This window comes from Camelus bactrianus, chromosome 23, assembly GCF_048773025.1.
Source record: "Camelus bactrianus isolate YW-2024 breed Bactrian camel chromosome 23, ASM4877302v1, whole genome shotgun sequence".
In the NCBI taxonomy this organism is placed as follows: Eukaryota; Metazoa; Chordata; class Mammalia; order Artiodactyla; family Camelidae; genus Camelus; species Camelus bactrianus.
Window position 1 is genome coordinate 6,130,230 of NC_133561.1, and position 144,179 is coordinate 6,274,408.

The window sequence follows — 144,179 nt, forward strand, 5'->3', positions numbered from 1 at the left end:
ACAGGTGCGCGCGCACCTGCGCGGAGGGTCTAGTCCCTGCATCCGCAGAGCCAGCGCTGGTGCTCCTCAGCCCATCCCGAGCGCGGCCGAAGTCTCGCGGGCCTCTCCTTTAGCCAGGACCGTGCTTGGCAAGAGGCTTGCAGAACCAGGATTACCTTCCCAAGTAGCTCGTACCCGCCTCGCCAGTGGTCTCTAGGTCCAAGTGATTAGGTCCCTTTAGAAGGGAGAGGTTTGGGGGCGCGGGTGGATTTTTCCTTTTTGTTCTGTTTTATTTTTTGGTGGCTTCGCACAGTGGAAAAGACCGGGTCCAGCGGAAATCAATCTCGGGCACTGATGTTCACTAGCTGCCTTTTGACCTTGGCCAAGTTACACACCTCACAGCATTAATTGGTTAATGGAGAAAATGGAGTTAGTGTAAGAAGGTGAAAGAAAGAAGCTCACAAATCATTGGAATGTCTTAAATGTTGGATCTTCCCCCTCAGTTCCTGAGATGATGACTTTTTCCATCCTGGCCCCTTCTCCACCACCCCACCCCACCCCCAACCTCAAAAGGCTACATTTAAATGACTCTGTTCCAAATGACGATGGAAAAGTTAGAGAATGCAAACTCCAACTGTTCAAATTAGAACACTTTCGGATTGCTTGATTTTTTTATTGGTACTTGGAAGACTCAGGAGTGTCCTTGCTGTGCTGGAAACGATAGAAATTCAGCATACTGTGGCCTGTATACCTTAAATCAAACATACCCTGTGGGGCAATTTTTTAAATTCCTTTTACTATAGCAGAAAAGAAAAAAGTCAACTTTGTGATTGACATAACCAAATTCTTTGACTTGCTCTGAAAAGAATCAATTTTATTATGTGCACTTATGAAGAGATATACATATAAAAGCATACAGTTAATTTACTGTACTATCTATAGACATTTTGCAACTGAATTAGAAATTTTGTCTATTCTGTGAATGTGCCCCTTCCTGTGGTATTTTCCTGAACTTCACCCCAAATACTGACTTTATAAAGAATGTAATACTTTTTATTTATCCCCCACACTATCTACTCTATTTATGCTTGTATCAGAGCACCTGGTACTACTTGACTACCCTCATTAGTTTACTTGACTGCCTTCCCCTATAAAAGTAAAGGACAATAGGCCTGTGTCATCCTATCTGAGTATCTAGCACATTATTTGCCACATTATTGGCTCCTTAAAAATGTTAAATTAATAAGTGAATAGATGAGTTCAAGGAAGTCACGGTTTATGGTAGATTAGGAGAGTCAAATACATTCCCCTCAGGAGTTCCTTAATTTTATTTCATACACAAACTGACTATCTTAGTTCATTCAGGCTGCTATAAGAGGCTACTATAGACTAGGTGGCTTATAAACAAATTTATTTCTGGTAGTTCTGGAGGCCAGGAAATCTGAGCTCAGGGCGCCTGCAGACTCAGTGTCTGGTGAGAGCCCGCCTCCTGATTCACTGACCTGGGTCTCCACATGGCATCCTCACATGGTAAAAAGAAGGGAGCTCTCTGGGGTCTTTTTTATAAGGACCCAGTCACCCTCCAAAGGCCTCACTCCTAAAACTATCACCTGGGGGTAGGATTTTAACATATTAATGGCGGGGAGCAGGGGGACACAAGCATTCAGTTTTATAGCAGTGACCAGTCTCTCTTTGGGGATAAAATTTTTTTTTTGAGGGTAATGATTCCTAAACTCATGTAGTAAGATATCTCATTAGTAATTTGTTGCTTAGATGATGAAAAAGACTGAAAATTATAGGCTGAAAATTGTAGATCATTCTGTTTGTAAATCCCTTCCAATTACCCCACTAATGTTGGTTCAGTCATAGTGTCAAAATACAATAAAAGTCAAGATCAGTAGTAGAGCTGAAAAATTAGAAAATTAATTAGAAAAAAAACTGAAAAATTAATCTTCTTTGTCTCAGATAAAAGCTGCCCACTTCTCCAGTCATCAGCTTCTAAAGAATTTCTAGCAATTCTCAGTTCGAAGTCTCCTGATAGGATAAATGCCCAGCAATGGGGAGAACATGGTACATCTTTTTAGTTAGAGACCATGGATCCAAGATCATCACCTAGGGGTTTTACCACTTTGTCCATAGTTACCAGCAACTGATCTGTCCATCAATGCCCAAGGGCAGTTGTATGCTGATGCCTTTTCCAGACAACTAATCACCAGGTTTGAGATCAGAAAGTGTCTGTTTAGGTAGGTGTTTTGGAAATGGAGTTTGAACCTGCTAGTGATAATGCTGGAGGCAACATAAATCTCTTGTAGTAATTATTCATCAATGTACAGGCACACATAAATTTGTTTTTACCTTTACAAATGGGGGTATTCAAAAGTGCGGTCAAAGTAAAAATATGACATCTTTATGAACTGTAAATTTTACACCATGTTCACAAATTTCCTGAAAATATCATATTATCCATCAGGAGCAAGAACCTTGTCTGTATCCTGTGCCTAGAACAGAGGCTGACATAGAGAAGGATGAATGGAATAATACAGTAAAACCCAGAAAACATGTATAATGCAAAATTCACAGGATTTTAACAAAATACACAAGACTTCAATGAAACATCAGGCTTCCTTTGGGTTGTTTTGTGTTATGTAGTTGTGGTAGGTTGAAAACAAGTCCTTCCCCCAAAATACCGAGGTTAAATCTCTGGAACTTGTAAATGTCACCTTTTTTGTAAAACTAAGTCTGCAGGTGTAATTAAGTTAAGGACCTAGAGATAAAATCATCCCAGATTATCCAGGTGGGCCCTAAATCTAATCACAAATGTCCTTATCAGAGAAAGTCTAATCACAGGTGTCTTCATCAGAGAAAATCTAATCACAAGTGTCCCTGTCAGAGGCAAACAGAGGAGAAGGTGATGTGAAGATAGGGGCAGAGATGGAAGGAATGTGGCCACAAGTCAAGGAAGCCAAGGAACACCTGGAGCCACCAGAAGGTAGAAGAAGGAAATGACTTCTCCTTTCTCGTTGCCTCTAAAAGGAACACAGCCCCGTCAGATTTTGGACTTTTGGCCCCTAGAAATATGAGACAATTGATTTCTGTTATTTTAAGTTTGTGGTAATTTGTTCCAACAGCCCTAAGGAAACCAGTACAATAGCTGACCCTTCACAATCACACTCTTTTTAGTTTCTTTGGAGGAAGAATTTTCTAAGGTTCCTCAGATGGCTAAGGTCCACATGTTGGACCCACTATAGAGGACCTCCCTCAAGGCCCATTCATATACAAGATGTCATAATTCACTGATCTTTGTGATTTTCAATCCTAGGGAAGGGAAACACTCGCTCTTTATGTCAAATAAAATGTGGGAGTTTTAACTGACAATTCAATAAAAAGTTGGAAAGAACATTTAAAGGTATGTTGATTCTTTTAATTGACATCATGTTGAGTCATGAAAAAAAAAGATAGAATTCCTAAGGCTGTTTTTACCAGTAGATTCTGGACTTACCTATACGGTCACTGTGTTCAGACCATTCATGTAAATGAACAGCCCACATGCCTCTTCGTGTGCTGTTGTAGACATCACAACTATGATCAAGAAGCATTACTTCTGCAGCTGCCCAAAGAAGTACAAAGAAGTTGAACATATCATGCTGAATTCAGGCATAATGCTTTTGCCTGAAGTACTCTCACTTTGGGATCCCTTTAAAAAATCTGTCCAGTGAATTCTGTACTTAACATAAGCCATCTATATAATGTAATCTATATAAGTTAATTTCGAATTCATGAAGAATGACTGTTTTTGCAACCAGTTTCACCCTTACATGAAGTAATGCAACATGAAACTAGGAACTATCAGAAATAGAAGATCTCATTTTGTAACTTGGTGACATGAATCTTAAATTTAAGTAGTTGAGAAGGATCAAAAAAAGGTGTGGATTGTTCCAGTAATTGTTTAGAATTTTAGACATACCATTTGACTTTGGACCTTAATGCGTAGATTTCAGCAACCTCAGTAAACAAAAATAAAGGCCGGCCCACCTCATTTTATATAGTGACGCACAAAGGGCTATTATTACCATGACTGAGTGACACCGTTCTTTCACTAGCAGCACGTGCCTATTTTCAAAGTCATGGCGAACACCCCGGACTATTTTAAATTTTATTGTTTTCTAATTTCATTTTTATTTTGAAAACACAATGTTCGTTTTCTTTGGAACGAAACGTTCTACATCTGATTTCTTTTTCCTAAACTCTAATATTCCCATGATTTACATGAGTTGTCGATCAGTGGTCTAATTTTGTGATGACACACTGAGGCGCTTACTTCACCAACACAAAGACCTGTCGGGCAGGAAGTTATGATGACGCCACCGTCCTAGGTAAACATCCCTGGCACCCTGATTCCGCTTCGGACAGTCTTTATTCTTAGTCATTTCGTCAGAATGTTGGCCACAACCCCTAGCACTCCTCCACGTGCCTGTGAGCCTGCCTGAGCGTCTCTAGCCCTAAGAAGAACAGGTGCGGGGCCCGCACGATCCCCGGAGGCCCGCAGGTGAGGCACCGCTCGGGACTCGGACGGCTGTTCCCAAGTAGGCGGGACTCGCCGGGACCCTGCGTTCCAGCCGCCTATTGAGAGAGCACCCGGTGGCCCAGCGGATGAAACCGGCGGCGGTGTGGACAGCCCGGAGAGGCGTGGCTGGACGGCGGGGGCGGGGCTGGAGAGCGGCCTGGTTGGGCAGGGCCGGCGGGAGGAGGCGGGGCCAGCGAGCGGGGGTGGGGCCGAAGAGATGGGGCGGGGCCGGTGGGCGGGGGCGGGACCTGGTAGAGGGGGTGGGGCGGGCGAGCTGACTGGCGGGGCAGGTCCGGAGGCCGGAGGCGGGTCCGGCTTTGGTGAGGCTAGCAACCTGGCTGGGCGGGGGCGTGGAAGAGCTGGCGGGCGGAGGTGCGTCAGGGGAGCGGAAGCCGGAACGGCGGGGCGAGGGCGGGGCGGACTCTGCCTTGCTGCAGTCGTCCGCGCGTCCGCTCGCTGCGGCACAGCGCCACGACCATGTACTGGCGACGCGCGGCCCTGGCGGGGACGTGGTTCGTCCGGGGCGGGAGCAGCTCGGCCGGCCGGCTCGGCGGTACAGCGGGAGCTTCGGCATCTGGGTAGGGGGCCCAATGGGCAGGACAGGCTGTGGCGCGAAGGCCTTGCGGGGATCTGGACGGTGGGTGGGGGCGCCTCTTCTCCGCGCGGGTGGGTCCTGGGTCACCTCGAGGGCCCTCTGAGGGCGGGAGGCAGGAAGGATGGGGAAGGAGTGGTGCCCTAAGCGCTCGTGTAGACTTAAGGCTCATGTGACTTTTAGGTCACAGATATCTGAGTTCTGTTCGCTTGGAATTCCCCTCCCCCTCGGTTGCCAGATAAAATAAAAGATGCCCTAATAGATTGGGATTTCAGATAAACAGCGAATAATGGTTTGGTCTGAGTGTATCCCAAATATTGCATGGGACATACTTAGGCTAATTCACTGTCTGAAATTCTAATTTAGCAGAGCGGTCTGCATTTTCATTTGCTAAACCTGGCAACAGTACGGCAGGAAGTGGAAGTGGCGCTTTCTACTAAATGGCCAACCCTTTGAGGATACGGTGGTATCTTATTCTTGTTGACGTCGCCTGTGGCCAGAGCGGGGATGGTGCTTTTCCAGCGCTTCCCGGCCTGGAATACCCGCTGTTCCAGGCCTGCGGTGGGAGACCCACTGCCTAGGCTGATTCCCTTTCCGCCGAGCGGCCGGTCCGGGCTGTCCTGCCAGCTCGCATATCTGTCCGTTCATCTCCCTGTCTGGGAGTCTCTTCTTTCCTGCTTAGTCTGATAATTCCCACCAGTTTTGCAAGACTGCAGGAACTCTAAAGTAATTTTCTGCTAAACTAGAGAACCCCCTCCAAAAGGTGCCAGTCCCTAGAGTAACTATTTGACAGGCCCTTGAGGCTCCTTTGTGTTTCTCCAGTGATGTGTCTCCCTGGGGCATTACATAGTAGGTGCTCCATAAATGTGGCCTGGCCAGTGGGGACTTATCAGTATAGAAGTGAAACGTTTATTGTACATTTACTTCTGTTTGATGTCCCTTTCTTTAACAGGCGGCAACCTTTTTCCAAGCTCAACTAGAATTGGAGAAAAGTGCCTTCCAGAAACTTTCTCTTTAATTTGGAAGACCCTGATATTTCAAAATGCACTTCCCACCTCCTCTCAGTTACCAAGAAAACATTCTCTTACCAAATTGTACTGGAACTCCTGCTTCTGTAGTATAAGCAGAGTGGTTGCAAATCTCAGAGGGTTTGGAGATGATAATTAAATGCTGGACTGAGATGAAAAGGATTTGTTTTCTTAGTTGATAAAACAAACAGACTGCTGACTTATTCCATCAGAGCTCCTACTTAGATCCAGCCCCTGAAGCTCCTTTTTCTTTTCTGGTTTAGATCCTAGGTACTCAGCTGACTCTTTTCTTAAAGCTGCACCCTCCACTCTCCTCCTTTCTTATTACTAGGTGTGCAGTTGTGGCTCTGTAGAACACATGTTCCTGATCCAAGGATTGTAAAAAGCTATTTAAAGTGGGTTTTTAAAACAATACTAAAGAATAGAATAAATTTTGATTGGTATCTTTGAAAAAAATGAAACTAAACATAAAAAGTGGCCGATTTTTATATTTAACAGCATTTGAATTTTAAGAGCACTCACAATGAATGAATGAAATGTTGATTTGGAGGGAGAGATTTTTTTCTATCAAAACTTGAGTTTTGCAGCATAATCATAAAGAATATTTTTTGAAAGAGTTGAAGGTTCAATTCTTTATCGTACTCTTTTAATCCTTAGCAATTTCCTTTTGAAAACTTTATTATTTCATAATCCTTTTGCTAGATTTATAATTTCACTCTGCAGTTACTTTGCATCATGGTATTTGGTATCGTTCCAACCATCAGTAGGCTCTGGCTGATCAAGAAAGATGTAGTGGATGGGGAACGTTCTAGGGATTTGATGATACTAAACTGGTCAATATTTTCATCCATGTTTTCCCATTGCACTGAATGAATGCCTTTTCAAGGCTCCAGCAGCTCCCAACAGCTCAGTTTAGGGTAATAAATACTGAAATAATGAGTGTCTTCGTAGTCAGGAAATAAAAGTAATAATGTCAGACATTTACTCTGGTCAAGGCACTGTTCTGCTTTCTGAACATCAGTTCCTTTAATTTTCACAAAACACTGAGGTGGAAGTGATTATTGTTCCCATTTTACAGATTGGAAAATTGGAGCTATGCATTGTTGTGGTTGAGATACCTTAGTTTCCTTAAAATCTTTGAATATTTCTTTGTTTCCCAGCATGTTCATGGAGTTTTGGCATATTTTAATAAGAAAATGGAAGCTATGTTTTTTAACTAACAGTCAGGTCATAGGGCCAATCATGAGGATAATCTGATTGAAACTTGGTTTAGAAGTAAGAGTGTGCCAGGTTCTAAGCACGGTAAATGTGGTTTAACAAATAATCACGCTCATTGGGAGGCTGGCTGGTTAGAGAAGCACAAGCCCTTTTGATATCAGTAAACACACTTCACAAACTGATGGTTTGTACTGATAATAAATGCAAATTTTTTCTCTTTCATAACTTTGGATATATATTTGCATATCGAGTTTTCTTCAAATGGATCTCATCTGAAATACTATTATTAATGTTTAATAAACCACCCTGCCTTTTAAAATTCCTTTTAGGATGGGGAACAGCGCATCATCTTCTTTGGGAGATGCGGCAATGGCTCCCGTGACTCAGATCCAAGTGAGTGATGTGGGACATGTAGCTATAAGCTTCTCTGGGAAAACATCATCTTCTTACGTATTTAATATGCTTAATCAGCATCCACACTTGACATAGTCCAGCAACTGAATTACTAAATTGATTATATACTTAAAAATCTGTTCTCAAAATAATGCACGTGACCAAGAAGTTCTAGATCATTTTGTGAGTCAGAATTTATGAGATTTATTCTTTTTTTTTAATTGAAGTATAGTCAGTTTACAATGTGTCAATTTCTGGTGTACAGCATCATGTTTCAGTCATGCATATATATACATATATTTGTTTTCATATTCTTTTTCATTATAGGTTACTACAAGATATTGAATATAGTTCCCTGTGCTGTACAGAAAGAAACTTGTGTATCTATTTATATAGCAGTTAGTATCTGCAAATCGCGGATATCCCTTTCCACCTCCTGAGATTTATTCCTTTTTTTTTTTTTTTTTTTTTGAGTTATAGTCCGTTTACAATGTTGTGTCAACCGAGATTTAGTCTTAACGGCGTCTTCACTCCCTCTTCGTTGGGTCTGTGAGGTTGGCTGCCTTTTCCATCACACCCACCTCAAGTCTACTGTGGATGCCGGTCTCCATGAATGACCTTCTCAGTGTGCTGTGTGTGTTCTGTTGTCTTCCTCCTGCTTTCACTGCAAAGCCCAGTTACTTCTGCCTCAGAAAATTCCTCTCGTTTGTAGGTTTTTCTTCCCTCGCAGCCTACAGGACGTACTTCTCTGTTGCCCACCACCAAACACCACCACCCACATACCACTCCTGCCTTTGGCTGCAGAAGTGTTCCCTCGCAGCCATGGGATGTGAGAGTGCTGCTGGGCACTAGAGGGTATTGCCTCTTTTAAAATTAGAGCACAAAACTATGAAACACGCAGCAAGGATGGGGTTGGTAAAAAGTGAAAAGGGAGGTTCGAGAAATTTGGACACGGTCATCTTGAGTTTCAGCTCACTTTGGAACCTCTTCATCGGTGTTTGTACTGCGTACCTACCACAGGGTGCTCATCTCTCTCTAAAATAGGGTCTCGGGGTGTCTGTCACTTGGGGCAACACAGTGAGGAGAGAGCCCCGGCCTTGGTGTCGGGACAGGTTGGATGGAATCCCGGTATTGTGTACTTCTTAACCTCAGTTTTCTCCCCTGTAAAATAGATTCATTAGTACATCACAGGTGTGTCTGGCTCTCCCTGAGAGAGAATTCTGTGCTAATTATTAATGAGTGAGCAGAAGAGAAAGCGTAACAAATAGACCAACTTACAGACAGCTGCCACTGCCTTAGCGCCCTTTTCATACTCAAGAGCAGGTATAACTTTATCTAGGTGCTCGACTTGCTGATTTTTGAATCAGTCACTTTGCCTGGGTGGTCAGCTTACTGATTTTTGGCCTTCATCTTGAAGGTGCTGCTTATGACCCACATAAGACAACCGAGGCAGGTACCCGGTTGCCAGACCTATCCATTCAGAATCTCTTGAAGAACCTGGACTTTGATATATTTAGGAACACAGGACAAAACAAGTTTCACAGGTGACATAGATGCATAACCAAGCCTCATCGTCTTTGTGATAAAGGCCTGGAGGGTTGTTTCCAAACCAGGCTGATGTCATTAGAATCATCCGGGAAGGTTTTTCAAAACTAGTTTCTGACCTCTGCCTCAAACCTGCTGAACCAGCATTTCTGGAAGTAGCTTTTCCAGGAACAGACTATAATAATACCTTAGCAAAACAGTAATGACATTTTTTTTTTGCTATAAAAATACTCGGAAAGGAATGGAAGTAGAGGGGTAGGCTGTTACTTATACCTGGATCAGTGAAGGCCTTACATTTTAAAAAGAAACCATTCATCAGTTCTCGCCCCTGAAAGTTAAGGAAGTCATTTTGTAATGTATAAAAATAGCAGATCACTGTGCTGTATGCCTACTAATATAATAGTGTAAGTCAGTTATATTCAATTTTTTTTTAAAAAAAGCAAAGGTTAAGGTGGTAAAAAAAAATAATAAATTAAGAAAGGAAGAAAGTTAAGAAAGGTAAGGAGTTAACTCCTAAACACCCTACTGAATGTTCGAGAAGCAGTATAACAGAGATCAAATACCTGGGCTGTAGGATCCGACTTGCCTGGGTTCAAGTCCCAGCTCTCCCACTTACCAGCTGGAGACCATGAGTTATTTTCACTCCTCTGTGCCTCACTTTCCTCATCTGTAAGAAGGAGCTGATGAAAGGACCTATGTCAGGACCGGGGTGAGGTTTCAGTGAGCTAGTGGTGGTGACGTGGAGAGTTGTGTCTACACACAGAAGTGCTGGCCGTGTGTGAACTGGCTGTGATTACTGGTGTCCTTACTCAGTGCCAGCACTTTCCATCTATGCCATCCTTTTTTCCTAACCATGTTCCTTTGAAATAAATAATACTGTCCTCCATCCATGGAGGAGAGAAAATAGACAATGGAGACTGGGTTGGAGCCCTGAATTGTGAGACTCCAAAATACGTACCCTCTCAACTGTATTGTGATTTCTTTCCAAAAGGTAATGCCTAAAGTTAAAATGATTTTTGTTGTTGTTGTTTTTCTGGTTTGTTTTACTTCAGGAAACCATTTCTGATAACTGTGTGGTGATTTTCTCGAAAACATCGTGTTCTTACTGTACCATGGCAAAGAAACTTTTCCATGACATGAATGTTCACTACAAAGTGGTGGAGCTGGACATGCTTGAATACGGAAGCCAGTTTCAGGATGCTCTGTACAGAATGACCGGGGAAAGAACGGTGAGTGATGGGCTGTGGTAAGCGGGGTCTCTCAGGCCTGTGCCCTCGTGTTAGGAGTGAGCCAGATGTGCTCTGAGAATCTAGATCCAGGAATAGGTTCATTTCATAGACTAGGGAACAGCAGTGTCCACTCGGTTTATATTTACCCTTGCCGTGTGTGTGTGTGTGTGTGTGTGTGTGTGTGTGTATGTGGTGGGTGGGGTCATGGTGTTGTCACAGTGAGTAGTGGTTGTCTATGAATCTTTGAACTTTAAGGTCTTCCTGGAACTTTCTTGAGATGACAGTATCCTTCCTCCCTTGAACAGTGCAGACCAGAGGTTAGCCTTTGTTTTCTGTGTTAACAGGCACGGTTTCGTGCTCCACGTTTTTAGATTCTTGAAACGTGTAGATTTTCCCATAATATACATTATCGGGAAAATAGACAACGTTGCCATTTCCCTCGTTTGTCTGTGCGTGGGAGGAGTTTACAGTGTCCTCGCCCCCTTTAGTAAACAGCAGTAAGAAACAACCACTATTAATAACTGGCGATTGCTGTATTTTACCTTTCATATGCCGCAGAGGTTTGGAGGAAGGGCTTGAGAGTCACATTGTCCTGGATTTACATCCCAGCTCTGTCATTTACTCTGTGACCTCACGCAAGTTCCTGTGCCTCGTTTTCCCACAAAATAAGGCTGAAAATTGTATTTACCTTAAGGGTTGTAAAGTTTAAATAGGTAATTAGTCAAAGATCTTAGTGTGGCACTTGGCCCATAAAAGTACCCACAGTGTAAGCTGCTGTTAGTATCCTGTGAGTGGTGTTTAACTTCTGTCACTCGGGTGACGTCTAATCTTTTGTTTATCCGACAGGTGCCAAGAATATTTGTCAATGGAACTTTTATTGGAGGGGCAACTGACACCCACAGGCTTCACAAAGAAGGAAAATTGCTTCCGCTAGTTCACCAGTGTTATTTAAAAAAAAAGAAGAGGGAAGAATTTTAGTGATGGAGGTGCCCCTAACTTTGCTTGTGAACTCTCAGCTATTTAAAGTGATAACGCCTTTTAAATACTCGAGGGTGTTTCACGTATACGGATTATCTTCATGAACAAGCGGGAAAAATAACAAACAATAAATCATTGTGGAAATTTCATCTTCCTGCTTGCCACTTCTTCAGCAAAAAGGGATGGCATTTAAAACTGAAAGAGTGGAGCTGTATCAAAAGATCGGGAAATTTGAAACTTTATGCTGTACACCAGAAATGGACACATTGTAAACTGACTATATACAATTAAAAAAAAAAAAAGATCAGGAAAGGATGTATTTTATTAGGAATGTCTGTATGAATTTTTCAGTCAAGAGCTAGAAGGTAAGCATTTGGGATTCTTTATTCTGTGTAGTATTTAGAAGGTGTTAACGCCTTGCCTCTTAAGAGCTTTTAGTGGTGAGCTCTGGTGTGTGAGTTCTCTTTGAAGTGTAAGGCTCTGATACAGTTGTGAACTTGGTGGGGATATCCTTGTACTATATTGTGATGAGCCGTCACACTTGTGCCTCTAGAGTAAGAGAAGTAAATTAAATTTGTGGGCTGGAGTGAAATTGGTTTCAGAGAAATCAGATTATTCATTTAATGATTTAGTAGAGAACAAAACTGTACCTCTGGGCGAAAATTAAAAGGAGGAAGATTTCAGCATTGTGAGGATGAACTTCTGAAACAGTCCAGAACCATGCTTGAGTGTGACGTGGAGAGTTCTGCTTTTCCTATCAACAAGAATTTAAGTGCCTAAGGAGCTTTTTTCTGGCTGAGTCCACAGAGTCACATGGGGCAGATGCTGGGAAGTGAAAACTCTTACTTGGAGGTGGGAGGAAAATGGATTTTAAGAGAAGTGGCGTGCTTCTGCTTTCTGGTCAAGATGGACCAGGGAATCTGGGGTAGACCTGCGGAAGACAGCTGGTGGCTTATTTTTTTGCCATTTGCCATCAATTATGTTTCCTAAATATTCTATTAAATTGTCATTAGACCTTGATAAAGCAAGAATTTGGACTATTTCATTCTGATGAGATAATTTAAACACTGAAATGGAACAGAGCTGGTATCATTCCTTTAGGCCTTTAATTTGCATCATGTCATGAGAAATTCTTACGTATTTGCTATGTTGTAAACTATATTAGAGAGTAGAGGAAATCTGTTACTTTATGGGATAGTGTGATTTATATTAAGAAATACGTATTTGATCTTCATACCATTCCTGGCACGCAGCTGAAACCTCTGGAATTTCCTGTGAGAACAGCTGGTAAAGTCTCCTTTGTTATGTTAATAAGTCTACTTTCAGAAAGCCCCTTACGATAGGGACTGGTTGCCAGGGGAACCAGCCTTGTCATTAGAGGGTTGGAAATTTCAGCCCGATCCCCAACCTGTGGGGTGGGGTGAAGGGCTGGAGATTGAGTTGGGTCACCCATGGCCAGTAATTTAATCAATAATGCCTATGTAGTGAAACCTCTGTAACAATCCAAAGGAACGGGTTTGTGAAGCTTCTTGGTTGTGAACGCTAGATTCGGGGAGAATGACGTGCCCAGAGAGGGCACAGAAGCCCTCTGCCCTTTCTCCATACCTTGCTCTGCATCTCTCACAACAGGCTGTTCTTTGAGTTACATCCTTTTATAACAAACAGGTAATCTAGAAGGTAAAGTGTTTCTGAGTTCTGGGAGCTGCTCTTGCAAATTAATCAAACCCAAGGAGGAGGTTGTTGGAATCAGAAGCACAGGTGACAACCTGGACTTGAGAGTGGCATTAAAAATGACACTGGAGGGGGCAGTCGTGGGACTGAGCAGCTGCCCTGCTGACAGGCCAATCCTGGGTGACCAAGAGCTTTATTTTAACCGGTTACACAGGGATTTGTTACAAAGCTTGGGGTTAACGAAGAGCTTTGGATGGGGGACCATAACAAATCCTCAGTGGAAGAAGTCCTAATTGGTACTTAACATTGAGTATACATATTAGATCAAGACAGGGAAGTGTTCAAATCGTTAATCACACTAAGTGTATCAGAAGGTAGGTGAACCCTCTTGGAACTGGAAAGTTCCCTTTTATAAAATACCCATAATGCCATCCTCTTTTAGTATTTATTTTGAGAAATGGAAATAGTGTAAATCACACAGCATGGTGCCTAGTATTGAGAGCAGAGTGTGTGATGGCCATTATAGTAACACTGGCTCAGAAATATGTTTGGGTTTCTTGCGGACCCATCAGGGTTTTCCAAGATCCTAGCTAAGATTTTAGGGGAATTTACATTTCTTCTCTCTTCCTGTAGTCTTAGCTCAAGCTGCTATAATGAATTTCCAAACTGGAAGGTTTAGACATTTGTTTCTTATGTTTCTGGAGGCTGGAAAGTCCAAGGTCAACGAGCTAATTTGGTTCTTGGTGAAGGCCTCCTTCCTGGTTGGCAGATGGCCACCTCCTTGCTGTGTCTTACACTGCAGAGGGTGGGGAGAACGTGCGCTCTCACCTCTCTTACTACTGTACAGGCACTAATTCATCATGAGGCCTCCACCCTCAAGACCTCATCACCTCCCAAAGGCCCCAACGTCAAATGCCATCACACTGGGGACTGGGTTTTCAACATATAAATTTGGGGGAAACACATTCAGCCCCTAACACAATTACAACCGGATAAAAGTCTAGTTGAAATCCAAGGCAAAATTAGGTATTGGTGCTCTCAGCAGCTCTGCTTTCTTTCCAGAACCTCAGGTTAGAAAGAAAATGGTGACCAGGTTAAGAAAAACTAATGATATCTTTTTTTTTCAGTCTTCTATTTTATTTTTAATGTTAATATCTGAAAAATAAAGGTTAATATTTTCTTAAAAAGGGCCATTTGTTTTCTTATTACTAATCAACTTAACACATGAACTGCCAAACTATCTTAATGGGAAGCTGAAAAGCTGCTTAGAAAAAAAAGGGGTCATTACATTTTATTATTTACTAATTTTTTTAACTGCTATGTGAATGATATTTTTTAAAGGCAAGTTTTCTTGATAAGGTTTAAAATAAAATTTTTTAAGTTTAGTTTTTGTCATTTATGAGGAAATGTATAGTTGATCTCTTGAACAACACGGGTTGGGGCTCTGACCCTCACCTCGAAAATCTGAGTAATAATTTATTGTCAGTCCTCTGTATCCAAGGTTCTGCAATCCAAGTCAACCAACTGCAGACCAGGTAGCTTGGTAGTATTTACTCCTGAAAAATACCCACGTATAAGTGGACCTGCACAGCTTAAGCCCGTGTTGTTCAAGGGCCAGCTGTCCTTTGTGGTCCTCCTCTCTCCATACAATTGCTGTCACTTTTAAGTGGAGAACTATAAAATCGACCAGATGTTCCAAGCTTTGGTGAGTATATTCTGATGTAACTTACTCTCTTCATAACTCTCGCTCTTCTTCATAACCCACAGCTCAGAGCTCAGAACATTTAATATGGAAGTTTTATGGGAATTCAGAGAAAAGAAATTCCTGCAAATTGGCACTTAAAATATTTTTATTTGCATAGCACTTTTGGTGTTAACTTTTCCCAAAGGCAACTCTGAATAATTTTTTCCCCCAAAAGAATCCTGTTTTAAAGCCCTTTAAGAACATGTATTTTTATTAAATCCAGTTGTTTTGATCTTATAATTAAAATTCACTGGAAAAGAATTCCTAACCACATATTTTAAATAAATAATAGTTATACACAATAAGAGGCATTTTAAAACCAATATTAATGATCAAACCTTAATTTCATCTTATTCAAATAATAAAACAGATTTCTAAGAGCCTTACAATTTATAAAGCATATAATAAACTTAAAGTTCTTCTTTAAAGAAATAAAAACACAATTATTGATGTAAATAGAGTTTATTTGGTACACCTATCAATTTCTACAACAACACAAGTGACCCGAAACAGTCCTGCACTCCACGTCTAAAATGATTTATTCAGTTTGGGATTTTGCAGGGCTAGTAAAGAGTCCAGATTTCACAGTATCAGTGAAAACTGTCATGAAATAAATTTCATACATTAGTATTTCATCCATTTTCTATCAGAAAAGAGCAAAATTGCATTGTTAGATATGTTATTTACAATGAAAACTTGGAAGACTTAACAAAGCATCAGTGAGTTTATCAACAGATCTAGGAAACCCCCCGCCCCTCCTTTTAGGGTTCTTTCCCTTTGAAATGAAACTTGTTATAAATCAAATTTACATACTCTTAAGCACCAGCTTGACAATTTAAAGTTTTCTCTCAGTTTTATAAAATATTCCTGCTCTGAAAGGCAAAGTGAAATGTAAGAACGTGAATGTAATTAAACATCACTGGCCTGGATACTTATTGCAACAGTCTCAATGTTTTACAACTATATTCACTTCTTTGAATGAATCTGCTGGCAAGCTTGAAACAAAATATTTGCCTTTTATCTTGAAAAATTCCCTTAAAAAATTATTCCATTTTTGGAACTGTACAGCTGAATTTTTCATTCATAGTGTTTAAATATGCAGCTTGGTCCTTGGACATCATGTTACATAAAGTCCAGCTTCTTGGATAATTTGTTATACAAAACAGTAAAAAACTTTAAACTACCAAGAAATATTACTGATGTTAACAGTCATGTATGTGTAACACATCAGTGTACCTAGATTATCTTGTTAATGGTGCTTAAATGACTAATGTAAAATCAGGTTTTAAAACTTAGAGCTAAGTTTCCATTCTTTATGTAAAAGGGAAAGCTGTAAAAAGACCCTTTGAGTTATTCTATACTTCAGAAACACTGACAGTATTAAGGCATTACTTAATGAACAGACCCTATGCAAAGTACTAGTATGTCTGTGTTGGATAGCTAGTCACAGTTTAAGGCAGTCAGAAGGTTCTTTCATTTTTTTTTCACTTTAAGGCTCTTGCATACTTAAATTTTAATCTATGCAGGCATCAGTCTGTGTAATTTAAATATTTATCAAATGGTCAATTATGGAAATCAAAGCCTTTACATAAAGCTACTGGACAGATTAGCACTAGATTATAATAACTCTCCCCCAACCATTTTTTTTTCTTAAAAGATGATTCCATCTATCTCATCCCTTTGGAGAATTTCTTCATCATCATAAGCTGGCAATAAAAGGAAGAAAATATAACTCAAATGCATTACAAGATATGTCTAGTCACACCATACCAAATTATATGCAGTTCATCTTTGGAACAACAGTGAACCAAAACCATTTTTTCAATACAATGATTGTATTGCTATAATATTCCATCAATTATATGTGGTCATGATATATTAAATAGCAAGGCTTTAGCCTCATTTACTACCCTTAACAATCCAAATGTTCATTAAATGAAACCAGTGAAATGTAGCTAACTTACTGTTTCTTTTGTTTGAGCACAGATTCTGGAAACTCCTAAAAGTAGAGGAATTTAAATATATTTTTAAAATATTGTCACTTGTGTTCATAAAATTAATATGATGCATGGCAGTGCTAAATTAAATAGAAGCAAAGGGAAAAAAATCTCCTTAGGCTCAGAAACATCTTTTATATATTTTCACTCTATTTACAAAATTAATTCTCACTGAAAATAATCACCTTAATTTCAATAACTGAATTTTGCAACATTTCCTATCAATTTCCAATATAATTTGGTATGTTCAGGGTTTAGGAAAACCTGTCATTTAATATAGTTTTATTTAAACAGTATGTTTAACTACATTATTAGTTTTCTACATGAAAAGTATTACCATAGGATTAATTTTTAATTAACTTCATAATAATTTTTCAAAAGCAAATAAAACATTCACTGATTAAAAAAATGTTGAATGTGGATACAAATCATTTATAAGAACTTCTATGCTATAAGCCATGTATATATAAGCTCCATCAAGTACTTGGCAGACCAAAGCTTTTGAGGGTAGCCTTTGTATTTATGGAAATATGAGCAATGAGACATGTTATTTTCTGAAAGAGTATTCAGTTAATTATTTTTCAAAGTGCTTTTTCTAAGAGCTGGGTGCATCCATAATTGCAAACAAAGACTCAATAACTAATGTTACTCAAAGGCCAGAAAACTTCTGCAACCATCTATTACAAAAGGTATATAATATAATTTGATTTGGGGAGAGAATAGATCAATCCAGTTAACTGTTCCAAGAGACCTGCCCATTATTAATTTGAAAAAAATATGACCTTAAATCTATATGGAACAAAAAGTAATCTGCAAAAGATGTATCCTAAACCTAAACACGGGTGACTTTCCTGTCATTCATTTTATTACCTAGGTAGAGCAGGACTAGAAAAACAAACAGAAGACCAAAATGGCAAAAGAAAGTAATTTTAAAAGAAAAAAAAGAGGTACAGAAGTAATCTCCCAACAAATAAAAGCCTAGGGAGCAGATAATAGAGAAATACCAAATAAAATCCATACAGCAAGTACAACTTCCTTCATAGTTTAACTCGCCTTTTCCTGACTCTCCCTTGCGCACGTTTACACAGAAGCTACACGGTCTCTCTCTAGAGGGGATACTGCCTTAACCGATCACCCTGAGCCTGTGATATACAAGACGAGAATGTTTCATTTTTGGTTAGTGACTCTAAGGGACTTACCAAAAATTTGTGGGTATAGTATCTTTAGGTCAAGATAAAGGAAGTTCAGTAAGTGATCACATCGATTTCCCTTTAATTATTGCTTAGATGTAGCTTTATTGTGCTTCTAAAGATGTTTCTCACTTAACTGTCAGATCCTCAAATTTATTCAGGAATTCTGTCTATAAATTTGCAAAATAATTTTAAATTGTTTTTGCAGAATTTGAGAAAATGAGGCAAAAAGCCTGATTAACTGATAGTTTATCATTTGTAGATTTACCTGTTACTTTAAAAGATTAAGCAAATGTCTGTTAGTAGCATCTTCTCATTCAGAGTATAAGTTTGTTTTTCTTGGTCTGTCTAATGGGATCTTAGACTTGGAGTGTATCTGCTCTTTATATTCCTATATTCTCCCATTCAGAACAAGAGTGTTTTAAAAAATTACTGAGCCTATTGAGCTATTTTTCTAAAACATTTTATCTTTCAAAACACATATCCTATTAAAGGTTTTTAATTTAAAAAAGTTCTAATGTGTATTGTAAGGCCTCCTACCAATTTAAATTTTTGTATATATAAAATCATTGATTCTTCTATGATCCAAGCTTAAGATATGTTACTTTTTCAATACAGCAAAATTGAATCACATGGATTAAATTGGTGAAGCCTACAGTCATACTAAGTTAGGTAAAGCAAGAGGTTCCGGGGGGGTAAGGCTAAATCCAGGTCACTAGCATCTTCCCACTAATATTCCCATAAAATGATTACTAAACTAAATAATACATAACACTGTTAATAAGTGGAATTTTCAAAAATATTTCAACTGACATGGAAGGGTGGGATCATAAGATTAGTTTTTGTTTTACTAATTACAACTATATCCTGAAAATATTTACATATTTTCAAGCAAATAAACTTTATTTTTCTTAGGATTTTTTAAAAAAGCAACGTTTCCCTAATCAGCAGTAATGCTAAAAGTAATTCAGAAAATAAAACTTTATCACTTGAGTACATTTTATTCATAATGAGGTAAGTTTTTTTATTCTTTCTACAGGACTATGTTATATAGCAACACGGGTTATGGAGATGTTAATTGTGCTTGAGGGTTACTGTGAGCTACAAAAGTATACATGCTCACAATTCCTCTGCTTGTCTACTCCTAAACCACTCATGTATTTACATTATTTCCTAATACCTAAAAAGACAGAAGAATTGGACTTCACCCCCTGCTCTGTGAGTCAGCGTCTCCCCACACCGTGGGGAGGAAGAAATGCAGATTCCTAGGTCCGGGGCTCTGAAGCCCCTCTAGCATCTCGGGTCCTTAACCTAAAGGAAAAACTTACCTTTGCAATCTCTCAGGTTTCTTCCAACTATAAAGCGCCATGATTTGAAAATAAAGCTACCTTGTGCGGTGGCTTTTAGTTCTTTTTTCTTCCTCTTAAATCTTACCCTCACCCATTTAATAGACTTATCTATGTGACTTCAAAAAGGTCACATCTAATCTTTTCGCTCTGATTGACCTACTATTAGTTCCTAAACAGTATCTGTCTAAAACTACTATAGAAATAGTATAAAACTGAAAGAAATAAACATTTATGCTATATTCCACTTAACATTTCTATTAGGAATAAAAAGTTAATCATGTTATAATTTTTAATTTAAGAAGATCTAGAGTTTAAAGAATTCAAGTACGATTACATAATTCTATTAGGTTCTTTACAATTTAAATTCAATCTGAACACGGTATTTTAATGTATCAAAAGTAGCTAACATGTCAAATCCAATGCCTGACAGGGCAAAAAGCAGAATGGTATCAGAAGCAATGTATTTTTTTGGGGTTGTGGGGCTACTAGCTTTGCTGACCAAAAGATCTCAGGTAGATCACAATATTTTACATATTGCTACCAGTTGCCATGAAGGCATTAATATGACAAGTTTAAAAAGAACATTTTCTTGTCACTCCTATAGCCCAAATTTCTCATGAAACACAAAAAAAACTATACAAATTCTAACATTACTTAAGCCCCACTCCCCCTAAACATAAAACCTCTAACCCCCAAGCACACAAAAGTCTATAATTTACATTAACTAGTTTGACTTTTCATATAATAGTGAGGACTTTATAAATCCCCAGTAAATCTTTAATTACATTTAAAGAACAATACATAGAACCTGAAGTTTTATGTGCATGTTATATTAGACAACCATGTAATTATGAGCAAATACATTGGCATTTCAACAGGTTAACCTCCTCACAAAGAAGGGATATTTGCTCATGAAAATAATGCACTTTATAATGAACAGGAAGTTAATATACACAAATAAAATAGAAAAACTTAATTTCTTACAGACCGGTTAGTGTTGATATGCCACTCAAAAACTGCCTTTCATACCTGAAAGACCTAGCCTGCTTTATTACTTTTTTACACTATCAAAAAACAATGTTTTGCCACAAATGCATAATGGACAAAGAGACAGGAGGCCACTGACGTGTTTACAATTAGAAGTACCTAAAACCTATTTTACAGTTCGCTATAAAAATAGTTAAAATTAATTAAAACAATTATTTTTAAAGGAAAAAACTAGTCTGGTTATAGTTGATTTTCTGTCATATTTTCAGAGTATGAGTGGGGAAGTTAAATTGCTTGAAACATTTTCTGTTTTCATTTAAGAGTATGAAAAAAAGAAAATGTGCCTACATGTGGCTATATTGTTATAAGTCAGAGGAACCTGTCAAGCCATGACCCTCAGCAATAAACAAACAAAAGCAAACCAAACAGACTCCCTTAGCTGACATACTTTAGAATCTCTTCTCAGGGGTTTCCATTATGTTTCTGGTTAATGGTAACAATTCTACAAGTGTAAGTAAAACAAAATATATTTTTCACTGGCTAAGAAAGCTGCTATTTATGTGATTGTAGAAAACTGTTCAAGGAATTTGTAAAAGTCATTCATAATTTAATCAAGTGTGCGGTTTTTCCACCCCCTTGGTATAAAAGTTTACAGACGGGTTTCATATTCTATCACAGTCACACGGTCCAGTGCATTTCAGTATTTGGACATTACCAAAGCTGTCCTTTCCCGATGAAAACACTTACGAAACCTTTAAGCATTTCTCACACGAGTGACATGATAGGGGACTACCTACATTTTGGGCTCTCACTTCTTTTAAGTACAAACATGATTATTCACCAAAGCAAAACTGTCTTGACTGTTTTACAGTGTCCATCAACAAGAAGTTCTCTGTTGGACAGCGGGGGCTACAGTGGATTCTGAAGCTACTTCCCAAGAGCTAGTTTAGCAGACAGAAAGAACTTTGGGCTCATCTTATTTTTCTTTTTTTTTTTTGGTGAGATAAACTTTCCATGATACACATACTATACTGTTAACTGTCTTTCATTGGATTAAGATTAGCTGGGAAGTAGCTTCGGATTTTTATCGTGATCACTGATGGCATGGACCTCTTAAGATTGTGCTGGTGCTTACGGTTAAATCACATCTAATGTGAAATTTCGAATTACATCCAGAGCGCCAGTATCAAAGCCACACATATCCAACATGCCTCTGTCATCTGGGTCTGCAATGGTAAAACCATTTGATGTCATTCCACAAACAATCAATTTAGCTGGAATATCCATTTTCTGTAGGAAAAGATCAAAATACATATGTAAAAAATAGCATATAAGCAAAAGCAAATAACCTCAAAAATTAAGACACTTTAAATTCTATCACAGCTTTTCCTTATAAAGTCAATTTTTTTTCCTCTCCATAAAATATGTCAATCTTTTGGGGCCAGACTATATGATCTTCAGAAGAACAGAAAATTAAATGTGTCAACAACCTGCCTGAAATTCCTCCTTCTCTGGCACAGAACACATTCCTGAGCAGCACAGGGACTCTGAACTTATGAAACCTGTCAGGAGATTCAGACATTTTTACAACGCATCAAACACGGGGGGCAATATATGTGGGTATATTATAAACATAAAGAAATACTTCCCTGGAATTTTCAATTTTTGGTCTATGATTTTGCTATGTATAATATCTATAAATGTCACATGTAATAATTTGCTCTCTACAGCTACGATTTAAGGTTATAATAACAGTTTTTAAGAAAAACCAACAATCACTGGGTGTGCACTATATCAAACACCATAATGAGATTTTTAAGCAATTTATCTAAGTTTATCTAAAAGGTAAGGAGTATTTTTAACCACTATGACACATATTATAGCAGTGATATACTATTATGAAATATATCAGTTAGATAATTCGCTCAGGTCCACAGTTAGTAAAAGAGAAAGACCCAGGACTCAGAACCCAGGCTCTCTTGACTCTGAATTCCGTTCTCTGACTTGTTCGCAAACTTAAGCATATGGAAGGCTCCCCAGAAGGGCTCGTTAAAACACAGACCCACCCCTGGAGCTCCTGATTCAGCAAGTCTCTCCTGGGGCCAGGCATACCCATTTCTAACAAGGTTCCGGGTGGTGCTTTGGCTGCTAGCAGGGGAACCACACTTTGAGAACCACTGCTCTTCATCAAGTTCTATTGCTACTTCCAGTCACAGTTGCCACAGTTCAAGTGCTCAAGAGCCTTACGGGACTAGTAGATGCCACACTGCATAGTGTGGATATAGAATATTTCTGTCATTTCAGAAAACTCAACTGGAGAGCACAGATTAGAACACAGAAATACTCGTAAAACTTAAAACATAGATTACAGTTTGTGTTAATTTTGCTTTAATCACTCAGAAATGATACTTCAGTTTTTCAAGGAGTACACTGAATCATTAAAAAAGTTGTACTACAGTAAAAAAAATGTTTGATCAATCAAAAAAATGCTGCTTGCAAAGGATAATCTTAAAAATGCACAGAATTGGATCTGGTTGAAAATAAATTCTACATGTGCAGTCAATACTTTCTTGTTTCAAGTACTGCTGAGTCCAGAACTGGTGATAAATTCCTATACAAAGGCACAGAACGACCTTCAGTGTCATTTCTTGAAAAATATAGTGACTATCTGAGAATCAAATCTTATTTGGGGTGAGGAAGAATTTTAGAATTTGTTTTTACCTTCCGATACTCCCTCAGAGCAACAGCAGGATGCACGCTTCCAGCATAGGTCTCGTTATCAGTGAACACGATGAAGACATCAGCAGCTGTTCTCGTCCTCTGAGCCCAAATCATTGGAAGAGAGCAGTCGGTTCCACCTGCTGGGATCTAACTCAGAACAAAAACAGGGAAGAGAATGAAAGAAAATGCCCTAGTTCCCATACTGAGTTGTCCGAAATAATTAAATACTTAAAAATATCATTTTACATGTTATCATTTTGTTCAGAGACAATGCGTACACTTCCCCAAAATTTTTATATATTTTTGATTTTGTGCTCATGAGAAAGTTGAGGTGAAACAATCTGTTCACACAAATTTATTAATATCAGACATGACACCAATATAAAATTATTACACACGTTAAGTAAACTTAACAAAATAGTTTCTTACCCGATTCATAGCCATTAAAACCTGTTGTAGGGTCATATCCATAGTCACTGGACAAGGTACCATTTCATCTGAAAAAGCAACTATAGAACAATCTTTTTCTGTTCGTGTGACAACCTGAAAAATTCAATGGCAGCAATTTTCAGTAGATTTGAGGGAAATAAATACAGTATCTTGAATTCATGAAACTTCATCTTTAAAAGAAAATCATACCCTATGATGCTTACTTCTAAACTTACTGTGTTTTGGACCGCACAGTGACAAAGCAGCACAGCTTGCAAAGTACTTTCACAAATGCTTACGAAGAAACTGGTCTTCACAACAGTTTTGTGAAGCAAATAGAATATACATTATTATTCTCATTTCATTACATAAGGAATAAAGCCACAGAAGAGAAGCAAAGAAGCTCCCCTTATGGTTCATTTACTTGCTATTCAGTGACAGAGTCAGGCTAGAACCAAAGTCTCCTGAATCTTGTTATTGGTTCCTGATCTTTTAACGTCCAGTTTCATTAATAATTTCTCTAAGCATTATCTATTTCCTTAAAAATACTGGTAATATTTAATCTGTTGTTGTAAAATCAGAATATCTATTCTGACTTTTCTTTAGACATGCTTTTTTCAGTAGACCTACAGTATTGCGTACACCTAAGTGTAAAAGTACATGTAAGTATCCCCAAGTTTCTATACAATACTGAACACTTTGCATAAAATAAGTGAAAATGTAATTCTCGAGCATATCTAACTTTACAGTTTTGCCCCATAGTGAACATTTTTAGGCTGGCAAAATTCTAAATTGTCTTAGGCATCCTCACCATGCTCATCGCCGCAGCAACGGTGCTGGCGTTGAGGACACTACCCAAAACTCTTTGGTCCATAGAAGCACTGACATCGACAGCCAGCAAGAAACGCTTTCCAATTGGCTCCACTGTCTAAAGAGAAAACAAAACAAAACAATCATTAAAACCAATCAAAGAAATTATAAGTAGATTAAACTTCTAACAAATCGTATTCACTTACCTTTCATCCAAAAGACTCTCTAAGATAAAAGGCCTGATTTCTGACTTACCGATTGACAAGTATTTACAAATGCTTAGCTTTTACTAGAGGTAAAACAAAGGAAATAAGCTGGCCTGTTTAACAATTTAAAGAAGTTACCATCTTTTTTTTTTTTTTTCAATCTTTCCTCATGAAGTAAACTGGGAATTTCTAGCAAGAATTTTTTTTGTGGTAAAATATAAGTAACGTAAGATTTACTTTTTAATCATTTTAAAGTGTACAATTCAGTGGCATTAAGTACATCCACAATGTTATGTAACCACCATTACTGTTTATTTCCAGAACTTTTTCATGATCCTAAACAGAAACTCTGTACCATCAACAACTCCTCATTCTCACCTCCCTCTGGCCCCAAGCAAGTTCTATTTTACTTTCTGTACCTATTTAATTTGCCTCTTCTAGACACTCGTATGAGTGGAACATGTAATACTCGTCTTTCTGAGTCTGGCTCATCTGACCCAGCATAATGTTTTCAAGGTTCATCCAAACTGTAGCATGTTTCAAATTCTACTTCTTTGTAAAGCTGAATACTCCACTATACGTAGCTACCATATTTTGTTTATCCGTTCATCTGTTGATGAACACTTGGGTTGATTCCACCTTTTGGCTAATAATGGTTCTATGAACATTTGTGTACAGGTATCTGTTTGTGCTCCTGTTTTCAATCCTCTTGGGTGCAGACATAGGTGGTAGAATTGCTGGCTGTTATGGTAATTCTGTTTTAACTTTTTGAGGAACAATCACACTGTTTTTCCACAGAGGCTACACCATTTTACACTCCCACCAGGGACCGATACCCTAGGGTTTCAACTTCCCCATATCCTTCCAAATGCTAGTTGTTTTTCCTTTTTTGGTAAGAGCCATCCAACCAGGTGTGGAAGCGGCATCTCACAGCGGTTCTGATTTACATTTGCCTGATGATTGATGATGTTGAGCATCTTCCCAAGTGCTTAACTGGCCACTTGTATATTTTCCTTGGAGAAACATCTATTCAAACACTTGGCCCATTTTTGAATCGGGTTGTTTGTATTTTTACTGCTGACTTGTATTATACATGTACATATTCTGGACGTTAAACCTCCGTCAGGTAGAAGAGCTGAGAGTATTTTCTCCTATTCTGCAGGTTATCTTTTCACTCTCTTGATAGTGTTCTTTGATGTACCAAAGATTAAACTTTTGATGAAGTCCAATTTACCTACTTTTTCTTTTGTTGCCTGTGTTTCATATTTAAGAATCTATTGTCCAACCCAGTATCATGAAGCTTTTACGCTATGTCTTCTTCCAAGAGTTTCATGGTTTTAGCTCTTATATATCGGTCACTGATCCACTTTAAGCTAATTTTTGTATGTAGTGTAAAGTAACGGTTCAACTTCATTCTTTTACATGTGGATATCCAGCTTTCCAGCACTATTTGTTAACGACCATCTTTCCCCCAATGAACTGTCTTGACATTCTGATCACAAATCAACTGACCATACATGTGAGAGTTTATTACTAGGCTCTCTATCCTATTCCACTGGTCTGTATGTCTATATTTATGCCAGTACTACACTGTTTTGATTACTGTAGCTTTGTAGTAATTTTTAAAATCCTAAGTTTAGAAGTGTGGGTCTTCCAACTTTGTTCTTTTTCAAGATTGATTTCGCTATTTGGGGGCCGCTTAAAAGTCCATATACATTTTAGGATGCGTTTTCTGTTTCTGTAAAACATTCCAAGGGATTGCACTCAATCCATAAACTGCTTTGGGTAGTATTGTCATCTTAACATTATTAAGTCTTCCAAACTATGAACACTGGATGTCTTCCCATTTATTTCTTCTTGAATTTCTTTTCAGCAATGTTTTGTAGTTTTCAGCATATAAGTCTTATACTCCATAGTTAAATTTATTCCCAAGTCTTTCATTCTTTTTGATGCTATATTGTAAATGGAAATGTTTTCTTAACTTTGCTTTTGGATTGTTCACTAGTAGTGTATAGAAATACTGATTTTTGCTTGTTGAATTTATACCCTGCAACTTTGCTGAATCTACTTGTCAGCACTAATGTTATTTTGTGGATTCTTTAGGGTTTCCTACATGTAAGATCGTGTCATCTGAGAACAGAGATAATTTTTCTTCCTTTACAATCTGGATTCCTTTTATTTCTTTTTCTTTCCTAACTGCTCTGGAATCCAATACATGTGGAATCAAAGTGGAGAAGTGGGCATGTTTGTCTTGATCCTAATCCGGGGAAACAATTTCAAACTTTACCACTGAATATGATGATAGCTGTGGTTTTTTATACATGGCCTTTATCACCTCGAGGAAGTTCACTTCTATTCCTAGTTCTCTAAGTGGTTTTCTTTTAATCAGAACGGGTACTGAATTTTGTCAATTGCTTTTTCTGCATCAGTTGAGACGCCATGTAGCTGTCTTTTAATGTGATGTATTACACTGATTGCTTTTTGTATATTGAATGATCCTTACATGTTGAAGAAAAGTCTCACGTGTATAACCTCTTTAATTTGCTGCTGAATTTTGGTTGCTAGTATTTTGCTGAATAGCCATGACACTTTTAAAACCAAAAATTTTAACTTATGGCTCTGATGCAGAATTTCCATTCCTAAAAAAGTTACTTTTAATCAAGACAAAGGAGATCCACTACTGATTATGGGAAAAACAGAGGTCAGAGCACCAGATAAAGGACTCCATAGGACCGCAAATTTTAAATCTTGTAATTTAAAATTTATCAAAATGATCTTAGGATGATTGGTTGCTGCCCAAAAGTAGAGAGAAATACTTTATTCATAAATTTACAATGTTAATTATATACTCATTTTAACAGAAACTAATGAAAAACAAACAGAAATCAAGTTCTAACTGGGTCTTTTGTTTTAAAACAAAATTCAAACCATTACCTTAAATGTTTTGTAAAAAGCGGCATCCAAAGCTTTCAAAACTTCTTCAACAGGGCGCCACTTTAGTTTGCCTCTGAGACCATGACCTGTTTTATAAGTTTCTAATGCAATTAAAATGTGAAATGGATGTATACGAGCCTAGAAACATAACAAAGACAGAAAGTAAATGCAAAATTCAAGTGAAAAATAGTGATTATGTCTTAGATTTCTGTTATTGTAGCTAATACATACATTTCATTAAAAAAAGAGAAAAATGAGGACATACTAATCTTAGATTTAAGAGTCAAAATGGAATGTGGTGTGGCACCTAAAAAATGCACCAACTGCATTTCCAAAATTTAGGAGCCAACGTTTTCAGTTAGTAGTAGCTAACAAAATTAATCTTACCTTTTTTAACAGTTTTTCATTACACAGTTTTTCACATACTAAAGATACTTCTGAATTTCCTGGTTCAAGCACTGAATTAGCAGTCATCTTTCCTAGATTCCTTAGTAATGCAGAAAGAGGCATTTCTTGTAACAAAGCCTTCCATACCTATTGCAATAACATGGGTAGAAATATAAGGAATTGAGGGGAAATGGATCAGTATAACATAGCTACATCAATTAGTAACATAGTCTTTAAGGCTTTTGGGGGGGTTCAGAGCACTTTCTAAATAAAAATTCGTGTGAATTGGTCAAAGGCTCATCAAATAAAATAATCTGCTCTTTATTGGAGTAACAAGTGAAGTATATTTTATGAAGGAACTGCATAGAAGAATTTTATTTATTTATTTAGGCAAACAAACCAACACATTTTCTGCAGTGAATACTTATTGAATGCCAACTACATTTGGGCATCGGACAGATGTTTTAAATAGGCGTTAATTTTAAGACATATTTAAGTCATTTTTTAAAAAACAGTAATGAATATATAGCTACCCTAAATGTGTCCCTTTACTACCTAAGTCCCTCGCACTGACTTGCCTGCTGTAACACAGGACGGTTCACTCACCTCTCCGGACTTCAGGTGACTTGTGAGCAGATGCTCCCTAACCAGTCTGTGCTCTTCTATCAGATGAATGACCTCCAGCTCATCCTTCGTGCGCTTCACTTTCTCTACAGCCTCCAGATACTGTAATAATTTTTCAGTCTCCACAGAAAGTGCTTTTTCTTTATACAATTCATGGACCTCTTTCCAGCCCTTTGTAATATATTTGGTGACAATAGCAAGTCCTTTAACAAATACAAAATTGAAAAGGCAGGTAGGATTGATTACCAGGTAAAAAACAGAACATGTTACTGAGAACACATTATGTGAAAGGCACAACCAGACAACCAGGAGTTTAAACCGAGATGCTACTGTCCATTATACTACAAACACATTTAAGCAAACGGAGTCGACTAGGTTTGCCTATTCCATCATAACTGTTCCAATATGGGACTTTGGAGAAAAACTCCTGCATCTTACAGAGCTGCTGCTGCTGCCTTTTTTTTTTTTTTTTTTTTTGAGATACTAGCACTAGAACCTTTGGCAGTGCCTACCTCAGGGCCATGATCTCAGAACAACTCACAGAAGTGCAGATCTACCTCAATTAACCTCATAGTCACTTGTCCCTTTTAGCTAGTAAATAAATATGCATTTATAAATTATAGAGATAAGTGGAAATGGACAAGTAGGTAGGCAATTTGTAATTTTTTAATAGCTGAGAAAGTATCATGGGGTGAGCTTTTTTAAAAGGGATTTTTAAATGTGTTCATTTCTTCTATGATTCCTTTCAACAGGTGTAAGAACTTTGGGTTGTGGGGGGTTGAGGAAATTCGGGTTCTAGCCCACACATTGCTATTAAATGGCTGTGTGATTGTTCTAGACCTTAGTTTCTAATTCTGTGAAAGGGGAGGGGGAAACTGAAGTATCAAATTCCAAGGTCTATGGGGGAAAGGTAGGTAAAAATAAATAAAAGAAACAGGCCATGTGATACAATGGAGAGTTGTTAGGACTGTGGTGAACTAAGGAGTAGGCCCTGACAAATGTTTACTGAAGTATTAGCTTAGTGCTGACAAAAAAAAAAACAAAAACAAAAAAAACAAAAAACCAATGTATTTTCAAAAGAAGGTACAATATGGATTTTTATGTGATACTGGCAAAGGGTTCATTTTTTCCTAAAATATTGTGCAGGTCAAATACATCTGTAAGGCAGATTGAGCCTATGTTCTATTTCTGAACTCTAAATAATATGATCAAAAGTTAATACTAATACAAAGGAACTTAAGTATTGAGACACTTGCTATATTCCAGATTTTAAGACAAAATCTTACACTGCCTTAAATTATTTAATGTTTCATTGGAGTATGTCTTCTATTTTCTCTTTCCAACCAAAATATAACTTTCATAAAGGATGCCTTATTATCTTACTCAAGTTCTAGAACTGTGCTGGCCACACAATAACAGGTACACAATAAAAATTAACTGAATCGCATTTTGACTTGTTTTATCTGTTTACACACATATTTCAGTTACTTATTCCATAGCTTGGAGATTGTTTCCAAATTCTTTTCACTCTGAGAAACGAGGGATCTTTTATGCCTAACATATTGTTATTATTACAAGGTTTCAAAGTATGGGTTCTGCCCTCAAAAATTTAGTACTAAAGAATCCTATGTGTGGAAGTAAGTTTAGGGAATATCTACTAATTTCTCATTTTATAGACCAAGAATTCAAAACCTAGAATAACTTTTTGCACAAATTCACAAATTAATTTTTCCAGTTAGAACTAGCACTTAGGCCCACGTCACCACACAAAGTCTTACCAGACAAATAAAGCTGGATCCCTACATTCTCCTCAAACTGGATCAAAAGTTTGAGAGCAAAAGTAAGCCATGAATATGTTAGGGAAAAAAACACAGGTAAATATGACTTTAGATTGTTATGACTTTAGATTGGACTTTCTAAACCTAACATAAAACAGAAAACTGTAAGAAAGACACAGATACATTTGATTACATTAAGATTTCAAACTTCATTGTGCTAGAAACTCCCTCCATCAAAAAACTTGAAAGCTAAGGGAAAAAAAATGGGGAGAAAAAGCACGTAATGTATATAATCATAAATTATTAATTCCTATACTTGGTATTTCAAGTTCTGAGAACAGTGCCTGTCTACAGTAGGTACTCAATAAATAGCTGTGAAATCAGTGAGTGGCTATAATCAATATTAAAAACAGCAACTCAACAGACAAAAACACAAAAATACAATATAATCCACAAAAAATATAAATATCAATAAGCACATGAAAAGATGAGCTTTTGCCCAAATATACAAATTCAAATAACAGGATGTAATGTTTCATCTCTCATTGGCAAAGATTAAAAGACACTGTTAAGAGTCAGTGTTCAAATGTGTGCTAAGTGGCCATTTTCATATATTTTTTGTGGATTTAACCACTGTAGAAATCATAGAAACATTTATACTAACCAAGTTTTTTCACTGTAGTATTTTTGTAATTGTATAAAAAACCAGAAGCTACTTAAGTGTCATCAGTAAAGAGACTAGCTAAATAAATTATAATATATTCATATAATGGTATATATGCAATTATTTCTACTGACTTGAATATGCTTTTAACTGAAACAAAGAAGGTATATAAAATTTAAAAAAACATTATATATTAAGAAAAATTAAGATTAATATATAACATTTATATACTGATTTCTTTTGAAGGGCAAGACTCCTACTTTCTGCATTACATTTTTCTGTATTATCCAGCTATTTTAAAACAAGTATGCCATTTCTAATAAAAAAGTTAAAATATTAGTGTGTGTATATATATATATTTGCAATAATTTATTGCTTAAATTTCATTTGAAAAAATCCATTTAAAGTAAAGAAAAAAGGCGATACATTAGGAATTACTGAGGAGATGCTATGTAAGAAGACACCATTACACCAGATATGCGGAAGGGAAGGGGAGGGAACCAACACTGCCCTTTACTCTGTCAGGAACTGTGTTGGTAAGTGTTTTAATATATGTTATCACATTCAGTCACAATAATTTTAAGGGTTATTCCCTTTTTACCTTTTTTAATAGATGAAGGTACTGAAACTAAGAAAGGGTAAGTTACTTGGTATAAGAACACAAAGTAACAAGCAGAATTGAAATTTGAACCCATCTGAGGGACTGTCTTTTTAAGTTTCAGTTCTGGTGCAAAAAAACGCCAAAATTTGGACATGTACATTTTGCAAAAGTTCACACTTAAAATTATTCCTGTGCAAAAGTTTTCATCTCCCTTTAAGAAGGACTAAGTAGTCATTGCAGATCCAACTAACCTCTCAAAAGTCTCTTCCCAGACACAGAAAAACTGCTCCAAGTTCCTACATCTCCTGGCTGGCTGACTGGAGACAGTTAACATCCTGAACTGTTAAGCTCAGCACCATCTCAGGCAGCCTATAGGTTCCATGGAACATACGTCCTGGGAAGGCAGGGAGGGAAATAATAGTAAGCGGCTAGAGCAGGAAGCCTGACCACCGCCACCTACTGGCCAGGAGCTGCTCTGCTCCCTACAGCTAAACACGTCTGTGCAGCTTTCATACTCCATGATCCAGGGCGACATTTTAAGATTTAGAATACTAACCTGTAAATCTGTTATTTAATTCTTGATTATTAATGTCTAGATGTTTAATTCCAGGTGAGCATTAAACATAGGAATTAGTCAATCAATGTGTTTTGAGAATGAAAGACTATTTCTAGAAAGCATTACGCAGCTGTCTTACGGCAAATAAAACTTGGCTATTTATCAGACGTCTGCGTCCTGCTCCCGCCGAGGAAGAGCTTATGCTTACCTTCACTGGAAGGTTTAAGATGCGACAATCTTAACAAATCTTTGTGAGACCAGCCATTTCTTTGTTTATACTTTGTCACTGCCAGGGCCAGGGCCATGCCACCTTTCTCATTGTACCAGTCTGCTATAGACTTCCGGAGCGCACGGCCCCACATGCCACATTTCATGCTTTCCTTGAGATCTTTCTTGAACTGGATAAAAGTGAAGAGGTGTGTAGGAATGCGACAAACTTCAGAAACAGCTCTGAAAGCGGCTTGCTTGGTGCTCCTGTCGGGACACTGGGAACAAATGGCGAGGGCGAAGAGCAGAGGCTCCTGCTTTGCGGTTCTGCCTTCTTGACTGAATGACTTTATTTCCTGGACCACTTCACATCCTCTGCCATCTTCAATCAACCTAATTAAAGCTTCAGCATTCTCAAGGCCCAGCTTCTGTTCTTTGATATAGTAAGTCCCACCTTCAGACCCAAAACATAAGAACCGGTGCAGGCGATTCATGTCGGTGACTTGCCACACATACCCGCCCTCAGAGTTGGCCACCTGCTTCTCGTGCAGCGGCTGCATCTGGCTTAGCGATTCCTCCATTTTTCTGTCTTTTAGGAAACCTATCAAAAAGCAAAATGTTATTGTAGCTAGATAGAAACAATAAAATTATAAAAAGGAAAACTATTTATTAATCTATGCATATTGAAATCTGCCATGAAACCTTTTAATTTAAAAATATTTTTTAAGCTTGGTAAGTGGTGGAATGACAATCAGAAGCAACAAGGAAGGAGTCACATTTCTGAGGTATAGTTTGTTGCTTCAGGGACTGAGCAGGCAGCCTAGCACTGGGTCTGGAGGAGCAGCTGGAGGAGAATAAAAGGGGCAGGGAGGGCAGCAACCTCCGCCAACACAAAGACTGGGAGCTGACACTCCCTTTCCTCCCTGAATAACTGTGTGGATGCTTTTGGTTGTGTATCCAACATCCATTCCTTCCTTCCCCCTTCGCTTGTTTCCTCTCCTTGGTAGGAATATCCTTCAGGGGAGGCTAGGCCTTTCTCTAGCCCCAAGGGATGAAGCTTGGCTGCTCTAAGCCAGTGGTTCTCAAACGCCGTGCACATCAAAATTACTTGAAGTGCTAGTTTAAACACAAAATGATGGGTTCAGGTACCACCCTCAAAGTTTCTTTCTTAATTCAGCATGCCAGGGGTGAGGCCTAAGCACCTGTACTTATCACAAGTTCCCAGGGATGCTCAATCCTCTTGCCACATGGCTGGTATCAGCACTGGGCAAGTATCACAACCCCTGCCAGTGAGATGTGGTAAGCTGGCGGGTAATACTTCTGAAGTTTTCTGCACTCTTAAAAATGGCTTGGGCTCTTAAAAAGGAATGTTCCCTTTCTGCCTTGAGATATTCATTTGCACATGATGCCTGGAGTGGGGTCAGCTATCTTGAGCCATTTGGGGAGCGTTTAAGAAGACACACTAATCTGAAAGGATGGCAGAGCCAAAACAAAAAACAAAAAAACCTGGGTCGTTGATACCATCAAGTTACCTAGAACTGCCCTACTTACAAATTTTCTAATTTCTCGTAAGTGTATCCTTATTGTTTAAGCTATATATAAGCGTTCTGGTACCTGTAGATGAGCGTATCCTAACTGATGAACACCCTGTATCAACAGTGCTCATTTCTAGTTTATGTCATGTGTAACCACCCACATTTTCCTCCTTCCATTATCTCTGAAGCTACTAGAATTAGCTGTCTGACAACAAGATTCCCTTTTCTCTTCCTAGGGGAGTAACCACAAACATCTACCACTTTCCCAGTCCACGGCGAATCTTACGACAGTGGAGTTGCCTGCCCTCAGGTCTCCTGCCTGTACCACTGCCATGCACTGGGCTTCTCCGCATGGCAAACAACAAAACCCAACCAACAAAAAAATCCTCAACCAGCACTGAGTGCAAACTATGTGTAAGACATGATTTCTGTTCCATTAAAAAGACTAAAAAAGTTTTTTTTCCTGCCCTCAGGGAAACTACATTCTATTTGGTGAGGTAGAAACTTACACACAGTACAAAGCAAACTATAATCAAGTGCTTTAGCAGAGAAGTACTTTTAAAAAATTTATTTATGTTTTTTTTTTTCTAGCAGAAAAGTACCTTGAATGAACCGAGGAGGACAAAATAATGCTGTCTCAATAATCCAGGAAGACTTGTGCAGAGAAGGCACACTGAAAAACTGGTAAATAAAGTTTGTGGAAGGCACTCCAGGAAGGGGTTTCCGAAATCTTGCTCTATGTATTTACATTTAAGAAAAGGAACTAGGTATACCGCAAAGAAATGTTGACAGGTAAGGTGGTAGCTTCAAAAGAACACCGGTAAAAAAAACCTTTATTTTGAAGCTGATACAAGCTTGAGCATGTTTATATACCACGGGGAAGGCTGAAGAAAGAATCCTGGTGAATATTAACAATTAAAAGCTAAGAAGAAAAGGGCCCTTGAAAGGAGAAAGAGAAGGGGCACACAGACAAAGAAAATCAGGAGTGTGTGGTGTCACTGATGACAGGGAAGAGAATTTCCACGAGTGAATGGCTGGTAATGTCAAATGCGCAACAGTCAAGTAAAATAAGGCCACAGGAACGCTGAGGAAAGGCAGTCGCAGTCGGGCACTGCAAGACACAGCTTGAGCACAGCCAGGTTAGGAGGGAAGCGGTGAGGAAGAGACTTCGCAGGTAGACTACTCCTCTGCAGAAACAGTTACAAAGGGAGGGTAAGAGAGGAAGCAGGCGCTAAAGGGAACATCTTTTTACCTTTTCAGATGAGGATGCCGAGGCTGAGGTTCAGAGTTCAATCTGGAGAGCTGAAGACAGAAAAGGGTTGTAACTCGAGAGGATGAGATCCCTGGAAGAAGCTTTAGCGCATCCAAGTTGAGCACGGCCCACTGACAGCAAGAGAGGTAGCTCCTTCACTAAGGGCAAAGGTTATGGGTAAAGATATGTTCGAGGGAGAAAGAAGAGCAAGGAAATTGAGGGAGTTTCCCCCGTGGGGAAGTCTGGTGAGTAAGGAAGCAATGAAACACTGGGTCTCAGAGAGGGGAACACACAATGGTGCAGAGACAAATGCCTGGGAGAAAGCCTCACATCTTCAATGTGACTGAGGGGGACAGTAATTTGAATTGTGTTGGAAATTACAGTGTCAATGTTCCAAATAAAGCTCCGATACAAAGCAGTTTACCTTAGTGCCGGCCTAGGCCTCAGGTGGTGTCAGAGATGTAATGATCGCACTTTATTAGTCATTAGGGACTGATTTATAGTTACTGGGCACAGCACAGGTGGAAACTCCTGGTGCACAGGATGACACATTTTCTATTTATTCTCACCCCCCTTTTTAATATGACATTTACCTTTGCCTTTCAATCCAAAAAGATTCACAGGCTTCTCAAAGATTGATAACATCAACTGTAATTCCAGTAGAAAGTGTTATGCTATTCTGATCTTCACACTGCATTTGACACTGCTAGCCTCTCCTTTACAAAGATTTTAGAAAAACACACTCTTTCTCTGGTGTTATGTCAACCTGGCTATTAATTACTACTGCTCATTAGTTATATTTGTTAGATAAATAATTTTGAAATGACATTCAACTGTCAGATCATACTAATCACATCAGTTTTCCTGCACCAAGGCCCAAGTGGTGAGATTTCGAGGTCCCCAGTACAAACCCCCAAATCCCTTGCTCTTCAAGTTCTTTCCCTTGTATTATTCTTCGTGAGCATGTCCAGCTAACATCATTGGTTCCTTGGGAGCAGGGACCAGGTCTTATTTGTGTATCCCTCCTCTGCCCTGACAGCACCATTTTAAAGTAATTAGTAACACATACTTGAGAATACCTAAGCAGCATTCAAGTTGATTTCCTGAATCATTTGTCTAAGAATTATGCATGACTGACTTTTCTTTCCTATAACATATTTATTTTGAAAATAAGTCTCAATGCATCCAATTAAAAATATAATTCAAGCCTTTAAGACAAATTCTGTAATCAGAATAAAACAGTAAATGTACTATATGCAGGTAATAGAAATACAATCAAGAAAAATAAAACATGAAAAAGTTATAAAGAAAAAGTAATGAGTACTGAGTAAAACATAATTTAAGAACAGTATTTCCTCTGTAAGGTCTTCTAATATGTTTAATATTAGCTATTCAAGTATCTTTTGTTGATACAAAAGGAGCAAAATTAATTTTTAAATCTAGGAAGGAAGCCTAAAAGAGAAATCTCTAAATGTAATCCTTATAATTCTTATTGTAAGAAATGAAATTACTTATTCATAGCTGTACCAATGGAATCTTCCCTTTGCATATTATATTAATGATAACCCTGACCTCAGACCCTCTCAAGACTTCTGCAGGACAAACTGCCCACCTTTTCATATGCTTCTGTGAATATACTTCCCAGGGTACAACATAAAACCGTAGAACGGATCACATCGTTAACAGCTACAGCACCTCGCTACTTGCTCAGAATCAAATTTTTAAAGTTAAAATATAAAAAACAGAATGGCAGCATGTCCCAAGCTACTCCCTCTGTCACTGAATGTTGATATACAAATTAACTTTAAAACTGGCTAGGTGAGAAGACATGATGGTATAACAAAGAATATCTGGTTTTTGTGGGAAGCACAGACTATTGGGTATAAGACAGGTTACAAGGACACACTGTACAACCCAGGGAATATAGCCAATACTTTGTAGTAACTATAAATGGAGTGTAACCTTTACAAATTATATTAAAAGAAAAAAAAGGAAAAAAAAAGAATATCTGGTTTTGCCCATAGTTCTCAGGCAGAGCTTAAAAAAATCACTCCTGGGTTTATATCTGAGAAAAACAAAACCACTAATTCAAAAAGATACATGCACCCCAATATTCATAGCAGTGTTATTTACAACTGCCAAGATATGGAAGCAACTTAAGTGTCCATCGACAGATGAATAAAGAAGATATGATGTGTTTATGCATGCTCGTGCATGCACACGCACACACGTGTATACACACACACACATAGTGTTAGAGCAGGCAGGTAGCTAGATATGAGCAGAGAAGGGGGAACACAGACCAAACGGCAGGAATTGGGCAGAAAGGAAGGGCACAAGCCAAATGCAGGAAACCACACATCATGTAAGCAGCAGGGGTCCTTGGGCAGAGAAAGAAAAGCAGGAACCTTGGGGCTGATAAGGAATCATGCTTTTTAGGGTGACAAGTGGCTTGGAGAAGAACAAAGAAAGGTGAGAAAAGGCAGGAATTTCTAGTGTCTGAATGTAACCTTCTGCTCATTATGCCCTCATTTCAATAAAATTAGCCTTGCAGATCAGAAGTACCCATCATGCACCAACGCAATGATACTTCCGATCCAGACAAAATAAGGACAAAACTCCCTCCTCCCTTTGGGAAGGTGGAGTTGGGATGATAATCAGGGAATACAACCACAAACCCTTCCCTCCCCAATGAATATTCCGCCCACTCATTTTTACACCCTATGTAGCTAACTTGCCAAAGAAACTAAGGGCAGCCGCTCATCTGAGCCTGCCCGCTCTCCCCCTGAGTGTACTATCCATCCTTTAATAAATCCTCACTTTACCTTTTTTAACCACTACATCTTGTCTGTGAATTCTTTCTGGGATGGGACAAGAACCTGGAACACCGGTTGCATCTATCAGCAACAATAGGAATACCACTCAGCCATAAAAAAGAAAGAAATTTTGTCATATGTAGCTACATGGATGGACTTGGAAGACATTATGCTAAGTAAAGTAAGTCAGAGAAAAACAAATACTGTATGATATCACTTATCTGTGGGATCTAAAAAATTCAACAAGCTAGTGAATAAAACAAAAAAGAAGCAGACTGCAAGGTCAATAGAGGGGTGCTAGAGGGGTGCGGGATTTTAAAAACAGGGTTATTATATGGAATTATGTGTGGGAAACTTTTTAAAATTGTTAAGTACTCTAGAATTTAAATAATCTTTCATTCAATAAAAAAAAGTTAATTAAAAAAACCCTTGAAATTTCCTGATTGACTGAAGTCTTTGTTATGCTAATTATGTGGCTCATTCTGGGCCTTCAGACAGCGTTACCCTAAAGACTGATCATTTGATTAGGTTAGAACTCTGGCCGAGATCAACTTCCCAAAAGGGAAAGAAGGCAGGAGACCGACCTCAACCACACGGCTAATGATTTAATCAACCATGCCTACTTATGAAACCCCATACATGTACAGCCAAGCTCAATGGAGATTCCTCGTTGATGAACACTAACATGCTGGGATTCTACAACAGAAGAAATCCCTCTGCTGCTTCCAGACTTTGGCCTGTGTGTGTCTTCCACTTGCTGTTCCTGAGTTGTATCCTCTATAATAAAACTAAGTGTAAGGATAGTGCTTTTAGTGAGTTACGAGTCATTCTAGCAAATTATTGACTCTGAAGGGGTTATGGGAATCCCTAAATTTGTAGCTGACTAGGTAGAAGTGTGGGTGGACTAGATCCTACTTGAAGCTGTTATCTGAAGTAAGGGCAGTATTGTTGGTGGTCATGTCCTTTAACTTGTGGGATCTGATGCTAATTTTGGAAGTAAACTGAGTTGAACTGAATTATAGGACACTGAGTTGATGTCAGAGAATTGGTCTCAAAATACAAACACCATAGGCAAAAGTGACAAAAGAAAAAAGACTAGACTTCATCAAAATTTAAAACTGTGTTTCAAACAATACCACCAAAAAAGTAAAAAGACATCCCACAGAATGGGAGAAAACATTTACAAATCATATATATGATAAAGAACTTGTGACTACAATATACAAAGAACTCATAACTAAATAATAAAATGATAACCCAATTAAAGAATAGACAAAGAATCTAAACAGGCATTTCTTCAAAGAAGATATACAAATGGCAAATAAACACATAAAAGGATGCTGAGTATCACTGGTCATCAGGGAAATGCAAATCAAAACTGCAATGAGATTCCACTTCACACTCACTGGGATGGCTATACTCAACATGAAAGTGTTGGTGAGGATTTGGAGAAATTAGTAGCTTCATGCATTGACACTACAATGTAAAATGATGGATCATATGACAGCTCTATATTTAACCTTTTGAGGAGCTGCCAGAATGCTCTCCACAGTGGTAACGGGTTTCTTTTTGGGGTGATGAAAACTGTTCTTAAATTAGATAGTAGTAATGGTTAACACAACTGTGAATATACTAAAACCCACTGAATTAGATACTTTAAAAACTAAAAATTGGCTGGGTGAAATATCTTTGGGAAGTTATTTAAATAGTCATTTTTTGTATTTGTCTTTAGAAAGCAATCTGAGATACACACAGACATATATATTTATAGGACCTTAATTTCTTCCTGCCTCACCTGCCATCATCTCCCTCCTCAAAGCTTAAGCTCCACTGTGGGTGGTTAAGCAGACAGTCGGGCAGTGAGTGAGGTCAGAGCCTGGTTGTCAGCTAATCCATTCCTAAATAATCAAGTGTTGTAAATCCAGATTAACAACAACAACAAAAGATAGATAATTCTTCTCCCAGTTGGCCTGCCTTATCCAGTGCTGCTCTTAAAGCACACTCCTCCAAAGAAATTTAGTACAGCTAAAGTTGTATTCAACTTCTATAAATTGAACTTTAAGGAAGAAATTAAACAGATCACAATATTATTCAAAGCACGGCCACTCTTTGAAATTAGTTGTGGAATATTTCATACATTGCTCACTTCTCTTTTTCCTTACTTTGAATGCAAAATCAGTGATGGTTAGTAATAGCCCTTCTTTCTGCTTCTTATTCACTGGAACTAGAATATTTATAGTATCTTCACAGCGCTAATAATGTATCACTTCTAAGGATTCCTACATTGAATCCTTACAAGTGATATATTATCAGCACTGTGAAGATATTATATGTCCTACATCTTGGATGTGCACATCTAAATATCATTCCAAAGTCTCTTTATCATTTGTTATTGGAAAAGGCTACCTTTCATCCCAAGAGGCCAGCAAGTTTGCAGCTTACTCCTTTTTAAATGAAGTCAAAGCTGACTGCCTTCTATGAGAGGGCAAGACAGTTTAAAAGAAACAATACTGCAAAAATTAGGGCCACAGATTCAGATAACTGTATCCCTCAGACCGGTCATGGACATGAGTGGACCAAGTCAAGTGCGATGCAATAAAAAGTGGTGAGGAACTGCAGCAAACACGACTGCATGACATCCTGAAGGCACGTTACCTTCAGCTAACCGGCTGCCGTGTACTATGGGCCCCGTATTGCCAGAACTTCTCATTTTTCTCAAGAACCCAGAAATCTGGATTTTTAGGTGAACTCTTAGGATTAAAAGTTAACAACATAATTCAAGAAATTTGACTACCCCTTCTCTTTTCTGATTACTTACAGCTTGTGTCAAGGGCTCAGTTTTTAGTTTTCTCTTTCTACGATAGGCACCATGGTAAGTGGGGTACAGATGTTAGTTCTGACGCATTTATTTAGCACTGAAAACACTTTCAAGTTCACAGCAATGTTACAGATAAAAAAATACCACAAACTGCTGCAAACAGTTCTGAGCTCTTGATGACATTTATTCTAGGTATGGTTCATAAGGAAATATGGCTAGACTCCCATGCCTCACAAAATGTCCCATTAAAATATACTTAACAGAAGCCCCCTAGCTTGAGGACACAGTCTACAGCGCACACAAACTTAAAAAAAGTTTCAAAATTAAAAAAAAAAATCTAACACTTGATATAAACTTTGACTTTTACTCCATAATACAACCATGCTTGTTTTAATATAGTTGTGTTCCTTCCCTCAGTAAAAATTATGTTTACTTTGTGGCTTTACATAGTCCTGTAGCACAAGGCTCCCTTTTTTCAGGGCACAGGTCGCCTGTTCGAAAAGTACAGAATCAGAGTTTTATCCACTAAAGCAATTTTTTTTTCTGGAAGCCCAGGGCCCTTCTTGCAACTCAGAACTTTAAGGAGTGATGCGTTAAGTATCTCACTCTTCAAGACTTGAATCCAGCCTTAGCATACTGCAAGAGCCAGAAGAACGGGGCGATTTCGGGATTTAGTGAAGACAGCCATTTTTGGTTTAACTCAGCCTTTAGTCTCAGGACCACTGCAAATGTTTTCGGATTAACATTACATTTTTAAGCCTCCTTTTTCGTCTGAGGCATTGCGTCCGCTTTTACTAGTCTATCAGGCCCAGGGATTCCAGGGCAGATTTCTCTCCTCTCCCTCGTCACTCCCTCCAGGACAAATTCGTCTTCCGTCTTCTCCCGAAGATCCTTCTTCCCCAAGCCCAGATCCCGGCAACGCCTCTCCGCGCAGGAGCCGCGGGAGGAGGAGGAGGAGGAGCGGGAGGAAGAGGAGGAGTAAGCGGCCCCGGCGCCGGCCCGCGGGAAGCTCTCGAGCACGAGCAAGACCAGCGGCCCCGTCTCCGGGAGGCCCGGCGGAGCGAGAAGCCCGTACAGAGATGCCGGTTCCGCCACCAGCCCGGCAGGGCGCGGAGGCGGGCCGGACACGGCGCCGGTTCGGCGAAGCATCCGCTCCGGCCTCGGCCGCGGGGATGCGCGCTGAGGGACAAGGGAGGACCGGCCGATCCCTGCGCGTCCCCGGGGCCGCTCAGACCGCACAAAGGGCCCCAGCCCGCCGCCCGCCGTTTCCTCACCTCTGCCTGGCGGCCGACCCTCCGAACCCGACGCACCACCGGAGAAGCCGTGCGCCGCGCCGCGGAACAACGACGGGCGGCGGCCTGAGGGGCGGCGAATACTCGGCCTCCGCCGCCACCGCCGCCGCCGCAGACACCGCCGCCGCCGCCCCCGGGGCCTCCGGGTTCGGCTTCCGAGAGCGAGCCCCGCCCCTTTCTCCGTGCCCCGCCCCCGTCCCAGGCTGGCGAGGGTCCCGGATGCTCCCTCCTCCGGCGCCCGGATCCCGCCCCTTACCCGTGGCCCAGGCCCCGCCCCTTTCCGAATCCGCTCCGGGTCCTTCTCGGCCCAGGAAGAGTTTCGCCGGCTCTTGGGCGGCTAGAGCGTCCTCCCGCGCTCTGTCGCGCTGCAGGTGACGGCGCCCGGAGGCTGTCGGGAAGTAGGCGGGGTGACGTGGGCTTGACGAGCCAGCGGCGGGTTTGCCGAGCTTAGCGGCAGGCAGCAGCTGGAGTTGGGGGCGGCCGGAGCCGGAGGTGGAGCGGGGCGGTGTGTGGCCGGGGCCATGACGGGCAATGCCGGCGAGTGGTGCCTCATGGAAAGCGACCCCGGGGTCTTCACGGAGCTCATTAAAGGATTCGGTGAGAGCCAAGGGAACCGTCCTGGGCTGGGGGTCACGGGAGGAGGCCCGAGCGGGGCATGGAGTGCTTCCCTGCGGACACCGCCGCCCGGCGTCTGAAGGGAGGCGACTCCCGAACCCGCGGGTCGGGGAGGGGGAAAGGCAGGGCTCCGACCCCTCCTCAGCCGCGGGCAGAAGCGTTTTCGTGGTGATCCTGGGAGCTCACCACGAGGGCAGGGTGGTGTCTGTCCTGTGCACCGCCGTGTCCCCGGGATTCGGCGCTCAAGCACTAGCTTAATTGACCTCAGCCCCTTTCCCACCCTCCGTGCAAAAATCTTTCCCTTTCCAGCGCGGGGCTCCCCTCATCCCGGGCAGGTGTGCCCAGGTGCGTGTCTCAGGCCACCCGTCCTGCAGGAGAAGTCGGGTGTGCCTTCTGGAGGGTGGGGTGTCCAAGGACCAGGCCGCCCAGGAATCCGACTTTCTAGTTAAGAGAAGCAGGACACCTGGAGTGTGTGACCAGCCCGCGGACGGCCGCACACGCTGGCTGCATGGGACGCACGGGCCAGCTCGTTACTTCTGCTCGTTTGTGGCTTCCGGTGAAGTGTGCTTTCTCCAGCTGGTGCTCTAGACTGTAGCCACACGCTTGCCTCAGAATTTCTTTCTGACTCTATTCCTAGTGTCTCGTCCTAAGTAATCAGCATATTTAACTTTTTAGCCTTCCCCGTCCCTCTTGTTCCCAGCCTCTTATTTGGCAGTAAGTTTGTTTACTTTTTTTTAATTGAAGAATAGTCAATTTACAATGTTGTGTCGGTTTCTGGTGTAGAGCACAGTGCCCCAGTCATATACGAATATACATATATTCGTTTTTATATTCTTTTTCAACTTATAACTACAAGATATTGAATATAGTTCCCTGTGCTATACAGTATAAACTTGTTTATGTGGCAGTAAGTTTATTTTTATCTGTTACATTTCCTCAACTATTATTCATTTTAGCTCTTATGTTAAAACTTGTACTGGGAATGAAAATTCAACTTTGACATAGATACTGTCGTACATAGCTGACTATTTGGCATATCATTTATCAGGTATGTATTGTTCATCTACAGTATTTCAGACACACTGGTAGGGTTTGGTAATTTTTGATGGGAATAAAGCATGACTGCTGTTATAAAGAACTGACGAGCAAATTATAATATGGTGTATCTAGTGCTGTATTACTGTACACACAGGTCGTGGAAGAGCACAGGCAGAAGGAGAAGCATAAGCACTAGTTGTGTTATAGCTTAGGGAACAGCTACGGAAATGACTCAAACATAGTGTAACAGACAGAGGAGTATTTGAATTTGAAGCTGAAAAGATAAACTGAGGCCAGATTGTGTGCCATGTTGTGGAATTTGGATTGCCCTGTGGTAGTCACCGGGGATTTAACTGTCAAAGATGTTTCAGTGCTGAAATGACATTTTTATAATCAAAACGAATTGACTACGTGTAGTGTACAGGGTAGGTTGGAATGAAGTGAAAGAAGCTAGAAGTCTCTTAAAATTGTCAGAGTCTGAGATGATTGGCTTGATATAAAATAGTTAGAGAAGTGGACGTAGATTCAATAATTTTTGCTCTGTTTAAATCCACAGGACTGCTGACTGACTGGTTGTAGGGAAAAAAGAGAAAAATGACTCCATAGCGTCTAGCTTGGGTGACTGGTGAAGTAGGAGTACAAGAGAAGAGTATGCTTGATGGACGCAAGAAAATGGGTTCAGCTTTGGACATACACTGAGTTTGAGATGTCTGTAGGTTTAGCCATAAACCTTACCTTCAAAACCTTAACTATTATGACATATTAAAGTTAACCTTAAGAAATGTTGTACCAGGCAAATTTATTTTAAAATTAGTCAATTCCATTAACAACGATTGCTTCAATTTCATGTGTGCAGAAAACTTGGAATTGAAAATGATTTAAATGAAGGCATGCATAAGAAACTCATATGGAACTGCACCTTCTGCACCTGCACCTGAAGGTGAAACAGTAGTTATTCATGGATTGGCTCAATTAGCAGAAGAACTTTGCAAAAAGTTAAGTGATGTAGTTGTATATCATCATCAGATGCTTCAAAGAGAAAATAAATTATTCCAGTCATTTCCTTTTTTTTTTTTTTTCCTTATCCAGTTCATGGATTTAAAGCTTTTGGAAGTTCATTCTTTCAAAAGTGAAACATCTTATTGTGTTATGAATGCTATTGTAAATTTATTTTAAGTTTCTTCATTGGAGGGGAAATTATTTGTGAATTCAGTGAATATCTAAATAAAATTTTTGGTGGAATATAACATGATGGTTAAAAAAAGTTCTTATTAAACTGATGGAGCAGAACTATACATTTAATCGATATGGTACATACTTAATTCATAAATTCAGCAAAACAAACTATGATAAGCCACCAATTAAAAATAGAAGCTGTAAACTGCTCTCAGCTGAGATGGAGTAACAGGGACTGGATTTACGACAACAAATCAGTGACTCCAGCTTTCACTTCAAGAAACTAGAAAAAGAAGAGCAAATTAAAGCAAAGTAAGCAGATAAAGGAAATAATAGAGATTAGAGTTGGAATTAGTGACACAGGAAAGAGAAAAATCGTGGAGAAAGTCAATGAAACCATATGCTAATTTCTCAAAAATCAATAAAATGGATAAAACTCTTTTCAGATCATTAAAAGGAGAGGAGACAAATGACCAATATCAAAAAAGAGAGAGATGACATCACTACAGATTCTACAGATATTAAAGGGATAAGTGAATATTCTACTAAGTGTTTATGCAAATAATTTTGGCAACTTAGATGAAATGTACAAACTCCCTTAAAGGCACAAATTACCAAAGCTCACTCAAGAAATAATAGATAAACAGTATAGCCTTAGGTGTATTAAAGAAATTGAAATTGTAATTCTAAATTTTCCTGCAAAGAAAATTCTAGCCAAATTGGCTTCACTGGTAAATTCTGTCAAATATTTAAGGAACAAGTAATGTTTCTACACAAAATTTTCAAAAAACATTAGCAGAGAAGGAATACCTCCCAACTCATTTTATAAGGGTCAGCATTATCCTAACACCCAAGCCAAAGACATTATAAGAAAGGGAAATTGCAGACTCATCATATCCCTCATCAACAAATATGCAAAAAATTCTAAACAAAACTTTAACAAATCAAGTCCCATAATTATTAAATAGACAATACTTTATGACTGAGAGGCACTTACCCCAGGAATTCAGGGTTGGTTTAACATTTGAGAGTCAGTATAATTTACTGTATTAGCAAACTAAACAAAAACCACATGATTTTCTTAGTAAATTTTCTTTATCAAAAAGCATTTGATAAAATCCAACACGCTAAGAATTATGAAGTGTTAGATTTTACCCTGCTTGCCAGCTGACAAGTGGACCTGCCACTGTTTTATAGATGTTGACAGACAACTTCAGCTTTAGAGGTAAAGGATTGTATTACTCACGGCATGGTAGGCAACAGGAGATTCACATTTGCGTTGGTTCCCTTGTCCTCCAAGGCTCCGGGAGTCGGGGTGAACACGGGTGGATGCTGCATGCACAAGTCTTTTGTCATAGTTGAGGAACTCCAAGCTTAGGAAACTCTGAATCTTACAAAGAGGCTGCTAGCAAACTTGCTCAGCCTTTGGCTATAGGGAGATATTACTACTATAGACAGCAAATAAGTCTTTCCTCTGCCCCAGAGAGAGACACTATCTTTCAAGTCTGTTTACTATTCTGACATCCTTGAAAAGATAATCCTGAACAAATCTGATACTTCCTCTCAGAAGACAAGAAGTGAGAGTAGAAACGCACTGAGAATTGTCTCCCAACAAAATCCATCCTTCCTTTCTATACCAAATATGCCATTTCCTCAGCTACTTTGGTTAGTCTGACCTGACCCTCAGGGCTGGTTCCAAATCTGTTTAATTTGTCTCTTGTAGTGTTTATGTTACGAAGCCAGATGGCTTTCTCATTTTTGTATTGACCTTTCCTCTTGGTTTAAGGCATTAACTCATGTATAACAGGGTGTATTAATGATTGCGAAGACTGCCTGGAGCTGTAGGGAGGAAGGCTGGCAGAGTTCCATCATCCACAGCATTGGGCCTATGGGGTGCTTCCTTTACGTGAAGGTCTGTTTCACTCGCTCCTAATGTGCATGTCACCTTGTTTTGGGGGAGAGAGGCGTGTTACTACCTGGCTTCCACACAAGAAATAAAAGTATAGTTATGAGGGTGCCCATTGGGAGCAAGTGTTGATTATAGTTGTTGGGGCCTACAGAATAGAATCTTCTTATTAGGGGTACAAGTTAATGGTGCCTCCAATTAAGGGCCCCTTGTTTATTTAAAAAAACTGAGTCTACTCCTTAATTTTGGAGAGATTGCCTAAGAGCTGATGATCTGGTTTTTCCTACTTGGTCACATCACCAGCTAAGTGGCGTTTGTCCATGCCATGGAGTAGCAGGGTGGGGTTGGGAGAGATATCTTGGACTATTTTTTGTGGGAAGTACAGAAGCTGAGGCCATGCCTATTGCTTCTGGTAGACTTATTGGTAAGGTTAGGGGAATGACAATCAAATTGTTGTCAAAACTGTTGGAAGATGGCATTTCTAGCAGTCAATCAAACTTAAGTCACTGGTAGCAGTTTGAGAGAGCTTCACCACGGTATTTTTGTGGGGAGGAAAAAGATCCAGGTATTTCTTTAAGAAAATTATTTTTGAAGTTAGTTTTTGAATAGAGCTATTTAATAGAGCCATTAGTATTATAATACAAATCTATTAATTAATATATAGATATTTCACATTTTAATTTTAATATTTCCTTTCATTTTGAAACAGTGTTCTGGTTTGAGTGACAAATTATTTGGTCAGCCTATTTAAACCCTCGTTCAGCTATTCATCAGTTTTTCCTGATCAGCAAGGATTTTGGTCTCCTACCTCTTAACTTGCAGAAATCACTCTGTGTACCTTTCATATACAGATTATACGCACCATGCTATCTTTGAGTTATTTGTGCTTGTTTCTACTAGATTGAAGTTCTTAAGTATTGTTACAGAAGCTTATCATTTTCTGTCCTTCCCAAGGCCTACTACCATGCTTGGCACATATTTTCCATCTGTGGTTTGTTGAATCTGTGGCTACAGAACCTGCTGATACAGAACTCTCAGGTACAGAGGTATCTGTATCTGCCTGAGAACCCGAGCGTATTTGAATACCTGAATATCAGCAGTCTGTTAACTACTAGCCTTATTTTATACACGAGGACAATGAAGCTCCTCTTTGTTCTTGCTCGTGGTAAAAAGTTTGAAGGCAGTGCTGAGGTTAAAACCCAGATCTCATGAATCATTGCTTATTTCTCCTTCCGTTATACTATGCATTACTTGAAATTGAAGGTACAAAAAGATTATTAGATATTGAATGTATATTAGGAGACAGCTGCTAACAGTTGAGTGCTATGTTTTCCTTCCATGAAGAGATGTGTATGTGCCTAACAAAGTTATTTAAAGTGTCACCACTTGAAATTTTACTTGTGCAAAAGATTTGGGGGGGCTTTTTTTAATTCAGTGGCCTTTTATGTTGTTGTTTTTGTTTGATATGTTATAGTGCTTGGCCTTTTTACAGTTGATTTCCAGTAGCACAACCAGTGTTAATTGCATTAGTGTCCTTCCATTGCCCTTGTCGACATGCATATAAATCTAGGTTCACATTTATAAGGTTTTTTCCACCAACCTAATATATGTGAATGTCTAGTGACCTGTTCTGGACATTCAGGTTGTTTCCAGTTCTTCTCTACTACAGACGATGTAATATATTTTTATTACATGTACATATATCTTTAATACCTGAGTGACATTAGTAGACATTTGCTGAATAGAGCAGATTGAGGTACTGAATAGTATTAATACCTAAAGTTACATGGTTGGTCCAAGTGTTTTTTTTTTTTAAAGCACTGGGTTTTGTAGGTAATCTAAAAACTTCCCCAGCTCTCACTTGAAAATAATCTGGAATATTAGAAAGTTCTCAGACTTAGGAACCAGACATGGGTTTTAATTCATTTTTGGCATATATTAGGTGTAGTGAATTTAGGTAAGCCACCTAACATCCTTTAGCCTCTTGCATATAATACTTGCCTTGCAGCAATTAGAGAAAATGCATTTAAAGTACTTCACACATATAAGATACTAGTAAATATGGCTGTTTTTTCCCATTGTGATAATAATACTAGCTGACATTTAGTGAACCCTTGAGTGTGCCAGGCACTGTATAAAAGGTATCTCATGCATAATGAATTATCTTATAAGGTAATAAGTTACCTCATTTATTCCTCACAACAGCTCTAGGAGTATGGGGAACAGAGAGGTTCAGTGGTCCTATAGCTTACGTAAATGAAGCCAAGCTCTTACCCAGACACCATTACTACGATACGAACTACCGGGGCAGGGTTCACAACCTTGGTACTCTTGCCTTCCCACGCAGGGATTAGACACTTGGGCCAGGTAATTAATTTTGACCCTTTGTTGTTGGCTATCCTGTGCAATGTAGGGTGTTTAATATCTCTGTCCTCTACTTTTGAGATGCTACCCACCCCCCAAGTGACCATAGAGACAGTAAAAATGTCTTCAGACGTTTCAAAATGTTCACTGAGGGACAAAAAAGTCATCCTGGTTGAAAACCACTGTCCTAGAAGAAGAGCATGTTTGGGGGGGTTCTGATGTAGTTTAAATTTTATTTAATTTAATTTAAAATGTGTAAAATTAGAATTTAGGAAAAGGATCAGAACTATATATGTGATTTGAACGTCACTGTTAAGTGGTAGTTATTTATTACCACTTAAAAAGTGTAGAGTGAGAAAGAAAGAGGACCAAGGGCAGGGTGGAAGAAACTTATGAGCTGAGTTGAAAAGAGTGGATGAAAAAGAGCCAGAAGTGGAGAGGCTGAGAAGGAACTGTCATGGGGCGGTATTTCCGTGAAAATAAATCTTGTAACCGTTTAGAATTATAGAAGTAATATATTCCCATTGTAAATAATTAGGAAATAGTACAGGTCGGAGTAAGATTTGACTGTGAGCCTTATCAGTTTTACCATTTTAATTTGTCATGTCTTATTGCCCCCAAATGTGCATTTCTTTCAGTTAGTATTTTCTTTAATGGCAAAGGGAAACAATGAGCTATTTTGTTTTCTGAAGACATAATTTCTTATTTCAGGTTGCCGAGGAGCCCAAGTGGAAGAAATATGGAGTTTAGAGCCTGAGAATTTTGAAAAATTAAAGTAAGTATAATTTTAATTATGTTAAAAATAATATGTCTATACTAAAGCAAACCTCTGTTTATTTTACTTAGGTTACCTTAGGCTGAACACATTATTTGCTTTAAGATTTTTTTCAACTGTATAAGAAAGGTATTATTATTCCCATTTTATAACCAAAAACCTGAGGTTCATGGATAAGTAATTTGCAAAGGATTGAAAACTAAGTCTCTGTAATTCATATCAGCAAAGTACTGATTGGTTGATTTTTTTTTCTCCTCATTCATTGTAGATCAATAGTGTTAAAACATGGAACACATTTTAACAAAAACACATGAGTAATAGGTCAGTCTATAACACTATATTTAATAGATAATGTATATTAATAGTAATTCAGAACTTTCTAATACATTATTACATTGCTTCTCAGGGAGATTACTGTTCAGATTCCAAGTGCTGATGCCAGGAAGCACCTTCCTCTTACCCCATCCTTGTAACTAGAATCGCTTCTCTGACCCTCTGCTTAACCCCGTCGCCTCCATGCCCCCAACCATTGACCTTGTATTGCAAATGGAGGACCAGAGGGGTTTTCCTCGGTGGAAGTGTCTTAATTAAAGTCCTGGAATTGGGATGTTTTTAATAGTAAGGAGATAGTTTGCCCTTCCCCTATTTTCTTCTTCCCCACAAAAAGACCAGTCATTTTAGATGGAATAAGAGATAAATTCTGGCTGAATGATCAGGGAAGGTTAATTAAAGATGCATCATTTGACCTGTCTTTAAGGGAAAGGAAAGATTTTTGTTGCATGGAAGGCAGTGGTGAAACGTAGACTGGAGAGAATCCAAAGGTGCTGGTTTAATGGTTCATGGGCAACAACGGTTGCTTTAGGAAGGTGGAGGACTTCATTGTGTTTGAGGTGGAGCATCTGTTCTTATTGTAGTTGGACAGTTGCTCATGAATCTGATAGTTATGTGAGGTGACTTCCTATATTTTGTAGTATTTGTTGTCAGTTATTTATCTGTAAACATCCTATGTGAACTTTTTTATGTATATTGGAATTCAGTCTAGGGATAACAGCTGCTTGTAGTTTTGCTATGTTCTTTCTATTTTTAAGTTAAGTGATACAAGGTAGAATTGAATAATCCACAGATTTGAGAATAAACTGCTCATTATAATTCCATTTTAATTGATGTAATGTAAAGTTTTGTTAGCCTTGTCTTGGGCAACATTCTAGTGACTATGAGTGGCAATAGAAATCTTTTAAAAAATTTCTCAAATTTACTTCATTCGCATTATATTTGTTAAGTAAATCATTAAAATTTAATGTATTGACAGTGTTATAAGAAGCAAGACTTGGTGTCACTAATTTGTATTTCGTTTTGTAGGCCAGTTCACGGATTAATTTTTCTTTTCAAGTGGCAGCCAGGAGAAGAACCAGCAGGCTCTGTGGTGCAGGACTCCAGACTCGACACGATATTTTTTGCCAAGCAGGTACGGCCCTTTGATACTCTGAAGTCTCAAGAGCAACCCTTTTATAAAAAGGACTCTTTTCCACCTGTGTGTCTCTGCTGTAGCAGTTCTCAAACTTTTTGGTCTTAGGACGCTGTTACATTCTTAAAAATTATTGAAATCCCCAAATAGCTTCTGTTTATGTGGATTCTACTTATTAATATTTATCATTTAAGCATTAAAACTGAGCATTTAAAATATTTATTAATTGATTTTTAAATAGCAATAAATTCATTCCATGTTCATGATAACATATTCTTTAATGGAACATAAGTATATTTACCAAAGCAGAAGAGCAGTGAAGAGAATGCATTGTTTTACATTTTTATAAATTTCTTTATCTGGCTTAATAGCACACAGCTGGATTCTCCTGTCTGCTTCTTTATTCAGTCTGTTGCAGTGGTTTGGTTTGGTTTTGTCTTTGTTTGAAGTATGTGGAGAAGATTCAGTCTCACACTATATGTGTAGTTGTAAAGGGAGGAGTATGTTAATTTCTTTTTTAGGAAATTGTGGCTATTCTTTGGTGTTTTATCAAAACTCCAGAAATGTTCCTCTCCTAAAGATTAGCTGTAATGTGAAATCTGATATCGTATCAGTGAACTTTGTACTTTCTTATATTAAAGTCCTTTGGTTTATCTTGCTCTTCAAAAGGATCTTTTATGGATGCAGGATCTGGTAATACTGTACATGAGTCATTTTGAAAATTTACCGGTTATGCAGATCTTCTAAATGTTGACACATTTGATTATATACATTATCAACAAGTTCCGTTTGGTAGTAACACTGTTTGTATCATCAGAAAAGTCCTTAAGTATCCTAAAACTTTTAAACTCACAGTGGTGAATTTAACTCTTACAAAATGCTTATTTTCACTTGAAAGTTCATATTTTATCAGGGACAACAAATACTATCAGATATTTTCCTTGAAGTGACAGAGTCATTTCACTCATTTTCAAGAAGATATTTGCCAGATACCCCATCTGAACAACAGTATTTGTCCTCCATATGTCCTTTCAAGTAAAAATGATGTTCCAAGAAAAAAGCATCCAACTTAGCTGACAATTCAGACAGTTGTGCTAATGTCTTTCCTAGAAGTGGCTGGCATATGTGGGTTTGCAGCAGGACTGCTTTATTTGTATTACCTGTTCCATTCAACATAATATTAAAGACTTGTACTCAGAGGTCAAAATTTAATAAAAATAATTTTCACTGCTTTATCAGAGACATTCTTCAGTAAAACTGGGTTTTGTTTTTGTTTTTGTTTTTAACTGCGTGTGTGTCAATGAAATGGTTTAATGCCGCTGCCTCGCTCTGTGCTAAAATACCAGCAGTTTTATCCATTCTTGCTATTTATTGTGCTGCAGTGCAAAGGTGAAAACAGGAAAAAGGGCAAAGCCTGTCTTGGAATTATTATGGAAGCAATTTTGAGTTCACAAACCCCTTCAAAAGTATCTTTGGAATTCCCAGGGGGTACATGGACCCCACTTTAAGAACTGTTCTAGGGTATACAGTGAAAAGTGTAACTGACATGATTAGATGTCTCCATGTATCTGGCCCCTTGTTTGGAAAAGCTGAAAAAGAGAATCATGAAAGAGGTTTGATTAATGTATAAAATCTAAGCTAAGTATGGTTGCAGTTGTTTGAAATTGCATTTCAAAAAGATTGCTTAAGATAACCAGTGTAACCTTTAGAAAGGTAGAAAAAATAAAACTGCTAATTCTCATTACTGCCCTTTGGATCAAGCCTTTACTATTCCACTTATAACTTTTTTTCCTTTTTTCTTATTGTATTAATTCTTTCCACTCCCCCCACAACTTTTTAAAATTGGATGTTTTTGGAGTAATTAGAACTGCAATAAACTTTGTGAAGTAAGGTATAAAGTTAAAGTTCTCCCAAATAGATGTGTATAAAGTGATTTTTATGTGGGTTTCATGAGGACAAGGACCACATCGCTCTTGTTGTTGCATTTTCACAACGTCTTGTACTCAGTGGGTGCTCAGTAAATATTTGAACAAATAAATAGCGGTATACTTTTTAGGGTCTTTTTTGGGGTAATTCTGTACAGTATTCCTCCCTTATCTGTGGTTTCACTTTCCATGGTTTCAGTCAACTGTGGCTGAATATATTAAATGAAAATTCCAGAAATAAACCATTCATAAGTTTTAAATTGTGTGCCGTTCTGAATAGTGTGATGGAATCTCACGCTGTCCTGCTCTGTCCCATGTGGGACATGAATCATCCCTTTGTCCCTTGTGTGTGCTGCTGGCCCCTTATTATAGGAAAAAATGTCTTGTATGTAGGGGTTGGTACTATCCATGTTTGAGGCATCACTGGGGATCTTGAAAAGTATCCACCAAGGATAAGGGGCCTACTATGCTTTATGTAGCATAACTACTTAGTGGCGCTAAACTCACTTTAAAACCTGAAGAGGTATTTTTAAACCCATGCACACCATAGTGACTGTTCACACACACAAAATGAGTTGTAATAAGTCATGGACAGTGTAACTCCTTACTCACTTTGTGGTTATTCAGTAACCACAAGAATTTTTTTCCTTTTTCTCCTTTAAAAAAAAAAACCACACCTTCATTAAAATATAATTGATATACAAAAAACTGCACATATTTAATGTGTACAGTTTGATGAGTTTGGAAGGAGGTTCTTCCCCCCATTTCTTTAAGAATAATTCCTGAAATGATGGATTACAGATTTGAAATCCTCAAGTTGTAGGAATGTTTGACAGCATCTCTGCTGTAGCCTCAGCGTCTAGCCGAGCACTGGGGCGTATTGCATATTATGTCTTTAATGTGTCATCATTTGGAAAGAATGTGTGAAAGAGTATTAACTTTAAATTCTGCTAACTTCACTCCTACCAACCCATCCTCGGATAAGTTTAGCCCAAAACAAGGGAGCACTAAGTCTTGTTTTTAGTTTATGATCTTTTTGAAGTCTCCTTTATTAAAGATATATGATTCAGATCAGAATACATATTAAAAGAAATCAGCAGTGATGTTAATTGGATTCTGGCTCTCCTGTTACTTTTCCCTACTTGTCAATCATAAGATAGTTTTGAGTACACAGTACTCAATAAGGAACTATAGGAGTGTGTGGTATCATTATGTTTGAGAATTGAGAGTAAGAGAGTGAAAAGGCAGTCTTATCAAGGAATTTCTCAAACATCCTACAGTCAAAATGTAGAAACTAGTGGATATTCACAAGACCTCAAAAGCCTCTGGCAACAGAAAAGTAGAGGGGTGTAAGAATTAATGAGGGAAAATAATGGAAAATTTTTCTTTTGAAATCAGACAAGATATAAATAATTTACCAAATTATAAAACAATAAGCAAATTAGCATTTTTGGAAAGAATTTAAGTAGAAAATGGTATTTAATTACAATATAATAACAATATATAGCAATAGGACTTAGCTGTATTTTTAAAAAAGCATTTATCAAATTTAATTCAGCTCTGCAGTTAACCTTGCTGGTGTTCACGCTGATCACATGAGGCTCTTTCCGGCTCTGTAAGCTCAAAGCTGTGCAGGTGCTGTAGGGAGTCTGGCACAAGTGCTTGTCCCTAAGCAGGTGACCACCTTGTTGGAGAGACCACATACGTGTACAGAGTCTGCTTCATGTGGCGGCCAGGTGCACGAAACCCTAGAACCAGATCACCTGCCTCTTGCTTAGCTCTGTGCCCTTTGGGCAAGTACTTAACCTCTTTGTGCCTCAGCTTCCACAAATGTAAAATGAAGATCATGATACTGCTCCTTCTTCATAGGTTGTTGAGAGGATTAAGAGAATTAATACATGCGAAGTGCCTAGAAAAGTGCCTGGCACCTAGTAAGCGCTATCTAAATGTTTTCTCCTGTGACTAGAATGTAAGGTCCTCATAATTTGTTAAATAAACAGTTAAGAGCTAGATGACGGCACTATAAAGATGGAGTTGAAAAATATGTGGATGGTGTATATACTTTCTAGGAATTCAAATGAGCATAGAAACTAATATGAGTTGTTGGATAATTTCTCTAAAAGCCACATAAGTGAGTTGGAGCGTGGGCTGGATCCTGACATAGGGGCTGAATGTTTATAGATAGAAATGAGCGTAGGGGGAGGTGGAGAGGAGGGAAGGACAAGTTCTTCTGGCTTAGGCAGATATGTTTTAGACCAGGAAAAATCAGTTTTATTACTGTAACTGGATTGGTTTTCACTGATGCTATGACTTCCTTTAATTTATTTAATTTCTTGGAATCTTCAGCTCCAGAACTGAAGCAAATTCCTGAAAATAGATTAGAATGGAAATTAATCATGTTTGTTATGTTTATGTTAAGACTATATGAAATAAAATCTGAAACTATTAATTTTCTTCTTATTTTGGGGTCACTGTCACGAGTTAAAAGCTCTGTTCTTTTAACAAATTGATAATATTTTTGCTTTTTTATTTTTTAGGTAATTAATAATGCTTGTGCTACTCAAGCCATAGTAAGTGTGTTACTGAACTGTACACATCAGGATGTCCACTTAGGAGAGACATTATCAGAGTTTAAAGAATTTTCACAAAGTTTTGATGCAGCTGTAAGTACAGTCTTATTCCTAAAATGCCCTATTTGTGGTGGTTCTTATTTTAATAAAAGGCTACTTTTAAAACTTATTTCAGATGAAAGGTTTGGCACTGAGTAATTCAGACGTGATCCGCCAAGTACACAACAGTTTTGCCAGGTAAAGGCACTTTACGTTAAATAAATCCTGTTTCTTTGTTTGCTTGCTTGTCTCTCACTGTGTTTTTTCTTCACCGTAGACAGCAAATGTTTGAATTTGATGCAAAGACGTCAGCAAAAGAAGAAGATGCTTTTCACTTTGTCAGTTATGTTCCTGTTAATGGAAGACTGTATGAATTAGATGGATTAAGAGAAGGACCGATTGATTTAGGTAACTGGTTCCTAATCCTGGTTATTTCACCTTTGACAAAAAGAGAAAGAGATTGAGTGTCCATCTTCGTTTTAGCCACATTGCTGCTTAAGTTTTGAAAGGGGAGCTGACTGTGAGGTCTGATATTAGGAAGGCCTTAAGCTCCTCAGTACTTATGGTAAAAGGTCGAAGGGGCACGGTGACTACTATAATTCAGTTGGGACCTTTAATTTTTTCCTAACAGAAAAGCTTTTTTTAACCCATAGATTATATAATTTGTTTTTAATTTTTCAGTTAACTTTTTAAAACTATCTCTTTTAGTGAACTTAAGTTATTGTCATTTTTAACCTTTTGATAAGAAATACCCTCCCTATCATCATCTTCATTAAAATATTTTCTCTTGGAGTTAGATCATTCAGAATCACTGTAATTCAGTGTTTAACAATCTATAAAAATATTTTTCTTCAGTTTGTATTTAAATAATGTCCTCTTGTCCTTTGTGCCAAAGAGTAGATTTGTCCTGATCCCACCCCATCTCTAACCTTGAGATAAATGATAAATTATCAAGGTTGAGGGTACAGTTGGTGGTTCTGATATAGTAATGAATTAATAGGCCCACAGAAGAATTTTTATTTTCTTAATAAAATAAGAATTCTTATTTTTACGTCATTAAGTTTTTTTTCTTTTTTTAATTAGGTTTGTTTTTAAGTCCAGCAAAACCTATTCTAGTGGAATCTAATGTTATCTGCTGTTCATAAAAGCTTTATACATTTAGATTTGAAAAATTAACATAGTTTCATTTTGTTTGTACTTACTGACCATGCCTTTATCTAAACCAGTTTATCTAATGCAGATTTATATGTTACCTCTACATTTAATAATAGTTATTTTTCCATGTCTCTTACAGAAAATTAATAGAATGTTCTTTTAATTCTGTAGAGGTTGATTTTCTCTAGTTTGATGGTAGACCTAATCTCTGCATTTTTTTTTTCTTGTCTTCTATCTAGTCAACCATTCTCTATTCATTAGATCCATCACATATAAAGGAAATAAAATACAAAACAGAATAGCCAGTTTTGCTGTACAGTTGGTGGCTATGCTAAAATTTATGGTAAAAAGATTAAAACAACTGGGTAAAATTAGTTTTGTGTTATGTGTGGATTTCAATTTTTTTTTTTTATGGTAAGAATGGTGGGGAGTCAGAAAAGGATTGAATCCTTATTTTGCCACTAACATGTGAGCTAGTTTTTCTTACCCCTCAGTTTCATCTGTAAAATGAAGGTAGTTATCCTTAGCTCAGAGTTGTGTGAATGGGATAATTCCCCAATTCATTACTTTCTCAAACATCTGTTTAACACCACTAAGTGACACAATAATGTGACAATGCAAATTGTGATGATGGTCTTTCCTCTTACCATTACTGAACTTAATGTTGTTATGCTAAACGATTTTTTACTGGCCTGGATTTGCCAGGATATTAATAAAAAGGTATTTTGGCCCAAACTTTTGAACTAATATTAATGTTGATCTTATTTGACATAAATGCTTTTTAAATTTCTTTCTAGGTGCATGCAATCAGGATGACTGGATCAGCGCAGTGAGGCCAGTCATAGAAAAAAGGATACAAAAGTAAATGCTCAGCTAATCTCGTTGGCATAACTGATGTTCTGTTTCTTTGCTGAGACTTTCAGTTTTTAAAATTTGTTTCTAGTGTGTTCGTGATTGCTCACTGATTCATTTTTATGATGGCTGTTTTAAAATCTGTCAGTTAATTCTAATATCTGTCATCTCCCTGTCTATTGAATGTCTTTCATTCACATTGAGATTTTTATGATTTTTAACATGGCAAGTGATTATTGATTAAATCCTGGGCATTTTCAGCATTATATAATGAGACTGGATCTTACTTAAAACTTCTCTTTTAGCTGGTTTTTATGGGCACTGCTCTGGCAGGGTAAATCAGGGATGCCACCTCATTGCTGCCAGGTGGGAGTAGAAGTCCAGGTTCCCCACTCTGCCTCCACTGACACCTGAGGTGGGAAGGGGTTCCTTGTTACTGCTGGGTTGGGGGTGGAAGTTCTGGTCCGCGGCAGGGCTTCCCCGGTACTGCCCTGGCCGGCAGGGGTAGGAGTGCCTATTGTGCTCTCTGCATGGCTCTACTGACACTGAAGTAGGGGAGTCTTCTTTTCTGCTGGCCTGTAGTGACTTCCCACTTCCATCGGTGTCTTGTAGTTTCCAGAGCACAGGTCTTTCACCAGCTTGGTTAACTTTATTCCTAGGTAGTTTATTCTTTTTGATGCAATTGTAAATGGAATTATTTTCTTGATTTCTCTTACTGATAGTTCATAATTAATGTATAGAAATGCGGCATATTTCTGTATCTTAATTTTGTATGCTGCAATTTTAGTGAATACATTTATTAGTTCTAGTGTTTTGACAGAGCTTTTAGGGTTTTTTATATTTAATATCATGTCATCTGCAAATAGTAAGCTTTACTTCTCTTCCAAATTGGATGCCTTTTATTTCTTTTTATTGTATGATTGCTATGGCTGTGACTTCTAATACTGTGTTGAATAGAAGTAGTGAGAATGGGCATCCTTGTCATGTTCCTGACCTTAGAGGAAAAGCTTTTAGCTTTTCACCACTAAGTATGTTAGCTGTGAGTTTGTCATGAATGGCCCTTACTATGTTGAAATATCTTTCTTCTATACCAAGTTTGTTGAGAATTTTTATCATGAGTGGATGTTGTATTTTGTCAAATACTTTTTCTGCCTCTACTAAGATGCTCATGTGATTTCTGTCCTTTGTTTTGTTGATGCAGTTATCACGTTGATTGATTTGTGCATATTGAACCATCTTTGCATCCCTGGAATAAATATCACTTGATCATGGTGTATGATCCTTCTAATGTACTGTTGAATTCAGTTAGCTAATATTTTATTGAGGATTTTTGCATTGATTTTTTTCATCAGGGATATTGTCCTGTAATTTTCCTTCGTGTATTTATCTGGTTTTTGTATCAGGGTAATGCTGGCTTTGTAGAATAAGTTTGGAAGTATTCCCTCCTCTTCAATATTTTGATATAGTTTGAGAAATATAGGTATTAACTCTTCTTTAAATGTTTGGTAGAATTCCTCTGTGAAGTCATCTGGACCTGGACTTCGGTTTGTTTGGATTTTTTAACTTACTGATTTAATTATATTACTACTAATCAGTTTGTTCAGATTTTCTGTTTCTTCCTGATTCAGTCTTGGAAGATTGTTTCTAGGAATTTATCTATTTCTTCTAGGTTGCCCAATTTGTTGCTGAATAATTTTTTATAGTATTCTTTTAACAATGGTCTTTCTGTGATACTGGTTGTAACTTCTCTTTAGGAAAGCTTTTTTTAAAATACCAGTTTTTATTACTAGCTAATTGGTAGATTTGTGTTTACTCCAGAGAATAGGGGGTGATCACAATAGATTATCTTAATTGTAATAGTGTTGTAATTCTTTATTATATTTTAAACTTTCTTTTTTAGGTATAGTGAAGGTGAAATTCGATTTAACTTAATGGCCATTGTATCTGACAGAAAAATGATATATGAACAGAAGATAGCAGAGTTACAGAGACAACTTGCTGAGGTTTGTGGCTGTGTTTTTGTGTTCAAAGCCCTAGCTTAGTTATTCTCTCAGGGGAACTATTTTCTTTTCTTCTTTACTTTTTTCCTTCTCCCTTTCTTTTTTTTCCCCCCTAAAATATAGATTTAATCAAGCATCCTGAGTGGTAGGTAAGAGAATACACTCTGGAGTCAGACTGCTTAGGTTCAGCTCCTGCCTTTGCCACTCAGAGGAGGCATGAATTTGAGTCTATTTCTTTGTGCCTCAGTTTCTTCATGTAAATGAGGATAATAGTATTTACTTTATAAGATTGTTGTGGAGATTAACTGAGATTTTATTTCTATATCTATATCTATATATTGATATATCTATATATTGAGATATCTATATATATATACCACTTTAAAAAAGTGACTAACAAATAGTATGTGCTCAATAGATGTTAGCAATTAATTATTTACTGTAATTTCATTATATAATTAAGCAAGTTAGAATATATTTCTCACAGAATTAATTGGGCACATTTGGATTCACATGTAATCTCCATTATTCTTTATGATTGATTATCTTCCTAGGAAATAGGGTTGGAGAAGAGAATTAGTAATAGATAAAGACTTTTTTTTTTTTAACATTTCTTTGGTCACATTTTCTTGCGTATATTTAAGCAGGTTTATTTGATAGCTGAACAGGAGATGATATAGATAGCATTTCAGGATGGTACAGTAGAGACTTTTTAGGTGACAATTCATGTGAACACAGAAGTTTGGAAGGCAGTCCTTAGAACTCTTATACTTCAATGTTGCAGTTATTAAAATAGTATTCTGTCACCAGTATTAATAAAATTTGAAATTTTGAAATTTGAAAATTGATTGTACTATGTTTACCATTTTAAAATATTTTAGCCTTAAGCCTCAATCATTAGGGTGCGCTATTTCTTTTTCTTTCCCCTAAGGAGGAACCCATGGATACAGATCAGGGTGGTAATATGTTAAGTGCTATTCAGTCAGAGGTTGCCAAAAATCAGATGCTTATTGAAGAAGAAGTACAGAAATTAAAAAGATATAAGGTATGCGTTTTTTATTTGTTCCTTTAATGTTTTAATACAGAGTGGTGTATTTTGACATGAAGGTACGTACATTCAGTACTTGATTGTTTTTTCCTGATCATGTACACATTTTCAGAATAGTGAGTTGATTCCCTGGCACTCTACAAAGATAACTAGCAAGGTTTCTTTCCATTTTTTTCCAAGTATTATTACGAACTGATTTTTAACACATTTGATGCTTCAGTTCACTGCATTTATTATTGATGCTCATATTATCCCATCTTTGGCCATTTAGTTCATTAATTGAGCAAACCTGTAAGATGTCACAGCTAATTCAAAGGAAAAGTCAAAGAAGCTCAAATTTATATGACTTCTAGGAATGTTGAAATGAATTTACAAAAGATAGAGACTACTTTTTTTATGGGAAGGGAAGTAAGTTGAACCTCTAGCAGACAGAGTGTTTAACAGCTTAATAGCAGTGAAAGGCAACAGGCACGTAACTTGGGAGAGTGGAGAGTGTGCTTTGGACAATGCACAGTTTTCCACTGAAGTACAGATTCTTCCCTACAGTCTATTCGCTTTTGGTCAAAAATAATTCAAAGAAAGATTGTTCTTTAATCACATAATAAAGCTAGTCTCATTAGGCATAGCCTAATTATTTGCATACATATAGTGGCAGGACTTAATTTATCATGTGGGCCTTCTTAAGTTTGCCTTCTTTCATAAATTAAGTTTTCATCAATTACCAGATTAGAGTTTTAAAAGACTCTTACTTGGTAAGCCAAGAGTAGGAAGCCAACCCCAAGGAGCTCTGCCCACATGTTTTATTGTATTAGTCTTTATTAGTGGGAATCTCAGTATCTAATATTTTTTCTTAGGAGAATGGAGGACTTTCTTCCATTTCTGTTTTGAGTTGGATGCAAAATTAAAATATCAGAAACAGTGAAAATGTAAAGTTAACGTGGTTTGATTGTTTTACTTTCAGATTGAAAATATCAGAAGGAAGCATAATTATCTGCCTTTCATTATGGAATTGTTAAAGACTTTAGCAGAACACCAGCAGTTAATACCACTAGTAGAAAAGGTAAGTATTTTACTGGTGAATACTTAATGAATTAGATTCACATTCTCCAAAAAAATATTATTTGGCTTGAGTAGAGATAACATTTATTGACACTTTTTAAATTTTTTATTTTTATTGTTTTGCTTTCACTAGTTGTTTTACATTCTAGATGAGCATTAGTTCAACGTCACACTGTGAAATAAAAATAAGGGATTGCGCTGCTGCTTCAGCCTTGCAGAGTCCTTAGTGCCAAGAATTCAGGTTGTGCTATGTTAGAATGAAATTTAAAACATTTTTTTTTCTTTAACTGGAAATAAATTATTAATGTTAATTATTGAAAAAATAGATTTTTATTAATTTAGCAGAAATTTGAATTATCATAGAATTTAGAACTAGACTGGACATTTGAAGGGGGAAAAACATAGCCTGGCCTAAAAAATGTTTTTTATTCCTAAGCTAATATTCTTCCCACTGAGGGAAAACTAACAGGTTGGTGAAAAATTGTGGTTACTAAGATTTTTTTTATATATATAATATAAGGCACTTTAATAAAAATTTTGGATAAATGAAGTGCAATTAAATTGTTTTTAAGTATATTTTATAAAGCAGTGTTTCTGAAAATGACCATCACTGGATACTCTTTAAAATATACATTACCTGGCCCCTCCCCAGATATTCTGGTATAGGGGTGGGAGTCTTTGATAAGTTCCCCCCAAGTGATTCTAATGCAGCTGGTCTTGTTTACCACATTTTGAGAAGACACTCCTAGGCAAATAAAATTTTGGACCATTAACTTTAAGACCAGAATACATGGTAGATGTATTTTTCTTGCTAATTTTAAACTTCATGAGGCAAAGATACATTTTAATCCAGCTATTTGATATCATAAATTCTAAATGATACAAAATGTGAGTTGAGGTTTTTGTGTACACTTTATTATCTAGATCCTGAACATGTGCTTCAACTTTAGCATTAAATGTAAAAATTATTGCAAGAAGACTGTTAAATCTTCTCTTTCCCATATAGGTTTTTCTATTCATTGTGTCTCAAGGTGTTAGGGTCATAAAAGTCCAAGAAGGGAAACTGATTTTTAAAGCTTTAGATTAACAATTAAGAGTCCTGTGATCATCAAAATTGCCTGGTTAATAGAGTACCTGGATACTGTGTTCTTTGTATGAAGCACTATGAAATATTTCTCTATGGAAAATACAAACCAAGTAAAAGATAGACTGTTGTGCTCAATTGTGTATGTCAGATTTTAAGTATAGATAAATATTATTAGGGACTGTAAATGTTATTAATGTTATTAATAATTAGGGACTGTATAATTAATTATTAGGGACTGTAAATGTTATTCTCTAAATGTTATTAGAGAAATTTTAAATTCATATATTCTGCCTTAAAATTGGTCTGCGAATAAACTTTTTTGTGCAAATTAAGAGAAGGACCATTCTTATTTGATTTTAATGACAGTTTATTTCTGTAACTTTTTAAATGCATAGTTAGAGTATGGCAGCTTTTCAGTTTTTGCATTAGAGCCGTAATTCCTTAGTTCATATTGTTTTGGACACAAGGTGGCAGTGTACGAATGCCTGGTGTCAGTGGAATACCAACTCAGTCTGTTCCTGTGTTTGCATTTATTTGTTCTATTGAAAGGGTAGTTACTGACTTTCTTGTTCTTTGATTAATAATATTGCACAAGCAATATTGAGGTACATTTATTTCTTTTGTGTGTGCAATATCTGTTATGTGCCTAGATTTTGAAGGGAATTCAGATTCCTTATTTGATAAAAATTTTTGAAATGTTTTTATTATTTATTCAACATTTATCTAGCTGAAACTATTTTTCAGACAGCCTGTTAAAGTCAATGGATGTACAGATAATTAAGACATTTTCTCTCTTAAGCAACTTAGTTGGGGAAAGGAATAAGTAATTAGAGTGCTATGCTGAATAGTATTATTCTGTTAAGTGTCAGAATAAAGTCATGCTAAAGATTCTGAGGGAGCACAGGGTAGCTCCTAAATAGGTTTATATCACTTAAAATTCCCATTCCACAATTTTTTAAATTTGTGGTTAGAAATAAATGCTTAATTTTTACCAATAAATCAGCCTCCTTAGCACACATTTTTGTTCCTCTTACTTAAAAGAAAAAAAATCATATATCATATTGAAATATCACTTTGTGCTGATAAATGCAAATGTTAAAAATTAAAAAACAGAATAGATTAAGGTTAGATTTTATATTATATGCAATATAAATACTTTAGTAGTGATAATTACTTAACACGTAATACTTCTAAGCAAAAATGACATGTAGAATTCAGAAATGGATTAGTAAGTTGAATGCTCCTCCCTCCACCGCAATGCCAAGGGAAAGCAGAATTGGAGAACAAAGTGTGAAATGGGTAGAAGGAACCAAACAGGAGAGACGTGGCTACTCTAGGCAGTGTTGCTAAGTGCTAAGCCCGTTCAGGATCAGATTTCTGAGTAACGGAGGCTGTTACTTACTGCCTGTGATGGCATGAAAGTATCTGAGCTGTGGAAATCTTTTCACTTTACAGAATAATAAAGAAGGAATGAAGACTGTGATTCTCTTAAGGGCATATGACTTTAATGAATTAGGTTAAGATCTTACCTTAAGTTTTCTTGTTGTATGAGGCTTCTACACTTATCTGATGCACTCATTTAATGTACATTACATAAAATCTGCTTAGGAGGTAACCTAAAAATATAGCTATAGAACATACTATGCCGTATACTAAATCTGTGCCTTAAAATACAAAATAAAATCAGCTAGATTATTTCATTTGTGGAACTTTTACTTATTCAGATACCCTTATAAGTCTTTTAAATATTCTATCTCAACTTTTATATGTAATTTTGAATCACTGTCTTTTTCAAGTTTTTAACAACTACTAATACCTACCATAATGTAAAATCATAGATTTCGTTTCTATGGGGGATTCAGAGCAACTTGACAGTATTGAATTTTGTCCCTGTTTTACTAAGACATAATTCAATTAGTAATAAATAATCTACAGAACTCACTCACTTTTTCTCTTAACAGAAATAAAGTAGAATAATTATTCACAATAATATCTACATTAATACCTATGATTACAGAATTATCTGACTTGAGTCAGCAATTTTTAATATCTCATTGGCATACTAAGTAGAAGGAACATATTTCTGTGTATGTTTTTTCCATGCTATTTAGAAACGTAATACTTTTTATTTTTCAACAAAGGAAGGGCAGAATACAGTCTTTTGGTTTAAATCTCAGATGTTACTTATTATTAGCTGGTGCTTTTAGGAAAGTTACTTGCTTTTTTATAGTATCTGTTTCCTCATCTAAACAGGGAATCGTACTTCACATTCTTGAGGATTAAATGAGATCCTTTTGGTAAAGTACATAATATATGCTCATTTAAGTGGTGATAATTTTTTTAACTTATTTAATTTAGCCTTAATTTTATCTGAATTATGTAGTTTAATAAGTGTATGGATTCTTTGCATTATATGTCTTTGCCTATTTAATTATGTTATAAAATTTGTCATAAATCAGTGAGTTCATTCATTTTAGTCCTAGTAAATATTCTGTATTTTCAGGGTATGTTCAGAGATCATTTAGAAAAGAAGTACAAATTTTTATTTCCAAATTACATCTAAAATTGTATTGTATTTTTATTATTTGAAAATAAAACTTCTTTGCATGAAAAATTATAAATATCAAATTATGCTTGTTAACTAAAAGTGTTTATGCAAGCATTTATTATTTTTGTTTATTTTTATATGGTACATATAACATTTAATGTATTCTAAGGCATAGCACTCAATTTTATCATACAGTTGCATAATAGTTCTATTATATAATGCATCATAAAAAAGGTCATAATTGTTCTAATTACTGTTTTTTAATTAAGGAATTTTTTTTCTTAATTGTACAATAGCAAAAGTCTAATTTATTTGTTCCTTTCTGATTCAAGTGCCATAGTGGAAAGAACATTATATTCTAGTCTCCTAAAATCTTGCTTCTCATAGTGTTGCATGAGGACCAAAAGAATTGGCATCACCTGAGAGTTTGTTAGAAAGTTAGAACCTCAGGCATTTAACTGACTCAGTCTGCATTTTAACATGGTCCCCAGGTCACTGATCTGTACATGGAGAAGCACTGCCCTAGGGTGGATATGTGTCTTCTGACCTCTGAGGCTTTATTATGTATTAGCTGTGTGACTTTGGTCAAGTCTGATAACATCTGTAAGCTCTGGCTTCTTCATCTGCTAAAAAGTGAAGTAGAATTACTGTGTTCAAGCTATATACTTATGAGGAGCAAACGAAACAACTCATGAAAACATTTTTCAGGTTGTATAAGTAAGGTTCACAATACTATGGGTATGTAATCCTTTAATAATATGTTAAATTTATTTAAACTACTATGTTCAAGTCATTTATTCAGATATTCAGAAATTCATATAGGATTTTTCTTATAGTCAATTTGTATGAGAAATGAGCACATATGTAAATGTATTATTTTCAAGTAATTATGAATGAGTATAACTTTATGGAATGAGTAATTATGTATTTTTAAATTATTAAAATTATAACAATGTATTTCAATTTCAGATAAGAAAGAACTGCAAACCAGTTTTTTATGGAGGGCAAAGCATAACTGTTTAATTGTCCACAAGTAGTTTGTTGCAAGTCTCAAGTTATAAAAAAGATAATGCTCTAGAAATCTTATAAACAATGCATTTCAAGCCTTCTAGCTTAAGAATGCCGTCTTAGACACATTTTCTTTGAATATGATCTAAAACAGACTTTTTAAGATTTTATAGCCTACTATCTTTCATTTCTAGGCAAAAGAAAAACAGAATGCAAAGAAAGCACAGGAAACCAAATGAAGAAGATGCTTTGGGATGAGTATACATTTCTGCTTCTGCACTTATTTTCATGGAAACCATTAAGTATAAAGAACTTTGAGCAACATTCTAATTGACTCAGTGCACGTTTGGCAATAGTACCAGTCTGTCTTGTCTTTAATGCATGGATCCGTAAACTTCTTCCGTACCTGCATCATGTGCATGTAGTGCATATTAAATAAAAGTGATGTTAAGAGTGCTTGCCCAAATTCCATTATTTGACATTGAATCTGAGAACTCCTATTTGTTCTCTGGATATACAACTATCATAAGGAACCCAGAAAGTACACAAATGATCTTCTCTTCCTGTAATTGTTATAATTAATCTTTCAATCTTTTAGCTCAATTAAATGCTTAAAATTTATAAATGTCAGATCTTGATTAAACTGAATCTCTTGCTCTCATTATTAATGAAAAAAATCAGTATTTCTGTCTTTGATAGCTAAATATTTTGAGGATTTAAAAACCAAATTTTGTTTCCTATGCCAGTTATTTGAAAAAGCTTGATGTTAATGCAGATCATTTGAAAAGAACAGAAGTACAGTTTCTAATGATTTTCATTGCTGTCAGTAGAAAAAGTAATAAACATCCCAATTTTATTTTAGCAAACTTTCTTCAATTGTTTGGGGTTATTTACTTATGTATTGTAGAATTGTTTCAGGAAGGTCTATTATGTGTCAGAACAAAATTTTAGGTTAAGAACAAATTGTAAATTTTAAAAGATTTTTTGTGTTACTCTCAGTTTGGCAACATTTTTTCGAGCTGTTAAGCTGTATGTTTATTAAAAAAAAATTGGAACTTTGACAGTTCAGGCTATCTGCTTTTTTAAAAAAAGGATGGTGGTGGTGGAGGACCCTTCTATGCCAATTTAAGCAAAATCAATCAGTCCAGTAGTTTCCAGGAGCCATCTATAGTTTGCCTGCAATGGAACTTTTTATTGCTTTTGGGAGTTGCTTTGGTTTTTATTTTATAAAATGATATATTCTTGCTCTTATTCTTCTTTTCCAAGTTAAATTTTAAAGAAAATTTTATAAAGCTCTTTATAAAGGGAGTAATCTACTTTTCTCTTTACTAGGTACATTTCTGAAATTGATTCATGACTTTTTAACATTTTATTATGGAGAAGTTTGAATATATATAGGGAGACTATGCATCCTTTAGTTGAAATACATGAATTTCTTAAGGGTTGTTTCTAAGCTTACTACATCGTGGTATTATTAAATAACTTATGTGAGAAAACCCGGTGGGAAATTGAATAGTGAAATTAATGAAATATTTTTCAAATATAATTTCAGTTGAAGGTCATAAAGAAGAACTTGGTAGTTTTTCATTTGTTTGTGGGTAAATACATTTTTGCTTTGATATGAGAGTGGTTATGGAGCATTTTCAAAGCCATGATACAGTTTTTAAAAATGATTTCATAAGGATTGTTTTAAGCTCATCTGGGTCCATTCATTTATTTCAACTTAACTTATATACCCTTTTTTGTAGAATCTTAGATTTTGTAAAGCAATACGAGGGTGTGGTAAGTAGTATCCAGTAATCAAAGACAGGGTGATACTGGCATAAGGATCTACAAATAACTCAAATAGAAGAGTGAGCCTAAAAACAAATCTTTGGTGACTTGATTTTTGAGAAAAAGAGCAAATGTAGTCCAACAAAGAAAGATCTTTTCAACAAGTAGAGCCAGAGCATCTGAATATCCCCATGGGAAAAAAAAATGAACCATGATGCCCCTACCTTACAAAAATGAATTTGAGATAGATCATAGACCTAAATGTAATAGCTAAAATATAAAGCTTTTCAAAGGAAAACAGAGGTGAATATCTGTGTGACTTGGGGGTAGCCAAGTTTCCTTAGACAGAAAGCAATAACCATAAAAGATCTAAAGTTAGTGTTTATGAAAATTAACAACTTGCCATTGAAAAATGCTTTTAACAAAAGTAACTAGTATCAATTGATATTTAAAAATTAGCTTTATAAAAACCACTGAGTTAATAGATATAAAGATATTTTCTTATTAATCTAATTCTAATAAAATTCCTTGATAGGAATTTCCATAGCTTAAGAACGGTTTGTTTAATCTGCTTCTTTGATGATTGCAAATATACTGTAACTCTTCATGATAAGTTCTGCTAGAGAATAAAGAAAAATGACTTATCCTTTTCTGTGTTCGAAGTCCTGAAAGTAGGGGGTAGAGAAAATGGAGGAATAAAGAACAATTCAGGAATATATAAATGTTAGCTATGTTGAAAAATATTTTGAAAAAGAAGTATTTAACAGAAAGTCTCCTTTGTTCATTTCACTTTTGCCCTTTCTTTTCTAAAATCTCATTTAGTGATTGGGTAGGCACAGATACTTCCATTTTGTTTTATGCCTTTTAAAACAGCTAGCCAATTCTAAGGGATATACTTCTGCTGTTATAAACAAAGAAAGCTCGCCAGCAGCTGCAGTGCTGGCTAGTCTCACTTCATATGTTTAGTTCCCAAGATAGCTGCCCTTTTTCTAGCAGAGAGCAGTCAGCTTGCCTGTGTCACTAGAACAGACAAATATTTGTTCTGAGATCATGAACCACGGGGACTGGATCCCCGATTTAGACCAAGATACGTACTTCAGTGTGTGTTACGGTGTTGCATGTAGACTACTACTTTTAGTTATTAATCCTGGCTACTTACAACATTTCAAGATGCATTGAGAAATTACTCTTCTCCTGCAAAAGGATTTTGTTTCTTTTATTTGAGGGGGAAAATGGCTTTTAAGGTGTTCCCTTTAAAAAAAAAAAGAAAATTGAAAGAAAGAAGCAAAAATAAAATTTAAGTTACCAATAATTCTACCACCAGGGATGACTACATTAACATTTTAGCGTACACAGTGATCCTTTTCCCCATGTTTCTGTGTGCTAGTCTTGCATACCCTCGCCACATTCTGAAATAGATTTGAGTAGTATACATTATTTTTAAAATTGATAATATACAAATTTTTTTGTATCATAACGAGTTACTTGCAGAAAACAAACCACGCTAGCTATTTTAAGAGGAATAGGAATAGGAATTAATACTGGGAATTTTGAAACCACTTAGTTCCTTACAAAGTCATTGGAAAGGTATGGAGCAGTGGACTCAAATTTGGGTCCCCAGAAACAACTTCCAGCAAAACAAACATTACTGGCCCACCAGGGGGACTGCACCGCTGTGGCGGTCAAGGGCTTCACCCCTGAGGGTTCTGATGTTAGAACATGCTGCCCTGGTCGTGCCCTGGGAGTGGGAACCTGCTGCAGCTCTGTTGGCACAGAGAGACTGTACACAGCAAAGCAGAAAAACGCAGCCTCTCCGTGGCTGGGCATGCCACTCGGAAGAGCTAAAGCAACAGGCACATGACTTCTGCCTTCCTTTTCACTCTCAGATCTTACATTAGGTTTTCTACAAAGGGGTCTGGAAATCAGTTTTTAACTCTTCAGTCAACAGAATAGGGAGGCATCCCAGGGATGGAGGAGGAGGTTGGTGTGGGTGCTGAGTCCAAACCTACTTAATCACATACCACCACGTGTTTCTACAGTAAAAACGATTTCTCCTTTTTACATAAGTAATACATGTTTATTTTAGAGAAATGAGAAAATACAGGGAAGAAAAAGGTACATAGAATCAAATCTAATTCCATTATCCAGGGATAGTCAGCATCAGTATTCTGATGTAGATATCTCCAGAGGCTGTGGTTACACTTACACGTGCAGTAGATGTTTTCCTTTCATGAAAATGGGATTATGTTGCATGGTGTGTTGCCCCAAACTTCATTTCATATTAATAATTATGCTTATGAAACATCTTTTTTTAATGGTTGTTCAGAATTCTGTTATATAAATATGCTCTAATGTATTTCACAAGCCCCCTATTGGGGCTTGTAAGGAATACAGCATAGAAATAAAATGGGCATACTGAACAGTTCAGTTTTAAGGGAGGAATTTCAGTTTTTAAGGTAAAGTAAATTCCTAGATCAGTCATGCATGCATGTTCTTTAATTTGTTATTTTCCTTAACACATAGTTACTGGCCTAAATCCAGTGACTGACAGACTAAAGAACCATATTACAGATGCAGTCACGTAACTATACACAGATGTGTATAAGAAAGCTCATCGTAGCATTATTTGTAATAGCAAATAATCGAAGATATCCTAGGAGCACAGCAATAGGGAGGGCGTGAGTTAGTTACAGTGTGTTGGAATACTGTGCAGTCACTGCAAAGAATGAAATGAAAGTGTTAACATGGTGGGATATTTATCATAGTTTTGAGGGAAAAGCAAGTGTAGTAAGAGTCCATTTTCTTTTATATGTATATACAAGAATAAAAAAATATTTAAAAGTATCACACCAAATTCTTAATAGTTATTAGTCTAGGAGCTTAGAACTTGAAGGTTGAGGTGGAGAATTTTCTGTTTTAAATGTATAGGTTTCTGAGATGATTGAATTTTTTCCTACCATAATATATTACTTTTGTATTCTAAGCAATAAGTAAATAAACCATATCAGTAAATTAGCTAATTATTCTCCAAACAGAAATATTGGCAGGAATTTTTTTAAAAATGAGATGCTCCCTAAATGCAGTTAATTATGAACGAAATGTAAGGTGTAGTTTACATACATATAAACATACATACATATATGTATAACATGTGAGTATATTTATTATGCAATCTAAGGCATGCCGAGAAGGCCTGTCTAGCAATAATAATACAGCTGATTATGGAGTATTCCCCACTGGTGGCAATTTCTCTAGCAGTTTAAATATATTATTTTATTTTACTTTCTTCCTCCTAGTAATTTTTTTTCCCTTTGAATCAAAACATTTATAGCCTGGCTACTCAAAGTGTGGCCCACAGACCAGTGGCATCAGCATCACTGGGGAACTTGTAAGAAATGCAGAATCTCCTTGCCCCAAACCAGTGGAATCAGGATCTGCATTTTAACAAGATGCCCAGTTGATCCCTTTGCACATTAAAAGGTAACAAGCACAGCCTCATTTGATATTTTTGTATTTGTAGAAAGATTGTTTTCATAATCAGTGGGCATTGTGCTTTATTTGCTGCACTTAAGAATTGGTTTTAGGGTTTCTATAGTTTCCGTAGGAAATGCAAAAAGTGCAGCTGATTAGAAAATGTATTAGGGATAAAATGCAAAACTATTCCCAGTGTGCCAGGCAGTCTTGAGTATTTTTATCTGTTAACTCATCCTCACAAGACATGAAGTAGATTCTCTTACCCGTTTTTCAGATGAGGACACTAAAGCACAAGTAACTTGCTCAAGTTCACACAGCCAGTAAGGAGTAGACCTAGGATTCAAACTCTAGCTAAGGCTCCTGAATTCAAACTTCTTTCCTTTGCTTCTTTCCTTCTCCCTCCTTCTCTCCCTGTTCCTTTTCCTTCTCTTCCTTTCCCCCTTCCCTTTCCCTCTCTTCCTCTCTTTCCTCCCTCCACCCATCCTCCCAACCATTCCCTCTTCTCTCCTTCCCTGCTTCCTTCCTCCCCACGCCCTCATTCTTAGACGTGAGAGTTGCTTTATGGACAGAATCATACAGTGGTAGCCCTCACATGAGAAACCGATCTCTGGTTTTATTAGAAGCTATGTAGGAGACATTGATGACTTCGCTGGGTTATTAAGGAATGCATACATCAAGTGGTAACCATGAGCGCTAGGATCCAGTGGCTCTCTGTGACCTAGTAGTTACAATGATTTTGATTAGAGACTAACAAGCTATTCAGGTCGGGCCTCCCAGGCTGTGTCTCCTAGGGAGGTTACTAAAGTCCGAGATCTGCCCTTTCAGCTGATGATTTGAGGCAGGAGAGTATACTCATTGTAGGCGATAAGGACGTTGGCTGGTTGAGACAACTTAATAAACCTTGCAGGAGACTAATATACGCCTGAAAGACAATTCATTAATTTACTTTACAATTACAGCTGCCAGGCGGACCAGACATTCCTATTGGCCGATCAATACATTTTCTCTCTGGTAGATAAACTTACTAAGGAAACCAAATTAAGACCAGAAGGTTGATGGACTATAGAACTGGTCCAAAGGAAATTGTTTTTCAGAGGTACTGGCTGTGATAGCCTGTGACATGTTTTGTCATACGTGACATCTACCGAATCTGCCTGGTTCACTACACACCTCCTTGGTCAAAATGTTAGTGCATCTTTTTCCTACACATTGCTAGGGACACAATGACAAAATTTTAAACTCATTATCACTTTTCTGGTTGATATTTTCCTACTTCCCTGCTCATATTGCAAATGTTTTCAAGTATGTTATACTTCAAGTTTATTTTATTTCCATTTCATTCTAATCTGTCTTCTTAATGATATCTGGAGGGGCTTGTTAATTTAATTTTTTAAAATGTCTCTAAACAAAGGGACTATTTCCTATAGCATATGTAACACCTGCATATGAGGAATCGGTGTTTCTATTCTAATATTGCCAACATAACCTTTCTTAATATCACATTCTTGAAATAGCCTGTATCTAATTTATACATTTGGAATGCCTTGCACACTTATCATGATGTGGAAAGTTTTTGTCTTAGACCATATAGGATTGTTATTGGAGTAACTGTTCTGTTAATACAGTGATCATCATCTTGGGTGATGCAGTTACTTTTTCAGATTTTAGGGCAAAATTTATTTGAATTAACATTTGCAATCAAAAACACTTGGTGTGTCTACTTAAGTAGCCTCTTTAAATCTTCTGTGATTCACTGAGTCACTCTAGCCCTACTGCCATTCTAAGTTTGGTGCATTCTTGCTAACTTTCATGAAACTAGTAAACACAACTTCACAGTTAAAACACTGACCTTTCTGCATACACTTTTATTCTCAGATTGTAACTCCATGGTGCAAAGTGTTGGAGCACAGGCTGTCGGACTTGAGTTTGGGAGACCTAGGATTCTAGTCCTGCTATACTATTAACTTCTGTGTGATCGTGACGTGTATTCTTCTGTATGATAAAATGCACCTTGTCCTTTGTTATAAATTTCAAGTAGCACTTAACAGAGCAACAGATGGCTTTCACATCTGTTTCTATGACTAACCCTTAAGACAAATATTGCTCTATTAAAGCTTCGTTGTATTAAACACACACTGCTGGCCCTCTCTTGCTCTTTCTCCTGTTTGAGTCTCAACATAAGAAATCAGGCCTATGAATATAAGCTATATAACCATATATTCTGACACAGCACCTCTAATTTGACATCTAGTCAGTTGTATATACCATCTTTATCGCTTCTTTCCAAATGTATTCACCGAAAGGAAAACCAACTGCTTTCTGGATATGTCTTTAAATAAATGCAGACAATTCTGGGGCCTTGGGATAGAATTACCATTTAAATTTTTTTGGCTTATGTATTTTAGCATCAGTAAATGTCAGGACAGAAGTGCTATTTTAAGTACCACGTGATGCAGTTATACTAGAAGAGGCACGATCAGAGATAGGCTTGTTTCTGCTTGCTCACTCACTGATTGATTCAGTCTGAGCCAGGCTCACTCCTTTGTTGAGAAGACCTGGGTGAAGAGGCATGGTCTTGCTCTGTAGGCGTGGGCTGGGTTTTAACCTTGTGAGATTGTAAGTCACTGGTGATAACTTCCCCAAAGAGTAGGGACAGCATTATAATAAGTATTACCCTTACATTAGACCAGTCTTAAAATAAGTTGTTTGCCTCACATGCAGTAATAATAAAATATTTATGTTGTTTGAACAAATGTTTATGAGAATTGGCTTCCACTTGAGATACCAACTTACTATTAGATGTTATGGTCACAGTGTAAACATTGCTGCCAACATTCTTCTTTTTTCAGATTCAGTACTAGCCTTTTTTTTTTTTTTGGCGGGGTGAGGATAGGAAACAAGGGAAGAAAAAGAACAGAGGTGTTAGCTGGTTTTCAGTTTAGGTTCAAGAATAATAATAAGTAATAATGGTGACTTTTTTAAGTTCTAGCAGTATTTGTGTCTGAGGAACTTGGAAATTAGGAAAATAAGATTGCATTCTGAAAGTTAAAATTGTAAGATCAACTCATAATGGTATAAAAAGAGACAGTACCTAGAATGGGACAGACTGCTCCCAGGACATTTGTACGTGACTGTAACCCAGGGATCACAAACCTAATGCCTGAGGAGCCAGGCAGGTCATATAAAGGAGTAAAGCTGACCAGGTGTTAACATGCTAAACATGAAGTGATGCTCTTCACTTCCACAAAAAATATGTGCTTTCCTCCACTTTTTTTTGACATATGGACCCCTCTTTGTCCAATTTCCTATTTTCTCTCATCTGTGAGATAGAACAACAAATGTTGTATGTTTCTCTCAAGTTTAAGAGGTGAAAAAAAGAACACATATGAATTAACAGCAACTGACATTTGGCCAGAGTGGCCAGAGACTCTAGCAAACTGGAGAACACACATCTTATCTAAAATGAGCAGCCATCCCTAAGCTGTAGCTGGTTATTGCCAGGTAAAAACGGGGCTGTTCTTGCCAGATATTCCTGTTTTATGAAAGCAGCCAAAAATCAGGATTTATTGAAATTTCTCAATTTATAAATGTTGGCTTCAGTTTCTTTAAAACACCACAGGCCAAACAAAAACAATCTGTTGGGCTGAATTTGACACAAAGTCTCCACTTTACAACCTCTGCTATGACATTATTGAATATATTAATATTTTATGAACATAGCTGAAGTCAGAAGGAGTTAGTTAAAAAGGAACGGTCAAGTATAGATCTGCGGATAGGACAGAGTGATAATATCTACTGAAGAACGTCCAGAGGAAGAATCTTACTCATTAAATGCCTGGGTATTTCTGAACTCAGCACTTACATATTTCCAATGTTAAACCAACCTTGCATTCCTTGGATAAACCTAGCGTGGTCCTGCTAGAGTATGTGTTTTTATGTATTATTAGATTCTGTTTGCTAATATTTTGTTTGGAATTTTTGCCTCATGTTTTTAAGGAATATTGGCCTTGATTTTACCTTTTACATACTTCTTTGCTTGGATTTTGGTAATAAGGTTATGTTGCCACATAATGACTGATAATTCCAAGGCCTGATGTCATAGTGGATCTGTTTTTGATTTTGTGGTTTCTGTTAGTTCTTGCTCAAGTTGTCGTGTGTGTGTGTGTGTGTGTGTGTGTGTGTGTTGCACGTACACGTATGTTCCTTATCTCATGGTTCTTGAAAAGTTATTTGTAGGAATATTTTGATACCTGGTCTGAAGGTTTCCTCCAGAGGAGGTTTTTATTGCTTATACGTAAGACTCAGCAAATTTGGAATAACCTTCATTTGTGTTAAAGACTGGAGGTTTCTTAATGGTGCAAACCTAGGCTATGAGATGGTGCAGGGGCTGATTTAAGAATGGTTCTCCCTGATCGTGGGCTGCAATCCTTTGGAGTCCCAGTGTTTTTTGTGGGGAGGGTTTCTAGTTGAATTCTTATTTTGTGGAAGATGGGGCTTTGATTTCTATTCCTGTTGACCTGAGAGGCTGTGAAAATGAAAGTTAAAAATTCCAGAGTTTGGCAGATATCTACAGAGCAAAAGCATCTTTCACAGGCTCTTTTCTCTCTTGAGTTGTTCTTTTCTCTTTTCTTTGGCCTTATAATTCTGTATTACTTTGGTGGTACTTTGATCATTTCATCCATTGTTTTTTTGTTTAAAGTTGTTGTAAGCAGGAGATTTAGTCCACTACCAGGACAGCATTATTAGACAATGGTGTTCCTTCTCTGTTAACGTCTAGATGTAAAAACTGTCAAGGTTTACTAGTAGGGTTATTTTTTTTAATTGAAATATAATTGACATACATTATATTAGTTTCAAGTGTGCAACATAGTGATTCAACATTTCTGTACATTATGAGATGATCACCGTAAGACTAGTTACCTGTCACCACTTAAAGTTATTGTAAGATTACTGACTATATTACCTATTTTGTATATTACATCCCTGTGACTTACTTGTTTTATAATGAAGTTTGTGCCTCTTAGTCTCCTTCACCTGTTTTTTCCACCCCTCCCCCATCCCCTGTGACAACCACCAATTTGTTCTCTGTCTCCATGAGTTTGTCTCTGTTTTGTTTTGTTTGTGTTTTTTAGATTTCAACTAGTAGTTCCTACTTGTTTTTAAAAATTGTAAATAATTTCAATAAAAAGATAAAACTACATGTAGTTCTTATCTCTGCAACAGTGACATACTTTGTATTTCTGTGTTCTTTGATTACTAGTGGAGTTCATCTTTTGTGTGTTTAATGGCCATTTGTACTTCTTTGCTGGTGAAGTACCTCTTATGTATTTAGCCCATTTTTTCTATTGATGTGTTAATACTTTAAAAATTAATGTTATTAATTTGTGATAGCTTTTTACATATTAAGAAGTGTTGGTTTCTAAGGAAAACTAGAATCTTATTTCTAGAGCTTCTTCACCATCAGGTTACACCATCAATAGGAAGACTATTGATATGGATGGCTTAAAGCTAATGATATTTGTCTTGTTGTAGTGCTGGAGACAGTGTCTTCTGGATCAAGTAATTTATTAAGTATTTATTGACTATACTAAGCGTCAGGTACTTACTGAGGCTCTGGGCCTGTAATGGGAAAAACAACAGACATGACCTTTGTCTTCATGAAGTTTACTCTCTAGTAAAGTGTGAAACATGAACCAGATAGTCACAAATATATAATTATGAACCATTGTAAGTATTATGAAAGTACAGATTTCTGTGAGATCATAATAGATTATAGGAGACCTGACCTATGGGTGGGGGGATGTTTGAGCTGAAATCTGAAGGACAAGTGGGAGTTAAGTGGACAAAAACCTGAGGTTGTGTGGGGAGGGAGGTGTCCTAGGCTGAAGGAAGTACGAAGGCTGTGAGATGGGACAGGATTGAGAGCGTGTTAGAAATGTGCAAGCGTGTCTAGGGTGCGCAGATCAGGTGTATGTGCTGAATCTGGAGAGCTAGCAGTGGGCGACTTGCAGATTTTTGTGAGTTACACCAAGGGGTTTGGTCTTTAAACTAAGATTAATAGAAGCCATGAAAGGGGTCTATGCTGGGGGAAAATGTGGTTGTCATGTTGGGTTCTTCCGCACTAGAGGTGACTCTGGTCCACTTATGTCTCCATCTGCATCATTTTGGTGACGCCTCCCAACCATGGTTGAAATATGACTTAGGTGTCTTCTGACTCACGACTTTCAGCTTCCCCATTCTTCCCGCAGTGTCCTCAGGACCTCAGTTATCCCACAACATTGTGCCCCCACACAAGGGTGAGCCATCCTCCATGAAGTCTGAAAGCACACTTCCTATCTGCAACAGGAGCCTGTGATTCTATCCAGGAAGGATGCAGGTTCCTGCACAAGCCACGGGGTGAGTGATAGAGGAAACATTCTACTACACCTGCAGTCTGCCCTCCCGGCTCCTGTTCACCCCGCCTCACGGCCTTATCGTCTACGTTCAGCTCCCTCCCACCCACATCAGAAGCAGGTAGCAAGACTTTAATTTGGTTAGAATGACGTGGGAAAAAAGATTCTATGACTTTTAAGGAAAATAACATTGCTTCTTCTGTCACACTGTTCTGTTTTCTTTGTTAGACTCCATTCTCACAGGTTCAGTGTAGATATCTATCTATGTATCTATCTCTATGACTCCCCAGGTCTAGTTTCTCTGCCAAGTTCCGGTCCAACCACCTACTGAACTTCTCCATCTAGATGTTTGTCTGTAATCTCAAAGCCATCATAGCTGAAAATACACTCACTTCTTCTCTTTACCTCTTCCCTTACTGGTTACGAGACACCAAAAATGAAATGTGGTAGTCATCTCTGGGTTCCCTTTACCTTCCTACACACTGTGGCTGTGGCTGTGTTGTGGAGTGAGTTCACCTTGCAGTGACTCACCGCCCCCTCTCAGCATCTCCATGCCACTGCCCTAAAGGTTGGCAGGGCCGCCTTTAAAGCTTCAGGGTTCCCTCCTCCCCCATACCTGACTCAAATTTAAAACTGTACCAAATCTTAATACATGAAGCTTAACTTGCATGGTGAAATTCTTAAAATAATTTACTTGAGTTTATGAATACAAAAATCTGTGTATCTCCACTGAAAGAGAACTTTCAGGGGTTTGTTTTGCTAGCACAGCTTTACTCTTGCCCTAAGTTTATTGTTAGTGAGAAAAGCTCAGCTCCTCTAGCCTTACCCAGACTGATACAAATATTGGGCTTTTTAATTCTGTTACTGCATATATTTCCCTTTGATTGGCTTTATTCTCTTCTTGAAGTTAGTCTTCCCTAGTCGTAACTCTTTTCTTTTCAGGAAAACTGAAATGCTCTCTCTCACCTACCAAATAAATAAACTCCCCAGACTGTTCACATGGTCTGTGGCATCTCAGTGCTTTGGCCAGAGCCCACCTTTTAAACCATTTCTCCATCTACTTCTTGTATCTCACATTCCAGGCTATTTGGACTTCTTATTTCCAAATGCACCCCTTACTACTCTTCTTTTAAGCTTTCCCACTGACTAGAATCCCTTCTTCACTTCCCCCCATATTTCTTACAGAAATTCTAGTTATTTTGCAGAGTTCATTGCAAGTATTTCCTTCTTCATCAGTCCCTTCCCTTCAAGAACCAGCAGGCAGAGAAAGTCGGAGTGGCTAGCACTCTGCTCAGGCCCCACGCGGTGCTTCAGGGCTCTCCTTTGGCAGTGGGTACATTTTACACTGTATTAGAGTTTACACATGACTCTTTTTAAAAAACGTGTAGGCCAGATTCTCAGCTCATTTTGCTTTGCTGTACTGATGGACACACTTAGGATTTTCTTAGATGCAGTGCTGTTTGTGTGAAGACAGCCCCTGGCCGTCCTCTGCGTGGGCAGTCTTCCTAGGGTGTATTTCTAGGTCAGTCATTTGGACTCAGAATGCAGCTTCCTTTTGAAGCAATCTTCTAAACAGAAGTTAGGCTTTCAAAAGCCTACTGGATCCTTAAAATGATGAAGACAGACGAAACTCAGCCAAGGTGCATAATAATGATTCTATAGGGAAATGAATTCAGCTTCATGGGGTTTTCTCAGCCCCCAGCCTTGATACAGGAGGAGTGGAGACACTCCCTGGTCCCATAAACTAGTGCTGGTGCCTGTGCCCTGGGGCAGAGCTCTGAAGAGTGAAGGGACAGGGGGGCCCTGGGGGGCGGAGGAAATCTGAGGTTGTGGTAAGAAAGGCATTTGAAGGGAAGGAGGAGGTAAAGCCACAAGCAGGGCCCCTCCTTTCCTTCCCTCTGCCTCTTATTCTCATTCCATGACCGCCTGTAGCTGCACCCTTAGGTTCATGGCTGTTTATAGCTAACTACGAGAGATCCCAATGAATCACCTTGTCACCCCACCCCTTATTTGAAAAGGGAACTGAAAGTGCACAGGTTCAGCAGCCTTGGGAGCAACCAGCACAAACGTCGTAGCCCAGATCTTCCATTCATCTTTGATCTCTCATCAGACTTCCCGCTTCTGTTGGGAGTAGATAGCATTCCGTTTCCTTGAGTTCAGAAGGCCTGATAACCCTCCCTGACGGTGGGCAAACTGCCAGGTCTTACCAATTACTGGAGTATCCACTAGGCAACCCCAAAAAAAGCATCATAAAATGAGAAAAACATTAAGAAATAATGTGTGAAAATCAGCATGGTGGGACTTCTTTACGTGCTGTATGATATGCTATTCCCTGAGGAATTCAGTAGATTTTCCAAAATTATCTCATTTCTTATCATTTTATTTATTTTTGTTTGTTTATACTTTATTTTTTATTGACGTATAGTTGATTTACAATGTTGTTAGTTTCAGGTGTAGGCAAAGGGATTCAGTTACACGTGTATATATACATTCTTTTTCAGACCCTTTTCCATTATAGGTTATTATAAGATATTGAATATAGTTCCCTGTGCTCTACAGTAGTTCTTGTTGTCTATCTATTTTATATATAGTAGTACACACTATATCTGTTAATGCCAAACTCTCAATTTATCCCTCTCCCCTCCTTTCCCCTTTGGTAACCATTAGTTTGTTTTCCATGTCTGTGAGTCTATTTCTGTTTTGTAGCTAAATTCCTTGGCATCATTTTTAGATTCCATGTATAAATAATATCATGTGACATTTCTTTCAGTATGTACATTTAATTTTTTCCAACAGTATATGAGGTCAGTGTTACACTTTTCATTGTACACATGAGGACAGGAAGCTAAATTTGGTTAAGCGGATTATCCTAAATCATATAGCTAGAAAGTGGCAAAGTTAGAATTTTACCCAGGCCAGTCTAACTCCAAAACTTCTATCATTGTTAGTACTGGTGTAAGATCAATGAATTGTCTGTATGTAAGACATGAGTTCCTGAAATTCCACAAACATATGCATGAGTATTAGGGCAGTGAGTGTAACCAGCAAGGTGTTAACCGTCTATGTCCACTGAAGTGTTTTGTCCCAACAAAGAGGCTTTTAAATTTGACAAAGGAGCCTAATGGTGAAATAAACCTCAGTGATATAAACTAAAAAATAATATATCCAGGCCAGCACCAAGTATTTTGGTTTTCTTACAATTTTTCAAAAAGTGTAAATAAATTTGGAATCCTTGCTACTTTGGGAAAATAATCAGTGATGTTAAGGTGCATCCTTGGAATGGGGGGAAATTTTCTGACTATGGAATCACTACCATGGATTTAAATAAAAGCAGGTTTCCGCTTATTATAAAAGTAATATTTGCCCATTAGAAGAAGTTCAGAAATGAAGAAAATATTAAAAGTGTCTTTCCATTGTCCCAGCTCCTAAAGACTACTGTTAATATTTTGGTTATTCTGTATATTTAAAAATTAAAGGGTTTTTTTTGGAAATTAATTGGATAATTTATAAGATGAGACAACTGAGGATTGAGAAAGCTTACACGCCTTATCTATGAGACTAATAAGTGAAAACAAGTATTCATTTTGATCAAGATGAGGCACTTTTTCTTCCATTACTTCCATCTGAACAACCCCAGTCACTTACTTCATCTGCGGTCCACATGTGCAAATTGTTAACTATCCCTGTGCTTAACTCTTGTAACAGTTTGGTTTACACTACGTGAATTCATAGTTTGAAAATTCTTAGGTAGGTCTCCAATTGTCACATGATTTATAAAAACAGAGACACATTTCAAACAAGTTTGAAAATTCTTAGGTAGGTCTCCAATTGTCACATGATTTATAAAAACGTTTCTACTCTCTTTGTACGACAAAATGGGTCCCTTTCTTCAGTGACCAGAACAGTTAGGTGTGGCCTAAGGAGGATCAGGTTTTGGGGTGGAGGTAAGCTTATCAAGGGATGGAGTGTTGATGCCTGAATACCAGGGCAACATGGCTTTGTTAGACGTGGATGCTGTGGTAGCACCTTCCACTGATGCCCACGAATCTTCTGGACAAGACAATGGAGCAGAATCTGAGCAAACAGGAGCTTATCTTCCTTGCTTCTCTTTCCCTGTTCCCTTTCTCTTTCTCAATTCACTTAATTTCTTTTCTTTCTTTCTTTCTTTCTTCTTTCTTTTTTTTTTTTTTTTTTTACTGAAATATCATTGATTTACAACATTACATTAGTTTCAGGTGTACAACATAATGATCTGATATTTGTGTAGACTGCAAAATCATTACCACAGTGAGTCTAGTTAACATCCGTCACCACACATGGTTACACAACTTTTTTCTTGCGATGTGAACTTTTAAGATCTACTCTCTTAGCAACTTAGAAATATGCAATATCGTATTACTCAATTCTCTTTTCTTGAAATGTTCATCCGTTAGAACACAGTTTTCCCAGATTGACGCCAGTGAGGGAAATAACCACTGCAGTGCTCCAAGCTGGAGCATGCTCCCCGCTGGCTGGTGGCCCCTCCCACTGGACACAGTTGTGTAGCTTCTTTTTGCCCATGGACTTAATGTTAGCTGTATCTCCCTGGTCTTGCTTTTGACGGTTTTTTTTTTTTTTCTTTTTTGGAAACAAAGCTTGGAAAGAGATATTGTTGTTTGCTTTCCATTCTATTTCATAGCTGGCTCTCTTTACTCACAATGGTTGGAGTTCCTCTCCACATGGATAGTAGTTTCTCCAGCTCTACCCAAAGACTTGTGCCATTGTGAGGGTTTTGTTACTAATTATATAGAAAAGCAGAGAGGGATGAATAAGAATAAGAATTTAATATAAATTATGCAACCTTGGGCAAGTTACTTAACCTTGAGTCAAGAGGAGTCAACTTTCTTGTCTGAAACACAGAAGTAATAATAGCACCTGACTCACTGGTTTGTTGTTGTGTACTTCATGAAATGAAGTATATTGTGTAAAGCAATTAGCACTGTGCCTGGACATAGTAAGTGCTCAGTAGAAGGTAGCTATTATTATAATTGCTTTGGGTTAGATTCTGCTTCAGTAGGTCGGGCTGGAGGCTGAGAACTAGTATGTACTACTTGTGGTTCTGAAACAACCCATTTCTGAGAGACAGTGGTTCTCTATTTAATCAAGTAAAAAAAAAAAGCTCAGTCTCATATAATAGTGATCATACTTTTAATATACAATGATTAAGGAAATGCATAATTGACAGAATTGCTCTGAATTTATTTATGCTTTGAAATAAATTTGTATCTTTTAATTCAGCACAATATATACATTTGAAAATAGCATTAAGTATATGTGACATGTTATATATTTAGTCCAAAGACAATGCCCCTTTGGTATTCCAAATCCATTTAATAGTGAATTGAGAGACTTCCTTCTGGGCCTGGTGATTGCTAGGTCAGAAGTCAGGGCGCTAGACTAGCTCAGTCCCGAAGACTTCTGTGGAACATGGTGGATCCTATGCAAAACAAAACAAAAAACAAAAAGCAAAACACTGCTATGGTGGAATAAGTTTGGGAATTATTGCACATTAATCTTCTTCTTAGAGTTCATAAAGCAAAATAAGTATTAACATTTCTGAGAAGTTATGACATAATGACAGCTATTTAATTTTGTTTACCGTCGACTCTAGGTCCTAGAGTTTCCCAATCTTATTTGACTACAAAATCCTTCCTTCCCAGCACGCCTGTTAGCATTCCTGAAACCACCGTTCTGAGGAATACAAGTTGAGAGATGCTGTCAGCCAAATGAGAACAAGGACTCTGCCTGTTTCTCTCTGTATTTCCAATGCAGAGTACAAGGCCTGGCACATAGTAATTTTAACAGAGAAGTAATTCGGATTTAAAAAAGAAATATTTTACATGTAGAAAAGTATAGAGAAGGATGTGAGAAATACCTATGGATCTGCTCCCACCTTTAATAAGTATTAATGTTGTACAGTATTTGTTTCAAATCCTTTCTTTTTTAAACGAATGGGTTGCTCCAGATACCATCAGAGCCTTCTCATCTTTAACTCCATATCCATCTCCAAGAGTAACCACTGTCCTCCAAGTTGGTCTGTATCCAGTTCAATCCATGCATGCACATTTTAGATTTTTACTACATCCATATGTATTCAAAATAATAGATAATGTTTTGTATGTTTAAAATTTGTACCTGAACTCTTATAACTTAGTTATAAGAAGATGAACAACTCATTCAAAAATTGAGCAGAAGACTGGATTTTTAAACAAAGATTGAGAGATAAGGATGGCAAATTAAGTACATAAAAAGATGCACAACACTGTTAGCAGAGAAACAGATAATAATAGATACTACTGCACACCTACTAGAAAGGCAAAAACTAAAAAGGCTGACCACACCATGTGCTGGCAAAGATGAAGGCCAACTGAAACTCACACATTGTTGATAAGAATTTAAAATTGTATGGTCACCTTGGAAAATTGTTGAGCATAAAGTTAATAGGTATTTACCCAAGAGAAATGAAAACAGATGTCAACACAAAAAGCTGTCCCTGAGTGTTTACAGCAGTTTTATTTATGATGGCCCCACACGGGAAACAACCCAAGTGTTCATTAACTGGTGAACAGATAAACAGGTGGTGCTACATACATTTAATGGACTATTACGCAGCAATAAAAAGAAATGAATTACTGAGATCTCAACAATATAAATGGATCTCAAAGGCATTACTAAGTGAAAGAAGTAGACACAAAAGCCTATACATGATATAATTCTATTTATATAACATTCTGGAGGAAAAAAAAGCTATAGAGAAATAATCAGATTAGTGGTGCCAGGGGCTGGGGTTGGGTGAGGAGATCTACTACACAGAGGCATGAAGAAAACTTTTGGAATGAAGGAAATAATCCATATTTTGATTTTGATGATAGTTCCATGACTACACATTTGTCAAACCTCATTGAACGGCATACATAGAGGATGAATTTACTGTGTATAAACTATATCTCAGTAAACATGACTGAAAAAGAAAAACAAACTAAAAATCCTGCCTGAAACAAATTTTTTTAAAATGTTTGCTGTAGTTTTGTTAACAAGGAAAATTTAGAAATCTGTCTCTAAGGAAGCAAGTATATAAATTGTATATTAAATACTATGCATTATGTATTATCATGTTACTACAATCTAATACCAAATACCAATAAAAAAAGAATGAATTTTATTTACATTATATCAACACAGATGAGATATTGAAATCTTAGAGGGAAGAAATCAAGCTGCAAAAGGGATATACTATATATTCTATATGCATATAATATATGAATGATGCCAGTCAGATGTGTGTGTGTACAATCAGATACATCTCTATCTTTTGCAGCCTGATTTTATTACAAAAGTAAGTAATCATGTGCTAATTTACATGACTTCATTGCAAAGATTGGGATGCACTTTATTACCATTAATAAATATATTGCCCTGTTTTCATACTCAGATGATGTGTGAACTTAGAAAGACAACCCCCAAGGCTTTTCCTTTCTTAAGTAACAAAGGCAAATAACACTTGGGGCCTTCCAAGAATGCTCAAAAGTGAGAACTTCGAAGTGAAATCAGCAATAACAGAAACAATGGTATTAGGGACTATTTTGTTGGTCGATGGCATTGTTTCCCACTCCTTCCCTCAATGTTTGAAAAGGCATTTTTGTTCCAGAATGAAAATAAATAATTTGTTAGACACAGTAGGACCTTTTTGCACCTCGATTCAGGGAAACAAACTGCTCTGAGAAACTCTTCTGGGAACTACACAGTTCTGTTCTAATAAATTTGCAAAATAATTTATTTCTTTAAGTGTGGTAACCTGATGTTTAAAAAAAAAGACCTCGTGAATCTAGGGTGAGTCAGGACACTTTATTTTGACTGAGTGCTTTGTGCAAAAGCAATTTTTTGTTCTAATTAATTTATCTTCTGTTTCTTTTTCTTTCTTTTCTTTTTTTTTTTTTTTTTTGGTGGGAATAAAATAAGGTATAGGATGGAGTATGGACTTTGTTCATGAGAACTGTGTTCAAATTCAAATCCTGTTATTTACACACTGGGTGGTGCCAAGCCACTTGCTCTCTGACTAGGTCTCAACGTCCTTAAGCTAGTGATGACGTTGCCCACCTTGTGGAGTTACAGTGAAGATTATAGTCTGTTTAAATGAGAAATATAAGCTCTTGACAGATGTTTGTTCCCGCGTCCCCTTTCCCTTCCGAATGGATCTAACGACATGCATTTTGTTGTGTTGTCTCTCTTGGCTATGGGAAGCAATGCTAAATTACCTTTTGTCCATATTTCCATTCATTTCCATACTGAGGACTGTGCTGTCACTAATGGTTAGGTTACGCCAGTAATGGTTAGATTAGGCAGAAAGTAACAAAACACGAAGAGTAATCGCTTAAAAAGGAAAACGGCTGTAGAGGTAGATGGGCCGGAACAGGTATGGTGGATCCATGGAATCAGGGACTGAGGTTCTTTCTATCTGGTTGTTCAGACGAACATGGCTCCACTTCCCAAGGTCACCTTGGGAGTTCCACCTGGGCTGCTGAAGCTCCACTCATCACAACCACAGTCCCCCACAGAAAGAGGGAAAGAGAGTGAGGATAGGACGACGGTGCTCCCTCCTTTTCAGGGCACTTCCCAGGAACTGCCACACAATTTGTTCACTTGGGTTACTCCAAAATCTGCTTAAAGGCGGGGGTGGGGGGGGATCCTGTCAAAGTACAGTGGCAGGTAGGTAGGACCCTGCTCCACCAAGTAATTCAGGGTACCCCGGCCAGCAAGGTGGCTCTGACACTCTCAACACGAGGGCTACAAAGCTGCGGGTGGCCATTTTTCAGCCAGCGAGAAGAGGGAGGCATGAGGCCAGGGCAGTCATCTTCAGGAGGCTGCCCTGTCACTCCAATGGTCCACTCTGTTACCCAGATGGTCATACAGGGTAATGTTGTCTGAGGCTGGGTGTCCATGACTACAGCCTCAACTCGGTGAGAAGTTTATGTTACCCAAAGGAAAAAGTGGAGAACGGATACTGGGGTACAGCTGGCAGTCTCCCCTCCACAGGTCAGGGGCCAGAGCTTAGTCATCAGCCCTTCCTAGCTGCGATGGGGGCTGGGAAAATCCCTAAAGAGCACGAGTACTTTTATTCAGAAAAGGAGAATAAATAGGGAGAGGAAACTGGCCATCTTTAGTACATTATGTGATTAAATGGCTGGATTATGAGCATTTTCTTTACAAGTATCTCAAAAAATTAAGGACTGGGTTTTTCAAATGGTGAATCAGTATTATCAGCTATTTATATTAAAGATAAAAATGACTCGTGTGATAAAGTAAAACCATGTCTTTAAGACATGGCTAGTTTCTCAATGATACCTGAAAATAAGTTGATTTCCATATTAGTTTTGATAGAAACTAAAGCTATTCTTACTGAGTTAGTTGACCTTTGATCTGCCATGTCCTTAATTACTTGTCGTTTCTTATCTTACTTCCCCTTGCTGCTGAATTTGTCATTGGTGACCATTTTCTCCTCGGGAAACATCCTCCTTTTGTTTCTGCTCTTCTACAGCCTCTGAGGTTGCTCTTCAGCAACTGCTCCTTTTAAAAGATGCCCACTCTTTTTAAGTGCCTGTGTTCCCTAAGCCTCTGTCTGGAGACCTCCGCTCAGTATGTTCTCTGCAGAATCTCACTCTCACGGCTCCGGCTGCTGCCTTCAGCAGAATGCCTCCCACATCCACTTCCCCATCTCAGGCTTCGCGCGGAAGCTCTTATACTCATATTAAATACTTAGGGGACCATTCCCAGTCTTTTTAAATGTCTTTTTTTTTAATTAAAAACATTTGGAATAGAATATGCCAGAAAAGTCCACAAATCATAAATGGGCAATGTAATGAACAATTAAAAAGCATACATCTCTAGAAACATATACAGCCAAAAGTAAGAGTTTTACCAGCCCTGCTGAAGGCTCCTTGATACTCCTTACCATCTAGTACCTACCCTTTCCCTCTCCTGAAAGTAACCAGTAGTGTGATCTTTGTGGCGATGCCTTTCTTGCTTCCTACACAGTTTTACAAACTGTGTACACATGTCTCTAAAGAACATAATGCAATTTGCCTGTTTTAACTCTTATGTAAATAGAATAGGACTGTACCCTTTTGAAGCGTGTTATTAAACACATAAATTTAGAATTGTTCATCTTCAGTGTTTTAAGCCTTTATCATAATGAGGAAACCCTCTTTATCTTCAGTTAATGTAGTACTTGCTTTTAATATAATTATTACAACATTATTTTAGTTAGTATTTTAATGAGATGTTTTGGAAGGCTCTTATCAACGACACCCAGCAAAAGTTAAACCTAGGCTCTCAATATTTGACTTCTACTTGGCACATTTAGTACATTGACATTTAATATTATTGCTGATATGTTTGATTTTAAATCTGCCATTTTACTTTGTATTTTCCACTTGTCCCATCTGTTTGTTATTTCGTTGTCTGTCTTTTCTTGCCTTCTTTTGATTTAAGTTGGTTTTTAATTTTTTTTTAATAGTCCTATTTTTTTTCTCCCTCTGTTGGTTTTCGAAGTTATAAACTCCTACCTTTATTTGCTTGGCAGGTGCCTTCTAATCATTCAACGCACAGTTCAAGTCTGTCTTCCAAGGAAGTCTGTCTTGAATCCTGTCCCTTCCCCGCCATGAACTAAGCAGAGCTGATTCTAGCTCCCTTGTCCCACACTGTGCAGAAGCCACACGTACTGCACTTACCACCCTGCAAGCCAACCATTGTGTATTTATCTTTCTCTCTCAGTAGATCGTGACATATTTAATAACAGAAATATCCAATTTATCCTTGTTAGTCTTCTAGCACAGTCCTTTTGGGATCAGGTATCCAGTAAATAAATTTCAGTTGGGATCAGCAACTCAAAGTACTTAGATCAAAACATCAGTCATCTAAAATTATAATATATAATATATATAATGCAAACCTCAGAAGTTTTTAGTATTTGGCCATCGGGCAATAATGAGCTCCATCCTTTTAATGACCTTTTCCCATCAAATTAGACATAGTAATTTATTACAGTGGTATATTTGCCAACTGTCTAAATGAATGGTTCTCAGATTCAAGTGTGCACTAGAATGACTGGGGAGAGTTTATTTAAAAGTTTATGTTCCTGGAATCCATCTCCAATTCCCTTTCTTCCCATATTCACTTACTGCAATTATCCTAATCCTCAGGGTTAGTGCACAGGCAGACTCTCTGTAAATCCCATTTCACAGAGGATTTAATCCCTACCCCTTCCCCCTGACTCTCAGAGTCCCAGCCTGGGTTCTGGAGGTTGGCGTGAACTCTGCCCCAAACTCTCCCTCCTTTCCCACCTAGGTTCCCGGCCTGAGCTGGCAGCTGCGGCTCCTTCTGCTTGTTTCCCACGGGAGATTTGCCAGCTGGGATTTCCAGTTAACATTCTCTCCTCTGGGCCTAACTACATTCTTCCTTCTCTTCAGTCTCCAGAGCTGACTGTGTCTCACATTCTCCCTTGAAGGTCAGTGTGGTGTTGTAAAGAGTAACTCAACTTGGAAAAAGGAAAATGGGTTTCAAGTCTCAGCCCCACTGGTGCTGCCTCTGTGACCCTGGGCAGCCACGTGCATCTCTCTGGCTTTCATTTTACTTCCTCTGTCAAATGTGTTGAAGGAATATTACAAAGTTATATGCGTGAAAAGTATACAGAAGATGCTAGATAAATGTTATTTTATTTTAAATAATATTTGACTTCCTGATTAAAAACATGAGGGTGGAGCCCATGTCTTACTCATATCTGTGACCCCCCCCCCCCAGTTTTGCACAGGGCTTGTAAAAATGAACCGAATGTAATGAACCCAATTGACTATAAGTAATTCAAAATCATCTGGAACCTTGTTTACAAGTCTGAGATTTGTAAACCATAAACTTAATTTCCTGGGTAACTTGAAACATTTTGAAATGGAAGATTAATTACGGCACTTGCATTTATTTTTTTATTTTTTAAAAAATATATTGCACTTTTATTTACTTTTTGTAGGGGGTGATTAGGTTTACTTACTTATTTTTTGGAGGAGATACTGGGGATTGAACCCAGGGCCTTGTGTATGCTAGCATGCAATCTACCACTTGAACTATACCCTCCCCATTGCCTTGGCACCATGCTTGCATTTAGAGAAGTCTTGAAAATAATGTTTTATCTCCAGTTGACATTTTCTTTGTAATATTTAGGGGAAAAACTTCATTTTTCTATTAATTTGATAGTCTTTTTTTTCTGAACTAAGGCTAAATAATCTATCTTGATTTTTACCCCCGTTTATTTGATTAATGTAATATAAACAAGCCTTAAGATATTTAAATCACTGGGGTTGAGCAGAACAAACATCACATCACAGGCCAGGTTCAGATTTCTCCTGACCAAGAGCATGTCCTCAACCTTTGGTTCAGCTTTGCTACCCCCAGGGAGATGCAATTTCTTGATAACATAATTCAGAATCAAACTGAGGATAATTTGTAACAATAAGGCTCACTATTATTTTAATCCATTATTCAGTAAATCTGGAAGAGTCAGTAACTGCTATCATCAGAATTTAATTATTTAACTAACTACTCAAGTACCAATTAACTAGTCTGAGGGTGATCTATACCTCTGATGGAATTATATATCCATAGAATTGTTCTCTAATTATTTAAGGACCGGGCATTTTATCTGGTCTGCCTACAAGACATTCTCCGTCAGGACAGGGATTTTATTGTCTAGTGTCGTTCGATGGAAAGAGCCAAAAAGTGAAACTTACATAACTGCGTGTCTTGACTCAGCCACCCAGAGGCCGTGTGGAATTGGCCAACTGCCGTCATTCTCCTGGGACTCAGATTCCCCACCTGCACAATAAAAGTGTTAACCAGATGATCCCTAAATTCATTTAGTTTTCCTTTTTTTCCTACTTTAAAAAAACAGAGATATAATTGATGTATAACATTGTGCTGGTTTTAAGTGTACTACTTAACGATTTGATATGTGTATATATTGTGGAATGATCACCACAGTAAATTTACTTAACATAGATAACAAATTTTATTTTCTTGTGATGAGAACTTTTAAGATCTACTCTTGTAGCAACTTTCAAGTATAAAATACAGTAATTTAACTACAGTCACCATGCTGTACATTACATCCTCGTGACTATTTATCGTGTAATTTGTCCTTTTGATCACCATCCACCGTTTTGCCATCCCCCACTCCCCATCTCTGGCAATCACCAATCTGTTCTCTGTAAGTTCAGTTTTTTTTAGATTCCACATATAAGTGAAATCATATGGTTTTTGTCTTTCTCTGTCTAATTTATTTCATTTAGTAGAATGTCCTCAAAGTCCATGAATATGGCAATTGGCCAGATTTCCTTCTTTTTTTTATAACTGAGTAAGACTCCAGTGCATGTGTTCCTCATCTTCATCCATTCATTCGTCTGTGGACACTTGGGTTGTTTCCATGTCTTCACTATTGTAAATAATGCTGCAATGAACATGGAGGTGCAAAAATACTTTTGAGATAGTGATTTCATCAGAAGTGTAATTGCTGGATCATATGGTATTTCTATTTTTAATTTTTTGAGGAACCGCCGGACTGTTTTCTGTAGTGGCTGCACCAATCTTCTATAGTGGCTGCACCAACAGTGCAGAAGGGTTTTCTTTCCTCTACATTTTCCCCAACATTTGTTATTTCTTGTCTTTTGAATGTTAGCCATTCTGACAGGTGTGAGGTAACATCTCATTGTAGTTTTGATTTGCATATCCCTGTGGTTAGTGATGTCGAGTAAGTTTTCACATACCTGTTGGTCATCTGTAGGTCTTCTTAGGAAAAATGTCTCTTCAATTCGTCTGCCCATTTTTAAAATCAGATTGTTTGTTTTTCTTTTTATTGTTGAGTTGTATGAGGTCTTGAATATTTTGGATATTAACCTCTTATCAGATATATCATTTGAAAATATTTTCTCTAATTCAGTAGGCAGCTTTTTCATTTTGTTGATAGTTCTTTACTGTGCAGGAGCTTTTTAGTTTGATATAGTTCCAACTGTTTATTTTTGCTGTTGTTGCCTTTGCTTTTGGTGTCAAACCCAAAAAAATCATCTCCAAGACTGTTGTTAAGGAACTTATTGCTGTATGTTTTCTTCCAGGAGTTTTATGGTTCCAGGTCTTGCATTCAAGTCTTTAATCCATTTTGAGTTCATTTTAAGGTATGGTGTGAGATAGTGCTCCAGTTTCATCCTTTTGCATGTGTATGTCCAGTTTTCCCAACACTGTTTAGTGAAGAGACTGTCCTTTCACCACTGTGCGTTCTTGGTTCCTTTGTCATAAACTAATTAACTATTTATATGTAGGTTTATTTCTAGGCTCTCTATTCTGTTCTACTGATCTGTGCGTCCATTTTTATGCCAATACCATACTGTTTTGGTTACTGTAACTTTGTAAATATAGTTTGAAATCAGGGAGGTTGATACCTCCAGCTTCATTCTTCTTTCTCAAGATCTTTGGCCATGTCAGATCTTTTGTGTTTCCATACAAAGTTTTTTTATTGTTCTATATCTGTGAAAAATGCCGTTGAAATTTTGATGGGGATTACATTCAATCTGTAGATTGCTTTGGGTACTATGGATATTTTAATAATACTAATTCTTTCAATCCATGAGCATAGAATATCTTTCCATTTGTTTGTGTCTTCAGTTTCTTTTACGAATGTGTCATGGTACAGTGTACAGGTCTTTCATCTCCTTGGTTAACTTTATTTTTAGGTATTTTATTATTTTAGATGCAGTTGTAAATGGGATTTTTAAAAAATTTCTCTCTATGATAGTTCATTATTAGTATACAGAAATGCAACAGATTTCTGAATATTGATTTTGTATCCTGCAATTTTACTAAATTCTTTTATTCTATTTTTTTTTTTTTTTTGGTGGAGTCATTAGGGTTTTCTGTATATAATATCATGTAGTCTGCAAGTAATGACAGTTTTCTTTCTTCCTTTCCAATTGAGATGTCTTTTTTTCCCCCTTGCTTTAATGCTCTGGCAAGAATTTCAATACCATGCTGAATAAAAATGATGAGATTGGGCATCTTTGTCTTGTTCCTATTCTTAGAGGAAAAGCTTTTGGCTTTTTGCCATTAAGTATGATGTTAGCTCTGGGCTTATCATATATGGCCTTTATTATGTTGAAGTGCAGTCCCTCAATACCCACTTTGCTGAGTTTTTTAAATCATAAATGGAAGTTGAATTTTAATAAATGCCTGCATCTGTTGAGATGACCATATGATTTTTATTCTTCATTTTGCTATAATGGTGTATCACATTTATTGATTTGTGAATGTTGAACCATCCTGGCATCCAGGGAATAAATCCCAGCTGATTATGGTGTGTGATCCTTTTAATGTATTGTTGAATTTGGTTTGCTAATATTTGATTGAGGATTTTTGCATCTATGTTTGCCAGGGATATTGGTCTATAATTTTCTTTTCTTGTGGTGTCCTTGTCTTGTTTTGGTAATGTTGAGCTTATAAAATGAGTTTGGAAGTGTTCCCTCCTAGATTATAGAAAAGTTTGACAAGGATTAATATTAATTCCTCTTCGAATGTTTGGTAGAATTCACCAGTGAAGCTCTCTGGCTCTGAACTTTTGTTTGTTGGGATGTTTTTGATTACTGATTTAATTTCCTTGCTAATAATTGATCTGTTCAGATTTTATATTTCTTCATGGAAAGTTGTATGTTTCTGGGAACTTATCCATTTCTTCCAGTTGTCCAATTTGTTGACATGTAATTGTTCCTGATCTTTTGTATTTCTGTGATATCAATTGTAACATTTATTTGATTTCTGATTTTTTGAGTCCTTTCTCTTTTTTTCTTGGTCAAGTCTAGGTAAAGGTTTGTCAGTTTTGTTTATTTTGTTAAGGAACCATTCTTGGTTTCATTAATCATTTCTATTGCCTTTAGTCTCCATTTCATTTATTTCTGCTCTGCTCTTTGTTATTCTCCTCTTTCTGCTTACCTGAGGCTTACTTTATTATTCTCTTCTTAGTTCCTTGAGGGGTAAATTTAAGTTGTTTACTTGAGATATTTCTTATTTTATAGTGTAGGCATTTATCACCCTGAATTGCCCTCTTAAAACTGCTTTTGCTGCATTTCATAACTTTTGGTATGTTATATTTCCATATTCACTTGTCTCAGGATATTTTTTGATTTATCTTATGATTTCTTCTTTGAGCCATTGGTTGTTCAGGAGTATGTTGTTTAATCTCCACTTTTTTTTAATTAAAATTTTTTTTCTAAGATATTTTACTAACTGAGGATTCAAATAACAGAAATAAAGCCAGGTTTAGAATACACAATTGTTGGGGGACTAACATAGACTTGTATGTAGAACCCCCAAAACCTCAAAAGATCATCTTGCCTAATCCCTTTGTATTACATTAGAAAACAGGTTCAAAGACATTGAGAAACTTCCTCAAAACAACATAAAGAGGTCGAGTTGTTGCTGGGCTTAGAATTTCAGCCTCCTGAGTAAGATGGTCCAGGACACTGTGTGTTACCACCTTTCCTCCTTTAAAAACCTTTCGTAGATCTTCATTACAAATAGGGAAAAGTTCAAGATTTTAAGAAGCATCACATTATGAGGCTTTTATGATCTGCCCTATGTCCCTTGACAGCACTATAGACCCATCAGATCCTCTTGTTATTTACATTCTAGCAATACTGAGCCACTACTGTCTCCCCATATAATGCCATACTGATCGATGCCTGTTATCTTTGGCATCAACTTTCCTGTTTTCTCTTATTTTCTCTTCCTCAGTGTTCTTCATGGTGTCCTCTTTTTCTTGTGTGTTTTTTTCACACTTTCTCCAGAGTTCTGTCCTGGGCTTCACTATTCCCACTTTTCATGAGCGCTCTATCTCATCCTAAGGGTTCGATTGCCATCTATGTATTCATCTCTTCAAACTCCTGATCCCCAAATGGATGTTGCACAGACATTCCAAGCTCAGTGTGTCAGGCACTACAGTTTGGTCCATTTAACACTCATCCCTGTTTCTTCCATAGTGACTGTAAGGGATGTAAAACTCAGTTTTTGAGCCTCCTTTAAAGTTAAGAGTGGCCATGTTAAAGGTTTTACAGAGTCACATATTTGGGAGGCTCCTGGTGCCACTTTTTCTCCTGACTTTTTTCTCCTGCCTAGAACTCCTGAGGCACAGCAGTCACTTGGGGTCACAGGAAATGAAAGCCAGGCAGTAAGGGTGGAGAACAGGAGGACCAAAGGAGCTGGGTACTGATGGCAGTGTTGAGACCCAGAATCCAGTCTGTACTGTCTGCACCCAGGTTTTTGTTGTGTGACTAAACAAGAATTAGGCACAGCATTGGAGTTTCTTGTACTCGGTTGAATGCTGTCCTAATCGTGACACTCAGCAGCGTATCTTGAACTTAGATCATCTCGTCCCTCTCCTCTTTCCCCTTCCTTCCCACCTCTTCTCATACAGGTGAATGGAACTACCATTAACTCAGGATCCCAAACCAAAATTAGGGAGTAAACTCAATTCTTCCATTTCCCTTATGACCCTGTCCTTCTGAGTAACATGTCTTTAATATCATATGAGTCTATCTACTTCTTTTCATCCCCACCGCCATAGGTTCTGCTGGACATGAAGTTTTGGGGGTCATTATTCAACCCATCACCTAGAGGTGGGAGTCTCATAAGGAGTTCCTAGTCAAAGCCATGTAGAAGAGATTACATACACATTTTTTAATTTTAATTTTAATTTTTATTATTTTTGGAGGGGTAAATAGGTTTGTTTATTTATTTATTTATTTATTTATTTAGTTAGTTAGTTAGTTAGTTAGACATTTTAATGGCGGTACTGGGAATTGAACTCAGGATCTTGTGCATGCTAAGCATGCACTTTGCCACTGAGTTATACCCTCTCCCGAGTATATATTTTTGTAGTGTATCCCTTCTGCAGATGTCTCTCAGAAATTAACAGTGTCAGGAAATGGTGGGTCTAGAACTCAGAAACCCTTTTTTTTCCTTAGTACTCTTATCATAATAAATATGTCTAACTTTGATGGTCACTGCCACCTAATTTGTTTCACGTATCTAGTGTTCCATTAAAATATTTTCAGCTGACCAAAGTGAATGATTACCTAGCAAAATCCCATCCAAACATGAGATTGGAGCAGGCTTATTGAGAGCTCAATAAATGTCAGCGATGTTAAGTATGGAGTCCAGAGAATCAGCCAGATAACAGGAGAGGAGGCCACTGCTTTATCTTCTAAACTCAAAACCCACATTTCTCCTTGTTGCCATGTAGACATTTCATCAACCCAACCCAAACTCTTTTTCTCTCTAGACCATAATCAAAGAACTAGTAAACACTTACAGGGGTGTTCTTTTTAAAGTGGTGATTTAAAAAAAAACAAAACAACAAACAACTCAGGAAATCAGAATTGCTGGTTTTGTGATAGTATTTCTTAAAGGGAGCTGAACAAAGAAGCTGTTGCAACCAGAGTTCTAGCAGGAAGCCTTACTGTGAGCTGCATCCCGGTGTCGTCTGCCGTGCTTTGAAACCATAGAAACAAATCAAAGCTACTGCTGATGTTTGCATTGAGCTGAGATTGCATGCGCGTGACTGTTCACATGGCCAAAAATGGTAAGAGTGTTCACCAGCCCAAAATAGATTCAGGTACGTTTGTCCTGTCTCAGTGCCTTTATGGACACTGACTTATTTTGACATTTATGCAGTCATCGCTCTCGTCTCCTGACATGGTTGAGAAAGTGACTTTAATTGTCTTTTATGGTAATTCGAGTTGGGGTGAGATGGAGGAAGATTGCAGAATGACCATTAGCACTACGGCTGTAAAACAAAACACTCCATAAAGTGGCCGAGGAAATCACTCACACCTCTTTGTTTGAATATAGTTGGTACGTAGAGTTCAGAGCACTTAAAGCGGCGATGGGAAAGCAGTCATCTTTGCTTCATTGGATAGAAGGAAAAAAGCACATTAAATTTCTGCTGGATCCAATACCATCTGAGTAGAAATAAAGAATAGGATTGAATTTCCGGGCATGCAAGACTTACCACGGAGGAACATGGGCTGTTTTCTTTATGTTGAGAATCAGTCTTGAAAACATTAAACCTTTTTGGGATACCTATTTAGGGAAGCTTTTTATATCTGATATTACATGTGAAATGATTCATACAAATGAAATAGAAACAAATAGAATTCTTTTAAAATATATAGAAATTTTATTGTTTTCTTTTTTAAAATAAAGGATAAATATGTTTTAGAAAAAAATGATTAAACTTTAATTTAGTCTTCTGCAAATGGCTCTACATTTGACTACTAGAAATTAGATATCCTTGGATGATTCCCCTCGACTGCTCTGTTAATCGTCACAGACCGGCAGCCCAAGGGCCCAGTCTGACTCTCGTGTGTTTCTTCAAACTCGTTTTGAATGTGAACATATTTCATTGTCCTGTTGCACTGTCCTGCCAGCCTGGCTCTTTGAGTTCCCTTTTTTTTTTTTTTTTTTTTTTTGCTTGACGTCCCTTGTGTGTTCAGTCCATTTCCTGGGTGATTCTGGGATCCATCTGACGCCACTTTCTCTATCTCAGATAATTATGCTCCTCAATCTTCCAAACCGATGCTGCTTTTCTTTCTAGGTTCTTGAAATCTGTTTTCTCCATTAAACTTATAATTATTTATCCTTGGCTCTTCTGTTCCCAGCATGGCTTCTCACTCTAACAGCAGCGGGTGATCAGCTGCAGAGCAACAGAATGCTGACCAAACTCAAACGGGTTTCTCCCTGCTGTGCTGGAATTGCCAGCTGGAGAAGGAGACTGTGTCCCCTCTCCCTCGACCAGGGCCATCACCTTTATGATTATTGCTGTCCCCGAGGGGGAGGGGCAGACTAGCAACAAAGACACAGAACAGTGCGAAGGGTGTGGCATCAGAATTCTGAATCTCTCCTTCCTGATTTTGCCCCCACCCCTCCCCCAAACAGCAGAGATCTGGTTCCATCCCTAACTCAGCAAAATTATTCTGATTGGTTTAATGTGTGTGTGGTTTTGTTTTGTTTTGTTTTTTTAATTTATCTTTTTTTTTTTGCAGGAGTAGGTAATTAGGTTTATTCGTTTATTTATTTATTTTTAGAGGAGGTACTGAATTGAACCCAGGACTTTGCGCATGCTAATCACGTGCTTTAGCGTTTGAACTATATCCTCCCCTCGTATTGCGATTGTTTTAAGCCATTCGTGGTAGTTCCGTGGTACGCGTTTCCAGCCACAGAGATATGCGGAGAGGTCGGCTGGGGGCTTCTGGCAAGGTTTCTTCAGTTTTAAGTAGGCAACACTGAAGAAGCAGGGCTTTTTAACCTCTGAACTTGACCCTGTTGGGATGTGATACCTGGAAGCACTGCAGCCCTTTGAGGAAGAAGCCAGCACACCGAGAAGGGCCGAGCCAAGAGCACTGCAGAGAAACCGAGCTGGCACCCTGACAAACGAGAGCTGGAGATGCCCGGCCTGCATTGGTTCGGATGCTGTGAGTCAGCCTTTTTGGTACTCACCGTCCAAGGCATCCTACACAACACAGTCTCCCCAGTTCACCGCATCCTTGTTTAATTGGCAAGATCCTCTGACTAACGACGTAACCTCCAAAATCTATTTGTTCTTTTGTTGTCCTTTGGAATGTAAAGCACTCGCAGACATGGATTCTCCCTCTAGGAAAAATCCCTGTAGACAAATTAACTCAATGCTCTACCGAGAAAGGTACCGAATAGTTACCGATGGTCACCATGATCTTTTTGTTTCTTTTTTTAATTTTTTTTTCCTCTTTTAAAAACAAAAAAGATCTCATAATTTCTTTTTTTTTAATCCTCCACTTGTGCTGTTTGGGGGGTGGGGGGAGGAAATTAGGTTTTTTAATTTATTTAATGGAGGTGTTAGGGATTGAACCTAGAATTTCGTGCATGCTAAGCACGCACTCTACCATTGAGCTAGACCCCCCCCCCGTTTTTTTTTAACCACCATTACAATTTGGTTATAATTATTATACTTCGCATCTACAAAATGATTTATAGTTTACAAAGTGCTTTATGTGTCACTTTATTTGTTTCTAGTAACGGCTCAGTGAGATAGAAGAAAAGATGAAGATGCCAAAAAATGGAGCCCAGAAAGGTTACGTGATTTGACCAAGATCACATATCTAGAAAGTGTCAAGGCCAGGACTTAAATCTGGGTCCTCTAACCCTAGAGCAAGTGCTTTTGCCACCAAACCCCAGCTAGATGTTGGAACTAACCGATGGGCTGTGGTGAAGGAAAAGTTTACAGAAGGGAAGTACCGCGGTGGCTCCAGACTGATTTCAAGGGAACTGGATTCTGCTCCCGGCTGTGTCAGTCACTAGCTGTGAAATCTTAGGTGAATCACTTTATCTCCCGCAGCCTCAATTTCAAGGAATTACCTAGATGATCTGTTATGGGTTTCCTGACTCTAACATCCTGTGATTCTGTAACCGAGAACTGCTCATACACACAGGTAAAAATCATGCTTTATATAAGACGTAAAGCTCCCCTAGTGACCACCGATGAGGCACCGACTGTGTGTGCTGCTCATGGTTCTCCCTCAGCCTCCACATTCACGCCTCGTGAGCACCTGCAAAAATGTCAGCAGCTTACAGATGGGTTGAACATCAACTTGAACGAGCTTTATAACCCAAGCCACGGGCTTTTCACTGGCAGAACAGGGTTACCCTAGAGCTGCAAAAATCACTTGTTGATGAGCTAATCTTGTCACCGTGATTCTTGGAACATATTTAAGAGGACATAAAAAGCCAGTCCTGCTGGATCTTTGGGGCACTTGACTGCAGGTTTCCACAATTAATTGTCCCATGACTGACTTGACGATTTTAATGAAGCTAGTGATATTTGCTGCCTCGACAGATTTAGGTTTGCCAATTTAGCACTCCAGGGGCTATTTTCTCCTAAGCAGTATGTCAGCAATTTGAGAATATCGCCATCAGGGAAGCCAGGATGCCTTGGCTGCAGTTTCACGATCCTAACAGTTGTCTTCACGCAAAGAAAACGTAGCATGCCAGGACTTCTGTCTCTCGAGTAGAAACTGGTCTGTTTCAGCAAATTTCAGGAAATATTTGCTGCAAAGTTATAAAGTAGTGCTTCATGAACAAAGATGAGCGCTGGCTGACTAAAAAGATCAGGTGTTATGGCCACATCAGGAACGTAGCTAGAGGAGGATGGGGAAATGACTGTGGGAATCCTAGCTGGGTGTGGAATACAGTGGCCTTTGAAAAAAGACACTGGACATTGAGTCCCCAGAGGAATGACTTAGGTTTTTTACAATAATTTTGTTTTTAATTGAAGTGTAGTTGATTTACACTGTTAGCTTCAGGTGTACAGCAAAGCCATTCAATTATACCTATATATACATATATACATATATTTTCAGATTCTTTTCCGTTATAGCTTATTACAAGAAATTGAATATATTCCCTGTGCTATACAGTAGGTCCTTGTTGTTTAGACATGATTTAGTTTTTAATTGGGAAAAAAAAACCCTTTTCTTCTGGTTTTATTGAGATATAATTGATACATAGCATTGTATAAGTTTAAGGCGTACAGCATAATGATCTTTCTGCATGCAACATGAAATGATTACCCCAAGTTTAGTGACCATCCATCATCTTGTATACATACAAAATTAAGGAAAAAGGAAGTGTTTTTCCTGGTAGTGAGAACTCTTAGGATTTACTCTCTTATCAATGTGCATGTATCACATTCAGCAGTGTTAATACCATGTTGTACATTATATCCCTAGTACTTCTTTGTCTTGTAACTGGAAGTTTGTACCTTTTAACCACCTTCATCCAACTCCCCTCCCTACACACACACACACACACACACACACACACACACACACACCCCGCGCCTCTGGTAACTACAAATCTGATCTCTTTTTCTATGAGTTTGTTTGTTTTTGAAGTAAAATTGACTTACAATACTATATTAGTTCCTGCGCCACAGCATAGTGATTCGATATTTCTGTACATTTCAAACGGATCCCCATGGTAAGCCTAGTTACCATCTGTCACAAAGATGTTACATAATCACTGACTCCACTCCCCACACTGTACATTTCATACCCGTGACTCACTTATTTTGCAACTGAAAGTTTGTACCTCAGTCTCCTCTGAGGGATGATTTTGAGTGGAAGGATGGTGATGTAAAACTTTGTGTTAGGTGTCTTTCTAAGTGACAGAAACCTGACTCACACAGTTAAGTAAAATAGGATTTATTGGCTTATCTAAGTGGAAAGTCCAAGGCAGGCAGGCTGGACCCCCTGACTGTGACCAGGGACTCAGATGATATCGCCTTTCAGCTTTGCTCCTTTCTTAGTGTTGGCTTCATTCTGTTCATTGAATCTGGACGCACAGAGGAAAAGGGGGCTACAGGAATCCCCAGGGCTGTATCCTTTTTCTCCCCAGGCATGCATATATAAACCCCAGGGAAGAGTCTTGTCAGCTTTATTCAGGCCAGTCGCTGTGCCCAGGAGACGAGCACTCTCACTGCCCAGTCTGGCCCACCGCTCACATCTGGGCCTAGGGCAACATCGTGACTGACAGCCCCTCAGGACCACAAGTCGTAGGGATGCAGAGTAGCCCCAAAGGAAGGAAAGCCAGACAGACAAAACCGTAGGTGTACTTGAAGCTTTTCTTGAGATTTTTTTTAAAGTCTTCACGTTGAACACTAAACATAGAGTTTTGAAACTAAAGACAAAGGCAAGTTATGGACAAGTTTTTTCCAATTATCTAGAAATGCTTTGTCCTAACATTGGAACAAATGAAATAATTAGACCTGAATAAAACTTGAATCAGGTAGCTACTTTTTTCGTTTAATTCATATCTTCCCTACCAACTCATTATTAAAGAGCTATGCATCAATAAATACAAATTACTAAGTGGGAAATGGCCAATAATTTGGAGGAAGACTTGAATAATTGTGAATTAGACAATTCCCCCTTAATGGCAGAATCCATTCTCAGTGATTAATTTCTGTTTCCTCACTTGATCTAAGGTAACTCCTAAGAAAATGGAAATGAAGTGATCAAGATTTAATGATAAGTGTCATTAGATTGGATTCCCTGGAGCAGACCCCGCGATGGATGGTTGCTCACAGAGGGTTTATAAGAAAGGGAGGAAGGTGGAAGGGATTAGGCACAGGGAGAAGCTGACCCACCATGCGACTCTAACTGAAACCCCAGTGCATCCTACAGGAGTTCCGGAGCTGGGGGGCCTTCAAAGTTCTCCCAAATTAAGGCAAAGAGGCCAGGTCTTTGTGTGGCTGTGTTGACTAGTCATTGGATGCAGGCTGATGAGGAGGGAGAGGGGGCATCAACTTGGTTAAGGCTGCTTCTTCAGCTGGGGGTCACTCCCATCTGGGAGCCACGAGCAGACAACACTGCCTGGAGTCAGGGGAGTGAGCGCCTCAGCCCTGCGGGAGTCAGCGCCTACGTGGTGATCCCAGTACCCACCCCTGCAGGACGTTTAAGGGCCCGCACAAGGGCCGGGTATATTTTCATTTTGGAGACCAGGTTAGAAGAGCAGAAGTTTCCTCTCTAAATGGACTGAACCGCGTTCCCCCCACAAATGACCTCCAATGCTGTCCCTTAGGGATGCCTGCAGAATGGCTGGTTCACTGAGTTATGACCCTAAAGCTAATTGGGCCCGTTGAAAAACGTCCCCCATTTTAACAAAGTCTCCAACTGGCCTTTGTTTTTGTTTTTTGTTTTTCCTTTTCTTCTTTCCTTTTCTGTTACTGAACTGTAGTCAGTTTACAGTGTTGTGTCAGTTTCTGGTGTGCAGCTCCAGCTGGCTTATTCGTGCCTTATATTCATATTTGAACAAAGAATGAGGGGTCACCACGCATTTGAGGTAATACTCCAGCACCAGTGGAAAAGAAATAAGATGTCCCTGAGGAAATGCGTATGTTACCAGGAAAAGGGAAATAAGAATTACCTCGGTTCTTAGTCACCTGAAAAAAAGATTTTTGACGAGAGACAGAAAGTGATATAACTCAGATTTTTATTAGTGAAGTTAAAAAAAAAGTAAAAGATAGTACCCTCCCGAGAATTGGGAGTTGGGCAATCCAACAGAGGAAAAATGGCGTCGTTCCTTTGTTTTTCCTGTTTTTATATCCTGGTTTCGTGATTGATTGATTGATTGACAGCTCAGGTTCCCTGCGCTCTGGTTGATTGACAGCTGAGGTTCCTTCTGCTCTGGACTGTTCCTTTCCCCTCCCTCTCCCCCTGCCCAGTGCTCATTTCTATCTAAACTACCTAACAGATATAGTGTAAGAAACAAAAGAGAAACACAAAGAAGCACCCTCACAGGAGGGGTTAAGGATGCCATGGGAAAGGAAATTCATAAAACAAAAGAGAGCTTTTGGAAATTAAAAATGTTTATTCAGTTTTAAAAAAAATGCTATATAAGAAATAGGAGATAAAGTTGAGGAATCTCTCAGAAAGTAGAACAAAAGGGCTAAGTGTTGGGTAGAGTTTTCATGCAGAGTAATAAAGATACAAAATTGCTGACATACAAAAAGGCAGAAAGAACTGACTGGAGAGACCCAAAGTTGGTTGGTGGGCAGAACGGAGGTTCTGGAAAAGGTAGAGGAACAGGTAATAATAGAAGAAGCTTGTGGTTCAATTCACATTTGTGTGAATTTGCACAAATAATCGAAACTCTGCAATTCTCTCATCAGCCAAATGAAGACAGTAAGGTCATTACAAAGGCTAAGTTATGCCAAACAAGAAGCCACCTGCCCTGTAGTAAGTGTTCTCTAGATGTTAACAATTAATCTGACCCCAGTCCTTTTCTCTTTGGAAAACCAAGCTCTTGGAATTAAAAAATACTAACAGCAGAATTCAATGTCAAGAAGCCCAGACTGGTATATGGGCCCATACTTGGCTTTCAGACCGTCGCTTAGGCTGTGAGTTAAAAAAAATCTATTTAGACATTCATTTCACTTCTTTGTTCTCTGTATTGTTTCTCCCTCTTCTCCTAAGGCACTGAGGAACTCTGGAACGATGAAGACCTTGATGTGAAACTCCTGAGTTAATCCCATCACACAAACAGATGTGAAATTTCAATGATGGTAGGGTAATCTGTTCTCAAAGTTTAAAACAGTGAGAACCAAGACACAGACAGCAGCCCCATAGTCACGCCTCTCTCCAGGCAGCCAGGCCTGAAGCCATGGAATTCTCTCCGGGGCTTGGGGAACCGCGCGTGGTGTTTCTTTCCCCTGGAGCCTGACTGGGAACACCAGTGGTCCTCAGCGGAAGGGGAACAGAGGCTGCTCCGGAAGCAGGGGAGTTCTTTTCTGCTTCCTTCCTCAGGGACTGTCCACTTTCCCTGCCTTCATTTGGCCTGGCATGATTTTCTGATGAGGACAGGATTTTCTGCGTCTACAAACTGTGTGTAAGCTCCCGGAAGCCTGGCCAAACCAACCACCTGTAAGTGACCTGTACATCTTGGTACTGGTCTCCTCCAGGCCTCAGGCTTTCAAATACTAGAAATGTTAGTTGGGAAGATGTATGAATCAGGGGGCGAGGCTGCAAGTGAAAGTAGGGTCTTCTCAAATCAAAAAGAAATGTTTGCTCACCTATTTGGGAAGTCCGGGAGACAGCTGGCTTTGGGTATAGCTGGGAACCCTGGCTTACGTGATCCTGGAGGTTTCTCGCTCTCAGTCTCTCCTCTCTGTTTATTTCTGTTCATGTTAGCACCTCAGCCTCTTTCTCTTCTCATCTAGAGAGGTTACCTCCACGTGACTTGGGAAGATGGCCAGTTAAACAGCCTTAAATTCAAATCTTCCCACAACCGGTGAAGGCAAAGAAGAAACGCACCTCATCTGCACTAGCACAGCAGTCACGTGGAAGGCTCTGATCGCGGCCCGTGGGGGGCTTGTGCTCATCTCAGAATGAATCACTGTTGCTCGAGGTAGGGGAGACCCTGCTTGGCCTGACAGGGTCCTTTGCTCACACTGTGCCAGCGTCTCGTGACAGCAGGGAGCTCTTTGTCTCAAAGAAGAGGGGTGGGCTATCAGCGCAAGTTGAGCGGATACAACCGCAGTTACCGTGTTTCCCCTTGTGGGGAGGAAAAGCGGAGGTGGGTCTGCTTTGTTTTCCTTACACGCTTGACTTGATAACCATATTCAATCTTAGCTCCTCAAAACGACGGTGGGGACTCTTTCAATGTGTACTGATTTTTAAGTTAGTGCTTGGCAGAGTGTTTGGCAATTGGCAGTCACACACACGTACAATATTATGAGAATGCATTGTGAATAATGCTTCTGGTTGAGTTTTTCATTCATTCATTCTTACCCTCAGTAATCTCTATCTAGTACCTAGTATAGACCATATATAGAAAAAAAAGTCACTCTGCTCTCATCAGATTTATACGGTAATGCAAGAGAAAGACAATCAGAGCTCCACACACTAGCACAGACAATTAGAAATTGTTTTAAATGTTGCTGGGTTGTTTGACAGGAGTGGACCTCTGGGTTATACTGGCATAGCAGAGAGGCGCTCTCCCAAGCTGCATTTGGGTGGAGGCTTCAGTGACGAATAGGAACTAACCAGTTAAGAGTCATAGGGATGATCTTCCAGAGAGAAGCAGCAGCTTGTGTGAAGGGCCTGAATTGGGGGAAGAAAAATACTGAATCAAATCTATTACATCGGCTGGAAGAGAGTGAGAGGCATAAAATTTGAGGCAAAAGATGAAGTGGGAGATCATGCAAGGCCTTACGGCCTGGACGGAGGTTAATGTTTTAATCCTACATACGGTGGGGCGCCCTGAAGGGTTTAAATCCAGGCAATGATACAATTTTATTTTTGTCAACAAAAATCATTATGGTTCGTTCATCCATCTATTTATTTAGGCTGCAGATTATGGAGCTAGGGAGCAAGACTGCCTGGGCTCAACGTCTACTTCTGCCACCTCCTACTTGTGTGACCCAGGACAGGTTTCCTAACCCCTGTGCCTCAGTCTCCTTATCTATAAAATGGGGATAGCAATAGTAGTTACCTCATAGATTTGTCATGTGAATTAAATGAGTTAAACATCTATATAAAGGTCAGAAAGGTACTTGGAGTGTGGTAATTGTTATCTAAGTGCTTGCTGTTATTATTGTTGTTGTTATTAAATATACATTTATAAGCGGCTCCTGTGTGCCAGGCCTTGAGGAGGTATAAAATGGACTTTACAAAGAGTGGGAGTGCTTTCTCATGAGAGCACTGATCGCAAGGTTGTCAGACATATTGGGCGTTATTTTGAGGTGAGTGATCATGATTTACAGGGCTCCCAGCCTGCTTACACATTTACGATTATCTAGGCTACTGTCAAAGGATTTCAGAGTTGGACAGACCTGGGTTTCACCTCTGGCTTTGCCTCTTACTAACCAAGGGTCTCCATTCAGTACGTCTCAGTATGTCCTTGTCTGTCATATGGGACATTAAAAGCACCGATCTCATGCATCATGCTACGTGAAGTAAGTCAGACAGAGGAAGACAAATACTGTACAACAGCACTTATATGTGGAGTCTAAAAAAGACAGTCTAGTGACTATAATAGAAAAGAAGCAGATTCACAGACAGAGAGGACAAACCAGTGGTTACAAGTGAGGAGGGACAATTTAGGGGTAGGGAATGAAAAAGGGGGTTATTATAGATTATATGAAATTATGTATGTGAAACTTTTAAAAAATGTAAAGTACTATAGGATTTAAAGAATTTTTCATTCAAGAAAAAAGCACCTACCTCATAGTGTCATTATAAAGAATAAACAAAATTACATATGTCTGTATTTATGTATGTATGTATGTGAAGTTTTTGGCTGCATGGTAATTACTCTGTAAATGATATTATTCGTCCTAAGTTAAGAAGTGGTGATAGTGATATAAATTTTTCTCTCTCTTTTTTTAAGTTTGTTTTTATATTTTTACTTAAAAATTTTTTTAATTTTATTTTTATTGAAGTGTAGTTGATTTACAATGTTACTCTCAGGTGCAGAGCAAGCAATTCAGTTATACATATATATGCATAGTGGCATATAGTGGGGTTTGTGTTTTTTTTTTCTGATGCAAGCTTCTATGCTTAATTTATGTCTTTCTGGCACAGGCTCTGAGTTATTGAAAAATTGGATTCAATGTTAGCTGCTTAAAATAGACCCCAAAGAGGAAGAATATACACAATTCTTATTGTAGTTATTTTTAGATAAGGGAGTAGAAAAAGCAGAATAAGATTAAGGAGATATTTATATGTTTTACTAAAAATACTTACGGAAATTTTAAATCACTGATGGTGAAAACATGTTTACAAGTTATTCCTATGTTAAAAATAATTGTGGAGAAGAAGAAAATAAAATAGTGACATACCGTCAAAATATTTTCTTACCTGGCCAAAAATGAACATTTCTAAAACTTGCATGTGTGGCTTTAAATGTTATCCTCCTCTTTTGTTATTTATAAGGAAACATACATTTGGTGGATTTTATAAAACACAAATGTTTGTTCCTTAAAAGGCGAAGTCTGATTTGAATATCTCTGTCTGCCACTTTCAAGCCTGTCTTCAAATCTGCCCTTCGAATTTCTTTTCCTCTTGTCTCTAACCAGACATACTCTGCATTTGCTAGAGACAGATGGATTTAATTTTTATTATGATCTAACACAAATGGAAAGTGAAATATGAAAAGGATATTTCCATTTATGAAGCCATAAGTTAACATTAACTCTAGCTTTATGATGTTTAACTTTGAGATATCCTGCCAAAACACAATTGATTGATAGGGTTGAAATTAAAACCACTAATGGGATGCCTCAGTCTATAAATCAGGATTATGGAGCTAAGGTCGTTCTTTTTATTGCTCTTTGTGGGAAGGAAAAGTAGGTAAACAAACTGAAAGGAGTCTGTGGGCCTGGGTGCCCTGCGGGGACACACACGGAAGACAATGACCCGAGGAGTCTGTAAGCCTGTGGTAGAGGGAAAGCAACCACTCAAGAGACAGACTAGGGGGCAAGTGCCTGCACATAAACTGACTATCGGACGGAGACAAGAACAACACTGACAAAAAGGAGATCATGCAAAGGGAAAGTGAATTACAAGGTGAAACTCCCAGCAATAATCCTGCAATTTCTCTGCAGTCCACAAGCCAGAGCACGATCCTCATTCTTTCCTTGCAAAAACTGTCAACATGATCTACTAAGGGTTTTTTTTCTCAGTATCAAAAAATGGGAGAATAAGGTTTCACTTGGTAAAAATTTTCCCTAGAGCCAGCTCTGTGAAGACATATATCCCATCAAGAAAAGAGATTTATTTGTGTGCACCTTGCATTTCAGGCTCCAAATGATTCTCCTAAAAATACAAACGTGAAAACTAGATCTTTGGCATAAAACTTTTAGAAGAAGGATATACTGTGTCTCTCTTAAAATAAAAGATTTATTCCAATCTGGCAGAGAACAAATGCTTTGTTATTAAATTTAGTTCCTTTTCCACCTCCGTACTTTCTCCTAGACCAGTGGAATTTCCTCTAACTCTCTGATTTCTCTATTGTTTTTTTTTTTCCTGTGTTTTTGCTCTGCTGATTTTTCCTTTTTCTATTTTCAGTGTCCAGTGAAACTGGACAACTCTAGTCCAGTGGGTCCCTGAACTTAAACTTTCTTTCATGAATGAGAAACTAAAAAAACAACAACAACAACAACAACAACAACAACAAAAAAACCTAGGGGCCACCAACATGAGATTATTTTTTGTTTTGCTAATAACAGACATCAAAAAACAATTTAAAAAATTGAATAGATTTAGTTTTATACAAAATTCACTACATCATGCTTATTTCTCTTATTGCTCCTTAGACCAGTGAAAAATTTATTACTGACTGACCCCAATCTGGGGACTCACTTTGGATGTACTGCTCTAATCCACAGGACTGAGTCCAAAGGACCTGAAGCCTCAGGTTAGGAACAGAGTTGGTGCTCTGTCTCCTTGGTTCTATGATGACAAAAAATTAACATTAAAAATCTTTTAAGATTGTATGTAACTGTATGACTGAAACATGACGCTGCACACCAGAAACTGACACACTTTGACTATACTTAATTAAAACAAACCAACCAACTTTTTAAGATTGTGCTTACCTCTTTGTTGAAGGAAAACGTGGTCTTCAATGACTCTTCATCATGTTAGGATGAAGGCTCCACTTTTGAAGATGACTTGTGTTTTCCTTATCTGGTTCCCGTCTAATGTTACAGCCTCTCTTCCTATCACTTAATAACCCCCTCCCTGGGTGAGTCTCCACACCCATCCATCCAAGATCCAGTCCAACTGGGTTGTCAGATAGTTTGTGCTTTAACATGTGGTTTTCTCTCTGAGAGACTTTGGGTTAAAACCCAATTCAAAGCCAAATCCGGGGGAGAACCTTTCTAGATACCCCCAGGTGGAGCTAGGGACTTCCTCCTCTGTACCCTCATGAATGTATGCTGTGTGTGTGTATATACACACACACACACACACACACACATATATATATATATACAGAGAGAGATGTATATTATTAATAGAGAGATTGATATATTAACGGGGAGATTGATATATATACACTGTCACAGGGGGTATTATACAAGTGATTTAGCCACAATAGGGTATGGCAGTGTTTTATTTATATGTTCTCTTCTATAAGAGTTTCTTGAAAATGGGAACTATATCCGATTTTTCTTATGCAAATAATGTACGTTGCAGGAAAAGTTAAAAAACATCAGGCAAAAGTAATCTACTCTAGGTTCTGAAATTATAATCGTTCTTTTAACATAATTAAAATCTTAGGTAGGACCGGTTCGCCCTGGTTGGTGTAGGCAGAAGGAAGCAGCATACAGATTTACTCTCACACTGAATTCTGCTGTTCTGATCACCGTCGACACTCCTCCTCCCACCCTTACCAGCCCTTAGAAGACAAAAGACTACCGGCAAGTGTTTTTGTTTGTTTAAAATAACTCCCCACCCCTGCGTATATCTGTGTATATATTTGAATAGCAAATAAAAAGTATCTGGATGGATACACACACACCCCCAAAGTAAACAATGCGTATAGGTATATATTTTCACTTATTGTGGATATCTTTCCATGCCAATAAATGGGCTTGTATTCTATCACTTTTAATAGCTGCTGTGTTGGACCACATGGCTGTATCTCATTTGGATTTTTTATTCTCTGGCACAGTGCCTGGAATGAATATTTGCTGAATGAAGGACAAAACATCTCAGCACTTTTATCTAAGCCTGATTTGAGATGCTAATGGGCCCAGCAGTGACCTTATATGCAGCCTCCAATGAGAAAACAGGAAGGAAAATGAAAGGGAAGTGGTGGCAATGAGTGACTCATTCTGTTTTTGTGTCTAATTCCCTCTTATCATAAAGAAACAGTGGCTGAAAAAAAAAAAAGCTATGTGGTTTCACAAAACATCGTCATCATTTCCTTACTAAAATGACAACGTGGCAACATATGATTATGGAAATTGATTTGGGTACCCAGATGGTACGCCCTTGACGCAGGATGCAAGTTACCTTCGCCAAAACATTACCTTTCCTGAGGTAGTAAGAATTCTGACATCATGTTGTGGAATAAAGTAATTGAGAAAAAGTAATAAATTGATTCAAAAAGTTCTCTAAATATACGTATTGAGCATGATGTGACTAGTAAGAGGTGTGCAATTAGGAAGGACCTACTCTCTCAGAGCCCAAGATTGGTTAATGAGGTGATGGAGACCCACCAACTTCATCTTCAAACATTGCCTCGAAAGATTTTTTTAACCTGTGCTTTCACCGTGAACTCCCTCCTCCCTCTGCTCCTCCCACCTCGTGCACCTGACAGCCTGGTGGTTTGAGTAGGATGTAGAGGGACTAAGGTCCCAGTCCCAAACCTTAGTCTAATAAAGCAGACCTGTTGCTGCCTAGAGGGACTCCCAGCCTTCGTCTTCTTCAGCCTTTGTGGATTGGCCATAGTTCTGAAGACAGAGAAGGGGCCTTGACTTTACTGTCTCCCGGAACAGGACTTCGGGAATAGCTCTGATCCCTTAACAGCGTGAGTTGTCTGCCTCGCAGCCAGTCTCCTGTTTTCCTTGCTGGCAAAGCCCTAACTTTGTTTGGCTGTTCACGTATCTGCCCGTGGCTCAAGGGCACTATCCTGATTAGCTTTGGTGATCCTATTTGCTCGTCAGAGATTGATTTGGGGATGGTATGGAATCTAGTTCTAGCTAATGAGGAGTCTTCTGGAGAACTTCTGGGAAGAATGTCTTGATTCTGAAAAGGAAACCCAGGGAATAAACAGCCTCTCTTCTTATTTGGATGCTGTGGTTCCTGGAGTGAGGCCACGAATGGCAGAGACTACCTTGTGACATGAGGGAGATTTAACCCAACATGCTGAGGATGGCAGAACAGAGAAAAGAGGGGGAAAACAGGCTCCCTGATGAATTCGATAAGCCACTGAACTAACATACCCTGGGAGTATCTACCTCTGGGCTTCTTTTTCACCTGAGATATTTGTGGAAGTTGAGGTTGTCCACATGCAGTCAGGAGCATCCTTACTGTGAAACTCTCAGCACTAGGAGGCCCTCCTCCCGAGTCAGTATTGTATTCAATGTCTTCATATACACGATCTCTCTTCTCTTTGCTTTCTCCAATCAAAATTCCACTTAATATAAAACACTGTGGGGGAAAAAACAGTGAAAAAAATATTAAGACTTCTCCACCTGGTCGGATTCTGTGCCTTCCCAACCTCAGACACTTCTTCCACTGCTTCTACCAAATCAAGTCTCAGAGCTCCTGAAACATACATACTCTTTACTATGGATAAACCTTTACCAACACTCTTCTGTCTCTGGAGAATAATGTATTTTCTAGTGAAAATACATCCATTCTTCATCTACTCCAAATGCCTGCAACATGCCACCAATTAAAATAACATCCTTCATTGATGCATTGCATTTGATTTGAGTCAGTCTTCCTGCAGTTACCCTTCTCTGCTTTACTCTTTTAAGGATACGGGATCGGTCTCCTCAAGTAAATGTAGAACTCCTTTAAGGCAGAAATGAAATTATTTTTGTTAAATAATTGATGGAATCACATATTTTTCATGTTGTTATTTCTCCTGCAGCTCTGGTACCTTGCCTCTTAGGGAGCAGATGCTCCATATAATTTGCCGGATTGGTCACATGTGAAATGAAAGAGTTGGATGAAATGGTGCTTAAGAGCCTTCCTGACTCTAGGGGACAGTGCTGAAGGCTAAAGTGAAGTGAAACTGTGGTTCTTCGCGACATATGGAAGTTGGGCACTGGGAAGGAAAGGAAGGGAAGCTCTCAGTGTGGGCGGTAGTGAAATACAAATATCTTAAAATTTTTTTAGATTAATGTTTTAAAGCTATACTTCTATTTTGGGTCTCTTTTACTCATGACATTTACTTTCTGATGACTATCCAGGATAGCTCTTTGCAAAGGCAGAAATTCCCCTCGTTTGGGAAGAATGTGCTGAAAATAGAATCTCATAACACGTAGCCAAACATAAATCTCCACAGCCTGCCAATGTTGGGGTTTTATTGTGGAGTTATCCGCCCTTGTTTTCAACTTGTGCACGCTCCTGACGTGTTGGACTTGGAGGGGGATTTGCTTTGCTGGAGGGAAGCACTCCAGTGGGCTATTTTTGCACTTGATTTGACATTTAGACTCGGAAATACTGGATTTCCAAGATAGTTCTCCCTGGATAAGCTTGCAGTGCAGATGTAAAAGTACATCCAGTCGAAATTTTCATCATCTGCTCACATGATCTTTCACAGAGGATCTCCCTACTTCAGACTTCTCTTTGCCTAGATTGAGTGATGGGTCCAAAGTAAATACAAGATGGGGGGAAAGTATACGAGGTTCAGGCACTCAAGCTTATCTCTTAGTTATTTACCTCACACCCTCGTCTCTAAGATGTACGAACATGGGAAAGACACACACACACAAAACTCCCAGAGGTTGTGCTTTGTTTTAGCTTAACAACGCATCAAATCTCTGCTTGTTTTTCCACCACCACCTCAATTAATTCTCCTGGCTCACGTGAGAGATGGCAGCTAGGTACACATTAGCTACTCAGAAGTTTCCACCGAAGAGACGAAACGGAGGTGGGATGTGGAGGAAAGTGGAGGGAGAAAATCCAGGCTGCTGTAGTGGGGGAAAGCAGTGTTTGTAAAATCCAGTGGTTCAGTATCTCTGTGCCTCCACTCATGTCATCCCTTCTCTCTGGAAACGTCCCTCTTCCTCCACCTATCTTTTTTATTTTTTAATCAAGCTTTTAATGAAAGGATCCTAAAATAGCAGTTTCTCATCACTGTACTGAAGACTGCACACCTTTGAATGGAGAGATGGGTGACCTGCTCCAGGATGACACATGGAGGCTGCATCCTGGCAGCTCTGGCTGGAATGTCTCCAAACTCTCGAAGGAAGTGAGTTCCAGGTGATGACTGACGGCAGCGATGGCCAGGACGGGGGGGGGGGGGGGGGGGGTCACGGTTCCTTCCCCTCTTCTGGGAAGGGCGTATAGGACACTATCCCTCGTCCACTTCCCACCACACAAAACAGCTGTAACCCCGCCCCTCCCCCTGGAGGTAACTTGTGAGCAAAGCAATGCCCAGCCTCCTCCACCTCACTTTTACCCGTTCCTCCAAAATTGGGAGCGTCCAAGTAGTCTTTAAAAGCGCCCTTTTTCTGCAGGCTTTCCTGGTCCCACTGCTGCGTCTCATTAGGTAGAATCTACTATTGTTTCTGAGCGGCTCCTCACTCTGCAGGGCAAGTGTGCGTAGCTCCTCTAAGACCATAGTGCCCCTACATCTTCCTCTTCCTACTGTTTCTGCTCCCTCTCAGGCAAGGACTGACTGCTAGCCTTCTTTATACCCCCAGAATTCAGAGCAGAGCCTGCCTCTTTGTAGGGGTCAGTGTGTGTCAGCTCAATGCACACACCGATGGATGAAGGGTGGTGGGGGGAGAGGTTCAGAGGATCAGTTGGTAACAGTTAAAGGATTGCGAAGCTTTACCTGGTAGATCTGTGCATTGGTGGTTACTGCCCTATAACTAATTCCTTAAAAATCGTCATTCCCATGGGGCGTGGAGCCGGGCAGTGACGAACGTCCCTTCCCTGCTCTGTTTAGGAATCCTGCTATTAGTGTACCACCTGGGTTACCTTCTCTTCCCCCAACTAAATCCCGTGTGATCTCAGAGAAGAAATGAACAATAGCTCATCCTCTGAAAGGGTTGCAAATTTGCATCTAAATTGATTCACTAACCTTCACCAAATACTAGGTATTTATATAATGTTCTGGGCACTATGCTAACCAACAAGACTGCTAAAAGATTCTGTAATTTGCAAAATCTACACAGGCCACTTTAAGTTCCCAAGAAAAATTTCCCGAAAGCAGTTCACTAGTGCACAGCATTTCAGTTTTTTCCCCCTCTAGTTACTGGTCATGAGTCAAGAAGAGTTCAGCAGGAAATCTCTCCTGTGCCCTGGTTGGTATTTGGGTTAACAGGAGGGAGTGTGGGCTTTGGAGGCAGGCTGATCAGAGCTGCAGCCTTTCCCTTCACTTAGAGCTCTATGGTAATTCACTCAATATGTACAAATATCAATTTCTTTACCAACCAAAGTGATAATACCCATTATTTGTAGTTGTAGCAAGAATTAAGTGAGATAATGAACATGTGAATGTGTCTAGAGAATAAGATCGTTCAGAGAATGGTAGGTATCGCCAGTATCATTATTCTTTCATTTAGTTTAGTGTCCTAAGTAATGTCCTTCAGCAACCTTTGTGATAGCTTTACCAGTGAGTATCCATTGGCCACCTAGGGCAGACTATACATTAAGCTCTGCTGGAGAGGTGGGGATTGCTTGAACATATTTTAAAATATCTTGATGGAGAAGCAAACCTGGTAAGAAAACACCACGACTTCCATCATTGGTACAATACTAGGATTTCTTCCCTGCAGTCTTGGGACCACTCCAGACCCAGAGTCCTCCTATGTGACTTCACGAGGACTGGGCAGGTGGTGGTGTGTGCTGGCTTCAAACACAGCACAAAAGGTAGAGTTTTCACAAAAAACCCAAGTTTAAACCCCACCTTTGCCACTTACTAGCTAACTGATCTTGCGAAAGTCGAGCGTCCTGGGGTGGACGGAATAAGCCCCTCCCCCCTTTCCCGATGCAGCTGCCCAGTTACTTTTTCCTTCTGGCAGCTTTCCTGTTTCGTTCTTGCTGGTTCCCTTGTAATCGTAGGCCCGATAGGTAGTGGAGACCAGTCAAAGGCAGAAAACCAGCGCTAAATGAACTCTTCTCTATACTTGTGTGAGCCACGAGCTATGGAAAGACAACAGTAAGAGTTCAACAAAAGGCGATACTCCAGTAGAGCTAAGGAAGTGCTGTTTACTGAAGGACCCTGCTTGCTCTGCGTCATTTTCGTTATAAGAAATGCCAATAAAATCCCACATATCAGCACACAAACAATTGTGGGGACACAGGAAACTTCATTATGTATTTATTAACTAAAGGTTTGTGCAAACGATTTCCAACTTTTTGGTGTTAAGACAGCCTCTTCCCCCCCCCCCCCCAATCTGTCACTCCCTCCTTCTTCTCCTTCTTCTCCTGAGGTCTGTAATGGGATAGTTTTACTCTTTGGATTAAATAGAATTTTGTTTTGAAGATTCTGTTCCCCGTTAAGATGATTGGAGATGGTTGCTGTTGTAAAACTGCTCAGGGGAATAGCTGGGCTCAGAGGAAAGTCAAGTGCACCGTGGAGCTGGTGATTCTCTTCAACCTGAGTGCGTTTCTTAGGGTTTGGTGTCATGTAAAAATCACTTCAAAGCCTCATCTCTTACTTAAGGGTTTCAGAGCTCTCTTTCCACTCTGCTATCCTATGATGTAGGGGAACCTACTTTGCCCTCTCGGAATAAATAGATTCTCTTTCCAGCTCTGTCTGATGCCCCTTTCCCCCTAGGTCTCTGCATTCCTGCTCTCCCATCTCCTTCCTCGTGGTCTTCAAACTTCTCCCAGTTTAAGGCACTGGGGCCGTAATTTTGTGCGCCTGTGCTGACCAGTCATTGGCTGCAGGCTGATCGGGAAGGGGAGGGGCATCAACTTGGTCAAGGCCACCTCCTCAGCTGGGGGTCATTCCTGGGAAGGGTCCCAGCTGTGGGCCACAAGCAGACTACATGGGAGTCAGTGCCTGCATGGTGATCCCAGGATCCACCCCTGGAGGACGGTTAAGGGCCCCGGACAAGGGTCGGGGATGCTTCTGTTTCCGGGAGCTCACACAAACCGGTCCTGGGGGGGGGGGGGGGGGGGAGCGTCAGCTCGGCAGTCGTGCTTTCCTGTGGCTCCGGGACCCGCGCTGAGCGACCCTCAGGGAAGCCCAGCGACCCGCTAACATTCCGGCCACGGCCAGGGCACAGGACCTGCGTTTCTAGGGAAACCTCCACACCCTCATCTTTTGTGGCTCCAAATAGGAGACGCTAAAGGACATCCCCACAGTCGCACGGAGCCTGTCGTTCAAGCCAGTAAGAACCGCCGCATACACTGTTCAACCAGCTCTTCTTCCGCCCAGGAGAGCCCCCCCCTCCCCCGGGCGCCCTCTCCTGGCGTGGGACTCAGCGCGCTCCAGACGCCCGAGTGACGTTCAAGGTAAAGGCAGGGGTGATCCTGGTCTCCCAGGCAGCCTCCCCTGCCTCATATCCCACGTTCCCCCGGCTTGGCTCACTTCCCCTAATCCTCTGTTATAATCTCCCTACACCCTTCATCCCGCTGCCTCTTTCCCCTCGGTATGAGGTCTCCCCCACTGCAATGACAAATCATCACAGACTCAGCGGCTCACGAAAACCCCTGTTTGGTATCGCACAGTTTTCAAGAGCCGGGAGTCCAGTCACCCCTCAGCCGAGTCCTTTCCTGGGGTCTCACAACCCTGCCACCCACTGAGATGTCCACCGAGGCTGCCCTCCCATATGAATCCTCTTCCAAACTCACACAGAATTCATCTTTTGCAGCTGCAGAACTCAACTCCTGGCGGTTTGCTTCTTGAAAGCCAGTGGGAGAGCCTCTCTGAGTTCAGGCAAGTTTGGTGGTGAAGCTGTCTCACAGAGCTGTCTACACCCGCTGTCCTCCCCCTCTCTGGAACCCACTTCAATCAGGTATTGCCCCCCACCATGGTCTGGCAACAGCTCTTGCCAAAGTCGTACCTGGCCTCCTTTGGGCCACACCCAGGGGTCCATTCTCCATCCTCATCTGACTGAAGCATCTTGCACAGCTGAGCACACACTCCTTGAAACTCTTTACGTGGTTTCCAGGATACCACCCTCTGTTGCTTTTCCTCTTTCATGATATAGTATGATATCCAGTAGTTAAATGGATGAAGGCAAGGTGCAGGAGAGTGTGTACACAATGCTAATATTTGTGGAAAAACTATGAATTGCTTGTACAGGCGTAAGATATGTCTGTGAGGACACATATGCACATGGGTTGCTTCTAAGACAGGAAATTGCAGAGGCTGGGGACAAGATTTAGGTCTTTTTGTATCTTTTGACTTTTTTTGTTTTTGCTACAAGAAAAGATTATCTATTTAAAATAAATTAGAAGCACACAAACCGACACCATTGGAACTGGTTGGTTGGGTTAGGTCAGAAGTGGTGGCCAGCTTGCAATTGCCAAGTGTCTGGGGCTGTTGCCCTCTTTGCTGGAGTCACCAGGTGGCTCCTGTCTCTGTCCCTGAATGATGGCATTGAGATTTCTGGTGTGAAACACACTTCTGGCAGCAGGGCCAACTAAACAATTTGTTAGTAAAACAATGTCAAAGGGAAACTCTTCACAAATTCCTTTTTTTTGCCCATGGGGGAAAAAACACAACAAGGCAGAGTTGCATGATGTAACAGGTGGTCATGAACTTGACGTAGTCCTCAAATTGTTGTAATAGCAGAGAAATGGGAAGAGGAGGGAAAAAGAATCCACCTTAGAAGGGCAAGGAAGATGGTTAGATTCAGATACAATCAAAAGGAACCTCTAGGGTACACTAATTTTTAATTAAAATATCTTTTTCAAGGAGACAGAATTCATATTGCCAAAAGGTTTATCTCAGAGTTTTACAAAGGCACAATGTTGTTATTATTTGCTGCCTCTAAACTGTGTCAATCTTTTGTTCTTTATTTCCAAGCTAAAACATTCTGTTTTAATTCACAAAGATGGGTACCGAATTGTGTTCTATTGTGGTGGTGGTAAGTGTGTATGTGTGTGGGGGGGGGAAGTGGCAACATGGCTACGGGTCAAAATTCCTTTCAGAACATTACTAAATGTCTAAATGAGTCATGGAAAGTTTTCTCTCATTGGTACTGTGGGAATCCTCACTTCCCCTTTTCCAGACTGAATCAGACTGTCCATGGTGCCTGTCTATCTATTCCATTTTTTGACTTGAGGAATGTGAGAATAAAGTAGCTATTTCCTTAATTATCTAGAACCCTCTTTGCTGACCCTAAATCCTCAGTTTGTGTTCATTCATTCATTCACTTACACAGGTATCCAGGCAGTGAGGAGTCTGGAGGGTAATGTCAGGTGTTAATGCCTAGAATGCTAGAATACCAGTTTCATAGCCATAGAGGTGTTACAGCAAATTAAACTCTAGGCGATATTAAAACAAGTAAGGAGGAATCAAGACAGCATGGTATCGGTACAAAAACAGACATATAGACCAATGGAACAGAATAGAGAGCCCAGAATGAACCCACAAACTTTTGGTCAACTAATCTTTGACAAAGGAGGCAAGAATATACATTGGAATAAAGACAGTCTCTTCAGCAAATGGTGTTGGGAAAACTGGACAGCAGCATGTAAAGCAATGAAGCTAGAACACTCCCTTACACCATACACAAAAATAAACTCAAAATGGGTCAAACATGAGACAAGATACAGTAAACCTCCTAGAAGAAAATAAAGGCGAAACATTATCTGACATACATCTCAAAAATGTTCTCCTAGAACAGTCTTCCCAAGCAATAGAAATAAAAGCAAGAATAAAAAAATGGGACCTAATGAAACTTACAAGCTTCTGCACAGCAAAGGAAACCATAAGTAAAACAAAAAGACAACCTACGGAATGGGAGAAAATTTTTGCAAATGAAACAAAGGCTTGATCTCCAGAATATATAAGCAGCTCATACAACTTAATAAGAAAAAAGCAAACAACCCAATCCAAAAATGGGCAGAAGACCTAAACAAGCAATTCTCCAAGGAAGACATACAAATGATCAATAGGCACATGAAAAAATGCTCAATATCACTAATTATCAGAGAAATGCAAATCAAAACTACAATGAGGTATCACCTCACACCAGTCATAATGGCCATCATTCAAAAATCCACAAATGACAAATGCTGAAGAGGCTGTGGAGAAAAGGGAGCCCTCCTACACTGCTGGTGGGAATGCAGTTTGGTGCAGCCGCTGTGGAAAACAGTATGGAGATTCCTCAAAAGACTAGGAATAGATTTGTCATATGACCCAGGAATCCTGCTCCTGGGCATATATCCAGAAGGAACCCTACTTCAGGATGACACCTGCACCCCAATGTTCATAGCAGCACTATTTACAATAGCCAAGACATGGAAACAGCCTAAATGTCCATCAACAGATGATTGGATAAAGAACAGGTGGTATATTTATACAATGGAATACTATTCAGCCATAAAAGTGACAACATAATGCCATTTGCAGCAACATGGATGTTCCTGGAGAATGTCATTTTAAGTGAAGTAAGCCAGAAAAAGAAAATTACCATATGAGATCGTCATATGTGGAATCTGAAAAAAAAAACCAAAACATAAATGCAAAACAGAAACACACTCATAGACATGGAATACAAACTTGTGGTTGCCAATGGGGCAGGGGGTGAGAAGGGACAGACTGGGATTTCAAAATGTAGAACAGATAAACAAGATTATACTGTATAGTACAGGGAAATATATACAAGATCTTGTGGTAGCTCACAGCAAAAAAAAAGTGACAATGAATATATGTATGTTCATGTATAATTGAAAAATTGTGCTCTACACTGGAATTTGACACAACATTGTAAAATGACTATAACTCAATAAAAAATGTAAAAAAAAAACCCCAATAAGCTGGGCAATGCTAGTCCTCTACTGTAATGTAGACTAGGTAACACACAGGGTATACTGTACACTTATGGGTCTCTCTTTTGAGAAAGAGGAATTGGGGTGAGGGAGAACATGATACCTGCCTTCAAACATTGGAAGGATGACAGTGAGGACAGGAGTTGAACCTTGCTGTAAACACCAAGTGGTAAAATTTGGACCAATTGTTGTAGGTGTCGGAATTCAGACTAAGGGTGGCACACAGTTGCAGGAGAATGATTTCTTTCCAAATAATCTGAATCGGGGGGAGGGGGAGGGTATAGCTCAGTGGCAGAGCGCATGCTTAGCACACACAAGGTCCTGAGTTCAGTCCCTAGTACAGCCATCAAATAATAAATAAACCTAACCACTCCCCCCACTGAAACAAACAAGCAAACAAAACAAAACAAAACAAAAAACAAGCCAGATAATCTGAATCCCCAGAGACAGAATTGGAGGCCTCGGAGAGGGGGCACACGTTATTTCTGAAAGTTCCAGCACAGAAGGGGCAGGTTTAATAATCATTAGTGGGATGATTAGAGAAGATGACATTCCATAGTTTTTCTTTTCTATTTATGTTCTAGAATAGTGGCTCTCGACCTTTTCTGAGTCTTGAATTTTTCGTCGAATCTAATAAAAGCTATCACCTCTCTCCTCAGAAACAGAAGCACATAGGATACTGTTTCCTCCTGTGCTAAATATTAAAAAAATAGATTTAAAGAGAACAGCTCTAGGGGAAGAATCCCTCGGTCCCCAAAGATAAACTATTGAAAAACTACTGCTCTGGATGGTTTCTTGTTTCCAGAGGGTTTGAATAATGAAAGATTTCATCAGAAACTAAAGATGCTTTGTAATCATGCTTCAAGAATACAGCATTTTCCTCCAAATCCATTTAAACAAAGCACATAGGTCTTTGAAATTAATTTGTTTTTAATGGACTTTCTAACAAATAGGTTGGAAACAATAACAGATTAAATAGTTATTAATTGGGAAGACTTTTAAAAAATAGAATTCTGATTTTAGTTGAATTTCAGTGCTAACTATTTATAGATTGGTTTAGAAGGCACCCCTTCACCTATTTTCTTTTATGGTTCTTATGAGAATCCTATGGTGCAGGCAGAGTATTTATAATCAATCACCTCACTGGACAAAGACCAAACTGAGCTTCGGAGACCTTAATTGGGTGGCCTGAGATGGCCTCTGATGAGGAGTCATTCATAACTGGATTCAATTCCTGGTTCCGACGTGTGACCTTATGGAAATCAACACGGCTTTACCTTAAGTTTCCTCACTTGTAGAGTCGGGGTAATGGTAACACTAACCTGCTTCTAGGGGGGTTGTCAACTGAGGCTTATGGCCTTCATACATATCAGCGAGGTGTAACTGGGACGTGTGTCCCGAGCTGATCTTTGTGAAGGGCTTAGCACAGAGGCTAGCTCAGAGCAAGCAAGGGATTGTTAGAAAGATAATTAATGATACAATGAAAACAGAAGCTATTCTTTAGGCCTTGTATTCAGCAATGCCTTTCAAGACTTAACTAATAGTTTTAATTTATGAATCTAATTGTCTGTATTACCCAGAAAGATGCCATGGTTAAGAACAGAAAACGTACGTTTGATTTGATTATTAAAATTGGTATTTATTATCAGTGTCATGTAACTGTCCGTTTTGGTTATCTAATTCTACATAGCAAAATACCCCCTAAAGTTAGCAGCATTAAACAACCCTGTATTATGCTTCCCATTTCTGTGGGTCAGCGTTTCGGGCAGGACACCTAGGAGGAGGCTCATCTCTGCTCTGCTTACCTTCAACTGCTGCATCTCAAAGACTGAGGGCTGGAACCTCCACTCATCTCTGGTGGGTGATGTTAGGAAAACTCCAACAGCTGGGGCCTGGGGAGTGGGGCTCCTGGGGTATCTCTACGTGGTCTGTGTATGTCGTCTTTCCAGCATGGTGGCTGCAGGTGGCCAGACAAAGACTCTCCTAAGGCACGTGTCCTGAGAGACAGACAGACAGAGAGCCGCGCAGAAGCTGTGTCCCCTTTTCTAACCTGGCCACAGAAGGCACACAGCACTGCTTCTGCTGTGTCACAGTCATTAGAAGCCAGTCACTAGGCCCTTGTGTCTTCAAGGAGAGAATTAGACTTCACCTTTTCATGGAAGGTTTAAAGCCAACATGCTCCCCAGGCTTCCCAATAAACTCTTTCTTAGTTAAGAGCATGGGCAAATTATTGTAAATGTGTTGGGGGGGGGTAGCTATACAAAGAGAGAAGACTTTACCTCTGCCCTCAAGGAGACTGCAGTCTAGTTGGGGAAGATAATACTTTCCTAAGAAAAGATTACCAAGAGTATCTTTGGAGTGATAAGTTCCAAATGAGATGCAACCACTATGGAAAACATTATGGAGGTTCCTTAAAAAACTAAAAATAGAGTTACCATAGGATCCAACAATCCCACTTCTGGGCATGTATTTATAAAAGATGAAAACTCAAATTTAAAAAGATATGTGCACCCCAATGTTCACAGCAGCACTACTTACAATAGCCAAGATGTGGAAACAACTTAAATGTCCATCAACAGATGGCTGGATAAAGAAGATGTGGTATATACACAATGGAATATTACACAACCATAAAAAGAATGAAATAATGCCATTTGCAGCAACATTGATGGACCTATAGATGATCACACTAAGTGAAGTAAGTCAAACAGAGAAAGACAAATATCATGTGATATCACTTCTATGTGGAATCTAAAAAATAGTACAAATGAACTTATTTATGAAATAGAAACAGATTCACAGACAGAGAAAACTAACATTGTTACCAAAGGGGAAGTGGGAGAGAGGGATAAATTAGGAGTTTGGGATTAACAGATGCACACTACCATACATAAAACAGACAAACAGCAAGGACCTACTGTATAGCACAGGGAACTACAACCAATATCTTATAATAAGCTATCATGGAAAAGAATCAAAAAAGGAATATATAGATATATAAATGTATAACTGAATCACTTTGCTGTCCACGTGAAATTAACACAACATTGTAAATCAACTATACTTCAAAAAAAAAGTTCCAAATGATAAATTGTGCTAGAAGTGAAGAGGCCTGTGTTCCAGCTCCAGGCCCATTAATATGCCGGGTGACAAGGGCCATGCCATGCAGGGTCCCTGGATTTCCATCTCTTTGTCAGAGCAGCTGGAGGTGGGGTGCAGCCTGTGTGGACAGGGAGATCCCCTGCCACCTCTTTGGCACTCCTTTAAGCAGTAAATCTGTGAAAGAGGATTAACTCCAGTTTACCAATTTCTTAAACTTCTGAAGTGTGTCATATGTCATGGGTGCTCTACCCAGGGCTATAGGGAGTACAGAAGTCAGTTAATTCACATGCACTTCGTGAATGGACACATCTATCTTATTACCTGTATGTTACGTACGTATACACATATATAGTCTTACAACACGGGCATAGAGATGTTTATGTCTTTGCAATCGATATATGTGATGTAAAACAAATAGGAAAGGAAACACAGGAAGACTGTGTGTATATAATGTTTAACACAGTCACAAGTCTAAGAGATACACATGAAATTTATGTGTCAGTTCAGCCATTCTATGCCAAATAATTGTCCACATGGATTAACCTCTTTGGGTTAACGGACAAGCACTGCCTGTGAGGCCGCAGACTTGGTTATAGTTGCTTCTGTCATCACCTAGGTTGGGCAAGTCACCTGTCCTCACTCACCCTAAATTAGTGCCACATCCATGGAGCAATGGCCTTGAGGTATTTTATGAGGCTCCTTTACAAGGCTCCTTTATACTCATAAAAAAAGCATTGATTTACTGACTTTTATTTTTTTGTTCATACCTATCTGTGACTCCAAACACGTGTTAAAATGCCCTGTATTCTAACACTGACTGTCTATAGTGTACATGCTTGACTACATTAAGAGTGTCCTTTGAGCAAAATTTTCTATGGAATACTCTAACAAGCAAAAAGAGAAAAGCCTTCTTGTGAGCACAACTCTGTGCTGCACTCAGACTTTTATATTACATGCATCTTTCTGCAAGGTAATAGTGCCTTGTCTCCCTGGACATTATTAAAGCGTTTCATGGGTTCCAGTTCTCATTTTATCTATCTCCTGGGCTTCTCCATTCTTGCCCTTTTAAGGTCCTTCTCTGGCCAGTTCCAGCACTTCTGGGCCCCAGCCCAAAGCCTCCGTGATGGGTAAACACTATATTCCCGTATAAGAGGGATGAGACCAAATCTCTGTAGGCAGCACTGCTGGAGAAACCATCTGTTAGGTCCAGGCAATCTGCACTTGAGGAAAATTCCTGAACAATACTAAACTGTAGAACGACCCGTCGCTTACCTCCTGGCAGAGGGGAGTCCGGCCTGCTGAGATGAGGAGGAGGGTGCCGTTCAGTTTATACGCACTGCCTTATTTAGGGCTCAGATAACTGTACGATGAGGAACACGAGCCAAGAGAGAGCTAAGTAAGCTGCCTGAGGTGAAAAGTCTAGTAAGGGGAGGGGCAGGAGTGAGCTCCCCGCTAAGGCCCAGGTCCAAGGGCAGCGGCGCGTGGGCTGGCTCAGCGGTGGTCAGGTACCTGGTGGCCTGTTTGAAGCTGGTCTCATCCAGCATGTGCAATGGGACACGGTGGTTTGTGGGGAGCAAGGCACAAAGAACTACGGAGATAGATCAAAAGAAAACAGCAGAGCTTGGCAGCAAAGTGGAAAAGGCGATGAGGGAAGAAAGAATCCGATTCCTGCCCGTTCGAATCTGCTGCGGGGCAACCTACGAGTTACTGGTTTGACTGAGGAGTCCCACCAGCCCGCCCCAAACTGCTACCCGCAGTGCCCTCTTCAGCCAGCATTTCCTGCTGGATAACAGGTTCTGTCAACAGCATCTCAGGCCCAGTCAGTGCCTTTTCCATCAGTTTTGGTACCAACACAGTCTCCTTTCAGAGGCTCTCCAGGCTGCACCCCGGGCCGTGGGCAGGCCCAGTGCAGCCGCAGGGGCTCCACTCTCAGCAGGGTGAGCCCCGGACTTGCAGTGCAGCGGGCTGCACTTGAAATTCCTAGGAATCTTGAAATTCCTAGGAATGCCGTCATCTTTGATTTGTGCTTGTAAGTCTGATGGGGCAATGCACCCAGGGGCGTGGGGCTTCAGTCCAACGAAGAAAGCCTTCTGCCACCTCCTCTACCGACCGAAGCCCCAGGCCCCACATAAAAGTACAGCCCTCTTGGGGGAGCTGCGGGAGTCACACAGCCCAGGGCCTCCCCGTGGGGCACGGTTGCCAGAGGCCCTGTGGTGGGCCCTTGGCAGCCTGTCACCCCTTCAGAGTCAGACACCAGGTGAGCCCAGCACTGAGGCTGCAGGACCCTCGGGGTCCAGCGAGCCTGGGAAGGAGAGCTTGGGAGCCGTTAGGTCTAAGTGCAGCCTGCACCCCGTTCTGGCCCCTGGGGCCTGTGGGAGGGAGGGTCCCTGTTCTTGAGGAAGAATGACATTAAATAGGAATAAAAAAACTCCATGATAAGTTGAGAGACCATGGATGAAAGGGAGCTTTAGATTTTAGTGCCTTTAAGGGTGATTTTTCCCGCTTTTTGAACAAGGAGCCTCATGTTTTCATTTTGCACTGGACTCTGAAATCTATGCAGCCAGTCAGGTTATTATGTTTTAATCACCCTTTTACCAGCTCTAATCTAATATTCTACCGAGCGCGCCGCACCGCCGGCCCCTGCCCTCCGCACGCCTGCTCCGCGGGCATCGGGAGGGGCAGGACGGTGCTGGTGGACGTGGCGGGACAGCCCGCGTCCCGGGCGGGGAGGACGCTGCTTGCTTTCTGTTGTTCGACATCACTGCTGTAACAGCTTGTCTGCAGACTTGGGGGTGGCGGATGGGGGGCCCCGCAGTCCAGCTGATCAGGGGCTCAGTCCCAAGGAGCCTTTCTAGGTAACGGGCGTCTCTCCCGGGACCTCGCCTTGAGTCAGTAGTTCCGTGCAGCCTTCATCTGAAGCAGGCAGGCCCCTGTGAACCCACCCTGGCCCCAGGCTGTCCTGTGTGGCCCTGGCTCTGGAGGCCAAGGGCACAGGCAGGCATCATCTCGAGTATCCGGGGGGTCCCGGAGGAGTCCTCTGTGCTGTACTCATGTCCCCCGAGCTCTCCTGGCACTGGGGGCAGCTGGCCATTCTGGTAGCTCAGAGAACATCCAGCTGGGGAACGAAGTACCACTGTCATCATCTCTCAGTTACACAAAACTTAAAAACACATCCCTCTTCTTGAACTTAGACCACAGGTTTGAGACAGATGCCAGTCCAAAAGAGGCTGTGAATGGAAGAGGGTGGTCTCTCCTTACAAACATGCGTTTCTCTCTTCTCCCAGCCCCCAACCCCAAACAGCCCTGTTTTGGGGGCACAAATTTCCCTCTTATATCACTTGTGGGTAAAGGCTGTCAAACCAGATTATTCTCTCTTGCACCCAAAGGCAGGGCAGGGGACTGCTTGTTGAGAACTGAGCCCTCTTTGGACTTAAATTTAATATCTCTGCTGCCAACAGAACACGAACTCCTCTTTAGTCCCTCCAATCATGGGGTAACCTCCCAGGGCAGGAAAAGATCTTAATAAGCAGACCTCCCAGACCCCTGTCATCCACACGAAGACGTACCATTTTGCCAGCTCAGCAATGAATATAGAGTCAACATCATTAATAAATATTCACTTAGCATCTGTAATGTGCTTATCATTTAGGGAGTATAGGTCCAGGCCACCCAAGGTGGCTGTGCTCTTGCCCTCTGCACATCCCCTGCTGGACCAGTGCCTGCTTCCCTTGCACCTACTCACCTGCCTGGCCTTCCTACACACGTGCCCCTCAGGTCCCAGCTGGTGCTTGTTCTCATCAAAGGGGCGGTGAGGGGTGTGTCCCTCTGCTGGTTTCCCTGGTAACCAGTGAGCCATCCTGACATCATTTCCCCCTATAACTGCTAACCGCCCCCTGCCTCCGGGGAGCAGAGCCTGCCCTGAGGTCCTCCGCAGGCAGTGGGGAGTCGCTCCGGGACCTCGCTTGACAGGTAAGCTCCCCACCCACTAAACCGCTCTGTCTCAGTCTCTGTCGCTGACTTGGGGCTCTCCTGTGTTGAAGCTGGGTGAGTACAGGCCTTGTAGCCTCCGAAGCGCAGGCCAACAGGGAGATTCTGTACAAGGTCTAGCCCTTAGCCTCTGACTTTCCTCTGAGCTGGGGCTTTTCAAATAAGTTGGAGGGAAGGGACATACACGTAAAGATATGAAGGACAGTGCATGATCGTACCTGCGGGGCGCTGAAAGAACAGTCTAGTTGTGTATACATATGGGAGGGAGGACGGTCTGCTGGCCGGGACTGTTGGGGTGACATAGAGCTCGGAGGACATGGGTAGTGTAGCAGGAAAATGGGGCGCAAGAGGATGGTCATGTTCCACGCCGTCAGCCTCCGAAGTGAGAGGGACCCCGGGAGCGGGGTGGGTGGTTTTGGGCTGGGTAATTTCATATGCTAACAAGTGGGAGGATTATTCCAACTATTTTGGGGGAGGGGTGGAGATTTCCAGGAATTGGGCTCCACTCACTTTTTGTCCATCTGTGGTCCACCTGGGAACTGTCCTGGCGCCTGTGGGTGTGTCACTTAGCAGCTAACGTATTACAGTGAGCATGTAATGAGGCTCAAGGTCTCCTGGAAGTTGAATCTTCCACTATCTTGGTCCTAACCACTATTTGTCCTGTCCTCAACGGCTGTGCCATTCTTCTAACAGCTGTGTGCCCTGCCCACTTCCCTCCTGTCTCAGTAGGGCCTTGGAGGGGGCGTAGGCTTTAGAGAAGCTGTGAGAAGGAGGAAGTGCCTTTTAGGAGGAATACATAAAGAAATGAGTGGAATTCAGATTGTCCATGGTGTTGGAGGCATAGTCCACAATATGCAGGATCTTTATCCACCTTTCCCATAAGAACTCCTGGTCCTTTCTCAGGGGTACTTCTGCCCTAGGAGCCAGTCCTGCTGTAGGAATCGGCGGAGACACAGCAATCGGAGTTGCTCATTTAAGACTGGTAACATGATGGGGGGCTTTGGCCTTTGGCCTTCCAACACAGGTGCTTCCACGTCTGCAAGACAGAAGGGTGATTTGTCTTCACCATCAGCAGGTAATTAGTGAGCCATGCGCAGCTCTCCTGAGACACAGGGATGCTCAGACACACAGATACAAAGATACACATTAGTTCTCAGATACAGTGCAATCCAGATACAATGCCCGCCAGCCTGCAGAGTCAGGCAGAAGCCCCCATCATGGTAGGGCTGTGTCCCTGCTGATCATCTACAACATGAATCCAGAAATGTGTTGCAGAAATAAAATAATTTCTCCTCAAGCCAAAGTATCTGTCTTAGGACAGGCTCCCCAGAAGCAGAACTTGGGGAGACTGGGGTTTCTGTGATCTGCTGAGGGTCAACTCTGCCAGGAAGCTCTCAGAGACTGAGGGAAGTAGGGAGGGGAGGGATGGAGCTTGGAAGGATGTGACCCATGGCAAAGTCTGGCCCGGCCCCATCCACAGCGTGCAGTAGGGTGGGGGCTGGGCTCTGGAGCCTAGAATCCCACTGCAGAGTGGTCCTTCCTTGAGGTCAGGGGCTATATTTTTGTAGCCCATGTCAGACAGGGGCCACTGGCCCTGGTGGGAGAGAAGAAGAGACTCAACTCCTGGACTTGGCTCTGGTCAGCAGAGGGCTTGGAGAAGGCGGGTCAGTGTGAGCCGTTGGCAGCCACCACTCCCAGCAGCCAGGTTATTGGAGGAGGTTCCCAGGAGAGGAGAGCTGGACAGAGACAGGCCAGCACTCCTCTGTGTCTGCCACAGTATCAGGACAGGGACTTACTATGATGCAGTTCAGTGTCACGCTTCACCCTACCTGCCTCCCTGGACCCAGATTGGATTGGACACAAGAAATCTGGGCCTGTCCCAAAGCATCTGTTGGCAGCAACACAAAGAAGAGGCCACCTCTTGGACTTTTTATTTCTTTTCCTTGCCATAGGCTGATGGCTGGCTTTCCTAGGTAGGACGGGATATCCCAGCAGCGTCATTCTCTGTAAACCAAGCAAGCAATTATGGTCCTTCAGTAAAAAACAGCCCCGGGGGCCAGGGATTGGGAAATGGCGTGTGTAGGTTTCCTCTTTTCCGGTTATACAAAGAAGTAACTTTGGCTTTGAAGTTGCAATATCTGTGATTTACGGCATTTGGAGAATTGATTCATATTGAATCATTTTTATAGTATCAGAACAGCGTACTTCCTCATTAAGTGGAAAAACAAACCAGAGGCGAATCTGTTTCAGTCTCCCAGATTTTCTTGCTGTAATTGAACCATGAAACTTTTAAGTGAAATGGAATGGTACCATTTTAAATTCGTATCAGCTCTGATGAGGAAACTGGTGGCTTTTGCAGAGGCGGTGGTCGTGAAATGGGGAAGGGGTGTGATGGGAATGAATTTTTCCAGATAAAGAAAAAAAAAACCCCAGCCTCATGTTAAAACAATTTTTCAACAAAGCATTTGGCTCAGAATTGACTTGAAATGTCTACGTAATTCATTTTTAGGATTTTATACACACAGATTTACGAATGGGGATCACAGGGTGCAAATAGCTTGTAACCTGTTTTTTTAAATTAGTAATGAATATTTTAAATTATACTATATATATATATTTCTAAAACACATCTTTAAATAGATAGCCTTCCAGTTTTGAATGTGTTGTTATGTGTTTACTTAATCTTTTATTGAAAATTGAATTTATTTCCAGGGCAGTGACATTTTGATTTTGATTATGACAGCGCCAAACACAGTATCATGAACAAATAGGCTGGGTTCACATTGTTTGGTCACAGGATTTCCTTTGTCATTGAATAAAATCTGTAAAAGCATACTTCCATTTCAAAACAACAAATTCACTAGTGGTTATGTTCTTGACGAAAGGCCTCCTGTGATGGAGATCAGTGCTACTTAGAAGTACAATTTTATTTTAAAGTTATCCAAAAAATATGTACTTCCACAAGCAGAATTTTCCATCTCAAGACTTCTGAGGTAAAGGAAATTGGTATAATCCTTATTTCTACAGTAAAATTAAAATAATGCCACAATAAAGTCCTATGTGAAGCAGTTAGTGACTCCTAGGAAATGATTTTTAATTAGGAAAAAAACAACAAACAACAATTAATCGCTAGTTTTTTTTTTTTTTTTTCTAAGTCCTTCATTGCTAAGAAAGTTTGAGAAATACCACTGGGTTTGAAAATCAAAACAAACCACACCATTGTTGAAGCCCCTCAGATGTCCTAGGGCCTGAGACATGCCCCCAGCTCTGGTGCTCCAGTGGGGGAGTCTCGTAAGTTCTTGCTGACAAACTGAGTAGGGAATCACTGCACAATCTTTATGGTCCCTTTTGTTAAGAACAGAAATTCTAAAAACAGAAAGATGTAGAAGTTCACATGGAGTTAGGCCCAGGGCTGGGGGTATTGCATTCTTCTGATTCTGAGCTCTTCAGAACACACGCCCACCTCGCCCCACCTCCCCACCACAGAGTTAATTTAAAACAACATATGAAAGACTCTGATTCCAAACTCAGCTGTACCACTAAGTAGCTGTCTTAGAGTTTCCCTTTGTGTGCGTCAGTTTTTGCATCTATAAAGTAAGGCGTTGAACTAGAGCGGATAGAGATTCACAAACGTTTAGTGCTGAAAGGTACTGTAAGCCTTTAAAACAAAAAGGCACGTGGTTTTGCCAGCAATGTTGGGGTTATTTGGTGATAGCAGAGGAATTGAAATTTGGGACACGCAAACTCTGCTGAACTATGGGCAAGTCCAGAGAACAAAGCAGAGGAGCAAATTTTTCTTTCTTTTCCTTTCTTTCTTTAAATTGAAGTATAGTTGGTTTGCAATGTTGTGTTAGTTTCTGTTAAGCAGCATAGTGATTCAGTTATACATACATATTATTTTTAATTATAGGTTATTACAAGCTATTGAATATAGTTCCCTGTGCTATACAGTAGGATCTTGTTGTTTATGTATTTTGTATATAGTAATTTATATCTGCTAATCCCAAACTCCTAATTTCTTACCCCCTCCTTTTCCCCTTTGGTAACCATAAGTCTGTTTTCTATGCCTGTAAGTCTGTTTTTGCTTTGTAAGTAAGTTCATTTGTGTCATTTTTTAAGATTCCACATACAAGTGATACCATGTAATATTTATTTTTCTCTGACTTAATTCTCTTAGTATGATAACATCTAGGTCTGTCCATGTTGCTTTATTTCATTCTTTTATGGATGAGTGGTATTCCATTGTGTACACACACACACACACGTACACACACAACCACATCTTCTTTATTCAGTCATCTGTCAAGGGACATTTAGGTTGCTTCCATGCCTTGGCTATTATACATAGTGCTGCTATGAACATTGGAGTGCATGTATCATTTTGAATTAGAGTTTTCGTCTTTTCTGGATATATGCCTAGGAGTGGGGTTGCTGGATTGTAAGGTAAATCTATTTTTAGTTTTTTTAAGAAATCTCCATACTGTTCTCCATAGTGGTTGCACCAAATTACATTCCCATCAACAGTGTAGGAGGAGGGTTCCCTTTTCTCTACAGCCTCTTCAGCATTTATCATTTGTGCACTTTTTAATGATGTTCATTCTGACTGGTGTGAGATGATTACTCATTGTGGTTTTCATTTGCATTTCTTTGAAGATTAGCAATATTGAGCATCTTTTCATGTGCCTGTTGGCCGTCTGTATGTCTGGAGAAATGTCTTTTTAGGTTGTCTGCCCATTGTTTGATTAGATTCTTCAGGGTTTTTTTGTTGTTGTTGTTACTGAGTTGGGAGCAATTTTTTCTTATTAGCACAACTACCCTTTTGTTTTCACTTATTTTTTCATACTTTATTTACAGAGGAAAGGAGGAAGTTGGGAGTGGAGTCTTGAATAAAATTCATTGGAAGAGAGAGTTCAGGGTGGTGATGGCTTCTCATTGGCTATATTGCAGTGATTTCTCATTGGCTGGGCTGTTGCCGAGTGAGAAAATCTTTTTTCTTCCTGCTGTTGTAAGCCAAGTCAGCTGGGATGAGTGGGACCTCCCTGAGCCCACCCCATCAGGGCTTCCTGACTCCATCTTAAATGAAATTTTCCTTTATTCATTTTCGTAGTACTTCGTGGAATCAGGACAATCCTTTCTTTTTCCACATAGGAAACAACATGCTAGACTTGTCCAGGGGGGACAGAGAGTAAGGACCACAGCTCACAGTCACACTCAGATCATTTAATACCCAAATCCAGTGAGCTGTCACATGATCACCAATCTCACAGCTGCTTGGCTCTAAAATGTACAAATTTACCATCATCCCAAGGAGAGTTTACATTAACAGGGAACATGATGACTAGGATCCTGTAAATCTGTCGTGTTTTGGGGAATTGCTCAAAATTGGCAGTCAGCTAACCAGCTTTGAGTGCTCTTTGAGCAGAAGGTTGTTTTGCTTTTAATCCTGGGAGAATAAATTTAAACCCTCATCTATCTTTCTTGAGTCCATTTTTGCCTGTTCTCAGACTCAATCCTGTGGCTAAAGGCATGGCCAAAAATAGTAACACAGAAAGACAGATACAAACAAGTGGTAACACGAAGAGGGGGTAAAGCAAATGATGGTGGATCAGCCTGTGCTGTTTATTAGATTCAAATCCTAAAATAGGGATGGGGATAATCTTGTGGACACAGTCTTATTTTGAAATGAAGTACTGTGTATTATTTCACATATCAGCTGGCCTTGGGGTTAATGTGAATTCAGCTCTGCAACCAGTTACTTTGTAGATGACACAGCATATCAAGAGATTTGCCTGCAACTGTGACCCTTGTGAGGATAACAGTGGCTCCTTCTCTGGAGGTAAGGCTCTAAGCGAGTCTTAACTTGCAGACAGTGGTACAGCCTTCCTCAGAGGCCGCCAGGTGGGAGGCAGGGGAGGATTCTCTGATCCCGATCATTTTCTCTGATGTAGATGTTTTCTGGTGGATTAGGTGTTATTAGCAGCTAGAGTCAACAGGACAGCATAGAAAGCAGGGGTGGGGGTGTGAGAAATATGCAGCAAGCAGAGAACCCAAAGTTGCTGGGTCATGCACAAATTCTCTCCAAGTTCGGCCCAAGGCCAGGGGGTGGAGCTTTCTTTTCTGCTTGTTTCTTCACCTCTGACTTAGGCATTTCTACAACTGTTCCTGGACATGTTTATTCAAGGGGCAAGAAAGTATGATCACCCCAGACGCCATGTACTGATTAAATTTGCATGTGAATTTTCCTCCAACCCACTCAAGGATAGGAAGGGTTAGTTGGGCAGATAATCACTCTAGCTGTGAAAAAAATTCCTAGAGGAAATGGACCACCCACCCCTGCCCCTCCGCCGGGTCCTCAGTTCCCTATACCATGATGCTATGTCAACAGCCGGGGGAAGGGATCAGTAAACTTTTTCTGTAAAGAGCTATAAACATTTTCAGTTTTGCAAGCTACAAAATCTCTGTTGAAATTATACAACCCTGCTCTTGTAGGCTGAGCTCTGACACAGACAGTAGGTAAATGAACGAGTGGGTCTTCATTTCAACATTTAGTTTACAAAAAGAGGGGTAGGATGAATTTGCCATTTTCCAACCCCTGCCAGAGTATATGATCTATTTTGTATCTGCTGGACGTGGTTCTGCTTTCCCCTAGTGAGTCAGGTAGAAATCTTGCGATTGTCTTCCATTCCTCTTTCTCCTTGATTTTCTGCATTTAATCACTAATCCATATTATGGATTCTAGCTTCTCACTAGCCTTTCTGTCATCTCCTCCAAGGACTTGATGCTCATCTAACGCAGGTTCAGCCCACCTGTTCTCCATCTCAGCACCCGGTGCACTTCCTCAGTAGCTCAGGTTACAGCCTGAAACTCTCTCATGTGTTTGTTTACTTGCTTATTGTTTGTCTCCCACACTGGGATGTTCTTGAGGGCAGGTTCTTGGTCTCTCTTCTTTACTACCTGGCACAAGACAGGTGCTCAGAAAATACCTGTTAAAAGAGAAAGGACCTTGAAGCAGAAACCCCTGCCTCGAATTTCTCACTTTCTCTACTTCGTCTTTTGCATGGGCTCTAGAGCTGTTACGATCATTGGTCAAGACCCAACGGGAGAAAGGTGGCATGCTTCAAACAGAATAAGTAAAGCGAGGGTGAGTAGAAGGGCTGGGAATACAAGTGTGTGCAGGTGAGAGAGATGAGAAGGACCAGTGGGGCTGTTGACCACCCAGAGTCTGAAGTGGCAGGTCAGGGAGTTCTTACAAAAGCCTGACACCAGAGGGGTCTAGGGAGAGCCCGCTGCCTTGGTCGGCTCCGGCTGCCGTAACAAATCACTGCAGACCGGGTGACTGAAACAAGAGAAACTTATTTTCTCACGTTCTGGAGGCTGGAAAGCCTGAGATCAAGGTGCCAGGTGATCTGGTTTCTGGTATAAAGGCTTTCTTCCTGCTTGCAGGTGGCAGCCTTGCTGTGTTCTCACGTGACAGAGAGAGAGCCAACTCTCTTGTCTCTTCCTTAAGAATGGAAATCCTACCCGCATTGAACCTTAATTTCTTCCTTATTCCAAATACAGTTGCACTGGGAGTCAGGGCTTCCACATATGAATTTGCAGGGGGACACAGTTCAGTCCATAACACCTGCCATGACAGGACCCATGTCCTTTGGTCATGGGAGGCAGCCAGCCAGAGCCAACCTCCAGGATGAAGCAGAGGAGAAAATGCCCTCCCCTCACTCTTGTCCCTTCATCAGACTGGCTCAGATTGTGCCAGAATCCAGCCACAGCCCAGGAAGTGAAGGAGACAACCGATACAATTCATGGTAAAAAGCCTGCTGGGTCTAGGGTGGTAGACAAGACAAGACATTCCTTGGGCCCCTTACTATCCACTTGTGTCTGTGAAAGAAGTTGGTGTCTCCCTCCCATAGGATACACGGAGTCCCATCAGGTGGTGTTAATTCAGTCATACCCGTGTCTGGAACTAAAACATTAGTGATTACTGGGGTTTTCATATAAAGCAGCAGAGGAAAAAAAGGAAAAAAAGATAATCAAGGGACACAAATGGTAGCTGAACCTGTCCCCACACCTGTAACTGGCCATAGCGTCGTTTGGTCATCAGCATTTCCTTCCTCAATCACACATTCTATGGACAGTTCTTTCCTGGTGGGATATCCAAGCTCCAATCGTCTAAGATCCTCCAACAGATAAGCAAATCAATCCCAGAGTCTTATTTTGAGGCTCTATTTCTTGGAGTAATTTTTTTTTGCACTGTAGGTTTCTCCTGCTATCTGAAAAGAGAGCGTTCCCATGAAAACGTTCATAGACTAAAACAGCATAGAGCAAAGAAGCAGCAATTATCGTAGGGCACATTTTGTACCAGATGCACAAAGTGGAGACAAAGCGCAGATGCTCACAGACACAGCTCAGCGCTGTGGCTGCTGGGTGCTGAGATGCTGAGTGTGGTTCTCAGGGAAAGAGCTTGGTGGTGCCACTCTCTCTCGCTCACTGCAAAAAAAAAAAAAAAAAAAAAGCTGAACGCTAATTTTGTCTTTTGCTTTTTTTTTTTTGTAAAAGTGAAAATCCTTTCTGGATTGCTTTCAGTTAGAAAGCAGGCACTAATGTAGGCCTTTCATGAAAGTAAAGTGGGGGAAGGGAAGCTTTTGAAAATCGGGGAGTACCTGTATTAATATATGCAGCAGGAAACAAGGCAACTCAAATAAGAGGGTCCAAGGAGAGCTTAACAAATGGACTGTGCACAAGGGGGTGGGCAGGGTGTGGGGAGGGCCCAAACTGTGGCACTGGAGTTCCCTGTGCTACTGCCTGGAGCCGTTCTTTTATCCTGAGCCTGAAAGGGAGGGATCTTTCCTGTAATCTGGAATGAGGGGGCGTGTAGAGAGCACACCTGCAGAGGAGCCGTTTCCCTGGGTGGAAAAGCCATCAGGAGGGACCCTGAACCTGCTACTGCTGGGGATCCTCGCTGGTCCAAATCACATAGAAGCCAGAGACCAGGGAAGTGGAAAGTGTGTTGATGTGGTCCTTCCAGAGTGGCCTCGGGTCGGCGGTGGGGACGAGGGGCAGAGAACTAGGTAGAGGAAGGGGAGGGTGGGTCTAGAAGGGTGAACAAAAGATCCCGGGTATCATTATACTCTTGAAACACAAGTCAAATGATTCTGAAAACAAAACGTCACCTTCGATGGCTTCCTATTATCCACAAAATAAAACCCAAAGTACTAAACGGACCCCTAAATCCTCCCACAGCCTCTCCCCATCACAGCTTTCCTGCTTTGACTTTTATCTTTTCCCCAGTCCCTGCGATTTGTACCGGGTACTTTGTGTGTTTGTTCTCCTTTGTAACTCACACCGGGAGGCCCTTCTCCCTCGTCTGTTCTGAAGACTCGGTTTGAAATCATATCCTTCAGTGAAGCTGTCAGGCATGCTTTCAGGGTTGTTCTTTCTCATCTCCTCCCGCTGTACTGGTTCCAGATGCGTCATACGTCTCCTTCATGGAGCCCCGGCTGTATTTATGCATTGTGTTAGGGGTGTTCACTGTAGCATTTAATTCTCATAGGAATCCAGCAACAGAGCTGTGTGGATTCCTTATTACAAATAATCTTAGCATCAGAGCCATCTCACTGTAAACCACCTTCCCCACTGATGAGCTCAGCCTAGCTAATGATGGGACAAGCCTGTGGGGTGAGTCTCCTGATGGGATGCCTTGGGAGGTACAGGTCACCTCCTATGAGGGATTCTCGCCAAAATGTTTTGCTTCAATCTAATCATGTCTTTAGGTCTAACAACTAGTTTGCAGAGAATACGGAGAACAGAGGACCGTGGCCAAATGCTACTCGAAGAGACAGTCGGACAAAAGCATGAAATGGTGTTACCGATCTGGGTTCTTGGACTCTTTAATCAATAGACATTGATAAGAGGCCAGGTGAGGAATTCAAGTGAGGCTTCACTGGGATTCGTGCTGCAGCACAGGGAGTGAAAACAAGTAACAGGTTTCCTCGCCCACTCCCTAGGGGAGAAGGACATGCCGGTCCCTTAAATGAGGTGAGAGGAGTAGGGCCAGGTCCATGGGTCTGGCTAGAGGGGTGGTTTAGGTGGTCTGCTGCCCCCTTCGTGGTGCTGTGTGCAGAGTTCACACACAGTTCCCTGCTTTGGCTCCCAGCACCTCAGAAGTGGCAGCTGGCTTTTGGCTTTGGTGTCTTACGGTTCATGATTCGCCCCAACTGTGCAAGGCATGCAGTTATTTTTAGTCCCTGATAGTTTCTTTGTGTTCTGTTACTTGAGGAGATGTTTGTCCCAGTGCAAGCGCAGCAGTAAAGGGTCCCAGGTCCCAGGTCCCAGCCTGTCTCAGTGGGGCCTCCTGTAAGGCAACTGGTCTGATTCCAGCCAACAGTCAATTCTATGGAAAAAAAGGGAGATGGAGGACCATTCTAGACGGAGACATAGCAGATATATATCAACCAGATACAGTGTGTCAACTTTGATGGGATCCTCATTTGCCCAAAGTCATAAAGCACGTGGCAGCGGAGGTGTAACTCGAGCTTCTCTTTGCCTGAGGTTGTAGAGCTGCTGTCCGTGCCCTGCCCAGATGCTCCTGGGACTCACTCTTCCCATCTCTGCTGGCCCTTCTGCGTCAAAGGCTTCTGACTTCAAGCACCTGCGGCTCTCTGCCTGGGGGCTTGTTCTGGGGGTGCTGTGGCTGGGGCGGTCCAGAAAGGGCTGTGGAGTTAATGGTCCTGGGAGTAGCCCTCAGCGAATAAAGGAGAAAATGTGGAGAATAACTATCTCAGCTTGCTCTTTTGGGTGAAGAACTTTGAGGAGTGGTCTCCACCATTTCTCAGGGGTCCCCAGTGGAATTTATTCCCACTTACAGAATTAATCTTCTCATTAACTTCCCCTCATGGACTTCCTTCCCGCCCCGTCCCACTTCACCCCTGCACTGGTGGCGCTTACTATAATCACTTTCCAAATAAACCACTAACACTCAACATCCTTTCCTCAAGGGCTGCCTCTGGGGGAACCCAGCTCAAAACAGGTACCAAGCCTCCCGCTCTTCCCCTCAGACAGCAGTGCTGTCTTCACCCACCCCGGCCTGTGATACGGTTGGTAGGAGGCTGCATGGCTTGGTTCATGGAATGGGACTGGGTTTTGCCACATAAACCCAGGGCTCCCCCCAGCTTCTCCACTAGCATATTGCCTGACCTGAGGCAACTGCATCTCTTTGAGCCTCCACATTCTCATTGGCAACATAGGTTAATAGTAGAGAAGTTCCTCTATTTACATGCCTTCAACTTATGACCTTTCATAGGTGCAGTGATCTTGTTCCACTTGGTGACTTTTCTGGCACTAGGTTTATTTACAAGCACTTAAGAAAGTTTAGGTAATAATCAAAGTAACTCACCATAAGATGCTAGTGATGCTTGAATAAAGCCATTTGTACTTTTGCATAAGTGGACTTAGAACAGCCTCCAGGAACGTGACGTGCTGGCAAGTCTAGGAGTTTCTGAGCCTGTCGGGGAGAATGTGAGGATGACATATTGGTGTGATGGACACAGCCTTGTGCCCAACAAAAGAGGTGCCCAGCACATAAGAGCCTTTGTGGTTACATGTCTTTCTCTAACATGGTGGAAGCAGTGTTTCCTTCATCTCAGATATTTCTTTACAGGAGTTAAAAATGAAGAAGACAAATTTTACACTCTGCAACTCTCTTTTCAAAATATATTTGCAGTATTCACGATACATCACACAGACCCCTAACCTGCAGCACCCCATGCTGGAAGCCCACTTATCAAATGTAATCTCATTCATTTTCATAGCTTCCTGGTGGCAGATTTTCTCCCTTCACTTCTCAGTCTCATTATCACATCATTGGGATTGTTTTAGCCAGTCAAGTTCTTTCATACCATCACTGACGAGAGTATTCAGATTCAGATTCAGCCTGTGGAGCTCATCTTTTAACAATCAGTGTGGTCTTCTCTGTCTCCTTAACTCACTGGTGTAACTTGAGAAGTTTGAAAATGTTCTATTCTGTTTATATGACTGATTTCATCTAGTTTTCAACTCTAGTAAGTGTCATGGATGTAACAATGAATAATATATTCACAACTACGAATTAGTTTTCTCTTGATAGCAATTTAATAATGTTCCTTAGTGGCTCTGCTGTCTCTTTAGCATTTCTTGTTCTTTTTAGAAGTATTTTGTTTTGTTTGTTTATTATTGTAGTATTTAATTATTTTATTTTGGCCGGGGGTGGGGTGGGGTGGGGGAAGGTAATGAAGTTTATTTATTTTTAGAGGAGATACTGGGGATTGAACCTAGGACCTTATACGTGCTAAGCATGCACTCTACCACTTGAGCTGTACCCTCCCCCCTCATTTCTTGTCCTTTTCTTCAACAAATACAGATTGTTAAGTCACTCTTCTTATTCTTAAATTGTCTCCTTTTACTATTTCTCTCCTTTCATAATGTTAATTATCAGTGTAAACATAACAGTCTGTTACTCTGTGGATTTACATCTAGACCAGGGCTGTCCAATAACATTTCTATGGTGATGGAGGTGTTCTATATCTGGGCCGTCCAGTAAGACAGCCACCAGTCACATATGGCTGGTAAGCGCTGAAAATGTAGCTAATGTGAGTGAGGAACTGAAATTTTCATTTGATTTACATTTATTTATTTATTTAAATATAGTCAGCTTACACAGTTGTGCCAATTTCTGGTGTATAGCATCATGTTTCAGTCATACATATACATACATATATTCGTTTTCATATTCTAAATGTAAATAATCACACATGACTATCCCTTTGGACAGACTAGATCTAGATTTTGTTTTAGCTTATGCAACAGAACTGTTTTCTACCTTTGTCTATATTTTATTTGTGTCTTCAGAAATCTATATAATCTAGCCTAGACAGTTGTGACCAAAAATGTTACTGGTGTCTGCAAAAAAAAAAACCTCTCTCTCTCAACTTCAGTATTGGGGGAAAAAAAAGTAAGATTCATGGGAAATTGACCCTCAACCTAACAGACCCTCAACAAACACACACACACTTTTATAAAAATTCAGTCTAGGAACTTATAGTCAGAACAGTGTACTAGACTTTGTAGTGATCAAAGCTTTGCTGTCATTGTTTAGTGTTTGTAGGGCTATAGTTTTCTCAGAGAAAGAGAGAAAGGAGAATAAAAAAAAAAAAAAAGAAAGAAAAACTGTCTTTCTTCAAAGCCAGAAATCATTGTATATTTTTCCCACTTCCACGTGTACTTTAGTGGTAAAGAATTCATAATTTCCTTTAAAGAATTGACATTCGTAATTAGAAATGCTTTGCAATTAGTGGATATAAATAGATGAATTAGTTTAATAAACATGCTACAGCTCATTATTTTTCCTCTTACAGCTCCAAGACTCAATACAACAACAAAAAATAAGGAAGTTGATTATTTTTATGAGATGCTGAAATTAAGAGAGTCATACATTATTGATTTGCATACATTTGCAAAATGTACATGATGTGCCCCTGGTGGAGTCCTGTGAAACGTGACCTCTGCACATTGCTACACTGCGCAAAACTTCTAAATAAAACATTAGTATCTCTAATATGTTTGCCAAAATAATGAGTCACAGTAGGCTGCTGTCAGTAAGTTAGCAGCTGGTGACGTGTGTTCTTCTTTCTGCTTTCCTTTAAACGTTAGAGCAAGTGGTTGGAGTCTTTATCACCAAAACCAAACTACTGGGAGCACTTTGATCCCCAAGACAGTCCATGCCTCACACGCTGTCTCCAAAGGGCTGCGGTGGCACTTGCTACTGACTCAGTTACAATTTGTCAGAATCATGAATAAAACAGATATCCTCCCCCACTTCTCTCTTTCCACCTTTTTAATAACGTCATTTCCTTTGTATGGCATGTCAGGGTGGAGCAGGTGGGTGGATTCCTTGAAAAGTTGGCAGCTGTAATACATAAAGAATATTCAAATGTTGAGGCAAGTTGCTACCCCTGCAACCCGGGCAATTTTTCATTTCTACAATGTGGATATTCAGACTTACAGACCATGTGAACCCTTACGGAAACATATGAAGGCATTTTAAGATAGTTTTTTTAAATTGTAGAATAGTACATATTCATTGGAGAACATTTTTTAACGACAAAAACGTATAAAGAACAAAATAAAACAATACATTATTCTACAACCTAGAGATTACCACTAACAATTTTTAAATAAAAAATACATATACCATTTTGTATTTTTTTTTTATTATTTCATCTTATACTGAGTCACTTATCCTAAGTCACAAATGAAGCTTTATTTATTTGAAGCTGTGAAACACCACAAATACACAAGTTTCATGTGCCCTTGCTAGTCTTCAATCCTCAGACTGAGAAAAACGGATGCATTACAAAGCAAACTTGGGGAAGCAACGTCTTTGGCAGTTTTCAGGACTGTGTGATTTCTCCACACCTGACCTGACCATCTAGCTTGTTGAACCAAGACAGACTTTCTGTTTTCAAGTTAACATCAGGTGGAGAAACATCTTCAAATTTTACTTTAAATTTCCTAAGCATTTCACCAAGCAGTGTGGGCGGGTTTTGTCAACAGTGGCTCCGTTAGAGAAGCTGGAGCTATTTTGTGGAAGTTTTCTAAACAGATGAAAGAACTTTTCTTTTGTGAGCTATTAGCGAGATGAGGAAATCAGAAGATTAGTAAAAAGGCCATAGATAAGTTATGGGGACTCAGGGCTGAAATAAGACATTGGGGGTATTTATTTTAAAGCCAGCAGGGGCAGAGGAATAGAGTAACTTTACCCAATTTCTTTGCCTCTTACTATTAGCAAAGAAGCAGAAGTGATGTTCCGAGAAAGAGAAACCCCTTTGGTTATGCCTTGGTGGCATAAACATAGATGTCACTGAAGAGACACTTGGCCCAGTGTCGCTTGGGGTCTATGGCTACGCAGTTGTCTGGGAGCCCGCCCTTGCAGCACCTGCTGGGGAATGCCCTTGGAACCAGTGGTGCAGCTGTTCACTTCCACAACCTGCTGTGTTCCTAGGAGGCTGTGGCCAGACGGGGAAGGAAGAGTGCCATTCGGGTAAAAGAAACATCAGAACACGGGGAACGGCTAGAGCACGCCAGAGAGATCAGGAGGGCCAGGCTGGCTGGACCGGGTCGTGGCACACCTGACTTCTTCAGTTTGGGCCTGCAAGCACGACTGTGGGGAAACAGCGTGAAATGAAACATTCATCACCTGTTGAAAGTCTGTCAGTTACGTTCCCACTACATGGCAGAGACTTTCCATTTTCTGGGGATGTAGCTGGTGAATGACAGGGAGGATGTCCTTGCTCTCTTAATTTAATATAATCAACCTCCTATTTTTTTTTGTGGGTGTGTGGCATATTAAATCTGGAAGCTGTAAGTGGGAAAATATGAATGTTGAAGGTTCACAGAGCGTACTCTAGCAGAGGAGAAAGATGGGAAACATACTAGAAAATGAAGGAGAACAACCTTGGGGCATGCTAAGGACCAGACAGAAAAGTTAAAACAGGGACGTAAGTAACAGGACTCACTGGGTGGCTGTCTTATACCAGGTGGTCACGGAAGGCCTTTCTAAGGAGCTGGCATTTAAACTGAGACCCAGATGACTGGAAGGACAGAGCCATGCAAAAGTGATGGGAGGGCATGAGGTAATAAAGGCAGGAGCAGCACCTCATGACAAGAGTGCAGCTTTTTAAGTGAAAAAGAGGTTTTAAAATCATCAATGTAATTATATTAAAAGTGCCTTCAATTAACAACATGCTGTTATATTTTTTTTCTTAAACTAACTGCTTTGAGAGAGTTCTTAGAGTGACTTCTTGGGGACAGGGTCTATATAGAGGTTGGGAGATCAGAAAAAGGCTGGAGGGCTGTAGTTTCTACCGGTTTGACCAGGAGAAGGGGATGCTGTTAAACAAAGGAAGATAAAAACAAGGTCCTAGTGTATAGCACAGGGAACTATATTCAGTATCTTGTGATAACCTATAATGGAAAAGAATCAGAAAATATATATATAAAAATACAATAAAATTTTATAAATAGTTTCATCAAGATAAGGGTGAGTCAAGGCCCCCACAATAAGAATTTTCAAAATAACGATTCCTAAATCAGTTGAAAATTTACAACATTCTCACACCTACATAATTCTTGTACCTAAATAATACATGGTGTGGTTTATGCCATAAAACTGTTCCTTTGATTTTCAAGAGAATTTTTTTTTAATTGAAGTATAGTTGATTTACAATGTTGTGTTAGTTTCTGGTGGACGGCATAGTGATTCAGTCACACATGTAAGTATTCATATTCTTTTTCATAATCTTTCTCTTTATAGGTTATTACAAGCTATTGAATATAGTTCCCTGTGCTATAAAGTATAAACTTGGTGTATATTGGTTTTTGTGCGGAATCCTCCTG

At 39.5% G+C, this 144,179-nt stretch overlaps 3 protein-coding genes and 1 long non-coding RNA gene across 9 annotated transcripts; 2 read left to right on the forward strand and 2 right to left on the reverse strand.

The window, feature by feature from the left end:
- The first annotated feature begins 4,404 nt into the window (after positions 1 to 4,404).
- On the forward strand, positions 4,405 to 11,675 carry GLRX2 (glutaredoxin 2). 3 transcript variants are annotated; one of them, XM_074351605.1, is made up of 4 exons: positions 4,405 to 4,525; positions 7,711 to 7,774; positions 10,372 to 10,548; positions 11,395 to 11,675. In XM_074351605.1, exons 2-4 carry the CDS (start codon positions 7,712 to 7,714, stop codon positions 11,524 to 11,526), a joined length of 372 nt encoding a protein of 123 aa, XP_074207706.1. In that variant the 5' UTR covers positions 4,405 to 4,525; position 7,711; the 3' UTR covers positions 11,527 to 11,675. The 3 variants fall into 3 exon arrangements, with proteins under 3 accessions (XP_074207706.1, XP_010972338.1, XP_074207705.1); XM_010974036.3 differs by lacking the exon at positions 4,405 to 4,525 and adding an exon at positions 4,929 to 5,121; XM_074351604.1 differs by lacking the exon at positions 4,405 to 4,525 and adding an exon at positions 5,160 to 5,180.
- Positions 11,676 to 21,438: 9,763 nt separating this feature from the next.
- Positions 21,439 to 42,216, reverse strand: RO60 (Ro60, Y RNA binding protein). 3 transcript variants are annotated; one of them, XM_074351601.1, is made up of 10 exons: positions 42,077 to 42,216; positions 35,169 to 35,326; positions 32,383 to 32,982; positions 28,558 to 28,778; positions 27,952 to 28,098; positions 27,565 to 27,702; positions 24,426 to 24,542; positions 23,615 to 23,728; positions 23,186 to 23,332; positions 21,439 to 21,754 (listed from the first exon to the last, which is right to left on the reverse strand). In XM_074351601.1, exons 3-10 carry the CDS (start codon positions 32,960 to 32,962, stop codon positions 21,602 to 21,604), a joined length of 1,617 nt encoding a protein of 538 aa, XP_074207702.1. In that variant the 5' UTR covers positions 32,963 to 32,982; positions 35,169 to 35,326; positions 42,077 to 42,216; the 3' UTR covers positions 21,439 to 21,601. The 3 variants fall into 3 exon arrangements, with proteins under 3 accessions (XP_074207702.1, XP_074207703.1, XP_074207701.1); XM_074351602.1 differs by having other exon boundaries at positions 35,169 to 35,218; positions 42,077 to 42,213; XM_074351600.1 differs by lacking the exon at positions 35,169 to 35,326 and having other exon boundaries at positions 42,077 to 42,207.
- Positions 42,217 to 42,558: 342 nt separating this feature from the next.
- UCHL5 (ubiquitin C-terminal hydrolase L5) lies at positions 42,559 to 67,785 on the forward strand. Of its 2 annotated transcripts, none has more exons than XM_010974034.3 (11): positions 42,559 to 42,691; positions 49,905 to 49,968; positions 51,328 to 51,433; positions 55,896 to 56,021; positions 56,104 to 56,165; positions 56,245 to 56,375; positions 57,920 to 57,983; positions 59,875 to 59,977; positions 60,906 to 61,019; positions 61,984 to 62,082; positions 66,919 to 67,785. In XM_010974034.3, the coding sequence occupies exons 1-11, from the start codon at positions 42,616 to 42,618 to the stop codon at positions 66,961 to 66,963; spliced, it is 990 nt and encodes a 329-aa protein (XP_010972336.1). In that variant the 5' UTR covers positions 42,559 to 42,615; the 3' UTR covers positions 66,964 to 67,785. The 2 variants fall into 2 exon arrangements, with proteins under 2 accessions (XP_010972336.1, XP_045365475.1); XM_045509519.2 differs by having other exon boundaries at positions 60,909 to 61,019.
- Positions 67,786 to 105,924: 38,139 nt separating this feature from the next.
- Positions 105,925 to 109,734, reverse strand: LOC123614003 (uncharacterized). Its single transcript, XR_006721462.2, has 2 exons — positions 109,616 to 109,734; positions 105,925 to 106,118 (listed from the first exon to the last, which is right to left on the reverse strand). It is a non-coding gene; the product is annotated as an uncharacterized LOC123614003 (long non-coding RNA).
- Between the last annotated feature and the right edge of the window lie 34,445 nt (positions 109,735 to 144,179).

Bases quoted from the DNA above. Each gene is read 5' to 3' on its own strand.
- GLRX2 (XM_010974036.3), top strand. From the start codon at position 5,021: ATGTACTGGCGACGCGCGGCCCTGGCGGGGACGTGGTTCGTCCGGGGC. The intron at 5,122-7,710 runs GTAGGGGGCCCA...AATTCCTTTTAG, and splicing joins GCGGGAGCTTCGGCATCTGG to GATGGGGAACAGCGCATCAT. The intron at 10,549-11,394 runs GTGAGTGATGGG...TTTATCCGACAG, and splicing joins GAATGACCGGGGAAAGAACG to GTGCCAAGAATATTTGTCAA.
- RO60 (XM_074351601.1), bottom strand. From the start codon at position 32,962: ATGGAGGAATCGCTAAGCCAGATGCAGCCGCTGCACGAGAAGCAGGTG. The intron at 24,543-27,564 runs GTAATGGTTTGA...TTTTCTCTTTAG, and splicing joins CTTTTTACAAAACATTTAAG to ACAGTGGAGCCAATTGGAAA. The intron at 21,755-23,185 runs GTAAAAACAAAT...CTTTTCCTACAG, and splicing joins CTCTGAGGGAGTATCGGAAG to AAAATGGATATTCCAGCTAA.
- UCHL5 (XM_010974034.3), top strand. From the start codon at position 42,616: ATGACGGGCAATGCCGGCGAGTGGTGCCTCATGGAAAGCGACCCCGGG. The intron at 49,969-51,327 runs GTAAGTATAATT...TTCGTTTTGTAG, and splicing joins GAGAATTTTGAAAAATTAAA to GCCAGTTCACGGATTAATTT. The intron at 51,434-55,895 runs GTACGGCCCTTT...TTTATTTTTTAG, and splicing joins CGATATTTTTTGCCAAGCAG to GTAATTAATAATGCTTGTGC.